The 144,179-nt window shown below is 38.9% G+C and overlaps 4 protein-coding genes and 1 long non-coding RNA gene across 9 annotated transcripts; 2 read left to right on the forward strand and 3 right to left on the reverse strand.

Annotated features, from left to right (window-relative positions):
* Positions 1-11,153: 11,153 nt before the first annotated feature.
* LOC145509430 (uncharacterized) lies at positions 11,154-16,472 on the reverse strand. Its single transcript, XM_081498052.1, has 3 exons — positions 16,306-16,472; positions 15,261-16,250; positions 11,154-11,344 (listed from the first exon to the last, which is right to left on the reverse strand). Exons 1-2 carry the CDS (start codon positions 16,470-16,472, stop codon positions 15,605-15,607), a joined length of 813 nt encoding a protein of 270 aa, XP_081354178.1. The 3' UTR covers positions 11,154-11,344; positions 15,261-15,604.
* Positions 16,270-38,056, forward strand: OSGIN2 (oxidative stress induced growth inhibitor family member 2). 2 transcript variants are annotated; one of them, XM_081496843.1, is made up of 6 exons: positions 16,270-16,514; positions 25,961-26,115; positions 26,994-28,149; positions 28,718-28,909; positions 31,250-31,341; positions 36,167-38,056. In XM_081496843.1, the coding sequence occupies exons 3-6, from the start codon at positions 28,045-28,047 to the stop codon at positions 37,194-37,196; spliced, it is 1,419 nt and encodes a 472-aa protein (XP_081352969.1). In that variant the 5' UTR covers positions 16,270-16,514; positions 25,961-26,115; positions 26,994-28,044; the 3' UTR covers positions 37,197-38,056. The 2 variants fall into 2 exon arrangements, with proteins under 2 accessions (XP_081352969.1, XP_081352968.1); XM_081496842.1 differs by having other exon boundaries at positions 28,013-28,149.
* A 459-nt stretch (positions 38,057-38,515) lies between these two features.
* Positions 38,516-41,212, reverse strand: LOC145508998 (uncharacterized). The gene is made up of 3 exons (XR_014055772.1): positions 40,220-41,212; positions 39,689-39,764; positions 38,516-39,432 (listed from the first exon to the last, which is right to left on the reverse strand). It is a non-coding gene; the product is annotated as an uncharacterized LOC145508998 (long non-coding RNA).
* A 413-nt stretch (positions 41,213-41,625) lies between these two features.
* NBN (nibrin) lies at positions 41,626-93,461 on the reverse strand. 3 transcript variants are annotated; one of them, XM_081496840.1, is made up of 17 exons: positions 93,306-93,461; positions 92,520-92,695; positions 91,346-91,476; positions 87,007-87,155; positions 86,167-86,326; positions 83,213-83,316; positions 73,737-73,854; positions 73,032-73,225; positions 64,218-64,315; positions 58,728-58,857; positions 57,090-57,368; positions 54,572-55,016; positions 49,574-49,642; positions 48,212-48,367; positions 46,837-46,950; positions 43,351-43,400; positions 41,626-41,794 (listed from the first exon to the last, which is right to left on the reverse strand). In XM_081496840.1, exons 2-17 carry the CDS (start codon positions 92,653-92,655, stop codon positions 41,764-41,766), a joined length of 2,364 nt encoding a protein of 787 aa, XP_081352966.1. In that variant the 5' UTR covers positions 92,656-92,695; positions 93,306-93,461; the 3' UTR covers positions 41,626-41,763. The 3 variants fall into 3 exon arrangements, with proteins under 3 accessions (XP_081352966.1, XP_081352967.1, XP_081352965.1); XM_081496841.1 differs by lacking the exon at positions 92,520-92,695; XM_081496839.1 differs by lacking the exon at positions 93,306-93,461 and having other exon boundaries at positions 92,520-93,181.
* Positions 93,462-101,797: 8,336 nt separating this feature from the next.
* Positions 101,798-141,173, forward strand: DECR1 (2,4-dienoyl-CoA reductase 1). Of its 2 annotated transcripts, none has more exons than XM_081496845.1 (10): positions 101,798-101,858; positions 112,690-112,892; positions 114,066-114,123; positions 114,249-114,335; positions 115,294-115,441; positions 132,407-132,506; positions 137,478-137,550; positions 139,943-140,089; positions 140,551-140,613; positions 140,716-141,173. In XM_081496845.1, exons 2-10 carry the CDS (start codon positions 112,771-112,773, stop codon positions 140,773-140,775), a joined length of 858 nt encoding a protein of 285 aa, XP_081352971.1. In that variant the 5' UTR covers positions 101,798-101,858; positions 112,690-112,770; the 3' UTR covers positions 140,776-141,173. The 2 variants fall into 2 exon arrangements, with proteins under 2 accessions (XP_081352971.1, XP_081352970.1); XM_081496844.1 differs by lacking the exon at positions 101,798-101,858 and adding an exon at positions 102,014-102,083.
* Positions 141,174-144,179: the final 3,006 nt, after the last annotated feature.

Consider the following 144,179-nt stretch of genomic DNA (forward strand, 5'->3'; position numbering starts at 1 on the left):
GACCCAGATAACCACAATGGTGTGATCATTCACCTAGCGCCAGAACGCGAAGTCAAGTGGATCTTAGGAAGCATCAGTACGAACAAAGCTAGTGGCGGTGATGGAATTCCAACTGAGCTACTTCAAATCCTAAAAGATGATGCTGTTAAAGTGCTACACTCAACATGCCAGCAAATCGGGAAAACTCAGCAGTGGCCACAGGTCTGAAAAAGGTCAGTTTTCATTCCAGTCCCAAAGAAGGGCAATGCCAAAGAATGTCCAAACTATTGCACAATTACACTCATTTCACCTGCTAGCAAAGTAATGCTCAAAATTCTCCAAGCCAGGCTTCAACAGTACATGAACCAAGAACTCCCAGATGTTCAAGTTGGATTTAGAAAAGGCAGAGGAACCAGAGATCAAATTGCCAATATCCGTTGGATCATAGAAAAAGCAAGAGAATTCTAGAGAGACATCTACTCCTGCTTCATTGACTACACTAAAGCCTTTGACTGTGTGGATCACAATAAACTGTGGAAAATTCTTTAGGAGACAGGAATAGCAGACCACCTGACCTGCCTCCTGCAAAACCTATATGCAGGTTAAGAAGCAACAGTTAGAACCGGACATGGAACAATGACAAATTCCAAATTGGGACAGGAGTACGTCAAGGCTGTATATTGTCATCCTGAGTATTTAACTCATATGCAGAGTACAGCATGCAGAATGCTGGGTTGGATGAAGCACAAGCTGGAATCAAGATTGCCAGGAGAAATATCAATAATCTCAGATATGACACCACCCTAAGGGCAGAAAGCAAAGAGAAACTAAAGAGCCTCTTGATGAAGGTGAAAGAGGAGAGTGAAAAAGCTGGCTTAAAATTCAACATTCAAAAAATGAAGATCATGGCATCACTTTATGGCAAATAGATGGGAAACAATGGAAACATTGACATACATAATTTTCTTGGGTTCCAAAATCACTGTAGACGGTGACTGCAGCCATGAAATTAAAAGATCCTTGCTCCTTGGAAGAAAAGCTATGACAAACCTAGACAGCATATTAAAAAGCAGAGACATCATTTTGCCAACAAAAGTCTGTATAATCAAAGCTATGGTTTTTTTTCAGTAGTCATAATACGGATGTGAGAGTTGTCCCATAAAGAAGGCTGAGCGCTGAAGAACTGATGCTTTTGAACTGTGGTGCTGGAGAAGACTCTTGAGAGTCCCTTCGACAGCAAGATCCAACCAGTCAGTCCTAAAGGAAATCAACCCTGAATATTCTTTGGAAGCACTGAAGCTCCAATACTTGGTCACTTGACTGGAAGAGCTGACTCACTGGAAAAGACCCTGATGCTGGGAAAGATTGAAGGCAGGAGGAGAAGGGGACAGCAGAGAATGAGATGGTTGGATGGCATCATCTGCTCAATGGACATGAGTTTGAGTAAACTCAGGGAGATAGTGAAGGACAGGGAAGCCTGGCGTGCTGCAGTCCATGGGGTCGCAAAGAGTCACACGGGACTGAATAACTGAACAACAACAACGAGGATGTTAGAAATCCTCTTTGTTTCCGAAGAATGAGAAAATCATGGGCTACCCCAAAACTGTAGTGGCTGTCGGTGTAAATGTTAGCAGATTTCCCTTTGCCAACCACAGGCTCTTGTTAATGCTACTAATTTGGTCTGTTGGGCAAAAGAGATGTTAGGTAAGGGATCACTCTCCCGGATTTATACTGGAAAAACAACAACATAACCAGCCTGGTACTTTCCATGAAGTCCTCGCAAATATGAACCATAAGTGAATAATATAAAATCAGGATTATCAGTAAGGCTTTCTTGGAGATAAATCCTGGGAGATAAAAATTTGTCAGTTAAAATTTACAACATAATCATATGTTTTTTTTCATCATTGACATCTGATTCCTCCAGTAGCAAGATAGCTGGATTAAGCTTGCTGCATCTGTGTAGAGTTACATTTGGCAAGAGCAAGACAATCTCATGGGAAGTTAATCAACTTGCTGAATAATGTTGTGTGTGATGAGAGTTTAGTAATGTGAGGAGCAAATACAGTAAGAGGGTGACTCATGAGTATTTCTTCTCTGGTTTAACACACAGTACAGCTGTTGCTGTGACAGCTCGGAGGCAAGGGGGTGGTGCTTGCGACCGAATCTAGCTGTTGGCGCTAATGTTCTACTGGTCAGCAGTAACCACCGTGTTGCTGGGTAAGTGCTCCTACTGCAGTGCCTTTTTTCTCAACAACAGAGAGGGAAAAGGGACGATCATAATTTGGATGCCCCCGGGCTGGGGCCTTGGTCAGAAATTCTTTTAAAGTCTCCTTGCCTTCTTAATGCTCTACTTTCCAGCAAAGAGGTTCAGGTTGGTCTTGTTCAAGAAGATTATACAGTGGCTGAGCAATTAAAAAAAATTTGGAATCCATTTCCTGCAGTAACCTGCAAGTCCTAAAAATATCCTTAATTGTCTTTTTGTCTTCAAGGCAGGGAAGACTAGAAGGCCTTTTAACTCTATCCACATCAATTGACAGTTCTTTTTTAGAGATCCTACATCCTAAATATTTTACACTAGTCTTATGGTATGGCAAGTTTTCTTTGAACACTTTATGTCCCTTTAACGCTTGCTTTTGGAGTAAATACAGGATGTCTTGCTGGCTGTTTAACAAAGAGTTTGAACACAGAGGTAAATTATCTACATATTGTATCATCACTGACTTATGAGGAAAGTCCAATCATCTAGATCAGCTTTTACTATCTGAGAGAAGTAAGTGGGGCTCTCAGTATAGCCCCGTGGTACTGCAGTCCATGTATATCGCTATTCCTTCCAAGTGAGGTAACAGAGACAGGGATCATCAGGATGTACAGCAATACTAACAAATGCACTGCAGAGATCTATCTGAAAAGAAGTCACTCTTTTTTGGAATATAGGACAGTAAGGTGCTCTGAGGGCTTGGCACTACAGAATGCTGAGGGATAATAATAGCATTGATAGATCTCAGTGAAGTGAAGTTGCTCAGTCATTCCGACCCTTTGTGACCCCATGGACTATACAGTCAATGGAATTCTCCAGGCTAGAATGCTGGAGTGGGTAGCCGTTCCCTTTTCCAGGGGATCTTCCCAACCCAGGGATGGAACCCAGGTCTCTCACATTGCAGGCGGATTCTTTACCAGCCGAGCCACCAGGGAAGACCAAGATTACCGGAGTGGGTAGCCTATCCCTTCTTCAGCGGATTTCCCCAATCTAAGAGTTGAACTAGGGTCTCCTGCATTGCAGGCGATTTTTTACCAACTGAGCTAGATCTCAAGTCCTGTACAAATCTTCAACGCTTGCCATTTGGTGTTTTAATTGGCAAAATGGAAGGGTTACAAGGGCTGGGGCGAAACACAATAAGCCCCTTCTCAATGTAAGCTGACATTAAAGGTTTTATTCTTTCTACAGCCTCCTGCCTTACTGGATACTGGTGAATACTCGGCATGGGCGTATAGTAATTTGAATAGGGGATGTGGAATGTATTCACCGAGTGTTAGTAGAATCAAGTGCTCATAATTCTTTAGGTCCTAAGCCCAGTAAGTTTTCTTGTTCAGTGTCATCCTCATCATGAGTCACAAACACTTTATGATCAAGGAAGTCTGCTTGATCCTTTAGATCTAGAAACATTTCTCCCTTAGGACTGAAAGAAATATGGGCTTCATAAGCTTCCAATAGGTCTTTGGCTGTTGGGTAAGCAGGAGCATTTTCTACTAAGAGAAAGGAGTATCTTCTTTTAAGTTCACCCAAGTACAATTCTAAAGGTAATGATTAAATAACCTTAATGAGCACATTAGAAACCCCTACCATCTGTACCGAGGTATTACTCTGAGGAAGAGAGCCTTTAATTTTGGTAGTGTTCAAAACTGAAGAGGCAGCCCCTATGTCTATTAGGGCTTTCGTTGCTTCTTCTTGTATAATCATTTCTACTTCTCCCAAGGTGTTAAGAGAGGAGGGGAAAGACTCTCCAGCTTCCCTGGGAGCAGCCCTATTCTTGTTTAACTCGAAATCCAGTTTGCCTTCTAGGCCTCTTCTTAACTTACAGTTCACTTTCTGATATGCTGGATTCTTGCAGTAAAAATAAGCTTTTGTTTTGCCCTCAGTTGAGAAATAAATGGGGGTTGGCTGACCTTCGATTGATGTTAGGTACTTAACTGGCGCAGTTGAAGGTTCAGGATTTTGCAAATAACCCCTTTTCTTTCTTTTTAATGGTTTTGGAAAGTTGGTCACCCGGTGTAACAAGGGTATTGGTATGTAATGCAGACCAACCTGGATTGTGTCTTTTGATCAGAGTGGCCAAATTTTTATCCAAACCTTCTAAAAATGTGGAGTTGAGCAAAATATCACTTTTATGGTTAGAGAATGACTCAGGTGTCAAGCCAGAACATTGCTTAAAAGTTTTTTTCAAATCTCTCCTAACAGTCTGGAATTGATTCATCTGTTTTTTGCTTACATTGTTGAATCTTTGCCCAGTCTACAGTTTTAGGGAAAAGTTCTGAATAAGATCAGATAATTTCTGAGCTAATTTCTGACAGTCATTGCAAGCCTCTGGATTATGTGATTCAAAGTCCATTAAGGGGTGTTTCCACCCTGCTTTCTCTACCCATTCCCTTGCTTTGCTTTCAAAAACTAATAGCTGTATTAGTTGATATAGATCTGAAATCCCAGGCTCATAGATCCAGATGGTTAATTCAGATTTCTTATCCCAATGGATCCTGACTGGACCAGGAAATTCTTCAGCCAAAGCTCTAAGTTCTCTTTTGGTCCAGGGTGTATAGGTGATCACCAAGGATGGCTTAACCCTCCCTGTAACAGACGTCTCCTTAAAAGGAGCTACAATCACTCCTGATTTTTTACTCTCCTCTTCTGGGGAAAGGGGAGCAGCAGGAGGCTGGGAGGAGAAAGCATCTGGACCAGCGAGCTCAGATAGATGAAGGCGTAGGAAGAGCAGAGGGGGAGACGGGGTCAGGGTTTGCGGCCTTTTTAGCTCTGATACAGTTTCAAGCAATTACTTGTCTGTTTCCTGCAGAGAAATTACTCTATCGTTTCCTCTTTTAGAAAATTCTAAATGCCAATCAAAGTAAGCATTCCATTCACTCTGTTTGATCTTATGGCTGGCCTTTTCTAATTGTGCATGCAAAATATCAATTTCAGAATTTCAAAGAACCCCAATTTGGCTCATTTTAGATTGAGATTTCCTTTAGTGTAATTTTCCCAATGAACTCGGTACTTTAAGGATGAACTCCCTACGTATTGTATGAGAGTCTGGCTGGGGTGTTAGTCAAAGGTTGACTTTCTGACACCCTTCATTTCTGTCTTTGAGAGATTTTATTTCCCATTTTAAGTTGAATTCGTCAGGGATAAAATTCACTAGTGAGATTGTGTGGTGGGCCTGTGCACTGCTGGTGAGTTTAACTCCTCTAGGCGTCACCCCAGAGACGTTTCAGTTTGTCTTACACGTCATGGATTCTCCCCCTGGCCGACTAAGACCGCCATGGGTACTCAGATCACTGAATGGCCAGTTCTTATCTGCAGCCCTCAGATGAGCAAGCGGTTTAATTAATGCTTGGATTTCCCTGTGGGACCACTGCATGGTGTGAGGACCTGGCCTCCACCACTCCCATAAATTTCTCAGTCACCAGAGAAAGCCATAACCAGCTGGGAGGAGTCTTGTCACTTTTCTTGAGAGCAAAGCTCTCATGTAATATCTTCACTTGTACCCCAACAAATTCTATGAAGGCAGCCAAACTGAGGAAAAGCGTCAGATCAGCCTCTTACCTAAGCACTTCAGGCAAGACTACTCGGTCTCCTACAGCTGAGAAAACGCTGATATTTTTCAACCAGCCTTGCCCCGCAGTACCTTCCAACTGGGCAAGTGTTCCTTGGCGGAGCCCTACCCAGTATCTCTCAACTGGTTGGGTGGTCCTCAGTATCTTTCAACCAAGCCCCACCCAGTATCCAGACCCTGGGTAGGTATGCCCCAGTATATTTCAACTGCCCCCCACCCGCCCCAATATCTTTCAACTGGGAGGGGGCAGATAACCTGCTCTACCACCAAATAAAACTCAGCGTCTTTCACCTGAAGAGGAGATCCGAGAACTAGGAGACTTATCCAAATACTCCTGGACTCCCCGAGGAGGTGGATGGGCTCAAGGGGCCACTGCTGGTATGAAGGCTCTGGTTCCTCATAGAGTTCAGGCAAAGGAAGGAGGGAAGTCCACTCTAGGTCCCTTCATGGTCACTGGTATCTGTCAACTTAAAAAATTGCACAGTCTTAAGAGTTGTGAGTTAAGCTTTATTTGGGGCAAATTAGTACGGTAGCCTAGGAAACAGCACCACAGACAGCTCTGAGAAATTGCTCCAAAGAGGGAGGGAGGAAAGACAGTATATCTTTAGGACATAGGATTTAGGATAAAGAGGGAGTACATGCAATCAAGCACACTTTTTTTGTTAAAAGTTTCTGCTGGTCTCATGAAGCTTTTGTTAGTCACGAGAAACATTTGTCACTGTAAAGGATTTTAGTGCTTTTCTAGATATGAAGAGATACAAGAACTGGGTTCATGAAACAAGTTCTTGAGAATACCTAACTATCCGAAGACCTGTCTTGCCAGTTTCCAGGAGCACAGATTGCCTCATTTCTACTCTCCACCCTGAATTCCTTCAGGGGGTGTTGGAGGTCAGCAGTTTCAGTGGTGCATAATTTAATTCTTATAGAGGTAGTTGGCAAGCACCCATGGTAAGTGTTGATTTGTGGTTCCCAATTTGTGACTGACAATCTTATTTGAAATCTAGTAAACCTCGGTATGGGGCTTCCCTGGTGGCTCAGATGGTAAAGCATCTTCCCGCAATGCGGGAGACCTGGGTTCGATCCCTGGGTCAGGAAGATCCCTTAGAGAAGGAAATGGCAACCCACTCCAGTACTCTTGCCTAGAAAATTCCATGGATGGAGGAGCCTGCTGGGCTACAGTCCATGGGGTCGCAAAGAGTCGGACATGACTGAGCGACCTCACTTTCTTTTCTTTCTTTCAAACATCTTTCTTTTCTTTTCTTTCTTTCAAACATCAGTATAATGTTTCAAACATCAGTATAATGAAATGATACTTAATACTAATGATTCTAGAGTCATGTCTGTGTTAATTAAACCAACAAATTTAAACTAACTTTAATACCAGATAGTACCTTAACACTATTTTCCAGATCACATGAAGCTGAAATTCCTTGGGGTTAGTTTCTTTCATATTTCTGAGTATTTATATAAGCTTAATTTTATTTAAGCCAATTAAACAGAGCTCTTTTACAAATTAACTTTGGCAATACTATCTGGAGGTAAACACATATTTGTAATGCACACACAGACATACACACATCCATACAGATACAGACAAGGGTCTCAGTTTTCCTGCTTCAGTTTAAAAAAGTTTCCTTCATGCCCCCTTTCCTTTTCTCAGTCTCAGCAATTGGAGATGCTCTAGAAAAGAGTAAGATAAAAGTTCCTGGGAGCTCTGACAGAATATTTACATCTCAAGGTACAAGGAGAAAGAAACAAGTTCTGTTCCCTTAGGGTCAGAATTCTGTAAAGATGTCTCATCAAACCAGCTTTCTCTATCTACCAAAGCCAGTTTTGGAATGTCAGATGAGCTCCACCCTGGCCATTTTCAGGATGAGACTTCTCTCCGTTCCCAACTAAGCACTTGCAGCTTATTGGTTTCCTAAGTGTGAGACATAAACCCAGCTGTCCATCAGAAAGCTGGTTGTCCTTTGGGGAACAATTTCCCATTACTAACTTAGTTGCCTAATTCAGATATGAAACATGATCTGAACAACTTTCTGAGGACAGTGTGGTGGATTGGATGTGTGCTGATTCTGAGTTTAGCTCCCCAAGGACTTGCCCTTTGAGTTGGTTCAACTCTTATAGGTGTCACGGTCTCCCTCTGACAGTCTACCACCACCGTGGGTGCTTGTAATACTGGACAGTCAGTCTTTATCTTATGCATCCTTGGAAGAAGAGTATTTACTTAATGGCTGGGGCCGGATTCTCTGTGGGACTACTGCACATCATGAGGATTGATCCTTAGGCTCCTCTGCTAGATTCTCAGTCACCTGAGGACACCTTTAGGCCAGAAGAACCAAATATCCTTTGTTCTTTAGAGCTAAATAATTCAACCTCTCATTTCACTAGCAAATAGCTTGTTCAGACAAACTGGGTTTGTTTGTTTGTTTTCAATTTCAGTCAAATTTAAAAAAGAACAGTCACCTGTATTTCCCTTGACCTCCCACCAAGTTCCCCCTTGGTCTCTGCTTAGGAGATACATCAATGTCACTTAAGACTCCAAGTCGTAAGTAAAACAGCTCAAATGAAATTATCCGTTTAAAAGCAATGAGATCCATATATCAGGAGAACTCACTGGAACATCTGAGGAGTACTGAGAAGCCAGAGAGGCTCAGGTGGCCCATGCTGGCACCGAGCACCAGTTCAGGGCAGACTCCAGGTGTCTCCTGGTCGGCATCTCTGATATCCTGCTAACTATGCTATGCAAGTATTGATGGAAAAAGTAGTAACTAATCTAAGAAAGAAACGGAAAATTTTGATCAAGCCCATCTAAGGATTCTAACTAGGGAGACAGTCTTTCAAAAAAGTTCTGAGGCATGTACTGCCCATCAGAGGTCAAAGCACAGTTATATACATTTTTGAGACAAAGGGTTATGCATGAAAGGTTTATATATCAAAGGAACATAATGACAGTTTACATATTCCAGTAAGGTGAGTAGTGGGTTATCATAACCCCTTACATGCTTAAGTAGGGAATGTTATCTCCTAAGGTATTTCCTTGCTCATTCCAGCAGGAAATTGACATACATGTGTGTGTGTGTGTGTGTGTGTGTGTGTGTGTGTGTGTGTAGCAGGCATTCCTGTCTTCTTAGGTAATCTTGTTGCTGTTGTTCAGTTGCTCAATCGTGTCTGAGTCTTTGTGACCCATGGACTGCAGCACACCAGGCCTCCCTGTCCATCACCAACTCCCTGAGTCCACCCAAACCCATGTCCATCGAGTCGGTGATGCCATCCAGCCATCTCATCCTCTGTCGTCCCCTTCTCCTCTTGCCTTCAATCTTTCCCAGCATCAGGGTCTTTTCAAATGAGACAGCTCTTCGCATGAGGTGGCCAAAGTACTGGAGCTTCAGCTTCAGCATCAGTCCTTCAGTCCTTCCAATGAATATTCAGGGTTGATTTCCTTTAGGATTGACTAGTTTGATCTCCTTGCAGTCCAAGGGACTCTCAAGAGTCTTCTCCAACACCACAGTTCAAAAGCATCAATTCTTTGGCGCTCAGCCTTCTTTATGGTTCAGCTCTCACATCCATACATGGCTACTGGAGAAACCATAGCTGTGACTAGATGGACCTTTTGTTAGGAATGTAATGTCTCTGCATTTTAATATGCTGTCTAGGTTGGTCATAGCTTTTCTTCCATCTTTTAATTTCATGGCTGCAGTCACCATCTTCAGTGATTTTGGAGCCAAAAAAAATAAAAGTCTGTCACTGTTTCCACTGTTTCCCTATCTATTTGCCATGAAGTGATGGGACTGAATGCCATGATCTTAGTGTTTTGAATGTTGAGTATTAAGCCAGCTTAGATAATCTAGTTAATGTTTAATGCAGATATGCACAATGCATATTAAGGGGACGATACAGTGGCTCAAACAGCAGAGAAGATTTCATGTTAATTTTTTTCCTGCCTTAAAATAACTTTGTTTCATCAGTAGCCTCATTGAGGAAGTAATAATATTTGAGTAGACTCTAAGGTGGTGAGGGATTTAGCCTTATGGATATGGTGGAAATAGTGTTTGAGGCAGAAAGAACAACCCGTGAAAAATTCTGAGCAGAGCTTGCCTCGTTAGGTTTGGAGAACAGCCTGGGGACCCTGCGGGTAAGAGGTGAGACGAGAGCTGTAAACTGGTATGTTTTTTTCAGGAGCTTTTTGACTACTGAATTAAACTAATTAACAAAATAAAAGCTATCTATTTTCTATTTACCCTGTAACTATGTATTATAAGGTCAAAGAAGTGAGTGCCGGTCTTTCTCAGACTTGATCAGAATGAAAAGTGTTTCTAAGTTCTAATGTTTCAACTCAATGAACTGTGCTGAAATCGCTTATGAACTATATGTTAATGATTTGAATCATGTGCCTGAGGCCCCTTTACCAGAACCTTCTACATTTAATCAGTAGTGGAGAGGGTAAGAAGGGCAGGGGGTGTGCCTGGCATTCAGTTTTTAAAGTGCTCTCGGGTGATTCTAATATGCAACCCTGACTGAGAAACACTAATCTAGTACCTGCATTTGTAAAAAGAGAAGGGCTTTCTCATCCCTGCTCCCAGGTAGTCTACTCAGGGTGCTTACCATCCTTGCTGCTTCAGCTCACTGCAATATCTCACAACTACCTGGAATTCCAAAACACAAATCGCCACCATAGAAATCCTGGGGCCTCTCCCAGCTCTGCCATTGGAGAGGAAAGGTAGAAGAGGAAATAGTTCTTGATTGCACCATTCTAAGTTCCCCACCACACCAAGAAACAAGACTGGGTGTGGGTACCAGGCGACTAAAAAACACTTGTGTTAGAGAATAACAATGTAACAGCAAGGGAAAGAAAAGAGGGGAGCAACATGCTGGCATCAACTGCCTAATAAAAAATTTTAAGTACAAGGCTGTCTAAAATTCAATTTCAAATTTTGGCATTATCGGTGGCAGAAAATTCTGCCCAATCATGTTTCATTTATGAGTGTCTGGGACAATTTGGGCATGCAACAGATATGTTATATAAATGAATGAAGGAATTTAACACAAAAAGCGACAAGCCTCCAACCCATCCTTCCCAATTTCTCCACTTTTGTTCCCCAGAGGCAGTTGCACTTACCTTATTGTTAACCCTACCAGCTCTAAATAATATATTTATGCTGCTCATTCTAGATGGATCAACGTTAGATCTTGCGTACTCACTTTCTGCTAAGACAGGTAAGGATTTTAATAAATTAACCAAGTTTACTAAATTAGATCAAGTTTTCCCGATCTTCACTACCTAATAAATTATATCACTATTGTTAGCTTTCCATTGCTTCCATTTGTGAGGTTAAGCAATATACTTACATTTTTATTTCTTATTTCAACTATAAGTAGTATCTCTTCACTTAGTCAAATAAAAATATTGTATCCCATACTGCACTCTTCGTCTGCTTCGTCTGTTTTGTTCTCTTTTACTTCATCATGGATAACATTTATAATCTCATTTGTAGCCATAGTTAAGGGAGTCTTGCTTCATCTACAGGTGAACTGTAACTCTGAAAATCAGTCAACAATGCATATGTTATATCTACCCAGACAAGTTGTAGTCTATGACTACACATTTTTTTTAATACTTTTGCCTTACACACCCACCTCTACTAGACTTCTGCCTTTTTACTTTTCTTGAATGGTCTATTTTTATGGCATCATTAGTATAAGGTCCTCGCTGAATTAGTTCTATTGTTAATAGAGCCAACCGGCTCCAATCTCTTGGACAGTTCCCTTGTTTTGCCAGTCAACATTCTCAAGTAACATCCTTAAAAAAGAGGATTGGGGCATGCAAGTCTCAGTTGATGTCTAGTTTTTTCATTCTGCCTTCGTATTTTGTCAGTAGATTGACTTGGTATAGAATTCTAAGGTCAAAGTCATTTCCCTGACTCAGGAAAGGAGAACTTTGCGGAAATTGCTTATTTCCTAATATCCAGTCCCGTTGCTGAGAAGTCTATTCCCAGTCTGATTCTCACTCTCTATGGAAGACCCTCATTATCTCTCTGGACCCTTTCAGGATCTTCTTTCTTCTTGCTATCCTTAAATCATGTATGCCTACCTGTAGACTTTTTCTTTTCTCCTGCCCAGTGCTCAGGAATCATATACATTTGCAGATTCATGTCTCCCTTTAGCTCTGAACTTTCTTACTTATGTTTCATTCAATCATTTTTTTCTGTTTATTCTAAAAACTTTTGATGCTGTAAACCTCAGTTAATTCTGTATGAATTATCTTTCTTGACATATTTTGTCTCTGACTACTGTTCAGTACTGTCCACCTTTAACTAAGTGGAAGGAGGGCTTCCCAGGTGGCACAGTAGTAAAGAATCTGCCTGCTAAATGCAGGTTCCATCCTTATGTCAGGAAGATCCTCTGGAGAAGGAAATGGCAACCCACTCCAGTATTCCTGCCTGGGAAATCCCATGGAAAAAGCAGCCTGGCAGGTTAGTCTATGAGACTGTTAAAGGGTCAGACACAGCTTATCAACTAAACAACAGCCCCAAGGATGCAAGAGGGGTACACGGGGGAAATCGTGTCTTCTCAACAGTGAACTTCTCTTACAATGTGATTTGGGCTACTTTTCTCATAATTCTACCTATGTGTCTTCAGCTCTCCTATGACTCTGCAATATCCTGTAAAAATTCTTCTCATCCTTAAGAGTGATTCTTAAGAGCTAGAATGAATTTTATGAGTTCTGTTCTCTACAACTGAATGTAACTGCTACAACAGTCACAAAAATAAATTGTATTTTTAGCAAACAGCCTTCTTGGTATAGAATTTTCTAATCCCCTGAGTTCAAACTGCAGGAACAAACTTCATCTTAAGTCCTCAGCATCAGTAAGTCCCCAATTTCCTGTGTAGTCAGGGAAGCATTTTTTTTAAAAACTGCCATCTATATAGAGAATGGTGAAAGTCGATCAGTTGTGTCTGACTCTTTGTGACTCCATGAACTATCCATGGAATTCTCCAGGCCAGAATACTGGAGTGGGTAACCTTTCCCTTCTCCATGGGATCTTCCCAACCCAGGAGTTGAACCCAGGTCTCCCACATTGCAGGCGGATTCTTTACCAGCTGAGCCACAAGGAAAACCCAGACAGAGAATGGAGTTGATGAGGATTCCAAATTGACAGCTAAACAGAGGTATTCTCTGTACTAAAAAGTATCAGTGAGCTTGAGGATAAAGAAATCTGAAAGGTATCTGAACTTGGCAGAGTTTCTGTAAAGGAGGAACTGTTTTTCTAGAATATCTTCTAGACCCCTCTGAGTGTTACACTACCAAGCATATGATATGATCCATTGACAAGAAAGCTATGACAAGACTAGACAGCATATTAAAAAGCAGAGACATCACTTTGCCAACAAAGGACTGTATAGTCAAAGCTATGGTTTTTCTAGTAGTCATGTATGGATGTGAAAGCTGGACCATAAAGAAGGCTGAGTGCTAAGCAAGTGATATTTTTGAATTGTGGTGCTGGAGAAGACTCTTGAGAGTCCCATGGATTGCAGGGAGATCAAACCAGTCCATCTTAAAGGAAATCAACCCTGAATATTTATTAGAAGGACTGATGTGAAGCTGAAGCTCCAACACTTTGGCCACCTGATGCAAAGAACTGACTCACAGGAAAAGACCCTGATGCTCAGACAGACTGAGGGCAGGATGAGAAGAGGGCGACAGGATGAGCTGGTTGGATGGCATCACCGACTCAGTGGACATGAGTCTTAGCAAACTCTGAGAGATAGTGAGGGACAGGGAAGATTGGCGTGCCTCAGTCCGTGGGGTTGCAGAGTCGGACACAAGTTGGTGACTAAACAACAACTGACAGGTTTACCTAGTACATGAAATGCAACAGTTTATTTTGAATAATTTCTATTCAATTTTTTTGTTTGCTTCTAGAAAATGTAAAAACATACTAGCTTTGTCAGCTCAGGCTCCGTAAATGCCACACTGTGGGTGGCTGCAACAACAGACATTTATTTTCTCACAATTCTGGAGGCTGAAAGGTCTGAGATCAAGAAGCCTACTCACTCGGTTCCTGCTGAGAGCTCTCTTGCTGGCTTGCCCCCCTTTCCTGCATCCTCATCTGGCTGAATGAGAGCTCCTCTTCTTAGGTACAAACCCATCTGGATTAGGGGGCCACACTCATGACCTCAGTTAACCTCAGTTACCTCTTTTCAGGCCCTACTTCCAGATACGTCACATTAGGGCAAATACGTCCTGGAATTTTGATTTTAGAAAATGTGAAAGTATTTTTTATAATAATGAAAAAGAACATTTCCTCAGTGATTAACACGAGCCAGGCCCTGTGGGAAGTGCCTTATAAGTATTTGTGAATTTAATTCTTACAACCGACAAACTAAGTATTATCTCACTTTACAGATGCAGAACCAAAGCCCAGAGATGCTAAGGAACTTGCCCAAGATCACACTGCCAGCACAGTGACGATTCCAATACACACAGTCCTTTTAACTATTATACTGTAATCTAATCCATGTTGCTGTTTAGTGACTAAATTGTATCCAACTCTTTGCAAACCCAGGGACAATAGCTTGCTAGGCTCCTCTGTTCTTGGGATTTTCCAGGCAAGAATTCCGAAGTGGGTTGCCATTTTCTTCTCCAGGGGCTCTTCCTGACCCAGGAATCAAATATGCGTCTCCTGCTTGGCACACAGATTCCATAATTTAATGTATAAAATACTGGTATATTATATACCAATAAGGAGGGTTTGGCAAGCCCAGAAGGTACCACTGACTGGAATGGATGCCGGTGGGAGATGAGTTCCATCCTAAATGTGCGACTACACCTGCTGAAGGAGGATGAGAGTCTACCATGCAGATGTGGGAGTTTGGGATTACATACCAATTTATACTCTCACCAGCAGTATCTGAGTCTGTAGCCCCACAACCTCATCAAACCAGAATTTTATATTTAAATAGGACCTCACCTACAATTTTGAAAAACAAAAACTCTGATGTGCCCTATTTGCTAAAAGAAAAATCCTCTATGTAATTATTGTGACCTGGTTTAATCATTAGCCCTTATCAAGTGTAAACCATGATAGCAAGTTACCAAGGTTTAAATACAAGCCTGATTAAGGCTAAAATTTGATATGTCCACTTTATTATTTCACCTGAAGATACTGCAAGAAAACTCGAAGTGAAAAAGGCATAAAGAAAAGAAAAAATTATACAAAAGTATTCATAAACCTTCATATTTCAATTCTCAGGATTGGCATGGCTTTTACAAATTTAGCTCTTTAAAAGGATAATGTGACTGTCAACAGAAGTTATGCTTCACGTTCTGAAACACTAAAGTAAAAATAAACAGTAAAATGAATATATATATTTGAATATTATCTGAGATTATATAATCCTGGAGGGAGGCCAAGTCCTAAAATTTCCTTTTAAGCGCCACAGACTCTAAAATACCTGCTAAGTCCAGGTTTGTTCATGACGACATTCGGCAAAAATTGAGAACTTAAAAGTATTTAAAAACAGAAACTTCTGCGTCCAAGATTTTAACAGCAAAAATATTCAGCACTTTTTGGGAGGAGGGATCGAAAGACATCTCCCGTGTAATAGTACATGCAATCAAGCACTTGGCCCAGGTTTCCCCCCGTCTTCATTTCTTGAAAATACCGAACACGGGACACTCCTTACTCGGTACCTCTCTGAACAATTTCTTGCGTTACAATCACTAGGAGGGACCGAAATAAAACACACCGAGTCCCTGAATCTGGGGCAGGGCCGAGCACCTGGAGTTTTTGGCAGCATCACCCCTTACTTAAGGAAGGGGGACCTCGGCGCGGACGCCCGACGGCCCCCACCAGAACCCGGGGTTGGGGGCCCGGGGCCCGCCGTTCGCCGAGCTCTCCCAGGCGACCGTGAGGCCGGGTCCAGAGCGAAATGAGCGCGCCCGGCAGCTCCGGGTGGCTCGGCCCGGGCCCGGCGCGAGGAAAAGCGCTTGAAAGAAAAAGATTAAAAAGCGGTTTTCGTGGAGCGGGAATGGGTGCGCGGTGTCCCCGGGCGCCCTCGGCGAGAGGACGGCGCGGCCTGACTGCAGACGCCGGGGCGCACCGGCCGCAGAGGCCGCGAGGCCCCGCGGCGCTTCCTGCGGACCGGCCCGCCGCCGGGGCGAGCAGCGCCCGCTCTTCCCCGGCAACCGGCCCCGGGCGCCCCCTCACAGCCGCGCCCGCCCAGCCGGCCGGACGCCAGGAGGGCGGCCGCGGGGCCCGCGCCTCAGCGCAGCCCCAGCCGCCCCAGCGCGTCGTCAGGCCCGGCCCCCGGCCTGCCCCGGGCGCGGCTGCGCCAATCGCGGGCCTCGCCCGCCGCCGCACCTGCGAGGAGGAGCCCGCCGGCCTCCGCCGCCGTCGCCGCGCGCCCGCCCCGCGTCCCGCCCCCACAGCGGCGCCCCGAGACCTAGGCCGCCCGCGGGCCCGGAGCGGAAGCGGCTCCTCTGGGGCGGGCCGCGGGCCGCCGCCGCCTCAGAGCCCGGCCGCTGTCGCGCCGCAGCTTCCGGCGGCCGCGACCACGGCGAGGCGCGGGGCGCCCCGAGGACCCCCGCGACCCGGCGGGCGCCCGCACGGGCCACCCCGTCGCGGGAGGCGGCCGCGCTCGGGCGCCCGGGGCGCCGCCACCCATGCCCGTGTGGTGCTGCCGCTGCTCGCTGGCCTCTCACTTCAGGTGACTTCTCGGGCGGGGGCGGGTGGGGTGCCGCCGGGCCGGGCCGCGCGGGCGGGAACCCGGGGACGACTCTGAGGTGGACGCCGAGGCCGCCCGGCTCGGCCGCTGCGCCCCCGGCTCCCGTCCGGCCGCGTCTCCCGCCTCGGCTCCTCGGGCCCCCCGGCGTCCCCTCCTCCTCGCCCTGGGCCGTGCGGGTCCCAGGACGGCGCGGCCCCGAGCCGGGCGGCCACTGTGAACCGAGATTAACAAGAGAGAGAAGTTGTAGTGAAGGCTTCTGAGGTTACCCCCCCCCCACCCCGACATCTTAAACATTTTTTTTTTTTTACTGTAAAAAAACTCATAACCTAAGTTCCTGGGTTGAAGGGAGGCAAGGAGTTAATGTTTCAAATGTGATACTCTCGGTATACAAATAGATTTCTGACTTTTAAGATGTTAGTCCCTGTAAGTCACGTGTATCATAGAAATCGGAAACATGTGAAATGATTCGTGACCTACATTATGGGGACCGTTTTTAGGGCTGATACAGATGAGAAGTTTTAAAATGAAACAGAATGCACGAGGTCTAGCCCAGTTGGCCAATGTCTCATCAGTTATAGAAAGACCAAAAACAACTTGGAACTGGTTTAACCTTGTCGTGAAGACAAGTTAAATTTAACGAAGACGTTCATAAAATGCTTTGCTTTATATAGACGGAAATATGCTAGAATGATGATAAGCAAAACTTCTTTTGTAAAATATGAGATTCTGATCGCGTTCTTTAGTTGGGGTGCATATATGGACTTGAGATGGATCATGAACTTGGATGTAAAGAATGGTATCAGGCATTTTCACTCAACTTTAACCAAAATCTATGTTCTTCAATTGTGAACATAAGCAGTAAATCACAGTAGTATTTGTGACTTGGTCATCAGTAGAAATCACAGATGTTTTCATACCACACTGGTTGTTGCAGATACCTAGAAATACTGTTTATTTCTTCAAGATTACAGTAGTTATTTTGCATCACTGTACTGGTTATTTAATATAGTGGAGGAGTACATAAGGACATATTCCAAGGTTACTTTTTAGTTTCCTTGTAAATCCTATTATGGGTTTAATAATAATATTCAAAGAAGAGGTCCAGAGGCTTCACCAAATTGCAAAAGTTGGGTGTTAGGCACAGAGAAAACTCAGAATTCCTGTTGTAATAGCACAGTAATCCAGGTTTGCCCACCTTCTCAGTGAGTTTTGTAGGAGTCTCTAAATTCTGGATATTAGAAACTACTTTATGTAATAAACTGCTGAATTTTAAATGCTAGGCAGATTTGTTACCTACCTAGCAGTGATTTGAGAGTATCAGATACCCTTTGGAGAACTCTAGAAAACAAGTTCTCCTAGTGAAAACTTGTTAGACTGAAGCGCCTGAGAAAATAATATGCCCTTTAGAAGGCACTGTCCAAAAACCTTTTGACACCTTTTAATACGGTTGAATTCTAAGGACATGGTGTGGGATTCATAGCCGTTCAACTAACTCTAGGTAGTGGATATCATATGCTTACCTCTTTGGACAGGAATTTGGAGGAGGAGATGAAAACCAGGTATTTGCTGTAGTTTCATCTTGAGAGATAAAAGAAAACAAGCCTGCTAGCCGAAGGATAAAAATTGTGGTTGATAAACCATATTTTCATTGCATAAACAGCTCTCTTATATAAAATTTTTAAAAGAAAATATTTACTATTTAAAACATTTCCTTAGGAAAAGGTTTATAATTTACTAATACTTTTTTTTGCGGGGAGCAATTTCATTAGGGATGCATTTTAAAACCAATTGTGATAACGTCTACATTTTGGATTTTGTCTTTTATCTGAAAGGATAAGGACTGTGAGAAAGCTGTCTCCTAACTTTCGGAGGAAGAAAACTTCCATACTTACTGTTCTGGAAGATAAAGAGTAGGTTCATTTGTGACTTTAGAACCTTCTTTTGGGCTTCCCTAGTGGCTCAGATGGTAAAGATTCTGCCTGCAATGCAGGAGCCCCTGGGTTCGATCCCTGGTTGGGAAAGATCCCCTCGAAAAAGGAATGGCTACCCACTCTAGTATTTTTGCCTGGAGAATTCTGAACAGAGGAGCTTGGTGAGCTACAGTCTGTGGGGTTGCAAAGAGTTGGACACAACTGAGCGACTAACATGTAGCAGTTTTTCTTACGGTAGTATCAGTTTGGTAACAATCTAAGCTTATGCTTCCAAAGATTAAACTCAGGTAGTAAAGCATTTGATTTTAGTTTGAATGATCATTTAGAAAAGTATTGCTACATGTGAGAAAAGTCTTTTGTTATTCAAACATTATAGCTGTGCCATCCTTTTAATTTGTTTTGAGACTTTGGATCATAATGTTTCAAAAACAACACATAGAAGTCATGTAAAACCATCTTAAATTTCAAATAGTCGTCTAACTTGATGCCTAACAATAGGGTAACTATTTTTGGATAAAGTGCTGTTCTTTACTGTTTCCTAAAATTTAATTATATTTTCTAACTTACTGCCCCGAATAAAAGAAAAGCAGATATTTTTATTACTCAAAATAAGTATTTGTTTTGAACAGAACAGACACTTAGCAAATTGGATATCTAAAGTGGAAATTTTCACTGTTCTTAGACCGTGATATGGTATGCATATACTGTAAAATATGTTCAGAAATACTACGTTTATAGTTTAGATTCTGAATTTTTTACAAAGAATACTTACTAATAGGCCTTTGTTCTGTTGCTTTATGTAAATTCAGTGAACCTTATTTTCATTGCATCTCTTGATTTAGTTTTTCATGCCTGTGTTAAACCAGTATTTATCAAGCACCATGAAAGTTTATTACAAATAGTTTATACCAATATTATGGATTAGGTACACAAGGGTTAAACTTATGACCAATGGTAGAAAATCAGAACAAATCACCTGTACTCAGTGGAGAATTAAGAGAAGTTAAAACTTTGGCTCCACATATTCTACTTGAGTCTTGGGAGAGGCTAGTATCAAATTGCTTGAGGCCCACACACACATAAAACCTACTAGACCTAATAAATGAATTCGGGGATATTACAGAATCCAAGATCAACATACAATAATCAGTTATATTTCTATATGCTAACAGTGAACAATCTGACAATGAAATTAACAATCCAGTTTATACTAGCATCAAAGAGATTGAAATATTTAGAAATTAGAAGAAATGTGAAACTTGTACACTGAAAGGTAGAAAACATCACTGAGAAGAATAAAAGGCTTAAATAAATGATAAAGAATCCCATGTTCATGGGTTGAAAAGCTTAGTGTTGTTAAGATGGCAATATTCCTTGAATTTATATACAAATTCAATGTAATCCTGTCAAAATCCTAGCTACCTTTTTTTTTTCTTCCTGGATATTGATGGAAAGACTCTAAAGCTCACATGGAATTACAGGGAACCCAGAATAGCCAAGACATTCTTGAGAAAAGAACAAAGTTGGAGGATTCACACTTGCTAATGTCACAAGTTACTACAAAGAAACAGTAATCAAGATAGTATGATGTGGGCATAAAGGTAAACATGGATCAGTAGAGTAGAACTTAGAGTCCAGAAACAATTCCCTTCATTTGTGTTAAACTGGCTTCTGTGGGATCCCAAGACAAATGGAAATAACAGTGTTTTCAACAAATGAGGCCAGGACAGATGACTGTCCGCACGCAGAAGGGTGAAGTGCGCTGCTGCATCATACCGTGTAAAAAATGAACTCAGAGTAGATGAAAGATGTCAGTTTAAAAACCAAAACTGTACAACTCATAGAAGAGAACAGGTTTGTGATCTTAGATTAGGCAGAGCTTTCTTAGATATGACACCAAAAGTACAGCAACAACAACAACAAAAATAGACTAGATCAAAAATTAAAACTTGTGATTGAAAAGACAGTATAAAGAAAGTGAAAAGACAACTCACGAAATGGGAGAAAATATTTACAAATCGTATGTCCAGAATATATGAACAGTATTGAAAACTCAACAATAAAAACAACAGCCCAGTTGGACAGTGGGCAAGTAATTAGAATTACTCTCTAAAGAAGAAATGGGAATGGCCAATATGCACATGAAAAGATGCTTAATTAACATCAGTTGTCGTTGAGAAATGCTAATCAAAACTGCACTGACATGCTACTTTACAGCTACTAAGATAGCTAAAATAAAAAACACAAAAAATCACATGCTGGTGAGGAGGTGGAGACGTTGGAACCTGCATATCACTGGTGGGAGTATAAGATGGTGCACACTTGGGAAACGCTCTGCCGATTCTTCAAGATGTTAAACATAGGGGCCAGCCGTTGCGTGCACTTCTCAGGACATACCTGAGAGAAATAACATATGTTCATATAAAGATTTATACACAAATGTTCATAGCATGTTTGTAATAGCTAAAAAGTGGAAATCATCCAGATACTCATCAGCTCATGAATGAATAAGCAAAATGTGTTGTATCTAAACAGTGGAATATTATTTGGGCCTGCAAAGGAACGAAGTACCAATACATCCTACAACATGGGTGAACCTTGCAGTCATGCTAAGTGGAAGAAGCCAGATACAAAAGGCCACATAATGCATGAGGGGTTCCATTTGTTTGAAATTTCTGGCATAGGCACGTGCAGTAGATAGTAAATTAGTGGCTGCCAGTGGCTGGGGGGAGGGAAGAATGAGCACTGAGTGCTAATGAGTGCAGTGTATACTTTAGGGATGGTGAAATTTCTCTGGAGTTATTGGTAATGATTGCAAAACCTTGAGACTATACTTAGAACCCTGAATTGTACACTTTAAAAGAGTGAATTTTGGACTTTTTTCCTGGTGGTCCATTGGTTAAGAATATGCATTTAGTACAGAAGGCACAGGTTCGATCCCTGTTAGGGAACTACCATCCACATGCTGTATCACTTGGCAGAAAATAAAAGGGTGAAGTTTGTGATATTTGTGAATTATATCTCATTAAAGGTCTTAAAAATGTATTTCCAAGTTTCCTCTATTTCCATTCAGTTCAGTCGCTCAGTTGTGTCTGACTCTTTGTGACCCCATGGACTGCAGCAAACCAAGCTTCCCTGTCCTTCACTATCTCCTGGAGTTTGTTCAAACTCATGTCCGTTGAGTTGATAATGTCATCCAACCATCTCATCCTTTTTTCGCCTCCTTTTCACCCTGCCCTCAATCTTGCCCAGCATCAGGATCTTTTCCAGTGAGTCAGCTCTTGACATGAGGTGGCCAAAGTATTGGAGTTCACCTTCAGCATCAGTCCATCCAATGAATATTCAAGGTTCATTTCCTTTCGATTGACTGGTTTGATCTTGCTTGATCCCCTTGATAAGGGGACTCTCAAAAGTCTTCTCCAGCACCACAATTCAAAAGCATCAGTTCTTTGGTGCTCAGCCTTCTTTATGGTCCAACTTTTATATCTGTACATGACTCCTGGAAAAACCATAGCTTTGATTATACAGACCTTTGTGGGCAAAATGGTGTTTCTGCTTTTTAACACGCTGTCTAGGTTTGTCACAGCTTTTCTTCCAAGCAGCAAACATCTTTGAATTTCACTGCAGTCTCCATCTGCAGTGATTTTGGAACCTAAACAAATAAATTCTGTCAGTGTTTCCATTTTTTCCTCATCTATTTGCCGTGAAATGGCGAGGCCAGGTGCCCTGATCTTTATTTGCTGAATGTTGAGTTTTAAGCCGGCTTTTTCACTTTCCTCTTTCACCTTCATCAAGAGGCTCTTAAGTTCCTCTTCAGTTCTGCCACTGTGGTGATATCATCTGCATATTTGGAGTTACTGATATTTCTCCCAGCACTCCTCATTCCAGCTTGTGATTCATCCAGCCCAGCATTTCACAAGGTGTACTCTGCATGTAAGTTAAATAAGCAGGATGACAATAGATAGCCTTGATAGTTCCCTATTTTGAACTAGTTTGTTGTTCCATGTCCAGTTCTAACTGTTGCTTCTTGACCTGCATACAGATTTCTCAGGAGGCAGGTAAGGTGGTTCGGTATTGCCATTTCTTTAAAAATTTTCCACAGTTCGTTGTGATCCACAGTCAAAGGCTTTAGCACAATGAAACAGAAGTAAATGTTCTGAAATTCACTTGCTTTTTCTGTGATCCATTGGTTGTTGGCAATTTGATCTCTGCTTCCTCTGCCTTTTCTAAATCCAGCTTGTACATCTGAAAGTTTTCTGTTCACATACTGTTGAAGCCTAACTTGAAGGATTTTGAACATTACCTTTCTAACATAAAATGAGTGCAATTGTGCAATAGTTTGAACATTCTTTGGCATTGCCCTTCCTTGGGATTGGAATGAAAACTGACCTTTTCCAGTCCTGTGGCCACTCCGAGTTTTCCAAGTTTGCTGACATTTTGAGTGCAGCACTTTAACTGAGTCATCTTTTAGGATTTTAAATAGCTCAGCGGGATTTCCATCACCTCCACTAGCTTTGTTTGTAGTAATGCTTCCTAAAACACACTTGACTTCCCACTCCAGGATGTCTGGCTCTAGGTGAGTGACCACACTATTGTGCTTGTCGTGGTCACTAAGACCTTTTTTGTACAGTTCTTCTGTGTATTCTTGCCACTTCTTAATCTCTTCTGCTTCTGTTAGGTCCATACCATTTCTGTCCTTTGTTGTGCCCATCCTCGCATGAAATGTTCCCTTGCTATCCTTAATTTTCTTGAAGAGATCTCTAGTCTTTCCCATTCTATCGTTTTCCTCTATTTCTTTGCATTGTTCCCTTAAGAAGGCTTTCTTATCTCTCCTTGTTATTCTTTGAAACTCTGCATTCAGATTGGTATACCTTTTCTTTGATCCCCCAAATTGTATGTAATTATTTTATATTGTTAATCATGTTTCCATTTTGTCTTGCAACTCTTTTATTTTTTGTCTTTCTATTGATTGTGAAAACTGATTTATATCTTTTACTGTTGTGATTATGTAACTGTTACTCACTTAATAACATTGTATCATGATTGGTCAACAGAAAATTGATAGAATTCTATATCATCAAACCTACCATTTAATGGAAAAACTTGTAATCACTTTTTAAAATCCAAATGCATATCAGAGTTATCTTGGAATTTTTTGAAAAATACAAATGCCCAGATATTGCTTTTTTCTCCAAAGCCCCAGATATATTTCTGATAAGTAGCTTTGTTTAAAAATTACTGGACTATATGATGATCTTTTATTTTTATCTAGTTTGATTCACTTATATTTCATATTCACTTCTCCCATGATTGCATTTAGTTTGTTTTCCAGTTTCTCCATTCCATCTTTTTTTTTTGTAATGTTTTTTCTCAAACCTTTATCAAGCATAGTAGAAAATCTTTTAAATAGTATGTAATATATATATTTGAAAACAACATGAATTTTTGCTAACTGAAAAATTTATGACATTTTGATTCCACTTGTTTGACTTAGTGTGAATAGAATGCTAGAGTTCTAATTTTAAAGAAATAGATATGCGAAAAGCCCCAAAGGTGAACTGTATAGCACAAGGAACTATAGTGACTGTCTTGTAACAAGCTGTAATAGAAAATAATCTCAAAACTAATTTATGTGTATATGCAAACTGAATGACTCTCCACCAGAAACATTGTAAGTCAAGAATACGTCAATAAAGTATATATATTAAAAAAGAGTCATCCAAAGGAAGCTGAGGAACCTGTCCTTGACACACATTTAGGAGAAGTAGGAGGGACAAGCCCAAGTATAATTCACATGTTGAGTTCAGTCGTCAAGCAAGAAGTTGTCAAGCAGAAGGCAAGACAGCTAGTACATCTGGGTCTGATCAATGGCAGGAGATGAAATGATCTGAAAAGGATGGCTGATCTTAAGTTGCTTCTTCCAGGGGCAGCCTTGCAGTGTGAGGAGTAGCCATATTAAATGAAGTCTGTTTTGGCCAAAATGGGCCAGTGTATTGAAGAGAAGTCCAATTATTGGGGGAAGGAAAGCTGTCAGTGTATCCTGGGGAACTCTGCCCTTTCCAAGGGTAGTTTGGGAAATTGGAGGGTTATAGGAAGGAGAAATTATTGCCTAATTTCCATTTGTCTTCCTCGCCTAGGACCAGTGAGTCTGGTGAAATAACTGATCGATTCCTATGTTTGTCATTTGGGGAATAGTAATAACCACACTCACCCACTAGTCGGTACTCAGGTTAATATTTTCAGATAATTGGCCTGTTTCTGACTATATAAAAAGGAAGAATAACTCAGGAATTCTATTTTGAACTAATCGCTCGTATAATGCACAACATTAACTGTGCTCAGAGGATACTCTGTTTATTGCATGAGCATGTCAGAATGCCAAAACTAGTTTCTAGGGAGGCAGTTGGGAAAGAATGTAGTTTGGAAATCAACATTAAGATCTTTGCACTTTTCAGTACCTCTGAGAATAAGATGTATAAACCTTATTTTTTAGCCAAAACGCACAATTTCTAATATATAAGTTTGGTAATCTTCCTTGTAATACTATATGTAGCTATCTTGCTCCACATGAAAAGTGGAAGTGTTAGTTGTTCAGTTGTGTCCAACTCTTTGTGACCCCTTGGACTGTAGCCCACCAGGCTCCTCTATCCATGGACTTATCCAGACAAGAATACTAGAGTGGATTGCCATTCCCTTTTCCAGGGGATCTTCCCAACTCAGGGATCAAACCTGGGTCTCCCACATTGCAGGTAGATTCTTTACTGTCTGAGCTATCAGGGAAGCCCATATGTATATACTGCCTCTAATGCACACACCTTTTTATTAATGAGGAAAAAAAAGTAAAGGAGACACTTGCCAGTCCTACGAGATCTCAGAGAATGTAAAAATGCCCAATACAGTCCTGTGTCTTTGGTCATTAAAAATAGCCTCTTATTTAAAACCTGCCTTCAAGTCACTGAAGAGACAGCAGCTACAGTCAGCCCTCCATATCCACAGGTTGTACATCCACAGGTTCAACCAACTGCAGCTGGGAAATATCTGGAAAAGAAAAAATTCCAAAAAGCAAAATTTGAATTTGCTGCATGAAGACAACTACATATATAGCATTTATATTGCATTAGGTGATACAATTAATCTAGAGACAGTTTAGATTCTGTGGGTGGGTGTAGGTAGAGTATATGCAAATAATATACCATTTTATAAAAGGGACTTAAGGATCCATGGATTTTGGTGTTTGGGGGTTGGGGATGGGGTTCTGGAACCAGCCCCCATTGGAAGGCAAGGGACCACTGTATCTAGGATTTCTGACAAAATGGTGTACATTGACATGTAGCTAAGTTAATTTGAAAGCATTAATCAGAAGAATTTCCTTTTCTCCTTTTATGGAACTATTGAATATTTTGTGGCCTAAATAAAAACTGGATAGAGACAGATTTTTATAAAGGCTATATTGACTATATATCTGTTGTTTTTTGTTCCATGTTTTTCTTTTAAAAGCAACTACAGTGGCACTGAAACTGAAGGAGAGATTTTTAATTCATTAGTGCAATATTTTGGTGATAATTTGGGGCGGAAAGTTAAAACTATGCCATTAGTTGAAGAAACTTCTTTACTTGAAGATTCATCAGTGACTTTGCCTATGGTAGTAATAGGTAAGTTTTGTTGCCTTTTATCTCTTAAAATTACAGTTATGATCCTTCCTACTTTTATAAGTGTATGGTTATATATAGCACAAATTCTTAGGATTGTATTGAAGAGTATTCTTAGGTTGCCCGATAACCAATAACCAAGTCTTTGGAGAGAGGAACTGGTTTATCTGACATTAGATTCTGTACTAGAGTGAAACATGTTTTCATCCAAGGGCTGAGATTGCTCTTTTATTTTAAAAATCAGTAGTCTGTCAGTTATGTTACTTACATGACAGTGTCATGGTCAGGATGATAATGTTATTAGAACCCTGTACAGAGGGCTTCTATGTACATTATTGAATTGTACTTTACGATCCGATAGCACTCTGATACTGTAAAGTATGGACAGACAGGGAAATTCAGTAGTTGAGTAACTTGTGTAAGTTAGTAGTTAGTGCTCAGTAAAGAACATTATAGTACTCTACAGTTATGTTTACAGTATTTTAACCACCTATTACTATTATATATCCATCCACCTCAATAGATAGGTATATAAGATATTAAAAATTAAGCTGCTAATAAAACCTGATTACTTCAGAATTATATAATTTTATGATTTTGTTTTATTGCATATATTTAAATACCTGTTATGTATTAGGTTCACCAAAAAGTTCAATCAGATTTTTCCAGAAGATGATGCAAAAAAACCTGAACAAAACTTTTGGCAAACCCAGTATGTCTCTCAGTTATCTGCAACTCTTTGCAACCCCAGGGACTGTAGCCCACTAGGCTCCTCTCTGTCCAGGGGATTTTCCAGTCAAGAAGACTGGAGTCGGTTGCCATTTCCTTCTCCAGGGGATCTTTCTGACCCACGAATCAAACCCACGTCTCCTGCATTGCAGGCAAATTTGTTGCTGAGCCATTGGAGAGACTCATTAATGTGGACAAGTACTCTGGTGTGAAGCCAAGCCAAAGGAAGGAATTACGGGACATAATGGACCTTGATGGCATACAACTTCCTTAGTTTCTTTGGTGGCCTGTTTCAAAGTTAATGCAGAGGAAAGTTCTGCCCTCTGTCTGGCCTATGGACATCTCTCCCTAGGAGATGTAAAAATGAAAGAAAGAGAGGAAGCAAGGTAGTTCTGAACTAGGTTTCCCTGTAAGGGAGCCGATAGAACGTCGGCAGCAGTCCACGCTGGAACCCAAGCCTCCTGCTACACTCCCCACGCATATCCAAAACTGGTTCTCCATGCTGGATGGCTTGCAGAACGTGGGGAGCACTTGATAGTCAGAACCAAACGGTGACAGGCTTTAGAATAGATTGGTTAATATAATGAAGACTGTGTTACGAAAAGTCATTTGAATGTAAAATGTGAAATGATTTGGAGTAGGTGAATCTTGAAGAGGAACAAGAAGAGATTTTTGTCTTCTGAGTGAGAGTATATGAATGATAATGGCTATAACAGCTGAATGGATATAGGGGACAAAAGAGGTTTAGAACTGTAATCTAATTAACTCAGGATTTTGCTAGTAAGTATACTTTGAGGAGGAATGAGGTTTAAAGGAGAGGGCACCAAAAATGGAGGAAGTCATGAATTTGCTTTTGAACACAGTTATTAGCCGTCCAGTCAGGTGCAGTGAAGAAGTGGCATATGGAAATATGGGATACATTTTGATAGTAAGAGGTCAGCCTAGAAGTCTGATTTTGAGGTTAGTAGCATAGAGAGTTCAAGCTGTGAGTAGGTGAGATTCCCTGAAGAAAACAGGAGAGAAAGTAAAAGTCTTCTCTTGCGAACACCTGGTTTTAAGAATTTAGGGAAGGAAGCATTGATGGAGGAGAAAAGCCATCTGTGAAATGGAAAAGCCAAAGAACGTGAGTATTGAGATTAATGATACACCCCTCTCCACTTTTTAAAACTAGGAAATGGCCCCTCAGGAATCTGCCTTTCTTACATGCTGTCAGGCTACAGACCGTATTTATCATCAGAAGCAATCCATCCAAATACAATCTTACACAGTAAATTAGAGGAAGCAAGACATCTCTCCATTGTTGATCAGGTATTACTTTTTACATGTCAGTCCTTTTCAATTTTTTATACAGAGACAAGGTTAATTTTCTGCTACATGAGCATTGTATTTCTTAGCTGAAAATCTTTCCTTTTAAATAACACTTCCTAACATTTTAATTTTAGATTTGTAAATATATTTTGCTGAGTTAACTTCCATTTATTTTCCTGAATTAATTAGAGCAGAATTTCCCAAATTACACCCTGATGGAGTTTAATAGGTGCTTTATGCTCAGATAAGTTTTGGAAATGCTGCTTTTTATTATTAAAGTGTCAGGGTAGATATATTAAGGCATACTGCCATATTAAAGCCATCTTCAAATTTTGTAGTAAAACGATCTGATTAGCTTTTTGAAACCAACCATTTCCAATATTTATTTGACCTGAGAATCTATTAAGATCTCTAAGGAACATCAGTGTTTTGTTGCATGTTGTCTGTAAAATGCTGGATTAGTGTAATGGTTTTCACTATTATGTTAGCTGGAGTTTTTTTGTTTGTTTTTTCCAAACTCTATCTGCCTTTTTTATGTCTTTTTTTTTTTTTTTTTTAACTTATTTAGGACTTAGAATATTTGTCTGAGGGCCTTGAGGGCCGATCATCCAATCCAGTCGCAGTACTTTTCGACACACTTCTTCATCCAGATGCGGACTTTGGGTATGATTACCCATCTGTTCTGCACTGGAAGTTAGAACAGCATCATTATATCCCTCACTTAGTTCTTGGTAAAGGCCCACCTGGTGGAGCTTGGCACGTGAGTATATCTTTCTTAGTATTTTAGTGAGTGTGTTATTTTGTATGACGTCTTGATAAGACCATTTTGATTCTTAAACATTATGATACAGAGTTATGTGTGATGATTACCACATCTTTATCCGAGAATTTTAATGTGTTCAGTTAAATCCAAGTTAATTGCTAGTAGAAATTAAGCCAAATTTGATTACTGATAGTGTCTTAGAACTTCACTTTCACTTTTCCCTTTCATTCATTGGAGAAGGAAATGGCAACCCACTCCAGTGTTCTTGCCTGGAGAATCCCGGGGACGGCGGAGCCTGGTGGGCTGCCGTCTATGGGGTCGCACAGAGTCGGACACGACTGAAGCAACTTAGCAGCAGCAGCAGCAGCAGCAGTGTCTTAGAATAACTGTTTCTCTAAGCATTATATCGAGACTATTTCAAGAATGTTTTGGATAGTAACTGTTTACTTGTTGTGGACTTTACAAAATCTCACACAGTGTTTCATACTGCTACCTATTATTTCCCTACATTTTCAAGAGCTTAAATGGAAAGATGTAAAAGAAAAAATTGTATTTGTCTGCTTGGGCTGCTAAAACAAAAATACCATAGAGTGAGTGGCTTAAAAACACACATTTTGAAGGTTGTAAAATCCAGGACCGTGGTGCCAGATGACCCAGTCTGGGGCGAGGGCTCCTCTGCTGGCCTGCAAACAGCTGCTCCCTTGCATATCCTCATGCAGCAAAGAGAGTGTAAACTCTTCTTGTAAAGTCACTAATCCTGTTAGGAGGGCGTCAGCCTCATGACCTCATCTAGCCCTAATTACCTTCCAAAAGCCCCATCTCCAGATACTATCACACGTGGGGTTAGGGTTTTAGCACATGGATTTGGGGGGATGATACAGTTCAGTCCATAGCAAAAGTTAAACCTCAAAACTGACCGACAACAAAGAGCCAGCCTGTTTCATTAGCAGGCAGCAGCTAAGAATTATTTTTTACTCCTGTGTTCTCAGCAGTTAGTATAGTGTCTGGCATATGGTAAGTACCCATTTGTTGTACAAATAAATGTTAAATAATATTTGCTATGTTATGAAATACAGACTTCATGGGAATTTTAACATTTAATATGAAATCTTGAGTATAAATTTCAGTTGGATATTGCTGTATTAGTGCAATGTTATATGACTGAAGGTTTACATTATCAAACAACTGTTTTAGAATATTTGTAGATGACATATATCACTTTTTAAAATCTTAATTACCTTTATGGTAATGGATCGTGACTATCAAAATATCTATGCCTTTTAGCTTACATGTTTATGTTTGCTCTGTTAATAAGTAGCATTCTTAATAAAACTGCATCAATTGAAACAGCCTTGATACATTTTTTAAGTTTTAGGCTACATTCTATAAATTCCCAAGTTTTTATTGTACTTGTTTGTTTTCTCCTTAGAAAAATGTGCAGGCAATAATTCATCTTTTCTCCCACTTACATATCAGGTTAAAGTATGGATAAGCCTTGATTACTAGAAATGTATTTGAATCATTGGTAACGTGAAATATACCTGAAACGTGGTTCTGACCCTAGTATCAGGCCCAGCCTGCTTCAAAGCAGTGGCAGCCTTATTCATTGTCTTCCTGGAGTGATTTTGTACTGTCACAAATAGTAAGACTTTATAAGCCATAGTGCATAGTAAGCGCTCTATAAATGTTAGCCAGTAATAATAATAATGACTCCCATTCCCAAACAGGGAAAGGATTCAGATTGGGGGAGAAAAAAAAGCACAACTTACAAGAGTTGGTTGAAAGAGATCATTGAGGTCATTGGGAAAGGTGCTTGTGGCCCTTGGGGTTTTCTTGCTTTGTGCTAAGCAAAATAGAAATAAGTAGGGCAAGCTCAAAGGGGTTCACTTCCTTAAAGGCAGCTTTAGCTTCAGCAGTGAGTCTGTTCTTAATCAGACAGAACCACTTGCTTATTTCCCTGACTTCTTAAGTGTTAGGAATTAACTTTTTCCCTTTTGTTTAAAGTGTGAAAATAACTGATTTGCTCCTCTAACACTATATTCTGCATCTAATTAAGTTTTATAGGGCAAAGCTGTCATTATGTAGGCATCAGGTAATGTTGTAAATCTGATTTATAAATGTATAACTATATGAAAGCAGTAGAGACACTACCAAATGTTGAAAGTATTTGAAAGTTGATTGGAATAAATTTCAAGAGGTAATTTAAAGACCATTTAGGACTTCTTTGAGCTCTCCTTATCCAGACTTAAGAGTAAATGAGATGGGTTTGGTTTAAAAAAAAAAGACCATGTTACTCATAAAATGTGTTTTTTGCTTATACATTTTTTATTCACATAGAATATGGAAGGCTCAATGTTGACAATCAGCTTTGGAAATTGGATGGAGCTACCTGGACTTAAATTTAAAGACTGGGTATCTAGCAAACGAAGGTAAAAATCAAACTATTAAAATTTTGATATACAGTGGGAAAGAGTCTATCAGCAAATTTCAAAATAGTTGTGACCCTGAATTAGATGAATAATATTGACGTTTGTCTCTTTCAAATAAAACCTCCTCGTAGCAGTGGTTATGAGCTAGTTCTATTTAAAGATTTTATAAAACTAAGTACACAGAGGTATGAGCTTGTCTACAGATTGTTACCACAATTTTATCCCACTCTACTGTTAAACCAATCTGTTTAGTTATTTTCTTCTCCACCTACATATCCTTTACTTGTTTACTTATTTTTAAGAATGGATTTGTATAACTTGTTTTTATAAGTGAATAGGTATATCTTCATATATACATATCTCATGTATACATTCCTAAAGTATGCATTTACTTATTTTTATAAATGGATCACTTCATCTAACGCATATCACAGATACATACTTAAAGTATTGAATTTTCAGAGTAGAAGAGTATATATAATGAATAATTTAAAAAGGCAAAAGACGTATACAATCTGGAGAAAAACCAGAGTATACATAATGAATCATTTAGAATGATGGAATAAAATAGGTTCTGTGATGTGATCATCTACTTGGCTATAAAGGTAAATATTTAATAAGAATAGTAAAGCATGAGAATAGAAAATATGAAAATCTCAACTTGAAAGAATACAAGTTTGTTTTGTATTTATTTTGGAGAAAGAATTCAAAGTTGAAAGAAAGAAATTATGAAAAGCCTTTATCATTTTCCAGCCATTTTCATTCCTAGAGATAGGAGTTACCAATACAGAGAATCTACTCTGACTGCTCAGAGAAACAATAAATTAAAACAGGAAGTTACACAAAACCTTTGAAACAGGGCTGTAATGTTCAAATGCTTGACTTCCTGCTGGATAAAAACCATGTTAATCTAGAGTAGTTATCCTTAATTTGAGAAGATTTAAGGAGAGTAAATTTAGATTGGCATGGGTAATTGTAATTAAACCTTTCAGATATTACTTTGGGATTTTTTTTTAACAAGTTTTATTGTATAAGTTTGAAATGTAAAATTGCAAAATCAGGCAAATTATATAAATTCTTGATTTTCATAAAAAAGTGAAATTGGTCAACATATTTTCCCCTTTATGATGCAGGTAAACAAGGGAAAGCTTTATGATTTATACCAGAAGTGTTTGTCCTTCTAAGTTATGTCGTGTTTAAGTAACATGAAAATGACTCTTGTGATAAATATTAGGTTTAGTTCCTGCTCTTACATCGTATTGAGAAGAGTCTTAGACCTCTTGAGATTGATTGCAGGGTTTGAATCCTGACTCTGTAACTTCTAATGTGACCCTGATCAAATAACTTAAAACAGCTATCATTTCATTAGTTATCAATTTCCTAGTTTCCAAAATTGAGGTAATGATAATTATAATTATTACATAGTATTTCTATAAACACTGAGAGTTAATACATTTTGAGTCTTAATTACTATAGGTATTAAACTTTTCACTTATTCCAGTTACACGTCACACTGAGTTATGTGAAATGACTTGGTGGTTTTTGTTTTGTTTTTTGGCCCCACCACATGGCTTGTGGGTTCTTAGGTTTCCAACCAGGGATTGAACCCAAGCTCTTGGCAGTGGAGGTGCAGAGTCCTAACCGTTGGACTACCAGGGAATTCCCTAATTTGGTGTTTTTTCTGCTACTTACCTCTAATTGGGGCACTGTTTAAGGATACTAATGCCCATTGCTTTACCGTTCAAGTGGAAAATAAAAGCTGTATTAATGTGTTTTTTTCATAAAGAGCAGATTATATTTATAGATCTCCTTATGAGTAGGAAGGATGTCGTAGAATTTCAGTGAAAGTGGAGTCGCTCAGTTGTGTCCGACTCTTTGCGACCCCATGGACTGTAGCCCACCAGGCTCCTCCATCCATGGAATTTTCTAGGCAAGAGTACTGGAATGGGTTGCCATTTCCTTCTCCAAGGGATCTTCCCTACCCAGGGATCGAACTCAGGTCTCTCACATTGCGGGCAGACGGTTTACTGTCTGAACCACCAGGGAAGCCCAGAATTTCAGTAGAGCTATTCAAAACCCTAAAGGATGATGCCATCAAGGTGTAGTATTCAATATGTCAGCAAATCTCAAAGACCCAACAGTGACCACAGGCTGGAAAAGGTCAATCCTCATCACAGTTCCCAAGAAGGGCAGTACTAAAGAATGTGCCACCCATTGGACAGTTGCACTCATCTCTCGTGCTAGTAAGTTCAGTTTCAGTCGCTTGGTCGTGTCTGACTCTTTGCAACCCCATGGATCGCAGCACGCCAGGCCTCCCTGTCTATCACCAGCTCCCAGAGCTTGTTCTAACTCATGTCCATTGAGTTAGTGATGCTATCAAACCATCTCATCCTCTGTTGTCCCCTTCTCCTCCTGCTTTCAGTCTTTCCCAGCATCAGGGTCTTTTCCAGTGAATCAGCTCTTTGCATCAGGTGGCCAAAGTATCAGAGTTTCAGCTTCATCCTCAGTCCTTCCAATGAATCTTCAGGACTGATTTCCTTTAGGATGGACTGGTTGGATCTCCTTGCAGTCCAAGGGACTCTCAAGAGTCTTCTCCAACACCACAGTTCAAAAGCATCAATTCTTTGGCACTCAGCTTTCTTTACAGTCCAACTCTCACATCCATACGTGACTACTGGGAAAACCATAGCTTTCTTGACTTACTTGCTAGTAAGGTTACACTTAAAATCTTGCATGCTGGGCTTCACCATTATGTGAACCAAGAACATCCAGATGTCCAAGCTGGGTTTAGAAAAAGGAGAACCAGAGATCGAATTGCCAACATTCGCTGGATCATAAAACAAGGAAATTCCAGAAAAACATCTACCTCTGTTTCATCCACTACACTAAAGTCTTTGACTGTGTGGATCATAACAAACTCGGGAAAGTTCTTAGAGATGGGAATACCCGACTCTTACCTGTCTCCTGAGAAACCTGTATGGGATCAGGAAGCAAGTTAGAATCCTGCATCAAACAACTGATTGCTTCAAGGTTGAGCACTGAGCGCACCATGAGAAATGCTGGACAGGATGAGCATCAAGACAGGCAGGAGAAACATCAACAGCCTTGGATATGCAGATGATGCCACTCTAATGGCAGAAAGTGAAGAGGAACTGAAGAGCCTCTTGATGAGGGTGAAGGAGGAGTGAAAAAGCCAGCTTAAGACTAAATATTATGAAAACTAAGATCATGGCATCCGGCCCCATCACTTCAGAAGCGGAAAAGGTGGAAGTAGTGACAGGTTTCCTCTTGGGCTCTAAAATCACTGCGGATGGTGACTGCAGCCGTGAAATCAGAAGATGATTGCTTCTTGGTGGGAAAGCTATGACAAACCTAGATGATGTGTTGAAAACCAGAGACATTACTCTGCCCACAAAGGTCTGTATAGTCAAGGCTCTGGTCTTCCCAGTGGTCATGTACAGTTGTGAGAGCTAGACCATAAAGAAAGGCAGAATGAAAAAGAATTGATGCTTTTGAACTGTGGTGCTGGAGAAGACTCCTGAGAGTCCCGTGGACAGCAAGGAGATCAAACCAGTCAATCTTAAGGGAAATCAACCCTGAATACATGTTGGAAGGACTGATGCTGAAGCTGAAGCTCCAGTATTTTGGTCATCTGATGCAAACAGCCAAATCTTTGGAAAAGTCCCTGATGCTGGGAAAGATTGAGGGCAGAAGAAGAGGGTGTCAGAGGATAAGATGGCTGGATGGCATCACCAATGCAATGGACTTGAACTTGGGCAAACTAAGGGAGATGGTGAGGGACAGGGAGGCCTGGCATGCTGCAGTCCATGGGGTCGCAAACAGTTGGACACAGCTGGGTGAATGAATAATAAATGAGTAGGAAAATAGAGAAATGTTATCTGCTTAAATGTAGGATGATTTTGTTCAGCCAAAGATCTGAATTATTTTTGGTCATTATGAAAATGAAAAGCAACTTATTAAAAATCGTGTCTAGATACTATCTTTAAGAAGTATATATATTGCAGTCAGACCTGTAATATCTCGATGGTTATAATCTAATTCAGTCTACAGTTGTACAGCATACAGACTGATAGTATAGCTATAGACTGAATTATTTAGATTACAATTGTGAGATAGACTAAAATAGTCTAATTTTCAGGTAACCACATTTTAATCCATTTATTTAATAGAAGTTTATTGACAAAGACAGTTAATCTGAACAGATACTTAGACAAGGCATTCGGGAAAAAAAGATGCTCTAAATACTGTTTCTACCCTCATGGGACTTACTCCATTGATAAAAATATTAGCATTTTAAACATTTATTTTTGGCTGCACTGGGTTGTCTTTGCTGCCCGCAGGCTTTCTCTAGTGCAGTGAGCAAGGGGGCTGCTCTGAGATGCAGAGCATCAGGTTCTCACTGTGGTGGCTTCTCTTGCTGCGGAGCACGGGCTTCAGTGGGTGGGACACGTGGGCTCAGTAGCTGTGGTTCGTGGCTTCTAGAGCGTGGTCTCAGCAGTGGTGGCGCATGGTCTCAGGTGCTCCGTGGCATGTGGAATCTTCCTGGACCAGGGATCAAACCCGCATCCCCTGCATCGGCAGGCGGATTCCTATCCACTGGCCCACCAGGGACGTCCCCTAATTTATTAACGTTTTTAAAGAAAAGGAAAGGCTTGCTTTCTTTGTGAAGTGTTAGGATAAGAGTTAGTTTTAGCTTAGACAATCCAGAGGAATAAAAAGATATGATAGTTGACTAGATGGAGAAGTAGTAATCATGGAAATAAAGTATTATCCTCATAGAATGTTTTTCCTTTTCTTTTCATAGGAACTTAAAAGGGGATCGAGTTATGCCAGAGGAAATAGCTCGCTACTATAAACACTATGTCAAAGTCATGGGTCTTCAGAAGAATTTCAGAGAGAATACTTACATTACTTCTGTATCAAGACTCTACAGAGATCAAGTTGATAATGATGGTCAAGGCAGAAATATCTCAACACAGCATTTACAGATAGAGAAGTCAAAATTTACCAAGAGAAACTGGGAAATCAGGGGTTATCAGCGAGTAGGAGATGGTTCTCATATTCCCTTCTGTCTCTTTGCTGAAAATGTAGCTCTGGCAACTGGAACATTAGACTCTCCTGGCCGTCTGGAAATCGAAGGGGAAGATTTTCCTTTTGTGTTTCATTCAATGCCTGAATTTGGAGCTGCTGTAAGCAAAGGAAAGTTGCGTGGCAAAGTGGATCCAGTGTTAATTGTAGGTTCTGGGCTTACCGCAGCTGATGCAGTACTGTGTGCTTACAACAGTAATGTCCCTGTGATTCATGTATTTCGCAGACGAGTAACTGATCCAGACTTAATTTTCAAGCAGCTTCCCAAAAAGCTTTACCCAGAATACCATAAAGTCTATCATATGATGTGTACTCGGTCATATTCTTTAGACTCAGATCTTTTATCTGATTACATTAGTTTTCCTGAGCACCACGTGCTTGCTTTTAAGTCGGACATGAAATGCATTCTTCAGAATATCTCTGGACTGAAGAAAATATTTAAGCTCTCTGCAGCAGTAGTGTTGATAGGATCTCATCCCAATCTGTCTTTTCTGAAGGAGCAAGGGTGTTACCTGGGCCATAACTCAAGCCTGCCAATCACATGTAAGGGTAATCCTGTGGAAATAGATGTGTATACCTATGAGTGTGTTAAAGAAGCCAACCTTTTTGCATTGGGTCCGTTGGTTGGAGACAATTTTGTTCGATTTTTAAAGGGAGGGGCACTGGGTGTTACACGCTGTTTAGCTGTAAGACAGAAGAAAAAAAAGCATTTATTCGTTGAAAGCGGAGGAGATGGCATGGCATAGAGCAGGTTTACAAGTAATTTATATGGACACTTTACCATTAAAGATTTTTAATAGATTTTACAGTGTACTGGCTTGAATTTTCTGAACTTGAATTAACTAGGAGAGCCTCAAGCTATAGTAACTATTTTTTAAAGTTAACTAGAATTTTTTGTCCTGATTACATTGTAATGTATCAAAGGTGTCAATTGTCAGACAAATAGAAATACTGCCAATCTGATATACTTTAGTTCTCACTAAACTGAAACATTCTTTTCTTCTAAGACTTACTATTTTGTGATCACTGTTGGTTATTTGTGTTTGATTCCAAAGTATAACAGCATTGAATCTGTAAAACCAGTCATTAGGCCAGAGCTTTCCCTCACTTTATATATTGAGTTACCGTGCTGCTCAAAGGGTGGTTCAGAGACAGCATCAGCTTCATTTGTGGCTTGTTAGAAAGGTAGACTCTCAGGCCTCACAACAGACTCACTGAATCAGAAATTGCATCTTAATGAGATCCTCAAGTATGTAGGCTTATTCAAGTTTGATACACACTGGTCTAACAGAAAATGGGATATAAATGTATATATGCTGAGGGTGGGTGGAAATAGAGGGCATAATCAACTCAGGATTTATTTATTTTGAAATTATCAATTGTATTAAGTCTAATTTATTGACAAATATGATGGGATTTAAATTTTTTTATTGTTGAAATCTTGACAGGCAGTTCATATTCTCAGCTTCTAATAAACCATCTAATAATGTTGGCATATATCCAGGAACCTGCCAAGGTAGTTTCTGGAGCTATATTCTCTAGTCAACTAGCATAACCCTTAAACGAATTTGCAATTCAATAAATTTTGAATGGAACTAACTACTTATTTCTGTGTGAACACTGAGTTAATTTCTGTCACTGAAACGTAAAGATATTTGGGTGTAAGTACTTTTAATATTGCAATACTTTTTGAGTATTACTAGAATTATTTTTATCAGAATTATCAAAGGTTAAAATATAGAAAGTTAAAACCTGTCTTTCCTGTTCTGAAGATGGTTACTTTGAAATTCTTCATTGGAGATGACATAGCATTTAATCCTATAGTTATTTATTGAAGTATATGTTCTGTCTTGGTTTATACTTAGGTGTGCTTAATGTCTGTTTTCGTACAAATCTCCAGACATTTTGTGTTAGACAAAGAAGTGTTACAGAGTTCTCTGTGGCAAACTGAATTTCTCAGTCTTTCTCTTTTTTTTTCTTTTTGGTTACATTTATTTCACCTGGAATGTATTTATTGAAAGTCTATTTGTTTTTTTGGTATAAAAAAATGGACTAGAAGTTGGTATTTTTCTGTCCATGTGCTTATAGATTTATTATTAAGAATTTATTAAAAATTATTCATTCACCTTAAAATATAATCGTTTGGAATAGACATATACAACTAGTTGTTTTGGATGAATTCTTATTCTCTTGATAATGTCACGTCTGATTAACTTGACTTTGGAAATGATGTAGCAGTTTTTATCATCATAACTTTTTCAAGTTAATTTCACACCCACTGATACGGTATGACATCCTTTGGTGTGCTTGATTGAGCACTTTCCTATTTGTTCTTTTGAGCTCTGAATGAGTTGATGGGATGGTTTCTTGTTGTTGAGTTTCCAAGTTGTGTCCAACTCTTTGGCGACCACATGGACGGTAGCCTGCCAGACTCCTCTGGCAGGAGGAGTCCCTTTTACCCATTCGATAGCATTTTTACAATGAGAATATTCATCAAAAAAAAAAAAAAAAAAAGACTTCAGGGAAAATAAAACTTCAATAGGGCCCTAATTCAGTTGAGTTCAGTCGCTCATGACTATGTCTGACTCTTTGTGACCCCGTGAACCGCAGCAGGCCAGGCCTCCCTGTCCATCACCAACTCCCTGAGTCCACCCAAACCTATGCCCATCGAGTCGGTGATGCCATCCAACCATCTCATCCTCTGTCGTTCCCTTCTCCTCCTGCCCTCAATCTTTCCCAACATCAGGGTCTTTTCCAATGAGTCAACTCTTCACATCAGGTGGCCAAAGTATTGGAGTTTCAGCTTCAACATCAGTCCTTCCAATGAACACCCAGGACTGATCTCTTTTAGGATGGACAGGTTGGATCTCCTTGCTGTCCAAGGGACTCTCAAGAGTCTTCTCCAACACCACAGTTCAAAAGCATCAATTCTTCGGTGCTCAGCTTTCTTTACAGTCCAACTCTCACATCCACACATGACCACTGGAAAAACCATAGCCTTGACTAGACAGACCTTTGTTGGCAAAGTAATATCTCTGCTTTTTAATATGCTGTCTAGGTTGGTCATAACTTTCCTTCCAAGGAGTAAGTGTCTTTTAATGTCATGGCTGCAGTCACCATCTGCAGTGATTTTGGAGCCCAAGAAAATAAAGTCTGTCTCCACTGTTTCCCCATCTATTTGCCATGAAGTGATTCCATGGTCTAAAGCAATAAAATAACTTCCAGTAAGTCTGCTTACCCCACATCAACCTCTTATAAAGGTAAGCAAAGGGACTCCACAGCATTATATTTGTGAATTCACAACTGATAACAGCCTGACAAAAGAGCAAAAATGTTCAAAAGCAAGTTATACAACCATTCTTGTTAAACTTGGGAGGAGAACATTTTACCTAAGTCACAATGTGCTTTGATCTCTTACGGTATATGGATCATGATCATTCAAATAAGCAGGTGTAGACTCCCACTAGGGTGACCACCCGCAAGGTTTCAGGTGTCCAGTTAGGAAGAAATCTGGAGGATAGTTCTGGGTAGAAAAAACTACGGCTAAAGAAAGGAAAGGGGGAGTATGCCACTTCAAAAGTGCTGCTGAGCAATGGACAACTGGGAGATGATGGCCAAAGGTTAGGCTACTTCCTTGCCACCACCTAAAGCCCCAAGTCAAAATTTCATTAAAGAAAGGGAGGTGGCAAGTTTCACCCCCTCCTTCTCCTAAAACATGTAAAGGCTTAAAAAAAGAGTCCCCCAAAAATACAAGGGAAAAGGTACACACCCTCTCCACGCATGGCTGTGATTGAAGTTGTTCAGGGCAGAGCTAACGGTTTTCTAACGGTGCAGCACAGAAGGATCTATGCAAAGCAATGGCAAACACCTTCCATCTATTTAACAATATCTTCTATGCCAAACAGAACTTAAAGGAAATTTAAAACACTGAGACCACCAGTTCTGGAGTGTTTGAGCTTTTAGACTACTCCTAGAAAGAACAGAGACCGTTAGGAGAGCAGAGAGACCGTTATTCATTTATCTTTGAATTCTTTCAGTGTTGTGGACAGCATTATGAATAATAATGTTTAATAATGCTTCCTTAACAAAGAATTTGAAGGGATAATGAAACAAAAATAAGACAAATCTAGGACATTTACAAACTATCTTCTGAAAGGAAATAACATGTTCTGAAGGCTGGTCAAGAGTGCAAAGGGTCTTAGGTATTTAAATATGGTGACTTCCCTTGCCTGAATACGGCGGAACACTAGATCTTCCATGAAGACTTAACAACAATACAAATTAATTTATGATATAACTTTTCATGCTAGGCTATCTCTCATAGCCTAAGTTTGTTAGGGTGGCAGAATCGATGTGAAACTAGGAAGTTTTCAGTCAGTATAAAAAGCATGCTCTATCTCCTAAGACAAAATGCATCAGTCCTTAGAGTTGACAAAAAGACTTTACCCTAATTAAAATGTACAGTGAAAGCTGTCTATATGACAAAATTTGGAAAAAAAAAAGTTTTTCCTTACCATCTTCCTTTTAGGTAGAAAGAAGACAATCTTACCATTTCTACTTTTTAGATTAAAAAAACTAGGATTCTAAAAAGCTCAAAACATCCAGTTTAGTAAGACCACCAAACAGGTCTTATCTCATTTTAGGGAGATATATCCCCAAGCTTGATGACGTCCTCCACTGTCATTTCCAATGAGAATAATATGTGGGTGGCATCTTCAATACTAGAATCCATTTCACTTGGGTTACTTCAGTTCGGCAAAGACTACAACATAATGGAAAAGAAAAAATGATAAAAGAAAAATATTATGTTTTGATGTTACTATAACCTTCCAATCTAGTCAATAAAAGAGAGTAAGGTATATAACATTGTATCATTTCTATAGGAAATTACTGAAAAACGATACACATAGAAATTTGAATAGGCACTAAAAATTTCTGTAAAGAAATGAGTATCATGGGTTTTTTCAGAGGCAAGGAAACAGACAGCCAGGAAAGTGGTCGAAGGGAGCCTTTTTACGCTTTTACCTTTTTATACTTTTAGAATTTTGAACTATGACTATATTAACCATTCAGTAAGTTAAAATCACATTTAAAAATGAAAAAAAAATTATAAAATATGAGATGACAACAATTAAAAACAGAACAAACAGTACTAACTGTCACAAACAAACAAACTGAGTTTTGTGCATTTTATTTAACAAATGTAGGCCATAAACTTAAATCTCCTACACACGGTATAAATGTACCGCAGAGGAAACTCGAAGTAAATACTAAGCAGGAAATGTTTTTCTGTGGCTTCTTCATAAAACCTTGTTATCGTCTCCTTTTAACATTAGGATTGTATCTGCAAAGAAAGAAACTGAGTCAATTGATATCTAGATAAATGATAGTGTTCCTTTCACAAGTTAAAGGGCTTTCAAAATACAGACACCCTTTGGCAAACAGAATGAGAATGCCAGTTTTATCCCCAGGATCAAACATTACACGAAGACATTTTTACTGTCATTTATCCTTCTGATGTTGCTTTGATGACTATTTGGTAAAAGTAAAACATCATCAAAAATCCTGTAAAAGCCTTAAAGTAATTAATGAAAACAACAGTTTAAAAATTAATACATGTTTTTATACTTCCTCCAGACTAGCTGCAAACAGATCTCTCCACTCCCACATTAAATTTTACCATTTGCCCAAAAGAGCATAATGAACCTCAAATATAATTATGTTATAAAAGTCTTCTCCTATAGAAACGGAACAAATACAGTTGGGCAACTATTCTCATCTGACTATACTTATGAAAAGTGAAAGTGAAGTCGCTCAGTCGTGTCCAACTCTGTGCGACCCTGTGGACTGTAGCCCACCATGCTCCTCTGTCCATGGGACTCTCCAGGCAAGCATACTGGAGTGGGTTGCCATTTCCTTCTCCAGGGGATCTTCCCCATCCAGGGATCAAACCCAGGTCTCCCGCATTGCAGGCAGATGCTTTAGCCTCTGAGCCACCAGGGAAGCCTCAGCACTATTTGTCAACATTTTCATCAATGATTCATACTTTCAGTAATGAAATTAAAAATCAAATTGGCTATAAAACAGACTCAAAATTACACTATTTCTTGGGAAAACGTTATTCCACCCTAGCCAGTATCTACCTACAATATTGTATTTTATGAATATTTGAGAGCTAATTATTATAAAGCTTGTTGGGCCTGCAAGAATGCTGAAAATGTTAAATCTGAATTAAATTATTATTACCCATTATAACTACTCTAACCCTCTCACAAAAACCTGCTTTGACACTCTAATCCAGCTTCTTCTTTTCATGTCTGGTATTTTACTTATTTTAAACTCCATTCATTCATAATTCTTTCTACTCAGGGCTGAAAATCTCACAAATATATCAGTCAAATTCACCCAGCTCAGGAACTTTCACTTGTCTAAATACCCCATGGTGGTGGAGGTTTAGTTGCTAAGTCATATCTGACTCTTGTAAGCCAAGGTCTATAGCCCACCAGGCTCCACTGTCCACGGGACTTCCCAGGCAAGAATACTGGAGTGAGCTGCCATTTCCTTTTCCAGGGGATCTTCTAGACCCAGGGGTAAACTGCATCTCCTGCACTGGCAGGTGGATTCTCCACCACTGAGCCACCAGGGAAGCCCAAATGCCCATATATATTTTAAACATCTTGTGATACAGTACAAGTGAATTAAGCCCAAGCCTTGAAGCTATATCCAGTAGTAAAAAGGTGCTCAAGTAGTTAAAAAAAAATTAAAAACAAGACAAAATATTATTTAGGTGAAGGTACCAAGTGTCTAATTTTAAGGAAAGGGGTCGAAACATTTAAACTCGATCAACAGAACTGAATTTTATATACAAAAATTCACAAGAAAGCTGAAATTAAACTTTACCTGAAGAGATCATCAGCAAGAGAGTCTTCTTTTGCATGTTGATTTTGAATCTGTCAAAATTAACATAATTTCAAACATTTGCTCAGTGACGAATATACAGTTAATGAAACTGCCATACTGGCTGACTGCAGGGGTTAATAGCCGCCTGTTGCTCTGGCTAAGCCATGAGAAAGAATAAAAGCAAAATATAGCAATACAGCATAACCCAAATAAAAGTACATTGGGTTGATTAGTCGGGGTCATCACACCCTGGTAAATCTAAAGAAAAACAGTGTGGACCTTGGAACGCCGGGTCAGCTCAAGTTCAGAACACTGTCTGTGCACACACTACGATGTTTTCCCAAGGCATATGCGGGTCTATGACCTCCAGATAGGTGATAGCCCTTGTACAAGAAAATAACAAAGATAGTTTAAAGTAATCAATAAAATGGGAGACGTGACCGGGGACACAGGAGGCTGACTTCATGTAGCACAGCAGATCCTTTCTGTTGCCAAGACCCTAAATAAACGTGATGTGGCTCCGAGGAACAGGGCTCTTGATCCACGAGGTCTTGAGTCCCCCGGTCTCATCTTTAAAACTTTCATTCTGTCTCTAGTTTCTTTTTCCCCAGCTGTGCGTCGACCACTCTCGACCCCTACCTGCTGCGCTGGCTGCAGCAGCTGACCACATCCTGGAGGGTGCCACTTCTCGCCCATTCAACAGATCCGTTCCATTTTCCCTTCATGCCAAGATTACTGCAGAAGTCTCCTAATCAAATTTCTCCAGCCAATCTCCTCTCAAAGGCAACCAACATATATACTGCTAGTTTGTTAAGTTTTAAAACATTTTTTTCCATTAAGAAATGAGAAATAGCTAACACGGTTTCCACTATTATAAATGTTGTATTAAGTAATATCTTCTGTAATTCTCACAAAAAGCCTGTGAAATGGAGGTACTATTATTGTTCCTATTCTGCATAGGAGGAAACAGAGGAATAATAAATAATAATAATGTTTAAATGGGTAATTAGGATTTTAATTATTTCTAATTAGGTATAATGAAGTCAAGATCACATAACATAGCTGGTGAGGAACAGAACAGATACAACTGAAATTTGAATTTCTGATATAGTTAAAGAGCTTCAAGAAAACCACAATGAATGTAGAAGAAATGGATGTGAAGCAGAAAAATGATTTAATAAAGGAGACTAATGTCTTAAGTGTAGTGATCCCAGCAAATATAAAAATGTCTTTAAGGAGGTAATAGAAAAGTTCCTTGAAATAAAAAAGAACTGCGTCTACAAATCAAAATCGCATACTGTATTGCAGGAAAAAAGAAGGAAGAATGATCAATACTGAGATATATTCTGATTGTTACCGACTCTCAGACCTGAGAAGGAAGATGGTAGACGTGCAGGTCACCTAAAAAGCAGGGAAAAGGACACTGGCATGAGGTGGGGGCGGGGAAGTCCAAATAATTTCCTCCCTCTTCACAGCGAGGAGTCAACAAGCAGCATCTAAAATCAATATGCAGCTTGAAGCAAAAACGGACTCTACGCTGACGGCGTTTTTCTTTAGGGTCTCAGGAAATGCCGAGAAGGAAGAAGCAGTCACACAAGCTCAGCAGTGCTTTCACATTTACTTCTTTTGATCGATCTGTGTCTCCCTCCTCTCCTCATCAATAAAGACATGTCTGGAACATTATGCATTTGACGTTTAAATGGATAATTGGGACTTTAAGTTCTTCATTCTTTTGTTTACTACTATAATTCTTTGGAATGTACATCTATAAGAAAGAAAGTTATTCTTTCAAAAAAGAAAGAACTAGAGGATGGTATATCCATTCTTCCATTTTCTGATAGTAAATAATTCTGACAACCCTATTTTTTGAGTGACCTAACAATTTTTTGATTTAAAAAAAAAGCATGTTTAAAGACACATTTCTGAATACTACATTTAACCCATAATAAAGCAAAATATAAGTCCTGAGATTTTACCAAGTACCAAAGCCAGGTTTTGTCCTGCCCTGTGGGGATGTGCAAACCATAAAAACCCAGGCTCTCCTTTGATATCTGTGTGGTAAATGAGCATCATGAAAGAAAACCCAAGACAAGGAATAAAGGACTCCAGTATTAAAGGGTGAAACGGGAACAAACACTACAACACACAAAAAACACAGCAAATAAACTTGTCTTGACCCTGACACATACTGAAAGAAGAAATTTTTAAAAATCTCACTAAGTTTATAATGACAGGTTAGCCTTCACTCAAGCTTTGGGTCCAAATATGTATTAACTAGCTGAATGGTCCAAAAACATTACAAGCAGAGATTAAAGGAGTCTCATATTTCTGGAAGAAATAAACCTGAAATTAGACTTAAGGATTCCCAACAGATCAAGTTCCCAAGGAAAATGAGCAGTTCACGTTCAAAGATGATAAAACATGTATTTGGAAACAAGGCACCCGGAGAGAGAACTAGATTAAACATATCAACACTTAAGGTACTGAATATAAAACAGAAACTTTAAAATATCAGCAGGGAACAAGATTTAGAAACAAATGAAATGGCTTCAGAAATGAAGCCATGCAGTATGTTGAATGAAAACTCAATGGATGAATGAAATACCAACCAGACAGATCTGATGAGAGAAGCACTAAACTGGAAGACAATCTGAAGAAATTATCAAAAGTAAAATCCAAAGAAACAAAGCAGTGAAATATCTAGAAAGGAGCTAAGATACACTGAGGAGAAACAGGGACTCATGTCACATCAGAGTGCCCGCACTCCCTAATTACCAAACAGCCCGTTGAGACGATCAGTGGAGCCCACCTTTGGTTTTCAGAAACAGTGGATAGTCAGGCAATACACAGAACCGAGAAGACGACTTTCTGACTTTGGATATGGACTCTGATCATCTCTCAACTCAATGGTCATGTGTTTCTGAATTCTTAACTGCCATGTAGTACTTCTGTACTTAAAAGCCTCCTCAATTTAATGAATTTTTGTTCAGTTCTTCAGTTTAAAAAAAGGGGTTGAAAGAATTATGGATCAGGTGGACAGTCCTGTTATATAATATACACTAGGGACTAACAACACCCAGAAAGTAAAGGAAGCATATTTTTGTATTCTCTCCTCTGAGTTCTCATTAGAGTTTATAAACACATGCAGCTGATTATCTGTAAAACAGTGAGATTGTGGAAACCACATCCTAACATGGAGAGCTGCATAGCTGTTCATATTTTCCCAAAAGAGCAATTTTATAACTGAGGTTTGGGTTCCTGAGGCTTAGGCAGCAAATTAGTCATAGACATGATCAATAAATTTAGAAGTCCCTTAAAGAAGTGTTATGGAAAGGTGCAAATTAATCTTAATGCTCTGTAACTCAGGAATTTCTCTGAATAACCTAGGTCATTTATCTTAAGTTTGGTTTTTAAGAAGAACTGCTGTAAGGAGATCACAAGGGATGGAATAACCCAGCACGTTCCTGGGTCTGGGCTCCCACTCACCTCCATTTCTTGCCTCAGCCACTCTTCTAATTCTGTATTCTTTCGAGCGTGATGAGCTATTAGATCTGATCCTCCAATGATGTGTGGAAGTTTTCCTGCTCCAGGAAATGTGACCTGTTGAACAGAAAACCTTGTTAAATGCACTAAAAAATTAAGACAATCATAGTTTAAAAAAACAAAAAACCTTAACAACACAAAGACTGTAAGTACTAAACATATGTAAGTACTAAACATATTTATATCCTATAAATGAAAATGAGAGAGAGAGGAAACCGAGTCATTTCATTGATTTGAGTATACACAGAAAAATTCAGACAAACCCTTTCATTAGAGGCGATTCCGTTAAACTTCTTTTTGTATAAAAATTGAATTTTAGTCTCAAAAAATTTCCTTGGCCAAGGATATTTTTAAGGGTTTTAAATTTTTCCAAACTACTTTCCAGAAGTTTGTACTACTTTACACTTTCACCACTCCTGTGCCAACAGTGCATATTATATTGCTTTTTATGTGGTTAACTTCATTAATTAAAAAATTTAGTATGTCTTTTGAATTTTAATTTAATGAGATTTTGTAATATGATATTGAACATGAATGCCCCTGTGCTATTCATATGGGGTGGAAAATAAGTGGGAGATATTTCCCATTGTCCACTCTAAGTAGAAGAGATTCTTCCTGTTCAATGGCTTTCAGAACACTTTAATAATAATATAATACTCTAAATGGCTCTAAAGTCATAGGCAGAAAACTAATGTTAATAGTAGCTCACATTTGAGAGAAAAAGCTACAACACCCTGTAGTCACAGCAAGAACCATATAGATCATGTTCTAGAGAAAAGCAGTCTTTCACAGAAATCACTTCTGAAAAAAATTACTATATTCTGATCAAACGCATAAGCACAACCTAGCAGGTCAACAGTAGTATGGAGCAAGAAACAGACATCCTGGAACAGACAACAGAAAGAACACAGATGGGATGAGAGATACTCTTCCAGCACTCCACGCTTTCACCGCTGTGGACACAGGTGTGATTCCTAGTTGGATACTAAGATCCTGTAAGCTGCGCCGAGCAGCCAAAAGACGACAAAAATGAAAGAAAAAGAAAGAAAAAGAACTAGGAGGACCCGAGCCAAAAGCCTGCTGTGTAAGGTAGAAAAAAACGGGTAAACAGCATCCTTTAAAGAATTCAACCTGAATAAAGTTTGTTTTATACATTCATTTAAGTGTCAGTGTATGTCCTTACTAGAGTAATTTTTAACTGTTTTAAGCAGAAGAAATAGCATCAGTTTTCAACATAAACTGCTTTTATTACTATTTAGTATATTTCTAAAAACATTTCAAACACTGCACTCTTGTTGTATTTTAAAGGAATACATACTTTTTTGAATTTCTTGAAATTCTTTAGTTCACCATAATCATTATTCACACTGGATGCATTTCTGGAGGTGGAGTTACGAACCACCAGGGATCGAAATTCAGTCAGTAACACTTTCCTTGGAAGCATCTCATCACCATCCTGAAGTTCACCATTGTTCTTAAACAGTGTTAAGATGGATAAAATAAGAAGGAAAAGGAAAATTACTTGTCACTTAAAGAACTTACAGAAAAAAGTTCAAATATATGGAAAAACAGTAAGAAAAAAAAAAAGGTTTATTTCTGACATCTGAACTTTGTACGTGAAATCAAACCTTATGTATTTCAAAACCAGAAAATTACTCAAGTAGTATTTCTGACTCTAACTTCAGAAACATTTATAACATACTCATGTATGACAAAAGACTAAAAAACCATAAAGTATTTGAAATTTAATAGCATATTCTAATAAAAATCATCCCAATAAACAATTTATCTTCTTGTATATATTTTCTTGGCAAGAAACAATTTGCTTCTTTTCATTAAAACCATACACTGAGATTATTATATAATCCATTCTATAAGTTATCTGTACTATGCTTAAGTTTACTTGATTTTCAATAATTTATGTTTTTTATTAGTTTGGACACCTCAAAAAACTCAACCACTAATTCTGGGCACACTATCTCATTAACTGAAAGCCACTTTTTAAATTCCAGATTAACCGTTATTTAATCAGTGTGAAGATTCGTTTCTGTTGCTGGAAGAGACTCTTTATGTCATTTACTATCAACTAAGTAGCTACATATCCACATTCTTACAGCTGCCCAAAGCTGACCATCTTAGTTTTTTAAACTGCTTTACTATATATCCATTTACAAGCTGCTAACAGGACTAAGATAAAGACAGTCGGGGAGAGATGAAAAACAGAAAAATCAAAAGAAAAGGTTCATGTGACAGTGACAGAATGTAATCAGCAACTCTAATAAAATAACAATAGCCTAATATTTTTGTAGTTTGTTCTAGAGTTTACAGATATTTCATATCCATTACTCTATTTTATATAAACAACAACTCTACTGTAGAAATACCAAGTGTTTTTATAAACAAAAGACTTGAAGTTCATAAATGTGAAAATGACCTATTAAAGGTCTCATATCTATGGAGTAGAGGGCAGAGAATTACACTCAGGCTTTCTCCACATTCTTTTTGCTATACCATGCTTATAATATCATCTGTCCATTTCCAGAGGAAGCATAATTATGAAATAGACCAAAATTATAGAAATAGAATCAGTTTTAATGCTAAGAATGAAGACTCGTAAAAAAATCAATAAAATGACAGTCAATGTAAGTCAAATCTTTATAAAAATTAAAAAATTCCTCACAGATAGTTCTTTAGTTGACCAGAGTGATTCTTTCTTGAGCTCACACTTCTTCCCAATTTCATTTTCTTGCTAAAGAAATAAAAAATATTGTTCAAAAAAGTTACAAGATGGAACCTTTCTGAAAACCTTATAGATTATTCATGTTCTTGATCTATGACTTTCAAGTATCTTTTCTAGAGAAACTATGAGATGAGAATAGAAATACACTTAGAAAAAGACTGTAGGATGAGTTGTAAGAGTAAAGACCTGGAAGCAATCTAAGTTCATATAAGTTATATAAAGAGTATAATATGAGAAATGATCATAATATAAAGGAATTACAATGACTATAAAATTGCATTAACATTTGAGTCCAATTTGAAAAATAAGATTTAAAAAAGAAAATGCCAAAAATATTAACTGTGGTTATCTACAGAAGATAGGATTATCAACAAATGGTTATATTTTTATTTTTCATATTTCTACATGATTGTGTATTACGTTTATAGTCAAAAATAAAAACAAATTTTTAAGGAAGTCTATCTAAATTTATTTAGAATTGAATGTTAAATATCCTTAATCCAGGAAGAGTTATTTTAATTTTCAAGGTATTTATCTATAAAAAAATGGAGACTGCCTTGTATAAAATCATACTATCCTTCATATTCATATATCCAGCTCATGTACTAGATAAAAGTACATTACACAGATAGCTTTCTAATACTTTCAATAAAAACTACAATCCCTTTGGATACAATAGGGGGACATATCATTTTACATCAAATTTTCAATGATTCAGTAATAAAAATGCAGAAAATTTTTAATAAAGTTGGAAAGAAAAAGCAAAATGTACTCTGAGCTTGCTTAGAGACTAAGAAATTCATGTTATTTATCAGTAGTAAGATTAAAAATGTCTATTCCAAGGCTACCACGTACCCTCTATTTTCACATACATCACCCACTGTAAGCTGTCACCACAATCACATTTTAACCCCCTACCTTTTTTCCCCATTCTGTCTTACTCCCTCAAACTTGCTCAGCCCCTTGAGCAAGTCTTTATTTCTTATGCCAGAGAATCACACTATAAAACCATACCCAGAGCCTTGAACTGTAAGCTTGGGAATTTTCCAATACTTTTTCCTCTCTCCTCATTTCTCTTATTAAGTCAATCACCAAGTCCTAGAGATTCTACCTCCTACAGTCCTATCTAACTTCTCCTCTCAGACTGCCCTTCACGTGAGCACGCCCAATGTCTAGAATGAACGAATGACGTTCTGAGAAAGCTGACAGAGGGAACAGCCGAAAGAACAGGGTGAACCAGGGATTTCTGTCCCCACTGTCAAAACCCAGATAAGTCAGCTTGGCAGGTTACATAACTCCTGTTGTTCGTTTCCAAGTCTGTTCAGTGTGTATAGTATTGCTTCAGCGTACGTTGCTGTAAACAGCATGATGGTATCCAGTAAATGACAGGTGTAACTGCCGGGCTTTCAAAGATGCTACAGGCTTGCCTGGTGGCTCAGACAGTAAAGAATCTGCCTGCAGGGTGGGAGACCTAGGTTTGATCCCTGGGTTGGGAAGGGCCCCTGGAGGAGGAGGGCATGGCAACCCACTCCAGTATTCTTGCCTGGAGAATCCCCATGGACAGAGGAGCCTTGTGGGCTACAGTCTCTGGTGTCACAAAGAGTCAGACACGACTGAGTGACTAAGCACATAGTTGTGTAAGAGAAGAGGAAACCTTAATTCAAAGTAGAAGGGTAGAAAAGAGGTGAAGAGATTTCTGTAGACAGTGGGTGCTGTTAGGAGGAATATTAACAAGGATGTGGAGTCATGTCGGCATTTTATGAAGACTGGGGAATTGAAAGCAAAGCCAAGACTCTGGCACAGCTTTCATTCACATAAGGATAAACTCCTAACAGGGGTATCTAGCCAACAGCTTTCTATCTTAGCTTACAGGAAATCTTACAGACAAGCTAGAATTCATATTGAATCTCCAACAGAAAAATAACAGTTCTAATATCTAAGTATTTTAGAAAACGTCCTTCTGATATACAGCTAAGGAATCCAATGCCAGAGAGAAGTATCATAATTTTGCCTTCTTGAGCTTCCCTGGTGGCTCAATGGTGAAGAACCTGCCTGCAATGCAGGAGACGTGGCAGGAGCCACAGGCTCAAATCCTGGGTTGGGAAGATTCCCTGGAGAAAAAAATGGCAACCCACTCCAGTATTCTTGCCTGGATTTCCTTTTTCAAAAAAGTTTTAAAAAATTATCTTACATTGAAAGCAAAAATACTTTTGTCAACAAGGTTCTTACTAAAACTAAAGAAGTATAGTGCTAAAATAGTGATTTAACTTTAGTATTTTCAGAAGTATGTCACAATCAAGTTGTTACTCACTCTCCAAAAGTATGCTACAACATATTTATGTTGTACTATGTTTTTATGAATTCTTTAAAAAAAAAAGGACAAAAGAAATTATGCTGCAGAATCATAGATCAAAATAAAGTAATTACATTCCCTGGTATCATTATACAGCATATAAACCTTGGCATTAAATGAAAGGTCTTTCCAGGTCCACAAAAAAACTGTTTAATGGTTCTCATACCACTGGAGGGTATATGGTGCTCACTTATTTTTCCCACTCTGGGCCCTAATGCCCAATTCCTTGGGTGATATGAGCCCTGGGAGAATGTGTGGTCAAAGCAGGTCATAGGAATTAATTAGCATACAGGATTGACCAAAGTATTCTGTGACTAAAACTACAACTCTGTCAGACAGAGCTGTGGTACTGCAGAGTAGTGGACCCCTCTGGGAAAGAATTTAAGAAAAGAAAAAAGAGCCTATTTAAAAAAATATAAACTATGTAAAAGGACAAGAGAACTAGAAAAAAAATCAGGAAAAATTAGAAATAAATATAGGACGATAGGGTCCCACAAGGCAAAGGCATTCCCAAAGGCAGGGCCAAAGTAACGTAAATAGGGCCTAACTTTCTAAAGACTGTAGTATTACGTACTAGCCTGAACACAGATTCTTACACAGTCTGGAGCTGAAGTGACAATGAAAACTCAGAATGAAAGTAGAATCAATATATCTAATAAACATCTTTATAAAGGGATATAAATTTATTAAACTTAGGACATCATCCCTTGGATTTCACCAAATGCCATATTAAACCAACTTATCTAATTCTCCACTACAATGGAAATTGCTACACAAGTGACTTACAGGATATATAAAACACTTGGTTCAATTAATCTTTTCTGTAACGTGACAACTAATCTTAAAACTTTGATAATAAAGGACTTGTCTCTGAAGTTCTCAATCTTACTAACAGATATCTCAGTATCTATTCTCTTTCTCCCTTATTAATATAACTTCTATATTAATTAAGGGACAATGTTGTCCTAAGTGATGTAGTAAGTTTAAAGCATTTCCCAGACCCTCTTGGAGATTGAGGGTTAGGGCTGGGGTTGGCAAAGACCACAACTAAATCCTGGCCACCAACCAAAGTTTTCAGGTGGGGTTTCTGAGAAAGCTCCTTAGGATGAACTCAAGTGGAAAGCCCTTTACCCTGTTTGCTTTCCACCTTCTTCTTCCTCCCAGGCAAGTTGACCTGATGGACAGAGGTGCCATCTCATGGAGCAGAAAGACACCTAGGAAATTAATATCAGCAACTACCAAGCAGCTTTGGCTACCTACCTCTGGGTATCTTTTATAGGAAAAAAAATAACCCTATCTTATTTAAGCCACTGATCTTAGAATTTTTAAAGACAGCAAAGGAATTCTTAACTAATACAATGCAGGAATTTTTTCTGGAAAGAAAACTGGACATGCTGAATTAGGATCTCTGGGGCTTTGGTATGGGAATCCTTATTTTGAAAAGCTCACCAGGTGATTCTGATGCACTGGTTCAAAGAGGGCATTAAGTATTCACTCATAAGAAGTAATGAACAATGAGGACTTTTTCCTTCATATGAAGATATCACTGTATAGGCTAAGTGAAGTGAAGGTCGCTCAGTCGTATCTGACTCTTTGCGACCCCATGGACTATACAGTCCACGGAATTCTCTAGGCCAGAATACTGGAGTGGGTGGCCGTTCCCTTCTCCAGGGTATAGGCTGAACAGGACACATATTCTGATTCTTCAATAACAGCTATAGATTTATACAGTGCTTGACACACACTAGGTTCTCATCCTCAGTCACTCAGTCGTGTCTGACTCTGCAACCCCATGGACTGTAGCCCACCAGGCTCCTCTGTCCATGTGACTTTCCAGGCAAGAATACTGGAGTAGGTTGCCGTTTCCTACCCTAGAGCATCTTCCCGACCCAGGGATCGAATCCGCGCCTCCTGCATTTGGCAGGCAGATTCTTTACCACTGCACCACCCAGGAATCTTCAGATTCTCAACAAACACTTATCAAATCGTTGCACCTGTGCTCTCACCTAATGCAGTAACTAATCTACAAATAGTAGGCTACTTAATAATGCATAAAATATGAAATAATCTAAAAAAGAATCTTTGTTGTCTTAGAACAAAGTGAGTAAAACAAATTACCAATATTGATGAAAAGAGGATGGAACATTAAAGATAAAAATGAAAATGAAAAATCTCTAATGATGTTATACATGCTCTATCTTAAAAATTTATTTAAGTAGATACTTTATTTTGCTAACTTTCTTCATCTCTCAGTGCCTGTTTCCTCTATTAAAGCACCTCCTATACTTAACATCGTGGCCAAATGTCTGATATAATAAAATAGTACAGCCTGGAAATCTATTAAAACAATCATGAATAACAATTTTACTTGTTGTCATCTATTACAAATAGTCAAAGAATCGTTGTATTTTTAACATTTACTTTATCAACCAACAAACTCTTATACTTAATACTGGGTGTAGATTCTAATTTTTTCCCCCAAATAAACATGAGGACTGCTCATACTGTCAATACAAATATCTAAAGTACTTTTCAACATTCTAAGTTCCTATTTGCAATACTTCTCAGTAAATAATGTTACTTACAGATATTTTGTTACTTTCTGGTGTTGTTTCATCATTACAAGTGACATTTGTTTCCATATCTAATCTTGGCCTTTTTCTAACATTGATATCTTCCTCTTGTTTTTGAACTTTCACCTCGCTTTCTAACGCTAGTTCTGTATCCTTGAATAACTGTTCAAGTACTTCATCTTCTATGGCTAAATCATCAATTTCTTTTCTTTTGTTTGATTTTAGTTTTTCTGTAAAAAGAGACTTATTGGCATAATTTTTCACAGTGGCTTTTAAATCGGTATCTGGATGTGAATTATCTGGGGTTTTTTCCGCAAGCACATTCTGAGATGGGTGCTCATCCTTAGTTTTCCTTATCGAGGACGCAGTGGGCTGTGTTTGTTCTGAAAGAGAAAACGACACTTCCATCCTCGCTGATTTGGATGAAGACATTTCTTCATTTTCTTCATCCCTTTCCCTTGGGTTCAAAAAAGGAGAGAAGAAAACACAAACAGAAGATGAACACAGCTAAGTGATTTTTCAGTTTGGCAACATTCACCCCCTTCTTCATTTAACTGACAATATTCTTGGTTTTAATGATTAACAATCTCACCAGAAATAAAAAAAGTAGACATCTGAAAATAGTACATAATTCATACACATTTGACTGTTTTGATAGGACTGATCAATCCCATAGCTTAAATAATAGAGATGTTTATCTTCTTTTTTAAAAGTTGCAATAGTTGATGAATCAGTGTGAAGGAAAAGGTAGAAGAATATAAAATACAAAAGGCTTGTCAGGAAAAAAACAGCTTACTTGTAATGTAGGGAACTTGTGGGCAAGGAAAAATTACCCTGGGACCAAAACCTGCTCAGTTCATGAAAGCCAGATTCAAGATAGTAAGCTGAAGTGGCTAAATCCAGAATACAGTGTAAGACTATACATTGCAAGTAATATGTGAATATATGACTAAGTGTATTCTATATAATACTGTATCATTCACTCGGTAAGTGCTGAACACTTAACTCATTTAAATGGTACTGAGGCCTACAGAGGACACAAAAACTGGGTCTCTGCTCTCCAGTTTACAAGATTCATGTTGAACTGGAGCAGTTAAGAGTGACACCTTAATGACTTTAAACTAATGTCAGGGGCCTGATAAACCAACCAAGAGGTTTTTGTAATAATTCAAATAATCAGAGTTTGAATTAGAAAGATAGCAACACAAACAGATGGAAAGAGAGATATTTATAAGACAATTAAAATAAGAATCAGCACTACTGCTTTGGGGAGGCAGAGGAGAAAGAGTCAAAGATGTTGACACAGTAAACTGCTAACAAAATTACATATACAATGCAATGACAGGGGTGAAAAAGTTTTACGCCTATGATTAGGGAAAAAAGCAGATTTCTGTGGAAAAGTAGGAGTGACATACTACTAAGTCAGGACCAAATATACTGATCATTTATAACCTGAAATAAAACATAATAGTAGGAAGAAGTCCTCAATGGGAGCAAAGTCAGAGAGGCAAAAAAAAAAAAAAAAGAAAAAAGAAAAACTGGGACACTACCACAAAAAACCAAGAAATCACAAGAACAAAGGTTGAAGAGTTGAGTGTTACCAAGAGGCCATTAGAGGTGTGAAGTGTGTCAGTGATTACTTTCAAGGATGTCAGGTCATGATGAAATACTGTTAGTTAAGAAATATTTCATACAGAAATGGGAACAATAATGTCCTCTTATAAGTTTAACAGTGAATTTAAAAGATAAAGACCAGTAGCTTCAGGAAGAAATCAAGTCAAGGGAAGGTTTTGAAAACTAAAAATGAGATAGTCTTTGAATAAAGAAGAAAAGGACCAGAAGAAGATACTAAAGGTGCTAGAAATTAAGAATAAATGATGAAGCACGGTCCTAGAGGAAATGAGAGACCTAACCAACGGAAACAAGTAGGTCAAAAAAACTCAGGTGTGGGAAAGCTTTCCAGCAAATGAAACAACAGAAGGAAAAAAAAATGAGAGAAAATCTATCTAATGAACTTAGTGACTCCTGACAGTCCCTTGGACTGCAAGGAGATCAACCAGTCAATCCTAAAGGAAATCAATCCTGAATATTCATTAGAAGGACTGATGCTGAAGCTCTAATACTTTGGCCAACTGATGCGAAGAGCCAACTCATTAAAGACCCTGATGCTGGGAAAGACTGAAGGCAGGAGAAGGGGACGACAGAGGACGAGATGGTGGGATGGCATCACTGACCCAATGGACACGAATTTGAGCAGATTTCAGGAGACAGTGAACGACAGGGAAGCCTGGCATGCTGCAGTCCACGGAGTTGCAAAGAGTCGGACACCACTGAGCAACTGAACAACAGCAGCAGAAATGAACTTAGGTAAGAAGGCAATGTGGACATTTCTGAGAGGGAATAAGCTCAAAGGGCCACAGCTTTCTACAGAAGCATACTTACACACAATATGAACTTAGTACCATTCTACAATCATAAAACAAGTATTAATATTTTTAGAGGCACAAAGCACTATTATTAAAAATTATACCTTTTTTTGGTAGCGGTAAGCGGCTGAAAATAGTCTTTGATGGAGTTGGTTTGCTGATGCTGAGAAGGCCAACCTCTACTTTTATTTACAGGTGGGAATTTAGTCGGTGAAAGCTGATAGTTTGGGATTTTCATCCTAACCAGAGTATTTGACACTATATTATTATTAGAGCTTATTTTGTGGGGTTTCTTCACAGTGGACGTTTCTTGTGAAAGTATTCTACATTTTGGTTCCATTCCAAATATTTTTATTTCTTTTGGTCTTTCACTCAAATCCATACTGCAGCAAAAACAAGAATGTATGGTAAACAATCAAACTTACAGCAATTTTTATCCAGAAACAAAGTCCTTTAAGTAGTACTAATATAATAAAGCTTTAGAATATAGTTGTCTTGAGATAACAGTTTATTGAATATATTTTATAATATATAGTACAATATACTGTTCAAGAAAGCAGCCCCTTTGACATCAAAGCTCCCTGAAGACAGAGGATATCCTTCTCTCCATCCCCTACAGCACACACTGTCAGGCATGCTCTAAAAAAACTGCCAAACACACATGAAATAATAACCCTATATCTTATTATAAATTGAACCATCATATTCCTGAGTGTTTCTTGCTTTGTTTAAAATTTTTAAATTACTTGCATGTTAAAAAGAATGATAAAAACTAGAAATTCAGAAAAAGAACAAGCAGTAATTCCATTAGCAAATATAACGGGGTATTTCAATCCCTTTCAGTGAACTGAAATGGTGATATTCCAACCAAAAGGCAGTTTCTAGAATAGAACTATAGATTAACAGAAAAATACTTTAAACCCACACATAAACACACAGTTCTACAATGTATGGTTAAACATATATTATCTTTGCTATTCTTATGGGTTTTTTTTTTGCCATTCTTATTTCACAAAAAACCCAGAGTTGTCATTCAAATGACTTTCAAAAAATTAATAGTTTCTCTTTTAAAAGTTATACATAGTTTCAATACAAAACATAGGTACAGTGAAAATTTAGTTATGGTATAATATAGTGTTACCAGAAGTATCTTTCAATATGAATAATTCATTATGAATTTAAAATAGTGTCTTAAGTAAAAAACTGCCATAGGATACTTATGAGCTATCCCTGCTTTCCAAAAAAAAATCAAAAAACAATTTTAAAAAACCCTCTTTACGTAGAGAACCATAAAACACCAGTCACAAATAAAACTGTAATTCTTTGTAGTCTTCTATGTACATTTGCAAGGAATAAAAAAAACACTTTATCTATTTCAGGAGTTGACAAACTACAACCTGTAGGACCAATATGGCTGACCACTTGTTTTTGTAAATTAAGTTTTACTAGAGTATAGCCACACTTATTCAGGTACATGTGTCTATGGCTGCTTTCATTCTACAGTGGCAGAGTTGAGTAGCTGTGGCAGAGGTCAATAGCCCATAGAGCCAAAAATTTTATTTTCTAGTACTTTATAAAGTTTGCTAAACCCTGTCCCCAAATATTATTTCCCCTGGCATCCCACAGTCCAAATACTTTATCTCCCAAGAAATGACTTGATAAGGCACTGACTTTATTTCTTGAATATACTATTAATTTATTGATAGAATAATAACAATAGTTCGTTATCAATGAAGCTTTACCATGTATGTGCTTGTTCTGATTCTGTGTCAGCTACATATGCTGTAGTATTCACTGAGGCATTTGGCATTACATTTTCATTGGCCGGTAAGGCTTGGGAAAGGCTTCGACCTGGAGTTGTTGTCTTCAATCCTGTAAATCACAGAAGTGAAAGAAAGAATCAGAACTGCTAGACACAAGAGGGACATTTGGTCACGAAAAGCTGCTAGGAGTGTGCCACATTGAGGGAATTAACTATAGCTCATAGTTTTCTCCAAATACTCAACAGCCTGTAAGCAGCAGCCTATTGGCATCTGTGACAGGCTGATCTGAACCAAATGATGTTAAAATTACACCAAATCTTTCCTGTTACACAATTACCAACTTATATAAAAATAAACTCAACTTAAATTCTAATTCAAATTATGCTTTAGTTAGGAGACCAAAAAATTAAAATTTCTCCCCCTACAAAAAGTGTACCTACTCTATCTACACAAATCAAAATCAACGTGAAATTAATTTTCAGAAGGAATATACTATTTGAAATGAAGAGATAAACAGTTTTAGACATACATTTTTTGAGCTACTCCAGAAAACCGTAATGATCAATCACTTCATCATTCTATATACCAGGATAGAAATTCAAGTGGCACTCTTCTGGAACACTTTCCTCAAACCTCCCACACTGAATTAGACGCCCTTTATTCTGGCTCTCCTACCACCGTTTACATCCTCTACTAACTGTTAACACACTCTTTTTAACGTTTAACACTAGCTGTCTGACCTGTATTACTTAAACTCCCTGTGCCTTAGTTTCCTCATTTATGAAATGAGGATAACTATAATATTTTCCTCACATGTTTTAAGGGCAAAATGAGTTGATAGATGGGTAACACTTAGAAAACTCCTGGAACATAGTAAGGACTATGCACGTGCCAGCTGTTATCATTGTCAGCACGTTATACCATACTTGGTACTTGCTCTCACTAGACTTGGAACCTCCTTGAGAACAGGAGCTGAGTCTTGCTCATTTCTCCATCTCCAATCTCTGAGCAATGTTTGGTAAATAATGGATATAAACAAGTTAATGGAATTAAAGAAACTGAAAAAAAATTTTAAGTTGACATTTACTAAGTATCAAAATTAATTATCACTGTTAGATCCTCCTGATACAGGATGTGTTTAATAAATGTTTGTTACTAATTCCAAATTCAGGTATTTAACTTACTTCTATCACTCTCCTTACATGAACACCTTAAAAGCTCCCTGGCATTCCTTTTACATACATATCCTAAAACTCATTTTAGCTTGAACAGTTTACAAAAAACCGTAATTAAAAATGGGTATATAATCACTGAGAGAAACACACGGTGGTGGTGATTTAGTCACTAGATTGTGTCCGGCTCGTGCGACCCCGTGGACTAGAGCCCGGCAGGCTCCTCTGTCCATGGGCTTCTCCGGGTAAGAATGCTGGAGTGGGTTGCCGTTTCCTTCTCCAAGGGATCTTACCGACCCAGGAATCAAACCTGGGTCTTCAGCATTGCAGGCAGATTCTTTACCAACTGAGCTACGAGACAAGCCCAAAAGAAACACATAAACTGAACCTAATGAACCAGAGCACCTGTTTGTCAACAGTAGGATTGATGACAATGCTCTCCTGGCTAAAACACCACAAGGATAGGGATGTGCTCTACTCTGCTCACCTCTTTATTCCAAGTTTTTAGAAAAATTAAAGGCATGTAACAACTGTTCAAAAAATACTTGTTGACAGATAAAAGAATATGAAAGGAAAAGAGGAAACAAAGGATGGAAAGAAAGGAGGAAATGCATTCACTCTGTCCCCCAAACTAGCTGTGTTCTAAAATTGTAAGTCAGATGTCTATGATTGGAACCCACACAGACCTGCCTATGAATATGTGCAAGAAATTATAACGTGGATTTTTACCAATTTCTTATGACCATGTTTCCATATGAAATAACACAACAGAAAAGGTACTGGTCTAGTAGTCAGAAAACCCAAATTTTAGAACTGTCTTGGCCATTTTGGAGCTTTTCCCAGGAGGCTCAGCAATAAAGAATCTGCCTGCCAATGCAGGAAACACGAGTTTGATCCCTGGGTTGGGAAAATCTCCTGGAGAGGAAAGGCAAGCCACAGCAGTATTCTTGCCTGGAAAAATCCATGGACAGAGGAGCCTGGTAGGCTACAGTTCATGGGGTTGCAAAGAGTCAGACATGACTTAGCAACTGAGCACACACACTCTTGGCCATTTTATTTATAGGACCTTAACTTTTCTCAGCCTTCAGGTCTGTTACCTTTTAATATTAGAAAGATTAGATGATCTCTAAGGACCTTTTGGCCATAAATACCTTTCTAACAGCAGAAATGCAATAAAAATTTTGATAAATGATAAAACTTTGTTGGCCCATCCAAGCAAAGATAATCTTATGTACCAATAACTTAGTTCAATTAAGCAAATATTCATATCAACTACAAACAAGTATCGGGCTTGGTGATGTCAGAGAATTCGAAATTAATAAGATCTTACCAACAATCTAGTGGCTGAAAGAGGCATGGAAACAATTGGTGACATTTCAAAGTAGAAAGAAACTCTAACCGGAATGCCAAAAGAAAGTTACTGGGATAAAGAAAACAGAATAATTAACCTAACTTGGAGAAGAGTAGTGAGAGAGGAAAAAATCTTAGAAAAACTTCATGGAGGAGGTGTGCATTTGTGAAATGATTTTTTGTCTACGGCCATACCACCCTGAACGCGCCCGATCTCGTCTGATCTTGGAAGCTAAGCAGGGTCAGGCCTGGTTAGTACTTGGATGGGAGATTTTGAAGAGCAGTAGTGGCATTCTAGGAGCAGGGACGATGAAGATACGCTCCGGGAGTATGGCACATATACAAACATGGCATATTATAAATAAGTTATTTTATTCATGTTAGAATTATTCCCAAATAAATAAGAAATTCTAAAAAAAAATGTCATATATATTCTCTAGGGAAGTATATTAAACAAAAGAGATGAGGATGGAAAGAGATAGGCCACAGCTAAACTGTCGAAAGCTCAAAAGTCTAGACAAAGGGCTTAAGGATTTATTTGACAGATAATAAGAACAAGCAAAGTTTTTAGGAAATGGCAAGGTGATTCTAGTGGCACAGTGAAAAATTAACTGTACAGATGAATATGCAGGCAGGACTCTTACTGGGGGAAATTGTAATAGCCTGCAAGAAAGAAAGATACAGAGGGTTCAAATAGGGCAGTATTTTGATGGTAGCAAGCCTCTTGAGTAGAAGCTACAGAGGGAGAATTTCAGGTCTTAGATGAGTAAAACAATGACTCACATTTATGGTCTGAGTACCTCCTCTCTAGCTGAGTCCTTTCTTAGTTTCTTGGAGTTTATATAATAAACAGGAGGTTAAAATCAAGCAAAACCAACCAAAAAAATCTGATGCCTTGGCTGCATCCCACAATATCCTGAATTATAGAGAATGTGAATCTGAATTAAAAAAAATGTTTCTGAAGCACCTACCTACCTGAGAACTAGTTTTCTGAAAGAAAACCAAAGGACAGTTGTCCCAACAGGTACTGGGAAAGGGGAGCCACTCACATACACTCCATGATTGCTTATTTCTAAATATCTTTGTTGTGTTGTTAAAATCTGAAATCATACATAGGGTTTTGTTTTTTCTATAACAGAACAGAAATCCACTGTCAACAAAATAGTGTCTACAGTATATGCTACTTTTCAAGGGTTGGGAGCTCTCCAATGGACAGCTTCTCCAAGAAGATGGCTCACTTTTGGCTTCTACATCAAAGTACTTTTCTAAGAGAGGCTGAAGAGTTGACACTTTACTTCTAACTCTAAGGATAAATTTCTGAGAATGTCGGTCATGAATTTTGAGGAAATAGTCACCATATCACAACTATAATGGAAACTTCACAAGCTCTTAAAACTGTATTTGAAGGTTAACTGTTTACAGACAGAAGTATATCCAGAGCACTCATGGCAAAGGGTAGAGATTTCAGGTGAATAAACATTCTTACCAAATCATAAAATCTACGGACTATCCTTTTACGTCTGCTCCCAGTAATCCCCACACCATCAATCACAAGAGCAATACAATAATATCATAACAGCTTTGACTTAAAGAGTCAGTTTGAATTAAATTATTTCTTGTGTGACCTCTGGCTAATTTCTTAATCTCTCTGTACATCAGCTTCCTCACCTATAAAATGCAAAAATGTCATGTCTTAAAGGATTTTGCAGATTAAATTGTAATGCCATATGTAAAGCACTCCAATCTTTGCAAATTCAAGAGACAGCAGCTATTATTACCAATCAGAAGGTACACTGTCCAATTCTATAGGTGCCATTCAGTGGGCTACAACATAAATGATACCCCTCCTGTGATACCACCTGGAGTACATAATTAGGTGCTGCTGTCATAACGTGCCTTTTGGTTCAAGTCCAATAACCAGTGACAAATAACTATTAAAAAGAACCTAGGATGCAAATAAATGTATAAAGAAATACTGAATGGATGCACTCATAGCTAGACAAAGAAAAGTTAGAAGGGAGAATAAATGTAAAAATAGCTAAGGTAAAGAAGTGAGAAGGAAAAAATAAATGAACCACCTTCTTAATGGCAGCATCAAGAAAGCAGGGGAGTGTGTTTTTTTAAAAAAGGGTAATGGTTGCTCTGCATAAAATGGCTTTTGTAATAGTCAACATGGAGATGATTATAATATATATTCCTTATCTCCATAAATGGCAACATCATCCAACCAGTTACTCATGCCAAAAGACGAGAAGTTGTTTCTAAATCCTACACAGGCAAGACCTGCTGGGTCTAGCTCCAAAACCTGGCCTCAGTTTGTTTTCCTGCTCTCTACTGGACCACCCACCTTGGTCCAAGGCACCAGGCTCTCTCTCACCTGGACCTCCACAGGAGCTTCTACCCACGTCCCCACTCCCATTTTGGGCCTTGGGAATCCATTCTCCACACAGACATGACTGTGATCTGTTCCTTCTACCTGGAATTCTGCTAACCAGACCCTTCCATTGCTGCCTTTCCCCATCACTTCAGGACATGAGGTGCTCCAATATGACACACTGAGTGAGACCATCCGTGACCACCAGTCCAAAAGAGCCGACTCCCATCACTCTCACGGCACCTTGTTCTAGCTTTCTCTTTGCACTTGGCCTTAACAGAACTTATCAGACGTGTATGCTTGTTAACTGTCTGAATCCTGACTTTTAGGATATAGACTTCACAATAACAGGTATCTTGTTTACTTCATTCACCACTGTTCCTTCAGTACTTACAACAGTGCCAAGTACTTAGTAGCCATAAATATTTACTGAATGAATAAACGAAGGGATAAACATATGACCTTTAAAAGATGGTGAAAATGGTCACCCTGGCAAGTATGGTGTACATACAGCTTATCATCCATTTACATAATAAAGTTGCTGAAGAATCAATAAAATAATATTTTAATTACCTGTACTGGGCTGGCCCTGTGGATCACAGTAATTCTCTGTAGTAACAAAAATAACTGCTAATCCAATTTCTGCTTCTGGAATAGGTCTAAGACCGTGCCTGTTAGAATAAAATAGTTTAAGCATAATACTATATTAAAATTAACAATTTTTATTAAGATGATATCAACTGCATCTATCCTTTTTTCCCTTCAAGTGATATCACAATTTAATGGGTACAGAGAGAATTGCAAATACGTATAGTACTAGCTTATTCACTGGAGCAACATTACATTGGGCAAGTTCATCACCTTTTAGTAATTCAATTATTTCACCTGTAAAATGCAGATCTAAGCTAAGGGATACAGATCCTTCCAGTTCTAAAACACTGCAATTTTCACACTAAGAACAGTAATATTCAGATGAAGAATAAAACAGATTTTTTAAAGCAAATCCACGATTACTAGAATCCTCAGATAAAACTTAGAGAAAGAAAAGGGGGGGGAAGAGAGGGAGGGGAAAAAATACAAAGAACTATATATAAATTATATCTATATATTATAATTTTAAGAACTATATATAAATTATATCTATGTATGTATTATAACTTTAAGTTTACTAAATCAAATCATTTTACCAAATTTACATGTATTAATGAATCTTATTAAAGGAATCTTATGGTGAACTCATCTTTTGTTATTTTGTAATGTGAATAATGACTTATAAACCAAATATAATTTAATATAACTTAATAATGCTATATAGAAACTACACCTCAAGTTTCAAGGGCTTTAAAACTCCTTTTAACATGTTTTACAGAGATATTTTAAGTGGTTGTAGTAGCTTAAAAGGTCTTTTTCAAATGTTTAACATTTGAAAAATGTTTCACTTTTCTTTGTAAAATGAAAAATTTTGGTTCTTTGTAAAGTTTTTAAAAAGATGACTCTAAAATGTATATGGAAAAATAAAAAGCCAAGAATAGCCAGGATGCTTTTGAAGAAGAGCACAAAGAAAAGATGTGTCCTACTAGATTCAAAGGCTTAAGTTATTCTAGTAATTAAGACAATGTGGTAAATGTGGTAATGGTACAGGAACAGATATATTGCTCAATGCAACAGACAAAAGCCAAAACATTCCCATGTATGTAAGGTCCCTTGGTATAAAATAGAATGAGTCTCAGATAGATTAAAAATAAATTTCAAAAACAAAATATGAAAATATTAGTAAAAAAAATTGAAGAGAATATCTTTTTGATCTATAAGTAGAAAAAGATTTCTTAAGTAAAATTAAAAAAAAAACACTGACTATTAAAGATAATTAACTTTTAGGATACTAAAATTAAGGACCTTCATTCATCAACACAATAAAAAGATACTTTACAAAGTGGTAACAAATTCTGTAATACATTAAAGTGACAAAAGGATTAATGTCAAGAATATACAAAGTACTACAATTTTTTTTTTTAAGGCACACAAATATGCAATTACAATAAAATTCAGAAACTGCACTTGTGGGCATTTATTCCAGAGAAATGAAAACTTACACCAACACAGAAACCTGTACACAAATGTTCACAGCAGCTTTATTTGCAACAAAAACTGAAAAAACTCATAAGTCCTTCATGGGTGGATGATTCAACAAACCGCAGCATATCTATACCACAGAATAAATAATATATACCTATGCATATGTATTTTAAGTGGCTCGAGTAGTTTAAAGGTATTTTTCAAATGCTTAACATTCATTGTTTTGAAAGGAATCCTGAATATTCATTGGAAGGACGGATGCTGAAGCTCCAATACTTTGGCCACCTGATGTGAAGAGCTGACTCACTGGGAAAGACCCTGATACTGGGAAAGATTGAAGGTAGGAGAAGGGAGGGACAGAGGATGAGATGGTTGGATGGCATCACTGACTCAATTAACATGAGTTTGAGCAAACTCTAGGAGATGGTGATGGACAGGGAAGCCTGGAGGCTGCAGTCCATGGGGTCACAAAGAATTGGACACAACTTAGCGACTAAACAACAATTTAACTTAGACTTGAACTCTGTGCAATTATAACAACACTAAAAAAAAGAGTTAAAAAACTATCATCAAATGATATATATGAATACCTACTTAATATTTTAGGCAATTCAAAATTTACTACGTTACTAACACTTCTGAAACTATATACTATATTATGAAAATTAGTTATAAAGATTAGCTATATAAAATACATACGTCATAACAATGTTATAACAGACATACATCATCTCAAATGGAGAAACACTGCAAGCATTCCTTTTAAAGTCAATAGTAAGATAAACGTGGCCACTATCACCACTTTGGATGTCCCAATTCATTCAAAACCAAGAGAGAAAGAGAATGAGAGCAGTACCAAAGGCATAAGGGTTAAAAAGGAGAGAAATATCATTTACAGATGATATGGTTTATATAAAAAAGACTACAGATAAATTATTATAAATAAAGGGTAGTCTGACAAGGTGGTGGGATATGATATTATTATCAATGTCAGCTGAACTTATATACATCAACAGTAAACTGGAAAATGTAATTAAAAATACCCATATATGGTTGTCGATACCAAGAAACATTACTCAGCAATAAAAAAGGGATTGATATACAAAACCTAGATGAATCTCTGAGGAATCATGGTGAGTGAAGAAAAAACTTCTAAAAGGGTATATGCTGCTATGATTTCATTTATATATTATTTTTTTTAACAATAAAATTTTAGAAATGGAGAACAAATTTATTGGTTGCCAAAGTTTAGGGACAGGGAATGGGAAGTGGGGAGGGATGTGTGGTTATAAAAGAACAACATGAGGGATTCTTGTGGTGATGGAACTGTCCTACATCTTACCTATGGCAAGTACATGAACCTACATATGTAATAAAATTATAGAGAACTATTAATATATATACACAGATACCACACACACAGAAGAACATATAAAACTGGGGAAATCTGTACCTTAATGAAATGAATACAATTATTCCAATAGAAAACTGGGAGAGAGACATGTATTTCACAAAGGAGGAAAACTAAATGTCCAATAAACATTTGAAGAAATGTTAGCCATCACTTATGATCAGAGAAATATAAATCAAAGTCACAAGATATGATTAAATATCCATTAAATTGGCAAAAATGGTAGTCTGAAAATACCAAGTCTTGAAAATGATGTGCATCTAACTTGATCTCTTATATACCATGGGTAGAAGTATAAAGTGGAGAACAGTTTGATAGTGTTGAAGCTTCTAACCCTAGTAATGTAGTAATATATCCCAAAGAAAATCCTGCACAGGTTACCAGCAGGAAACATACAAAGATGGTCTCAACAGTTTACAATAACAGAAATTTATTTAAAATAACTAGTGAACAAAATGAGTATATATTATTTTAGTTCAGTGATGACTGCAGTGTATCATATAATCCAAAGATTGTAATTCATTCAATTTTATGCAAAGCCATGGAACAGGTGAGAAGAGAAGGCAAAGGAAGAGAGGATAAAAAGAAAACAATCAACAAGAGTTCCTAAATTTGGGCTAAGATACTGGGAATGTATCTCAGCAAGGACAAACATCAGGGTTATATTGTTCCCCTAGACTTCTAACCTTTTTCAGAGATATTTAACTGATATCCTATAGCCACTTCTGACAACTAATCAACAGAGCCATGGCACTGACCAGGCCCAATGCTGGCGTATTACATGACATTCAGTCAACAGCTGAAGTTACTGGTTTGATATAACCGCACTTTCCATGACAATCAATGCCTTAGACTAACTGGACAGGTGTTAATTTTAAGTGATAGTCTTTCTCAAACTGTAAAATCATCCTCTCTCCAAAACCAAACTGAAACAGGGGCCGAAGACTCCAGAACAAAATGTCACCTCATGATGCGGTCACCAGCCTCTGGGCAACCTTGCACTCTGGCTCCGTTCTTAGGGTCCCTATACATGAAAGGCAGCAAGATGGAGTGGGCTCTGGAACCAGACTCCGCGGTTTAACACACTGGCTCCTCTGATCAGTCCCTGTGTTCTACTCAAATCCCCTTTTGCCCTTTTTACACAATGAGAGTCATGACAGAAAAAAATACACAGGATTCTATGGGGCTTAAATGTCTTCATATATGTAAAATGCTTAGAACAGGACCAGCTTACAGTAAGTAAGGTATTCCTGCTACTGTTCCGCATGTCTTTTAGAAACTGGTCATAGGTAAAGTACTGCCTAAACACTTTCTCTATTCAGCATAAACTTCTCCCCGCTGCTGTTCCTCTGCTCCCTTACACACATTTGTACTCATCTGTCTGTCTCTCTCTGTCTTTCCCTCTAGACAACCGTGGCTGTCTTGTTCACCACTATACCCCAGTGCCTAAAACATAACTGCAGACGTTTTGGTTGTAGTAATATGATGGCGCTTTTGTTACACAGGTATTTCCTTTTTCACAGCAGTTACTACATCTCCATTAAGCAAAATATTTATGGGACAAAAGACTGAAGTTTTACTTCAGCAAATTCATTTTTTAAAAAAGTTCTTCATGGTCAGAAGAACTCCTGGGATAGGAAAAATAAATACTGGAGACAGCTTGTTTATTTATGGACATTTTAGACATACAAATACCATAAGCCCTAATAACTTTTTACTAGGTGAATAGGAATTTAGTCAACAGACTGCCAAGGCTGATTTTTTACTTTGTGCTTCAAAAATGCAAAGATTATTAATACCAATCAAGAGTCCAGGAAAAAAATCCTTGCTTTAGTGGTTTCAAATGGTCCTCCCCACATTACAAACACTATTCTAGTATATTTGATACTTTTTTTTTCCTGCTTTCCTATGAAAACTGAAAGTGAAAGTCGCTCAGTCTTGTCCGACTCTTTGCAACCCCATGGACTATATAGTCCATGGAATTCTCCAGGTCAGAATACTGGAGCGGGTAGCCGTTCCCTTCTCCAGGGGATCTTCCCAACCCAGGGATCAAACCCAGATCTCCCGCATCGCAGGCAGATTCTTTACCAGCTGAGCCACCAGGGAAGACCAAGAATTCTGGAGTGGGTAGCCTATTCCTTCTCCAGCGGATCTTCCTGACGCAGAAATCAGACTGGGTTCTCCTGAATTGCAGGCAGATTCTTTACCAACTGGGCTTCCAGGGAAGCCCATTCCTATAGTGGCCTATATATACAGGAGGGATAAAAATTTTTATATAAATTTTCAATGGGTACTAATCATCCAGGGAAAAATACATTTTTAGGCTATTTCAGAAAAAACTTTACATTTGAGTTTTAACTTTCTCAACTACATAATCTAGAGGAAAACAAATACTACTTTATAAAAAGACGTATATTCTGCAAATTCTATTAAAGTAACAAAAAAGAGGCAGAAAATATGTATTGAGAGAAAATTATCATAGAGAAATCTATTCTACTTTAAGCATACTAAGTCACAATAAATTTTCAAACCGTATACAGTAAAATCTTTATAATAATTCGTGTATATGTTATTATTCAGTTGCTCAGTCATGGGCACCTAGTTGCAACCCCAAGAACTGCAGCACACCAGGCTTCGCAGGACTTCACTGTCTCCCGAAGTTTGCTCAAACTCATGTCCCTTGAGTAGGTGATGCCATCCAACCATCACATTCTCCATCATACCCTTCTCAACCTGTCCTCAATCTCTGTGTTTTAATTAATTCATTTAATTGGAGGGTAATTTCTTTACAACACTGTGGTGGTTTTTGCCAAACACCGACATGAATCACTCACGGGTGCACACGAGTCCCCCCACCCTGAGCCTCCCTCCCACCTCCCTTCCCACCCCATCCCTCTGGGTTGTCCCAGTGCACCAGCTTTGAGTGTCCTGCTTCACGCACCAAACTTACACTGGTCATCTATTTTACATATGGTAATATATATATTTCAGTGCTCTTCTCTCAAATCATCCCACCCCTACCTTCTCTCACAAAGTCCAAAAGTCTGTTCTTTACATCTGTGTCTATTTGCTGCCTTGCATATAGGATCGTTGCTACTGTCTTTCTAAATTCCATATATATATGCATTAATATACTGTATTGGTGTTTCTCTTTCTGACTTAACTTCACTCTGTGTAATAGGCTCCAGTTTTATCCACCTCAATAGAACTGACTCAAATGAGTTCTTTTTAATAGCTGAGTAATATTCCACTGTGTATATGTACCACAACATCCTTATCCATTTGTCTGCCAATGGATATCTAGGTTGCTTCCATGTCCTGGCTATTACAAACAGCTCTGCAATGAACATTGGGGTACATGTGTCTCTTTCAGTTCTGGTTTCCTTGGTGTGTATGCCCAGCAGTGGGATTGCTGGGTCATATTGTCCTTGATCCTTCTCAGCATCAGGGTCTTCTCCAATGAGCCAGCTCTTTGCATCAGGCTGCCAAAGTAGTGGAGCTTCAGCATCAGTCCTTCCAATGAATATTTAGGGTTGATGTCCTTCAGGATTGACTGGTTTGATATCTATCAAGAGTCTTCTCCACCACCACAATTCGAAAGCATCATTTCTTTCGCACTCTGCATTTTTTATGGTCCAACTCTCACATTTGTACGTGACTACTGGAAAAACCACAGCTTTGACTATATGGACCTTTGTCTCAGTGATGTCTCTGCTTTTTAAAACACACTGTCTAGGTTTGTCATAACTTTTATTCCAAGGAGCAAGTCTTTTAAATTCATGGCTGCAGTCACTGTCCACAGTGATTTTGGAGCCCAAGAAAATAAAGTCTGTCACGGTTTCCATCTTTTTCCCCCCTATTTGCCATGAAGTGATGGGACCGGATGCCATGATCTTCATTTTTTGAATGTTGAATTTTAAGCCAACTTTCTCACTCTTCAATTTCACCTTCATCAAGAGGCTATCTAGTTCCTCTTTGCCTTCTGCCATTAGGGTGGTGTCATCTGCATATATGAAATTACTAATATTTCTCCCAGCAATCTTGATTTCAGCTTGAGTCTGATACAGCCCGGCATTTCGCACGATATATTCTACACAGAAGTTAAATAACAGGATGACGATACATAGCCTTGACGTATTCCTTTCCCAATTATGAGTCAGTTAGTTGTTCCATGTCTGGTTCTAACTGTTGCTTTTTGATCTCCATACAGGTTTCTCAGGAGACAATGAGGTGGTCTGGTATCTCATTTCTTAAAGAATTTTCCACAGTTTGTTGTGATCCACACAGTCAAAAGCTCTAGCATAGTCAATGAAGCAGAAGCAGATGTCTTTCTGGAATTGCCTGGCTTTTTCTATGATCCAATGAATGTTGACAATTTGATCTGTTACCTCTGCCTTTTCTAAACCTCTGGAAGTTCTCTTCATGTACTGTTGAAGCCTAGCTTGGAGAATTTTGAGCATTACCTTGGTAGCATGTGATGAGTGCAACTGTGTGGTAGTTTGAACATTCTCTGGCATTGCCCCTCTTTGGAACTAAAATGAAAATTGATCTTTTCCAGTCCTGTGGCCACTGCTGAGTTTTCCAAATTTGCTGGCAAATTGGGTGCAGCACTTGTAACAGCATCATCTTTCAGGATTTGAAATACATCAGCTGGAATTCCATCACCTCCATTAGCTTTGTTGGTAGGTATTCTTCCTTAGGCCCACTTGACTTTACACTCCAGGATGTCTGGCTCTAGGTGAGTGATTACACCATCGTAGTTATCTGGGTCATTAAGATCTTTTTTGTATAGTTCTTCTGTGTATTCTTGCCACCTCTTCTTAACATCTTCTGCTTCTATTAGGTCCGTATCACTTCTATTCTTTATTGTGCCCATCTTTGCATGAAATGTTCCCTTGGTATCTCTAATTTTCTTGAAGGCATGTCTAGTCTTTCCTGTTCTATTGTTTGCCTCTATTTCTTTGCATCGTTCACCTAAGAAGGCTTTCTTATCTCTCCTTGCTATTCTTTGGAACTCTACATTCAGATGGATATATCTTTCCTTTTCTCCTTTGCCTTTCACTTCCCTTCTTCTCTCAGCTGTTTGTAAGGTCTCCTCAGACAACCATTTTGCCTTTTGGATTTCTTTTTCTTGGGGATGGTTTTGATCACCACCTCCTGTACAATGTCACGAACCTCAGTCCATAGTTCTTCACACACTCCGTCCATCAGATCTAATCCCTCGAATCTAGTTGTCACTTCTTCAGTATAATCATAAGGGGTTTGATCTAGGTCACACCTGCGTGGCCCAATGGTTTTCCCTACTTTCTTCAATTTAAGCCTGAATTTGTCAATAAGGAGTTCATGATCTGAGCCATAGTCAGCTCCTGGTCTTGTTTTTGCTGACTGTATAGAGCTGCTCCATCTTCGGCTGCAAGGAATATAATCAATTTGATTTCGGTACTGACCATCTCATGAGGTCCATGTGTAGAGTCTTCTCTTATGTTGTTGGAAGAGGGTGTTTGCTATGACCAGTGCATTCTCTTGGCAAAAACTCCGTTAGTCTTTGCTCTGCTTCATTTTGTATTCCAAGGCCAACCTTGCCTGTTACTCCAAGTATCTCTTGACTTTCTACTTTTGCATTCCAGTCTCCTATGATGAAAAGGTTATCTTTTTTGGGTGTTAATTCTAGAAGGTCTTGGAGAACTATTCAACTTCAGCTTCTGCAGCGTTAGTGGCTAGGGCACACACTTGGATTACTGGAATACTGAATGGTTTTGCCTTGGAAACAAACCAAGATCATTATGTCATTTTTGAGATTGTGTATGCCTTTACATTACTATGTGGAGTATTAAAAAATTTACATATAGAATAACCTACTTTCCCTTTTAAAAACAAACTAATAAAGAATAATTCTGTACCTTTGGAGTATATCCATAATTGAATGAATCCATTTTTTCTGAGAGTCAGGAATTAAAGTCTGTACATCTGTTAGTCCTGCATCAACAACGCAAGTTCCAGGAGCTGAAAAGAAACTATCTTCTTCTTTATTTTCTTCTGTTATCAACCTAGCATCTCCTCCTCCAAATATAACTGCTGCACTTAATTTTTTATGCTAAAAATGGGGGGGGAGGGAGGAAAAAAGTAATAAACAGCCATAATTAATTTCTTGAATACATGCTTAAAATTAAATGATTCTACTTCTTGACAGGACAATCTGAGCTTCCCTGGTTCACCAGGTATCACTGCAGGTCCTCATTGCACAGCACTGGAACTGTGAGCTTACTTACATTTTCCACATATAACATAAACTTCTGGAACTCTCAGTTCATTACATAGAAGACATTCAACAGCTGCTTACTAACCGAACAAATTAGAAGTTAAATAAGAGTTTTTGGTCTCTTCCTTCTATATATTTATATAAACTTAATTAATTAGCCAATTAACAGATATTAAGAAATGCCAAAGTCATATACATGAACACTGGGCAAGTTCTGGTACCTGGGCAATTTCTTATTTCCCTCAGACATTAACACAAAACCTCAAAAGGAAATGTATTAACAACTGATAATAATTTATCCTAGTTTATAACATTTTCTTCAGGAAAATTTAGCTTATAACATTACCTGCTTGGCATTTAGAAAGACAAATGTTTTCCCTTTGAAGATTTGTTTTCTTTCCTGGCGTCCTGACAGATCAATATTTTTATTTCCAATAGCCGGTTCATCAACAGGTGGGTAAAAACTATAAAAAAGTATATTATAATTACATACTACACTGTACACACAACATTAAATTTGTAAACAGAATTGGTAATCTGGACTAGAAAACTAGAAAGGCTTAATTTCCATAATACAACTGTATTGTTAAAAATTTATAAGAGTTTTACCTGGGCCTAAAGGACTGAAAGTACCTAAATGCTTTTACTATAAATATAGTGACAGGTGCAACATAGAACAGCAGAACTGTTCTTTATTTTCTAAAACTACATAATGTAAGAGTAGGCAATCATAACAAGAGACAATTAAATATATATAAATCAAACAGTTCTGTGAATTACAAATTGGCTGAGAGAAAAAAAGTAATACAAAAAAGTTTTTAAAAATAAAAGTAAAACCAAAACTGAAAAACACAAAAGTAACAAATAGTTGAAATATCATCCATTAGAGATCAAATTCTATTTGCATATTAGACTTGCGTGCATAAGTGTGTGCTCAGTCTTTACTGTGTCTGACTCTGAGACATCAAGGACTGTAGCCTGCCACGCCCCTCTGTCCATGCAATTTTCCCGGTAAGGTAACTGCAGCAGGTTGCCATTTCCCACTCAGATCTTCCCAACCCAAGGACCAAACCTGTGTCTCCTGTTTCTCCTACACTGCAGGCAGATTCTTTACCACTGAGCCACCTGGGAAACCTCGTCATGTTTGGTTAGAAACCTCTTCGGAGAAGCTCATTTTAGAATTTTATAACCTGTATTTTGTCAGTTTAAATAAAATTTTCAAAGAATTAAAAACACAATCTTTTAGCTCTTTAAGGTAATACTCTCCTTAAGGTAATACTATAAACACATCTTAGACATCCACAGAGATTAGGGAATAGAAGAAAACAGAAAAGTAAAATCAAGAGATAATTATTAAAACTTCTCATTGGTCCATAGTTTCAACTTTCTATATAGTCAGCTCTTTTTTTAGAACTATTAGCTGACCACTCTTTTAGTTTCTCTACCTTCTAGTAAAAATTACTAATGTTCATGGAAAGACTTAATGTTGTCAACATGTCAGTTCTTCCCAACTTCATCTATAAAAATAAACACAATCCAAATAACTTCCAGCAAGTTACTTTGCAAATATCAACGAACAGATTCTAAAGTTTATACAGAGAGGGAAAAAATTTAGAATAGCCAACACAAGATTGAGGAAGAAGAACAGGCTGGAGTACTGACACTACCAGAATTCAAGGCTTAGTGTAAAGTGGCAGTAATCACGAGAGTGCGGTGCTGACGAAAAAAGGAGACAAAGAGATCAGGGGAAGAGACCAGAGAACCCAGAAATGGACTCACACAGAGAGTCAATTGATCTTTACAATGGAGCTTACATAGTCTTCAACAACTGGTGATGAAACTGGACATTCACATACAAAAAAAGAAATGAATTTACACTCAGATCATACACTTTTCACAAAAAATAACTCACAGTGGATCACAGACCTAAATATAAAAGCAAAAAGTATAAAACTCCTAGAAGATAATATAGGAGAATAGATGGCCTTGGATATGGAGATGATTTTTTAGATATAACACCAAAGACTTGATCCATGAAATAATTAATTGATAAGTGAGACTTCATTAAAATTAAAAAGTTCTGCTCTGTGTGAAAGATAGTGTCACGAGAATGAGAAGACAAACCACAGACTGGGAGAAAACAACTGCAAAATACATATCTGATAAAGAACTGTTATAAAAAATACATAAAGAACTCTTAAAATTCAACAATAAGAAAACAAACAATCTGATTTTTAAAAACAGCTCAAGACTTTATTAGATATCTCCTCAAAGAAATATAGAGAGAGCAAATATGCACATGAAAAGATGCTTAGTATCATCATATATCATTAGGAAAATGCAAATTAAAGCAAAGAGATACCAATACACAATGAAACTTTATAATTTCCTAAACTTTCATTTACCATGTTTGTTTCAGGCTAATGTATCTCTTGGGTCTGAGATTTTATTACAAGTTGGTAAGTTAACCTGTACGTGTTTCACGGATGTTGGCAGACGACACAAGACTCCTGGGTCTGAGAAAAGGCAGCAGGAAGCCCCACTGTGTTTGCAGCAGCCCTCCTGCCACACCAAGTTCCACGGGGATGACCAGAGTGCACCTCCCGAGAGCAGTGTTACCATGAACTTAGGAATCCACCCATTTTATGAGAAGCTTTCAGCAGGCCTGCTCTTTGCCCCTGGAAGGAGATATTACTTCACCCCTCCAGGTCTCTCACTGTGAACAGAACCCTGAGAAATGGCCTAGGTATGGGGCAGTCAGGGCCTTACACTGTTGGAATATTCAGCTGGTTTTGTATGATGTAAGGACTCTCTTCCAACAGTGTTTTCTCAAAACAATGCTTGTTGTGTGAAATAAAGTAACGGAGAAAGCACTCTACAGTAAGAGAAACTCTGCAAATTTTCAAATAAAGGAAAACTCGCTTTTTCTCTTGAGGGATCGTTTTTTTAATATTCAGACATAAGCAATATTTTAATGGACTTCCTATATTAAAGCACAGAGTATCAAAATTAAAGACGTCTTTTAAATGGAATCATCTACATTGGTACTTCTATAGCAGTATAAGAAAATCAGACGTCACAAACCACATCAGGCACTCTATCTTACCCCTGACTTACTCTGTTTCATGGTAACAGTGCAGACATGCAGACATAATTGCAACAAAAGGACTACACTGTTTGTTAGGTAAAAATATTATAGTTTGCTTGCTTGCATGTTTGTTTATTTTTATTTCATATCCTTTATAAACCATCTTACTACTAGTTAATATCTTAAATTTAATCTTTTTTCTATTTGATAACTGAGTACACAGTCTTCCACAAACATATCAAAATGGATCCCAATAGGTACAGGAATCTATTAAGGCAAAAAACTACATATTTTAAAATAGTATTAAAACCTGATTATCAAACATGAACTAACTAATAGTCTTTCCTAGTAACCCTGAGTTAGGAGTTATTGAACAATCTTAGAGTGGGGATGTTTTATTACACCCATTTAAGTTAATACAGTCACAAATTGAAGTCAGAAAAAAACTAGGCCTAACCTAAAGAAAAAAACAACAACAAAAAAGCAAGTTGAATACACTGAGATTCTGAATAAGTAAGAATCAATGACTGATTCTAGAAACTCCAAAAACCATAAAACAAATCACCAGTACTAAAAACTTATCAGACGCCTCCATTCCTAAGTAATCCAGAATTAAAATGGTTTATTAGCTGTAACAAGAGTCATTATTTACAGGATTTATCAACTTTTCTAGGGAGGCTCACAATAGGCACTAGGCAAGCTGGGCTTCCCTGACAGCTCAGCTGGTAAAGAATCCGCCTGCAATGCAGAAGACCCCACATCGATTCCTGGGTCAGGAAGATCCCTTGGAGAAGGGATAGGCTACCCACTCCAGCATTCTTGGGCTTCCTTTGTGGCTTGGCTGGTAAAGAATCTGCAGGCCATGCGGGAGATCTGGGTTCGATCCCTGGGTTGAGAAGATCCCCTGGAGAAGGGAAAAGCTATCCACTCCAGTATTCTGGCCTGGAAAATTCCATGGACTATGATTCTGGCCTGGAAAATTCCATGGACTATGTCTATGGGGTCACAAAGAGTCAGACAGGACTGAGCGACTTTCACTTTCAAGTTGGTAGTAAGTGAAGTTTCTAGAGGAGAGATCAGTGCTTTTAAGTTCTCACAGGGATCTAGGACTCAAAAAAGATTAAGAATCATCTATTTCAAAATCTCATTAATTCTCTGGTGGCCCAGTGGTTAGGACGCCATGCTTTCACTGCCGAGGACCTGGGTTCAAACCTGCAAGACACTTGGTGTGGCCAAAAAGGAAATAAAATATGATTCCTTTCTAGAGGAAAGCATATTATCTGTTAACCAGATTATAAAATACATGAAACCTCCCAAGTAAAAACTGAAAACAAAGAGAAAATCTGATGTTCAGTTACTTTTAAAAGCAGATACACATTATCAGGTATGAACAGTTCCTAAAAATATCTGCACTGGGCAAATTAGTTTAAAATAGCTAGTAATATTTTATATATATTTATATACATGTACACACATATATATACATTAAAGGAGAAAGGGAGATTATACTAAAGCATTTGACTGTGTGAATCACAACAAACTGTGGAAAATTCTTAAAGAGATGGGAATACCAGGCTACCTTACCTGCCTCCTGAGAAACTGTATGCAGGTCAAGCAGCAACAGTTAGAACCAGACATGGAACAACAGGCTGGTTCCAAATTAGGAAAGGAGCACGACAAGGCTGTATATTGTCACCCTACTTATTTAACTTATATGCAGAATATATCATATGAAATGCCAGGTGGGATGAAACACAAGCTGGAATAAAGATTGCTAGGAAAAATATCAACAGCCTCAGATAAGCAGATGATATCACCCTAATGGCAGAAAGCAAAAAGGAAATAAAGAGCCTCTTAATGAAAGTGAAGAGGAAAGTGAAAAGAGCTGGCTTAAAATTCAACATTCAAAAAACGAAGATCATGGCATCTAGTCCCAACACTGCATGGCAAATGGAAAAAAAGTGGAAGCAGTGACAGATTTTATTTTCCTGGGCTCCAAAATCACCACAGTGAATGCAGCCATTAAAAAAAAAAAAAAAAAAAGAAAGGATGCTTGCTCCTTGGAAGAAAAGCTATGACAAACCTAGACAGCATATCAAAAAGCAGAGCTATCACTTTGCTGGCAAAGGTCCATATAGTCAAAGCTATGACTTTTCCAGTAGTCATGTACAGATGTGAGGGTTGGACCACAAAAAAGACTGAGCACTGCAGAACTGAAAATATCTAGTACCAGAACTGTGGTGCTAGAGAAACTCTCGAAAGTCTCTTGAATAGCAAGGAGATCAAACCAGTCAGTCCTAAATGAAATCAAATTCTGAATATTCAACAGAAGGACTGATATTGAAGCTCCAATACTTTGGCCACCAGATTTGAAGAGGTGATTCATTCGAAAAGACCCTGATGCTTGGACGATTGAGGGCAGGAGGAGAAGGGGACAACAGAGGATGAGATGGTTGGATGGCATCACCAACTCAATGGACACGAGTTTGAGCAAACTCTGGGAGATGGTGAAGGACAGGGAAGCCTGGCATGCTAGAGTCAACAAGGTCGCAAAGAGTAAGACACAACTGAGTGACTAGGCAAAAACATTTTAAAATTGGCAATAAAATAATTAGCATGAGTAAACCACAATCACAGAAAACTAACCAATCTAATCACATGGACCATGGCCTTATCTAACTCAATGAAACTAAACCATGCCGTGTAGGGCCACCCAAGACGGACGGGTCATGGTGGAGAGTTCTGACAAAATGTGGTCCACTGGAGAAGGGAATGGCAAACCACTTCAGTATTCTTGCCTTGAGAACCCCATGAACAGTATGAAAAGGAGAAAAGATAGGACACTGAAAGATGAACTCCCCAGGTCAGTAGGTGCCCAATATGCTAATGGAGATCAGTAGAGAAATAACTCCAGAAAGAATGAAGAGACGGAGCCAAAGCAAAAACAACACCCAGTTGTGGATGTGACTGGTGATGGAAGCAACGTCCGATGTTGTAAAGAGCAATATTGCATAGGAACCTGGAATGTCAGGTCCATGAATCAAGACAAATTGGAAGTGGTCAAACAGGAGATGGCAAGAGTGAACATTGACATTTTAGGAATCAGCGAACTAAAATGGACTGGAATGGGTGAATTTAACTGAGATGACCATTATATCTACTACTGTGGGTAAGAATCCCTTAGAAGAAATGGAGTAGCCATAATAGTCAATAAGAGAGTCCGAGATGCAGTACTTGGATGCAATCTCAAACATGACAGAATCATCTCTGTTCGTTTCCAAGGCAAACCATTCAATATCACAGTAATCCAAGTCTATGCCATAACAGTAATGCTGAAGAAGCTGAAGTTGAATGGTTCTATGAAGACCTACAAGACCTTCTAGAACTAACACCCAAAAAAGATGTCCTTTTCATTATAGGGGACTGGACTGCAAAAGTAGTAAGTCCAGAGATACCTGGAGCAACAGGCAAATTTGGCCTTGGAGTACAGAATGAAGCAGGGCAAAGGCTAATAGAGTTTTGCCAAGAGAACACACTGGTCATAGCAAACACCCTGTTTCAACAACACAAGAGAAGACTCTACACATGGACATCACCAGATGGTCAACAATGAAATCACACTGATTATATTCTTTGCAGCCAAAGGTGAAGAAGCAAAACAGTCAGCAAAAACAAGACTGGGAGCTGACTGTGGCTCAGACCATGAACTCCTTATTGCCAAATTCAGACTTAAACTGAAGAAAGTAGGGAAAACCACTAGACCATTCAGGTATGACCTAAACCCAATCCCTTATGATGATACAGTGGAAGTGACAAATAGATTTAAGGGACTAGATCTGATAGACAGAGTGGCAGATGAACAGTGGACAGAGGTTCGTGACATTCTACAGGAGACAGGGATCAAGACCATTCCCAAGAAAAAGAGATGCAAAAAAGCAAAATGGCTGTCTGAGGCGGCCTTAAAAATAGCTGTGAAAAGAAGAGACGCAAAAAGCAAAGGAGAAAAGGAAAGGTATTCCCATTTGAACGCAGAGTTCCAAAGAAGAGCAAGGAGAGATAAGAAAGCCTTCCGCAGGGATCAGTGCAAAGAAATTGAGGAAAACAATAGACTCAGAAAGACTAGAGATCTCTTCAAGAAAACTAGAGACACCAAGGGAACATTTCATGCAAAGATGAGCACAATAAAGGACAGAAATGGTATGAACCTAACAGAAGCAGAAGATATTAAGAAGAGGAGGCAAGAATACACAGAAGAACTATACAAAAAAAGATCTTCATGACCCAGATAATCATGATGGTGTGATCACTCACCTAGAGCGAGACATCCTGGAATGTGAAGTCAAGCAGGCCTTAGGAAGCATCACTACGAACAAAGCTAGTGGAGGTGATGGAATTCCAGTTGAGTTATTTCAAATCCTAAAAGATGATGCTGTGAAAGTGTTGCACTCAATATGCCAGCAAATTGGGAAAACTCAGCAGCGGCCACAGGACTGGAAAAGGTCAGTTTTCAATCCAATCCCAAAGAATGCTCAAACTACCACACAATTACACTCATCTCACATGCTAGTAAAGTAATGCTCAAAATTCTCCAAGCCAGGCTTCAGCAATACGTGAACCGTGAACTTCCAGATGTTCCAGCTGGATTCAGAAAAGGCCGAGAAACCAGAGATCAAATTACCAACATCTGATGGATCGTAGAAAAAGCAAGAGAGTTCCAGAAAAACATCTACTTCTGCTTTATTGACTATGCCAAAGCCTTTGACTATGTGGATCACAATAAACCGTGGAAAATTCTGAAAGAGATGGGACTACTAGACCACCTGACCTGCCTCTTGAGAAACCTGTGTGCAGGTCAGGAAGCAACAGTGAGAACTGGACATGGAACAACAGACTGGTTCCAAATCAGGAAAGGAGTACATCAAGGCTGTATATTGTCACCCTGCTTATTTAACTTATATGCAGAGTACATCATGAGAAATGCTGAGCTGGAGGAAGCACAAGCTGGAATCAAGATTGCCAGGAGAAATATCAATAACCTCAGATATGCAGATGACACCACCCTTATGGCAGAAAGTGAAGAAGAACTAAAGAGGCTCTTGATGAAAGTGAAAGAATAGAGTGAAAAAGTTAGCTTAAAGCTCAACAGTCAGAAAACAAAGATCATGGCATCCAGTCCCATCACTTCATGGCAGGTAGATGGAGAAACAGTGGAAACAGTGTCAGAGTTTATTTTGGGGGGCTCAAAATTCATGGCAGATGGTGACTGCAGCCATGAAATTAAAAGACGCTTACTCCTTGGAAGAAAAGTTATGACCAACCTAGACAGCATATTAAAAAGCAGAGACGTTACTTTGCCAACAAAGGTCCATCTAGTCAAGGCTACGGTTTTTCCAGTAGTCCTGTATGGATCTGAGAATTGGACTATAAAGAAAGCTGAGCGCCAAAGAAATGATGCTTTTGAACTGTGGTGTTCAAAGTGGAGAAGACTCTTGAGAATCCCTTGGACTGCAAGGAGATCCAACCAGTCCATCCTAAAGGAAATCAGTCCTGAATATTCATTGGAGGGACTAATGTTGAAGCTGAAACTCCAATACTTTGGCCACTGATGCGAAGAACTGACTCATTAGAAAAAATCCTGATGTTTCGAAAGATTGAAGGTAGGAGGAGAAGGGGACAACAGAGGATGAGATGGTGGAATGGCATCACCGACTCAATGGGTATGAGTTTGAGTAAACTCCAGGAGTTGGTGATGGACAGGGAGGCCTGGCATGCTGCAGTCCATGGGGTCACAAAGCGTCGGACACGACTGAGCGACTGAACTGAACTAATACTTAATTTACTTTGTAGTAAAATACTTACTTCGCACAGAATTTTAGATATGTTTTTTTAAACTTCCTCAAATCTGTTATGTCATTTAGAACATAAGCTACTGACATACATTTTAAGCATGTTCTTATGTTGACTAAAAACACTCACCATTTTATACTGAGCAGTATTCTAACCATGCAACCTGAAAAGAAAAATCACAAGTATCTTCCTCCTAAACCACCGTTTATGTTACTGCAGACATGACTAATGCAGTAGATACAGTAGACAGATGATCCTTAGTCTGGTGGTTCACAAATTTAGCACAGCATCCAAAAAATTACATAAATAAGAAAGCTATTATGAATCTTTCCAGATATTGTAATTAGTTACATTTCTTTTAATAAACACCTATTACAATTCAGTAAGCTCAGACTTAGTGTATACCAGTATTTAAAATAAATAATATGAAATACTTAGAACGTTGAGCAGGACAGGTATTAGCCTCATTTTTCAAAGAAGGTAATAAGCTCAAGTTCTAAGGCCACAGCACTGTTCATACTCTGGTCCCAGACTCCAGCTCTGTAACAGGGCTGCTCCCCCTCACAATTCCAGGGGCCTGCGCGCGCGATGCCCAGCACCAGCATGTGTGCCCACTGCTCCTACCTCGGGGTCATTACTATCCTTCAGTGTTTGTCTTTAAATATTGGCACACATGTCACCTCTGTTTCACCAAGATAAAGAATAATCAACAAAGAATTAATTGCTTGGGAAACTTTCTGTACATACTAACAAAAAAATTTCATTAATAACGCTGAACTGTAAGTTACATCCTGAAACAACCAATAAAGAGGGAATTAACCTAAATCAAGCCCGTGCAATCGTATTTTGTGTGTTATATTTTGTTATATTTCACATACACAATGTACCTTTCAATTTCTGGAGGTTGTTTCTTGGACTGAACTGCTTTAAGAAATTCAGTAAAATATTCTGGTTTTACAATCGGACGCCCACAAATGAGTGCACATATTGTCTAAAAAGAAGAAAACATGTGAATACATATACTCATACCCTCGTTTTTTTAAAGTTCTATTTTTCCTTGCATCGCTTTAAATTTGTAATGGAGACACAATCTATAAAACAGAAGTCAATTTTGGGTCATGGCTTAGTTTTAGTGTACAAATCCCTATATAATCACTTGATTATAAGAAGCTACCAATTACAATATATGGGGGGGATAGACTGGGAGTTTGGGGCTGACATAAACACAGTGCTAAATTTAAACAGATAACCTACTGTATAGCACAAGGGACTCTGCTCAATAATCTGTAGCAACCTAAGTGGCAAAAGAATTTGAAAAATAATAGATATATGTATATGTATAACTGAATCAATCTGCTGTACAACTGAAACTAATACAACATTGTGAAATCAACTATATTCCAATAAAAAACAAAAATTAAACTGTGGTAACTGAAATTCATATAAGTTAGACCCCTACAAAACAAAGGCCTATATGCTAAAAAAGCAGTAAGACCACTGAAATAACAAATAAACGTAACATATAGGCAAACTCAAGTATCAATAAACAATCACTATTAAAGGTGAAAAAAAAAGAAGTCACAAATTATAGTATTGAAGTAAAAACTGCTGGAGGTGGAGCTGAACAACATAACAAAATACAAGTCAATTTAAAAATGTATACCAATTATAAAAACATTAAAATATACATCTTAGAATTAAGGAAATGTAACATCTGCCCTAGAGAAGACAGTATCAAGAGATAAACATGAGACAGATCTTTCGGCCTAATTGCCTTTCAAACTGATTATATTAATAATTACGGAATAGTCTTTTTAATGGAGAAGGAAATGGCAACCCACTCCAGTGTTCTTGCCTGGAGAATCCCAGGGACAGCAGAGCCTGGTGGGCTGCCGTCTATGGGGTCGCACAGAGTCAGACACGACTGAAGCGACTTAGCAGCAGCAGCAGCAGTCTTTTTAAGAAAATAAATAAAGGAATAACTGGTGTTGAACAAAAAGCTCAAAATAAGTATACACAGGTGGAGTAGAGGAAGAAACTTCACCTACCAAGTGAATTAAGCTATAAGCCTCAAAATAAGTTATAGCCACAGTTTGAGAAAGATTAAAAAATATCACCATTGGCAATGAAAATAAGATTCAGCATAATTCTAAGAAATAATCCAGCTAAAGAATTTGTAAGTATGCTTCTAATAAACATGGGGAATTACCTAAATGTGAGCAAGCAATTTAGGGTACCTCTCAAGAATGGAATCTGCAAGTTATGAATCTCAAATATGAACGAAATAGTTGACTTCTTGCATGAAGCAATAATGAGCAATTCAACACTGGACTGAGTAAGCTCCAATACATGTGATCTTGGGCAAAGGATTTAATTGCTCCAAGCCTCAGTTTCCTCTTTAGAAAATAAAAGCTGAACTGAATGTTTAAGTTCCCTTTTGGTTCTAACATTCAATGATTTTAAAAACATAAACTAACCTGAACTGGGGGACAATTTACGAAAAAAAAAAAATACAGTGACAAATTTCTTTTTGGCACATGATTGATCAGAATATTGAAAAAGGAGTATGCTCTACAAACCTTTGCTGGAAGATATACAGTACTCTGATATCCAGGGACTGATGGTCACTAGCATCCCAGTCACTGGAACAGTATGTACTATGGTAAATGGAAGCTGGTTTCCCAGTCTGTCAAAGACTTAGTAAAGTATCTTTCAAGACCACCTAACTGCCTTTGCTTTTACTTTATATCCACCAAGCAAGGGCGTGATTACCTATTCCATTTTTCAGGGACCTTGGTATCTTTAAGGGGTCTATGCTGGAGCCATATGTAAATATTCTGGTCACTATAAGGTGTATCTCTACTGTAAATTAATAAATGGACATTCTGAATTATGAATCTATTATATGGGTTTATTAGCATAAATTAGTACTCAAGAAGCTAATCACTCTGTTGAATTTATAAATCAATTTCATAAACTTACAAAGATAAAATATTCTTTGAGAGAAAACCCCACCAAGACACAAGTTTAACATGAGGTTCAATCTGAACAGCAAGCCTTTCTTTCTCTATGACACCTATTTAGCTATAAAACACATATTTTAATTTAATTAATTATATAGCAAAGGATTTTTGTATCATCTAATAAAGGAATCTAAATATTTGCTGCTTTTCACCATAGGTGTAAGCCTAAAACAATCTCAGATTATCTATAGTCAAACTGTTGAAAGGAGACAAATCACCTCCCAAAGTCATTCTTCAATTAGCTTTGGATTAACCAAATCTGATGAAGACGCAAAATCTGAAAACATACTAAAATATACCACTACTTTAACAAATAGCATCTTCTAAAGGCATATATCTACATATCTCTAGACTGTGACAATACATTAAGGTAATATTAAACTATAAAAAAAGTTTTTGTGATTAGGGCCTAAAGCCAAATAAAAATTAAACAAAAGAGCATGAGACAGTGAGATATATCAGAGACCAGAGGAGGAAAAGACACACTGCTTACTTTGAAGATGGGCAGCTGATCTCTAAATGCTTTGCTTTTAGACTGAAAACATTTCTTGGTGAAAGAATTACATACATCATTTAAATGCTAAATCAAAATTTGAAATATAATTTCATGTGCTTTTTGCTTGCTCTAGATAATAAACAGTGTTTCTGAAAAACCATTCTTAGCCAATAAGGTAGGAATGGGGTTGTTTGGCATATACAACCAACAGTTTGGATAGTTTTAAAGTAAATGACTTTTAAGACATTTTTGTATAGTGGTAAATGAAAAAACTTAAATTCACAGAACTTACTTTAACATAATAACAACGCACTGAACTTACTTTAATGGTAACTTTAACTGATACCATGACAAGGTGAGTACATTCCTCTGTCCAATTGTTTACAGTAAGTCCTCCGAGTTGCAATATGGCATGACTTAAAGCAGTTTTCCCAGAGACATCTAAACAAGAAGAGCATGCAACCAAAGGTTCATACTCTACTCTGTAAATAAAAATGTTACATAAATTTATTGTATAGTAAACTCAAGCTCACATCACACAGTTATTTTGATTTTTATGTATTACTAAACATTCCAACTTAGTTCCAATGAAACTATCAGTCTTAAGTTGCAATTAAGAAAAAAACCAAAGATCAAAAGCTTAACATTGCACTTTGACCTATGCAGAATCAATCAAAAGTAGCCCCATCAAGATTCTCAGGGCCCACTTAAATTCTCATTCACTCTTTGTCAGCTATGCATGATTAACAAAATGCACTAACCACATACAGTGCAAAGTTCACTACTAGGCAAAATTCACTACTATCCTACTCTGCTGAAGTGAAAAGTGAAAGTGAAGTCGCTCAGTCGTGTCTGACTCTTTGCGACCCCGTGGACTGTAGCCCACCAGGCTCCTTCGTCCATGGGATTCTCCAGACAAGAATACTAGAGTGGGTTGCCATTTCCTTCTCCAGGGGATCTTCCCGACCAAGGGATCAAACCCAGGTCTCTCGCATTCCAGGCAGACGCTTTAACCTCTGAGCCACCAGGGAAGCCCCTACTATGCTAAGCAGTATCTAAACAGACTATTTTCAATTCATTATTTATAAATACCCTTTTCCTTTAGAATTTGATTGGTCCAACATAAAGTTGTCCATTTTAATATCAATTTCAAAATTCTTACCTGAATTTACTTTCAAACACTCCGAAGGTAACTCTATCCCCTGACTTCAAAATTTGAGAAAGACCATTCTGCATTTTCTCCTCATTAACAAAGGTACCATACTTAGAATTATCTTTTATTGTCAATACAGGGATTTCATCTGTTTGACTCTAAAGAAAAAAAAGCAAATCAATATATAATTTAAAGTCTCTTACTACTCCAGAAATACTATTCTTAAGGGCAAAGGTTTCAAAAGAAAAGGTTGATAACTTTTGGAATAGGCGATAGGTGGTTCACCTCCCAACACAGTACACAACACAGTTATTGTTTTGGTTGCATGCAAAGAATGATTACTCAACTACCAATTAAGAGAAAAATGTCTTAATTTCAGAATCATTCCTCTTAGAACATACATTTTCTTTATTTTTGCTAAGCCAGTGGAGATTTTCGTGACCTCTCAATTTTAGGACCATCTGCTTTTGTACAGACTGTTTCACATATAACCAGACAGTTTCATTCCTAAGGTTTTTGTTTTTTAAAAAATATCTAAATCATATAGAAAAAAATCAGTCCAATGAGAAAAGGCTAGAGTGTTTAACTTGAAGTAACAATTTTATTTTTTCTTTAAGATTTTTAACAATAACACTTTTTCTATCTAAAAGAATACAGACACAAAACCTAAACATTACTGAATAGATCCAATTTTGCTGCTGATACAGTCTTACCTCAAATAGTGGTTTTTATTTCTTCATGACCACCAGCATTACCATGAGCACAGCTCTTGAACAGATATACACAAATATATATATATATATATATATATGTTGTTTTGGCTGGTTTAATTATATATGTGTTTTGGTTGGTTTACTTATAAATCCACCTTTATAATTAAATCAACCAACACACCAAAACAAACTCAGTCATTCAAAGGAGCTGTGAGGCATATATACCAGCTGTTTTCCCTAGTAAAGCAAATCATTCTCCTTCTGAAACCCTAAGATATATGGCAAATATGAGTGTTCATATGGCTACATACCTCTTTAAAGGAGGGGTCAAGAGTCCACCCACTGCTCTATCCCCAGGCTTTGGCACAGTGCTGACCCACAGTAAGCATTCAATACGTGAGTGCCTACATACTGGCGAGGAGGAAATGGCAAACTGCTCCAGTCCTCTTGCCACAAGAATCCAATGGACAGTATGAAAAGGGCAAAAGAAGTGACTGAGAAGATGAGCCCCCTAAGCTGGAAGGTGTTCGATATGCTACTGGGGAAGAGAGGTGGGCAATTATTCACCGCTTCAGAAAGAATGAGGCAGCTGGGTCAAAGCAGAAACAATGCTCAGTTGTGGATGTGTCTGGTAGAGAAAGTAAATCTGATGCTGTAAAGAACAATATTGCATAGGACCCTGGAATGCTAGGCCCATGAATCATGGTAAAGTAGAAGTGGTTAAGCAGGAGATGGCAAGAATGAACACTGACATCTTAGGAATAAGTGAACTAAAATGGACGGGAAAGGGCAAATTTAATTCAGATGACCAATACATCTACTACTGTGGGCAAGAATCCCCTAGAAAAAATGGAGTAGCCATCATAGTCAACAAAAGTCTGAAATGCAGTACTTGGGTGCAATCTCAAAAACGAAAGAATGATTTCAGTTTGTTTCCAAGGCAAACCACTCAACATCAGAGTAAAACAAGTCTATGCCCAATCACTGATGCCTAAGAAGCTGAAGTTGACCGGTTCTATGAAGACCTACAAGACCTTCTAGGACTAACACCCAAAAAAGATGTCCTTTTCATCACAGGGGAGTGGAATGCAAAATAGAAGTCCACAGATACCTGAGGCAACAGGCAAATCTGGCCTTGGAGTACAAAACGAAGCAGGGCAAAGGCTAACAGAGTTTTGCCAAGAGAACACATTGGTTATAGCAAACACCCTTTTCCAACACAAGAGAAGACTCTACACATGGACATCACCAGATGGTTAATACTGAAATGGACTGATTATATTCTTTGCAGCTGAAGATGGAGAAGATCTATACAGTCAGCAAAAATTAAGACCTGGAGTTTACTGTGGCTCAGATCATGAGCTCCTTACTGCAAAATTCAGGCTTAAACTGAAGAAAGTAGGGGAAACCGCTAGGCCATTCAGGTGTGACCTGAATCAAATTCCTTATGATTATACAGTGAAAGAGATGAATAGATTCAGAGATTAGATCTGGTAGACGGAGTAATTGAAGAACTAAGGACAGATGTTCGTAACAGTGTACAGGAAGCAGCAACCAAAACCATCCCAAAGAAAAAGAAATGCAAGAAGGCAAAGTGATTGTCTGAGGAGGCTTTACAAATAACTGAGGAAAGAAGAGGAGCGAAAGGCAAAGGAGAAAGGGAATGATATACCAAACTGTATGCAGAGTTCTAGAAAATAGCAAGGAGAGAAAAGAAGGCCTTCTTAAATGAACAATGCAAAGAAATAGAGGAAAACAGAAGAATGGGAAAGACTAGAGATCTCTTCAAGAAAACTGGAGATATCAAGGTAACATTTCATGCAAAGATGAGCACGATAAAGGGAAGAAATGCTAAGGACCTAACAGAAGCAGAAGATTTTAAGAGATGGCAAGAATACACAAAAGTATACAAAAAAGGTTTTAATGATCTGGATAACCACAGTGGTGTGATCATTCACCTAGAGCCAGACATCCTGGAATGTGAAGTCTAGTGGGCCTTAGGAAGGATTACTACAAATAAAGCTAGAGGAGGTGAGGGAATTTCAGCTGAGTTATTTAAAAACCTAAATGATGATGCTTTTAAAACGCTGCATGCAATATGACAGCAAATCTGCAGAATTCAGCAGTGGCCACAAGACTGGAAAAGGTCAGTTTTCATTCCAATCCCAAACAAGGGCAATGCCAAAGAATGTTCAAACATATGATTGTGTTCATTTCAAATACTAGTAAGGTTAGGGTCAAAATCCTTCAAGCTAGGCTTCAGCAGTACGAGAACCAAAAACTTCCTAGATGTACAAGCTGGGTTTAGAAAAGGCAGAGGAACCAGAGATCAAACTGCCAACATTCACTGGATCATAGAGAAAGCAAGGGAATTCCAGGAAAACATCTACTTCTGCTTCACTGATTATGCTAAAGTCTTTGACGATGTGGATCACAACAAACTGTGTAAACTGTTAAAGAGAGATGGGAATACCAGACCACCTTACCTGTCTCCTAAGAAACCTGTTCATTGAAAATGTGAGGCTGGATGAATCACAAGCTGGAATCAAGATTGCCAGGAGAAACATCAACAACCACAGATAAGCAGATGATACCACTCTAATGGCAGAAAGTGAAAAGGAACTAAAGAGCCTCTTGATGGGGGTGAAAGAGGAGAGTGAAAAAGCTGGCTTGGAACTCAACATTCAAAAAACTACGATCATGGCATCCAAACCCATCCTTTCATGGCAAATGGAGAAAAAGTGGAAGCAGTGACAGACTTTCTTTTCTTAGGCTCCAAAATCACTGTGGATGTTGACTGAAGCCATGAATTTAAAAGACGCTTGCTCCTTGGAAGGAAAGGAATGGCAGAACTAGGCAGTGTATTATTGCAAAGCAGAGACGTCACTTTGCCAACAAAGGTCTACATAGTCAAAGCTATGGTTTCTCTAGTAGTCATGTAGGGATGGGAGGGTTGGACCCTAATGAAGGCTGAGCACCAAAGAATTGATGCTTTCGAATTATGATGCTGGAGAAGACTCTTGAGAGTCCCCTGGACTGCAAGATCAAACCAGTCAACCTGAAAGGAAATCAACCCTGAATATTCACTGGAAGGACCGATGCTGAAACTCCAATACTTTGGCCACCTGATGTGAAGAGCTAACTCATTGGAAAAGACCCTGATGCTGGGAAAGATCAAAAGGAAAAGGAGAAGAGGATGGGAGAAGATGATATGGTTCGATAGCATCACTGACTCAATGGACATGAATCTGAGCAAACTCTGGGAGACAGTGAAGGACAGGGGAGGCTGGCATGCTGCAGTCTATGTGGTTGCAAAGAGTCAGACAAGACTTAGCAACTGAACAACGACAACAACAAAATCACTCAGTAAATGTTCGAGTAAATATAAATGTGGTTTACTTCGTTTGAGTTTCTAAATCACTAAAGCAAACAGTAAAATACTGAAACTTCAAATCTCAAAATAAACAAGTACCACCAGTACCACAGCCAAAACATATTTAATTTTGCTAACATTTAAAGAAAACTAACAGTTCTATAAAATGAAAAGTCTCCAAAACTCTCTCTTACATACAAGGTGATCTTCTGTGACTTCAATTCCCTTACTGTCAGCAAATGAAATAAAATTAGTGACTTACCAGGTTGGTTACAGAAAAGTTAGCGGTTAATGTAGCATGATTTCGACTGATCGATTGATCATCTTCAATTAGAATGCCACAGTTTTTTCTTCCAACAATGTACTCAACACCAGTCAGAAGTCTGTATGGTTCTAAGAGAATTTTTTTAAAAAGTAAATTTACAGATACACATATACATAAACATGTAATTAGATATACAATTTGCTATGGCAAATACTTAAATATTTTTATTTTGCTATTCAAATGCTAATAACCAACTTTATGTAAATCAAACATGTTTTCTATTAAAGCTTCACTGAAGGAGGCAAATCTAAACAGAATGCTCTACCACTTTTCTAAAGAGAAAATAATTTTGAAAATTGTCAGTGCTTGCCCAAATTAACTTATGAATTTAATGCATTACCAATCAAAATCAAAATAGTCTGGCACTTGATAAACAAATACAAAATTCTGTCAGAAAAATATAATGTGAAAAACTACCCAGAAAAATGTAAATATTAGGGGAACTTTCTCTACCAGGTGGCAAAATATCCCACAAAATGATAGCAGTTAAAAAGTATGGTATTGGATGAAGAGTAAATAATATAGATCACTGCAAGAAAACTCCAAACCACGTCCAAGTGCATAATTTGGGAAATTTTTTTTATGTTAAAGGTAACTTTTAGAACAACAGGACAGGGTTATTAAAAAATTTTGTAAATCACAAATTGTTGGTGGAACAGCATATATGTTGAAGACTAGCAGAGTTTAGTCTGGGACCACTGGAGTTGTAGGGTGATTAGGGCAGCTGAATTGGACAAGCAGAAGAGTCCAGGTAAGCCTCAACCAGACTTAGATTATATCTTGTCAAACAGATTTTTAACCTAGAGTGGAGTCTTTCAACAAAAACCTTCTGCGGTTGGTTTAGTCACATTTTTCCTAGAAGGATGGCACCTCATAGCTTCTATTACATTCTGAAAAGAGCTCAAGAGCCTCTGAAAGTTAAGAATGCTACCCATTGCCACTGGGGGCATTTTTCTTCCACAGGCTGCAAATGTTCCTGGAAACTGTTCCAACTTGTCCATCACAGTTTATGTTCTATCTCTGCAATGCTCCAAATCCACAAAGCGCCTTATCTTTGAGTCTTTATAATATTTATTACTTACAGTATTATTACAGTGTTTATTTTCCTTACCATTCGTTTGGCCCTCTCCATACTGCCTGACACTGCCGGTCCACTTAGCTTCTACATGTATCTTTTTTTTTTCAATCACAATGTAAACTTTCTGAGGGCTGCTGCTGCTGCTACCAACTAACAAGTGCTTACACATTCTAGGCAAGCAATTTACATGCAATTTCCATTTTCCATTGCTAGAAATGCAAAAGAGGAAAAAACAAAAACTTTTCTGTTGTTCTAATGACAAAAAGGTTAAAAATAATAATAAAAAAAGTCTCGGAAACAAAGCCGAAACTGTTTTCCCGTAATTGCCACTGACAAAAGTCATCTCCGTGGCTCCCAACAAAAATAAACGACGTGCTCAAAACAGTGTCGCCAAGGTCCCGCAGCTTCTGTCAAGGTATTCTGGGCGTTTCCTCAAAAGCTTGAGAACACCAGCTGTCACAACAGGGCACCCGGCCAAGGCTCAATGGAGCGCATCATCGAAGCCCGGCTCCGAGCCGGCCCGCCAGGTGCGGCGGCCGCCCGGACGGAAAGGACCCAGGCGGTCACTGAGCGGCCCGCGCCCCACGCCTATCCCACCGGCCAGGCCAATGCCCGGTTCACAAGCGCCGCAGCCACCGCCTGGAAGACCGCGCGAGCCCTGACGCGGGCCTCACGCAGCCTTCGCACCGGCGACCGGAGGCAGCGCGGGAAGGCGGCGGAAGAGGCGACGACGGACCGGAAATGCGCTCCGCAAACCCCTCGGCCGCCGCAGCTGCTCTCGGGAAATCGGGGCTCCGCGTTTCCACCTTCTGCCCTTACCTCGGGCAAGGCCCGCGGCGGAGACCAGCTTCCACATGGGCCTAGGTCCCCCCGAGTCCGGCCAACGTGAGGCCAACGTGCGGCAGCTGAACCACTGCCGACCGACGGGCGCGGCAGACACTCTGCGACGTGCGCGCTCAGTGAGCCCGGAAGCCCAGATACCCGGAAGCCGCGCCCGCCTAAAAAAAGGGTAGGGACAGACGAGAGAGTGACATTGGCACTTGGTTGCCACCCGGTGGTTAGGAAAGGAATAGCCGCTCTATATCGAAACGTGCTGTCTAGGATCCCATTTTAAGGTCTTCAAGGAATCCACACGATTATCCTTTTTTCCCCCCCTGCTTGTGAATGTAAGTTATTTTAAAAATCAGCTTCAAAGCAATCTAAAGAGACTTTCTAATTAAAGATATTAACGTCGTGACCAGTTATGTAGTTCCCTGCTTTTGCAATTTCTTAAACTGCAATCACTCCTTGATATGGATCCTAATGATGGTGGTAATTACGGTGAATAAAGAATTTCACCCAAAATAAGCTCATTATGTTCACTTTTCTCCAAGCACAAATCAACTTCACCTAACTTGTCTGCTGCTTAATGTTGTACTTTTCTCATGCTCGAGACTCCATGCTCAGTCCCGGTTCAACTCGTTGCAACCCCATGAACTGTATGTAGCCACCCAGGTTCCTCTATCCATGGAATTTTCCAGGCAAGAACATTGGAGTGGGTTGACATTTCCTACTCCAGAGGATCTTTCCAACCCAGGAATCAAACCAGTGTCTGTTGCTGTTGTAGCCATGCATCCCAGGAAACAAACTCACTCAGAAGGATAATGCAAATAGTGGAGTACAGTTTATTATCCCAGCGGGCCCAAGGCAGAGCCTCCTCTTAGCCAAGGACCCCGACCAGTTTTTGTGAAAACCTTATATACCCTAAGTGTGTATGCCCAAACCCATCTCCCTGAAACTAGTCTGAACAAAGGAAAAGAAAGACAAACAAGTTAACCCGTGATTCATATGCCTTAAGCCTAGGTAGTTAACAGTGGACAATTATCCATACCCCAATAAGCATAATAGAATTTATGATTCTGTTCGGTTACACAGATAACTAGGGTATTCTTTTAGGCAAGGGAGAGTCTAGGTATGAGCCCTGGGGCTCTTCCTTCCGGGGGATCTGGTTTTCCAGTTAGTATATTGTTTCCATAGATACTGGGCATATAGCTCCAAGTCCACAGTCCGGCCCAAGATGGAGTCTTGCTTTCAAGATGAAGCCTGTTCTGTCTGTTTCCTCCTGCATTGGCAGCTGGATTATTTATCGCTGCTCCACCTGGGAATCACTGTCATCTAATAAGGAGTTAAATACTGGAGAGTCTATCCATCCTGTCCAGTTCTACTTGTGCCATGCTGGTACAAGCTCTTCTCTTAATATTTCTGGTGTGCCTGCCGAGTTGCTTCAGTCACGTCCAATTCTTTGCAACTCGACGGACTGTAGCCCTCCAGGTGAAAGGTTATTGCTGAACCACGAAAGACCCCCAGATTCTTGGCCTCCGGAGGAGAAGAATTCAAACCAGGGCCAGAGACAAGGCTTGATCGCTCAGAACTTTTGTGTAATAAAGTTATATTAAAGTATAAAAGAGATAGAGAAAGCTTCTGACATAGGCATCAGAAGGGGGCAGAAAGAGTGCCCCCCTGTTAGTCTTTAGCCAGATGTTATACAGCTACTAGCAGTCTGCTAATTAGAGAAAGGAAATGTCTCAAAACTCAGAGAATGGCACCAGACCCCTCACCCACAACATGCATTTTGAGATAACATTGGCACCAGGTGAGTCACCCCGGGCCATAAAGCGGTTGACATAAATCTTGAAGACAGGCAGATTTCCATACAAATATATAGTTTCAGTAACACAGATTAGGAGAACAATGTATAACATATTGGCTTATGAAGTCGGTTCTGAGCCTTTAGGTGGAACCAACTTGAAGACAGAGTCTGGGGTAGATGCATAGTACATTAACATGGCCTAAGACAAACATTTCCATAAGAAAAATGCATTGGTTAGCTCAAGGTATGAGAAAAGTTAAGTTCAGGTAGAACCAGATGTCATTATGGCAACACAGAATTTTAAGAGAAGCTCTTTTTAAATTTGTATGGACATGAGTTAGGGTAAACTCCAGGAGTTGGTGATGGACAGGGAGGCCTGGTGTGCTGCAGTTCATGGGGTCGCAAAGAGTCGGACACAACTGAGCGACTGAACTGAACTGAACTGAGAGAAGGGGAAAAAATATAACACTAGTTTGTTTCCTCCTGCCGCTTAAGAGAGATTAAAAATGTCTGACACTTGCAGCCTAATTTCCTCCATTTGGAGACCCCTGGCCTTCCTGCCTGACCCTCTCACAGACTCCTCTATCCATAGGTGTCTCCAAGAATACTGGAGTGAGTGGCTTACCATGCCCACCTCCAGGAGATCTTCCCGACTCTGGGATCGAACCCACATCTCTTGCATCTTTTGCACTGGCAGAGCTGTTTTTGTTTTTGTTTTTAACACTAGTGATAGTTCACAGTGGTTGGTGTCAAGTTTGTGGTCTCTGAAGGAGAAAACTTCACTCTGGGGGCAAAGACACAGTCTCAGTCTTTTGTGAGACTTTAAAGTTTTATTAAAGTGAAAAGATAGAAAAATCCTCCAGCAAAAGGCCCTGGAAGCGGGTAGGAGAGTACCCACCTCACTAGTTTAAGCAGGGCATTATATACTTTTCAACCGGCTGCCAAGAATAGATAAAAACAACACTTCAAGACTACAAGTCCCATTGGACCCTTTCCAAAGTCACACATCCTGAAATAACTTCAGTACAAGAGTAACTAGAAGGAACATGTTCTATGCAACATGTTTCTGGGTGAGCTATATTGTTGCTGAGAAACAGGCTTCCAAGCAAGATTTATTACAATTATAATCATTAACATAGAATCTAAGAAAAGCATTTCCTGAGTAAGACATTGTCCTGTGTCATCATTAGCTCCTAAAGAAAGGCCAGTTCTTGGGCAAGACACATTTTTTCACAAGGCTTAAGGAAAGCTTGAGTGAGAAAGTTCACCTACTCCTTAAAGGCCCCTGGACGGCCTAAGTTTTAACTCTCTCACTAGGACCACTTGGGAAGCTCCCTTAATACTCCAGTAGTTGCCTAATTTACTGTACCACCAAAAAACTGCCACTTACATTATACCTAAGGTAAATTATTTAATGTTTCCCCCTGACATCAACAATGAAATAAGGACATATTTGCTGATACCACTTGTATTAAACGTGGCTTTGGATGCTCTAACCAACACAGTAAAAGGGAAAAAGAAAAGGCATATGACTTGGAAAGGAAGAAATGACAGTCATTATTCACAAATGGCATACTCATGTATATTGAAACCTAAAAGAATTGGAAAGTAAGTTTAATAAGGTCACTGAACACAATGTCTAAAAATTTCAGTTGTATACCTTTATTCCAGAAAATAAATAGAAAATGACATTTAAATAGATAATTATAATAGCACCAACAGTCATCAAATACCTCATAAGAACCCAATCAAAAGGTGTGATACAAAACATTATTGACTCCAAAAAAATTACTGACAGAAATTAAAATAAGTTCTAAATAAATGCAAGTTAATATACCTTGTTCATAGATTGCCAATGTTAAGTAGTTAGAATAGGAAAAAGGAGTCCAGAATGGTGGTGGCTAAAAGACAGGGAAGGGAAAAGCCCGCGAAAATAGAACAAAGGAAGGTCCAAGGACGGGAGTGAGGACCTCAGGTAGAACAAACAGCACTCCTGGCTAGCCCAATTTACATAGGGCAGGCCCAGGGGGAAAAAAAGCATATAAAAAGAGGAGCCAAAGGGCCGGGGATCTCTCTCCCGCACGCACATGCTGTCTCTCTCTCTCTCTCTCTCTCTCTCTCTCTCTCACTCTTCTCTTCGTGTCTTTTGGGTCAGCATGCCCTCGCGCCTCGAGGATGTATTTTCCTTTTATTTTCTAAATAAAACTGAGCGGTAACACGGAGCTGTAACACTGATCTGTCCAAGAGCTATAACATGGTCTGTCCAAGAGCAGAGAGCTATAACACTGTCTGTCTGAGAGCTGTGACACGCCAAGGGTGTTAACGTCCATCGCTTCACATTTTTGTTGTGATGAGACAGAATTGAGGAAATTACACCCTCCCCTGACACTAAGATGCCATTTCTCCCAAAATTGATCCTTAGATTCAATGAAATTTAATACAATGTCCCAGGTAATTTTTGAGTGGGAATCAATAAGCAGTTTCTAAAATCTATATGGAAATTCAAAGGCTGAGAATTGCCAAGGAAATTTTGAAGAAGAATAAAGATGGAGTACTTACAACTAGCAACTATCAAGATGTATTATAAAGTTGTAGTTACTATCAACTGTAGTGCTGGAGAAAAAGACTCTTGAGAGTCCCTTGGATGCCAAGGAGATCAAACCAGTCAATCCTAAAGGAAAGCAACCCTGATCCTGAAGCTCCAATACTTTGGCCACCTGATGCAAAGAGCCAACTCATTGGAAAAGACCCTGATACTCAGAAAGATTGAGGGCAAGAATAGAACAGGGTGACAGGGGATGAGATGGTTGGATGGCATCACTGACTCAATGGACATGAGTTTGTGCAAACTCCAGGAGATGGTGAAGGACAGGGAAGCCTGGAGGCTGTAGTCCATGGGGTCGCAAGAGTCGGACATGACCTAGTGACTGGACAACAACAACATTTGAGGACCATCTGTGTGAGGGTTTTCTTCTTCATCCCAATTCCTGCTGTCCTTCTCTAGTAAGTGTAAGAAACACCCAGACAATGTATTCTACCAGCGAGGCTCACATTTCTTTGACTTTCAACTCCTGTTACTTTGATTTCTGTTTCACACATACTATCTCTTTGATGGTCACAGTTTAGTTCTTTATATCACCAGAACCTTAATATCTTCCTTTCTGACTGGAACTTATTCCTACTACACCTGCTGTTCAGCTTCTTCTGGATATCCAGCTGCTGGAGTCCTCCACTTTACGCAGGTCATCAGGATCCTTCTATCCTCATTGTATGCAGAATAGACATCAGGATCTGTAGCTTGAACTACTTTTACTTTTAGCTCATCTCTCAGTGCTAAGTATAGCTCTCAGAATAACTTTTATTTTCCGAGCTTTCAGCTCTCATTTTTAGCTCTATAGCTCACTTTTCTATGAGCCCAAACAACCCTTCAGTCATGAGTCAGTCATACAGCTACCTTCTATACTGAGGCTTCTGGATAAAATCCGCCTATCTTTGAAAATATGAAATGAATGCAAGCTCATAAACTCTAGTATCAGTTGAACTACAGAGCACTATTGATCAATCTCATTTCCTCTTTTTTTTTTTTAATTCATTCTCTTTAAAACTAAAGAGTTATTCCACACCTTTGCCAATCTCCTTGAATCTAGTCATCTCCAAACTTCCTCCTAAGAATACGGACGGCATCATATCTTACTGAGGAAATTGATACAAGGACTTGCTTTCAGTTTCTGATCCTCCTCTACATCTATCCATATCATAAAACACATTTCTTTTCTTTTAAAATCTATACCTATACCTCATTCTTGCCTTTTTTTGAAATTTTTGGCTGTGCTGTGTGGCATGTGGAATCTTAGTTTCCTAACCAGGGATCAAACCCAAACCCCCTGCATTGGAAGGGCAGAGTCTTAACCACTGGACCACTAAGGAAGTCCCTTACTCTAGCCTTCTTATATTTGGTTTCATGGTGTGACTTGACATTTCAGTTTGGAATCAAATCCTACATTTGTTCTCAAGCCCATCTCCTCTCATTCCCACTAAGGTTTTGCTTTATGAATTACCTCTTTCTCCAACCTATCTTCAATTTCTTTGTTTCCTTCACCTTATCTTAAAAGCATTTACGAGGCCATCTTGTCTTCTCCCAAAATTCCATTAATCTGCCATATTTTCTAACTAATGTTAAGCTAGAGCATAGGTTTAATAGAGCTAGGATTTAACTGTCTCCAGATCACATACTAACAAAGGTAGCTCAGTCTCCTCTGACATATAATAGGGCTTAAATAATAACTATCTTGAGGTATTATTGTTAGCATTAAATGAGATACCATACTATGTATGATAGGTGTTGAACAAATATTAGTTTCTTTTTCTTTCCTTCCTTTCTAGTTTCTAAGGGTAGGGGCTGTATCTAAATCATTTTTGCGTCTCTAATGTATAAATCAGTTTTATATATCTAATTACCTTCAGTTCAGTTCGGTCGCTCAATCGTGTCTGACTCTTTGTGACCCCATGAACCGCAGCACGCCAGGCCTCCCTGTCCATCACTAACTCCCTAAGTCCACCCAAACCCATGTCTATTGAGCTGGTGATGCCAATCAGCCATCTCATCCTCTGTTGTCCCCTTCTCCTCCTGCCCTCAATCTTTCCCAGCATCAGGGTCTTTTCCAATGAGTCAGCTCTTCACATCAGGTGGCCATATCTAATTCCTGAAAATGAGGCAATGAGGGGAGGAACAAAGTCTTTTAAAATTTTCTTATTTCAGTTGTTATTTAGAATTCAGTTCATTTCAGTTCAGTCGCTCAGTCGTGTCCGACTCTTTGCAACCCCATGGACTCCAGCATGCCAGGCTTCCCTGTCCATCACCAACTCCCAGAGCTTGCTCAAACTCATGTCCATTGAGTCAGTGATGCCATCCAACCATCTCATCCTCTGTCATCCCCTTCTCCCCTTAAAGTGCAGCACTTTAACAGCATCATCTTTTAGGATTTGAAATAGCTCAGCTGGAATCCCATCACCTTCGCTAGCTTTGTTCATAGTAATGCTTCCTAAGGCCCACTTGACTTCACACTCCAGGATATCTGGCTCTAGGTGAGTGATCACACCATCATGGTTATCCAGGTCATTAATACCTTTTTTGTATAGTTCTTGTTTATGTATTCTTGCCATGTCTTCTTGTGAGCGCCAGGCTGGCTTCTGAAAATCTGGTGCTGAGCTACTTTTTGAATTTCTCAGCACTTAGAAGCAGCAGGGCACTTAGTAAACTCTCAGTGTCATATACCAATCACCAGTCTATAGCTGGGGCTCCACAAGCATCCTCATGTAACATTAACGATAACCTTGAGTGAGGTATGTATGCGTGCAAGGGTACCAAGTCGCTTCAGTTGTGTCTGACTCTGCAAAACCCATGGACCTTAGCCCGCCAGTCTTCTCTGTCCTTGGGATTCTCCAGGCAAGAATACTGGACTGAGTTGCCAGGCCCTCCTCCAGGTACGTATAACATTCACACTTTAGAAGTGAGGAAGAAATGTGATCTGTGCTTATACAGGATGTCAACAGGAACATTATATTAAGAGGAAGAATGACAGAGAGCTGCCTTTACTTCTGAGGTGTTTATTATTACTCCCTTGGTGAGAAAAAGCCAAAGCAGGAGGGTCAGACTCCCGCTGTGTCTCTGCCATGAGACAAAGCACAGTGTGTCTCTGGAAAAGTCAAAGCTGCCCAGAAGCTGCAGCTTTTGTTAGATTTCAGCCACTTACCTTAAGCAATGGGAGACTGTGTCTTAATTCTAACATATTATTATTCTGATGATGCGTGGTTCAGCTTCGACATAAACATTCACTGAAAGAATAAACATAAATTACTGAAAAGGCATTAGCACTCTGGAAGTGTATACAAAGGGCTTCCCTGGTGACGCAGGGGTAAAGAATTCACCTGCCAATGCAGGAGAAGCAGATTCCATCTCTAGATCAGAAAGATTCGCTGGAGAAAGAAACGGCAACCTACTCCATAGACAGACGAACCAGGCAGGCGACTACTGAAAGTTACATGGCTCAAAATAGTCTGGAGTTAAAACTCCCCTCCAGGTCCTCCCCACTATTCTATGCAAAACAAAGAACTCGCTCACCCGAAGAAAAAAAAAAAAGGACAGTAAGGTTGATTACCCCAGCTCCCAGCCGGTCCCAGCCTCTGGCCTATCTCCAGAATTCCTTGCCCCAGCCGTTTAAGACGTAACTACTCGGAACAACCTCGGAGAAGAACAGGCCCCCTTAAGACAGCAGATTTCCACATATATGCCTATATATACTTCCTCTTTTCTTGGGTTAGTGCAGCAGCTCACTAATCTGACAGCTGCCCCTTCTCGCCTCATTAAAGGTGATCTGTTCCCGTAAAACGCCGGTCTCCTTTTTCCGAACCTCGCCTTCTCTATGGCACCCCACTCCAGTGTTCTTGTCTGGAGACTCCCAGGACGGGGGAGCCTGGTGGGCTGCCGTCTGTGGGGTCGCACAGAGTCTGACACGACTGAAGTGACTCAGCAGCAGCGTCTTCTCTAACTCCCTTACCCTACCACTACAGTCCATGGGGTTGCGAAACAGTCAGAGAGCACTTAGTCGCTAAATAACAAGTGTATCCATGTCATGCATTTCTGCAATCTTCAGACTTTTCTGGCACAGTAACTCGTGCACTCACAGAAGGACAGATGAACCTCCATTAAAGACCGTATTAAAACAACAGTCGGGAAAACAAAGGTAATCAGAGCAAGATAAAGCGCTGGAGAGGCCTGGGCTCTGACCCGGGGGGGCGGGGAGCCCCAGCCGCCCAGGCGGGTCAGCTCCCGGCCCAGCCCAGTCCTGCAAACTTGGGGCTTTCTGACCCGCCTCCCTTCGCGCGTGCATTTCCGGCCAGACCTGGGGAGGCCAGACATGGCAGTGCTAAGCCAGCTTTTCTTTTCTTGGGGTCGCGGTCCCCGGCGGGTAAGGCAGCGCCGAAAGGGCCGAGGGCCCTGCGTGTCCCCTGCAAAGAGCCCCGTCCAGGGGGCGCGCGGAGCGCAGACCCGGCGTCCCGGGCGCGGGGAGGAGCGCCGTGGGGCCCCGCGGTCCCGTGCGGGGAGCGAGGTCCGGGTGCCCTGCAGACGAGGGGCCGGGGCTGGGGGCTGCGGCTTCCCGGGACTGGGAGAAGGGGGCGGTCACGTCCAGTGCCCTTGGGAGAAGCCCTGGGGTACGTTTGTGCCCGTGTGGAGGGGCTCGGTGAGCGCCTGCGTGGGTCTCCCAAGGCGCACATTCCTGTGAGTTTCCAGTGAAAGTCGGGCTTCCCTTGTGGCTCAGCTGGTGAAGAATCCGCCTGCAATGCGGGAGACCTGGTTCCGATCCCTGGGTTGGGAAGATCCCCCGGAGAAGGAAAAGGCTACCCACTTCAGTATTCTGGCCTGGAGAATTCCATGGACTATATAGTCCATGGGGTCGCAAAGAGTCCAAGTTGCATGTAAATAGAGAGAAGGACCCTGCACCCACCGGCCGGCCTGGTGACGAGGGGGAAAGGGACGGGTGGGGAGTGGCGCCCAGAGGAAACGCTGGCCTTAGCTGGAGTCCTTTTTTTAAACGAAGAAATTCGTTCACCTGTTCGTTGTTCAAAGACTGATACCAGCCTAGAGCACTTGAATACTGAGTCACGTTGGGCTCTTTGCGGTCCCATGGACCGTAGCCTTCCAGGCGCCTCTGTCCAGGGAATTTTCCAGGCTCTTGCCTGGAGTGGGTTCCCATTTCCTACTCCAGGGGGTCTTCCCCATCCGCGGAGCAGAACTCGCATTTCTTTGTGCCTTTGCCTCCTGCACTGGCAGGTGGGTTTTTTACCTCTGCACTACATCCGGGAAGCCCATATGAACATAGTCACATAAAAAAGAAAGCAAATCGAGCTGTTTAAATTTCCCTGCCTGGAACTAACTAATGCTGGGAGAACTGCATCTCAGGCTGGCTTCCACAGCTTTTTCTCCCATAATTTTGTTTTGTTTTGTCACCATCTCTCCACTAGACTGATAGTCTAAAGTGGGCAAGAGGAAACAGCTGGAGAGGGGAAGAAAGAGGGGGGAAAAAAGAAGCAATGATATCCCAGACAACCCCTTTCCCCGATCAAATGAAAAGAAATCTTAGTGAGCTAAACTAAACCTGAATTCACAATTTCCTTAGCCAAGAAGAAAAATTGATCTGCCAATTGTGAAAAACACTTTTTTTTCAGTTAGATAGAATGAGTAGCCATGTTTTTATTTTTTTGAAAAACATGGACAAATTTCAAATTCCAGTTGTGAACACAAGGAAATACTATGAGTCTCTGACGTAAGAGAGAACTTCCTTTTAAAAAGTGCAATTTGTTCATGGTCAGGGTGTTGTTGATAGTATTTTCTCTTACAAAGGTTTGGGTTGTAGGTTGTAAAAGAAGGCTACACACTCTGATCCCTCTTAAAAGAAGTCTTCATTTATATCCTATAATGGCTCTGTAAAGCAGAGAAGTCTTCAGAGATTTTTTTTAAAAACACAAATTGTTAGAATTGAAGTAATAAGCTCACACAGACGTCAGCTCTTCTGACGTTATTACACAATATAGCATGAGAGGGAGAAAATGAACTCATTTAAAAATTAATTGTAATCTGACAGTTTTGAAGTTCCTTTGCTTAAGAAAAATGGAACTTTTGAGGATGGAGGTTTGAAGGCAAGAGGGTTCCTTATAAGTGGTGTGTCTCCCCTTCCTGGCCCATGCAAGCTCAGGTGCGAATTCCTGGGTGAAGAAAAGTTTTCACATCTGTGAAGTGGCAGGTTGTTCCGGGAGACATGTTTTTGTGGGCAAATACAAGTTGTTACAATTAAAGCCCCCGATTTAAATATTTTAGTTATCAAGAATCTGAGAAATGTTTCATCCCTCATACATCTATTTATTAAGTGAGCTTCCCTTGTGGCTCAGATGGTAAAGAATCCACCTGCAATGCAGGCAGGCCTGGGTTCGATCCCTGGGTTGGGAAGATCCCCTGGAGAAGGGACTGGCTACCTACTCCAGTATTCTGTCCTGGAGAATTCCGTGGACAGAGGAGCCTTGCAAGCTACAGTCCATGGGGTTCCAAAGAGACGGACATGACTGAGTGACTTTCACAACTTATGAAGTGCTCTATTGTGCTATGGGCTACTAGGGCTCAGTTCAGTACAGCATTTAATGAGAACTAGCTCTTTGCTTGGCCATGGGAATGCAAAGGTTAAAAAAATACAAAACTTGCTCTTAAGTTGCTTTCAATTTTACTGAGGGAAACATTCACTCATTCAGTAGTTTATCAGGAAATGCTAATTAAATGCCTACAAAGTGTTGAGCATTTTTTGACAATCTTTACTTGGAAACCATCACTACCATCCTTGAATTAATAGGCTCTTGTATATTTTTCAAGTTATGAATAATAACTCATGATTGGACCTTCAAATAATTTAGTGGAACAAAATGAGTTTAAGAAAAGCAAAATGGAATAGCATAGAAAATATAAGAATTCATCTTATATAGTAAGGTTAAGCATACAATTTGTGGAACTTTTTTAAAATTTACAGTTCTTTGATATCTCTGATGCACATTGCCATCCTTTCCCTCCTCCCTTTTTTGGGGGGCTTCTCTTGTGGCTCAGCTGGTAAAGAATCCACCTGCAATGCGCGAGACCTGGGTTCAATCCCTGGGTTGGGAAGATCCCTTGGAGAAGAGAACGGCTACCCACTCCAGAATTCTGGCCTGGGGAATTCCATGGACTATACAGTTGCAAAGAATCAGACACAACTGAAGGACTTTCACTTTTTTTAAAGAAATCAAGAGTAATTAGTATTTTTATAAAAATGATACCGGGCCAATATAAATTCAAGTAATATATCATTAATTAAATTAAAACAAACAAAATAATACATGTTTGCAAACTGGCCAATCAGGAATAACCAGGGTTAATGTTTGGCCAACTTCATCCCAGGCATCTGTTTGTACTGGCAAAGGGATGGCTGACTAGGCATATTTTTGCTTGGTTGTATCACATTTGTTTTTCACATTGAATTTAATCAACATTGATTCATTTTCTTCTGATGCTGAATACTGTCAGGGAGAAGTATAAAGCCAGCTGGATTTTTCCCCCTTGTTTATATTTCGAGTTTTATTTTATTTTTTTCTATCCAGAAAGCCTAAGAAATCTTTCTTTACCCAACACAAAATTGCAGAATATAAGCTTCTTGGAGGCAAAGATTTTCATCTAATTTGTTCACTGCTGTATCTCCAGGCCTAGAATAGTGCCCAGTGAAGTGTTTTCTATCCAGAAAGCCTAAGAAATCTTTCTTTACCCAACACAAAATTGCAGAATATAAGCTTCTTGGAGGCAAAGATTTTCATCTAATTTGTTCACTGCTGTATCTCCAGGCCTAGAATAGTGCCCAGTGAAGTGTTTTCTATCCAGAAAGCCTAAGAAATCTTTCTTTACCCAACACAAAATTGCAGAATATAAGCTTCTTGGAGGCAAAGATTTTCATCTGATTTGTTCACTGCTGTATCTCCAGGCCTAGAATAGTGCCCAGTGAAGTGATAGTAGTGATAGTGCCCAGTGAAGTGATAGTAGCTTAGTCATGTCCAACTCTTTGTGACCCCTTGGACTGTTGGGCACTGAAAAAAATGCATGCATGTCACAGACTTATACCTTCTAGCAACTGGATAAAATAAATTCCAAAGTAGTTGTTGCAGGCTTACTCTATTCATGGGCTATATGAATGCCTTTAGAAATGCAAAAGTGTGCACTTTTCAAAGTTGCTTGAAAAATAATATTGTTTGGTCTTCACCAAATTGACATTTAAAGAATTATTTATTTTTAATTGGAGGATAATTGTTCTACCGTATTGTGTTGGTTTCTGCCATACATCAACATGAGTCTGTTTTATCTGATATGAGTGTTTCTGCACCTGCTTTCTTTTGATTTCAGTTTGCATGGAATATCTTTTTCTAGCCCCTCGCTTTCAGTCTGTATTTGTGCTTAGGTCTAAAGTGGATCTCTTGTAGATAGCATATATAGGGGTCTTGTTTTTGTATCCATTCTGTGTCTTTTGGTTGGAGCATTTAGTCCATTTACATTTAAGATAACTATTGTTATGTCTGTGCTCCCCTGGTGAATGAGCAGTAAAGAATCTGCCTGCAGTGCAAGAGACAAAGGAGATATGGGTTTGGTCCCTGGGTCAGGAGGATCCCCTGTAAGAGGGCATGGGGACCCACTCCAGTATTCTTGCCTGGAGAATCCCATAGACAGAGAAGCCTGGCAGGCTACAGTCCACAGGGTTGCAAAGAGTCAGACTTGACTGAAGTGACTGAGCATGCACGCACATGATCCTATTACCGTTTACTGTACTGTATTGTTTGTTTTTGTAGACCTTTTCTTTCTCTTGTATTTCCTGTCTAGAAAAGTTCCTTGAGCATTTGTTGTAACGTTGGTTTGGCAGTGCTGAATTTTCTTAACTTTGGCCTGGCTGTAAAGCTTTTGATTTCTCCTTCGAATCTGAATGAGATCCTTGCTAAAAAGAGTAATCTTGGTTGTAGGTTTTTTTCCTTTTATCACTTTAAGTATATCCTCCCACTCCCTTCTAACCTGCAGAGTTCCTGCTGAAAAATCAACTGATAGCCTTATGGGGATCCCGTTGTATGTTATTTGTTGCTTCTCCCTTGCTGCTTTTAATGCTTGTTCTTTGTATTTAATTTTGGTTAGTTTGATTAATATGTGTCTTGGTGTTTTTCCCCTTGGGTTTAACCTGTATGGGACTCTCTGGGCTTCCTGGTCTTGGTAGGCTCGTTCCTTTTCAACGTTAGGGAAGTTTTCAACTCTAATCTCAAATATTTTTTCGTACCATTTCTTTTCTTTCTTCTTCTTCTGGGACCCCTATGATTCAAATGTTGGTCCACTTAATGTTGTCCCAGATATCCCTGAGACTTCCTCATTTCTTTTTGTTCTTTCCTGTTTCTTCTGCTTTGCTTCAGTTATTTTTACCATTCTACTTTCTGGTTCACCTGTCTGTTCTTCTGCCTCAGTTATTCTGCTGTTGGTTCCTGCTAGTGTATTTTTGATCTCAATTATTGTGCTGTTCATTGCCGATTGTCTATTCTTTAATTCTTCTAGGTCCTTGTCCACTTTTTCTTGTATCTTCTTGATCCATGCCTCCAGACTACTTATCTGTGCCTTCATTTTATTTCCAAGATTTTGGATCATCTTTACTTTCATTACTCTGAATTCTTTTTCAGGTAAGCTGTTTATTTGCTCTTCATTTGTTTGGCCTTCTTTTTCTGTTTTTGTTTTTTTTTTTTACCATGGTCCTTAAATTCACTGCATGTTTCTCTGTCTTTTTATTTTATTTAACTTACTGTGTTTGGAGTCTCCTTTCTGCCTGGTGGAAGGTCATAGTTCATCTCAATTGTGCAGTCTGCCGGTCGTGGGTGCAGTTGGACCAGTGCCCTGTGAAAGTCTCTTGGTTGGGGGAATGTGTGTCTGTGTTCTCGTGCATGGAGCTGGACCTTGTCTCTCTGAAGGGTAGTGCCATTTCCAGTCATGTTTTTTTGGGTGTCTGTGCCTTGGTGAGGCTTTGAGCAGCCTTTCTGCTAATGAACAAAGTTGTGTTCCTGGTTTGCTAAAGTACTGGCATGAGACATTTGGAGCTTGCTGGCTTTTGGGTGGGCTTGGTCTTACTGTTGAGATGAAAGCCTTTGGGGGAGCTCTCATTGATGAATGTTCCATGAAGTTGGGAGTTCTCTGGTGGGCCCAAGTCCTAGACTTGGGTCTGCCACCTCAGGGGCTCAGGCTCGACCCCTAACTGTAGCAACAAGACTTCATAGGCCATGCAGCACAAAAGACAAAACCCCAAGACTAATCGTCAACAAATAGCTGAGAAAAAAGAGAAGCAAGAGGCAAAGGAGAAAGGGAAATATATATCCAAATGAATGCAGAGTTCCAGAGAATAACAAGGAGAGATAAGAAGTCCTTCAAGGCTTCATCAACATGAAACTAAAGGAAATATAATGACCAGCTTGGAATATTACCAGATCTGCAAATTTTTCTTTATCATTTATACACATTTTCAAATTTTATCCTTCAGTAACTTTTTCCCCCTGGTTTAAAAATCAAATCATATTAATATTTATTGAATAAAATTTGAAATTACTCAAAATCAATCAACCTAACAAAAAGAACAAAGAATCTTCTATTATCCCATCTCTTAGTCATACATAATGACTGTGAAAGGTAATGAATGAAGTCAGATACATCTTAGATTTGAATATTTACTACTTTCATTGTTTGCCTCTAAAGAAACAAGCTGGAATCAAGATTGCCAGGAGAAATATCAATAACCTCAGATATGCAGATGACACCACCCTTATGGCAGAAAGTGAAGAAGAACTAAAGAGCCTCTTGATGAAAGTGAAAGAGGAGAGTGAAAAAGTTGGCTTAAAGCTCAACATTCAGAAAACTAAGATCATGGCATCTGGTCCCATCACTTCATGGGAAATAGATGGGGAAACAGTGGAAACAGTGTCAGACTTTATTTTTGGGGGCTCCAAAATCACTGCTGATGGTGATTGCAGCCATGAAATTAAAAGACGCTTACTCCTTGGAAGGAGGGTTATGGCCAACCTAGATAGCATATTTAAAAGCAGAGACATTACTTTGCCAACAAAAGTCCATCTAGTCAAGGCTATGGTTTTTCCAGTGGTCATGTATGGATGTGAGAGTTGGACGGTGAAGAAAGCTGAGCACCGCAGAATTGATGCTTTTGAACTGTGGTGTTGGAGAAGACTCTTGAGAGTCCCTTGAACTGCAAGGAGATCCAATCAATCCATCCTAAAGGAGATCAGTCCTGGGTGTTCATTGGAAGGACTGATGTTGAAGCTGAAACTCCAATATTTTGGCCATCTCATGCGAAGAGTTGACTCATTGGAAAAGACCCTAATGCTGGGTAGGATTGGGGGCAAGAGGAGAAGGGGACGACAGAGGATGAGATGGTTGGATGGCATCACTGACTCGATGGACATGGGTTTGGATAGACTCCGGGAGTTGGTGATGGACAGGGAGGCCTGGCATGCTGCAATTCATGGGGTCGCAAAGAGTCGGACACGACTGAGCGACTGAACTGAACTGAACTGAACTGAAAAGTTAGTTACTTGACCTACCTGAGTGCTTCAGTTTTCTCATCTGTAAAATTGGAGTAACAATGTTGTTGTTGTTTTTGTTCCCTAAGTTGTCTCCAACTCTTTGTGACCCCATGGACTGCAGCATGCCAAGCTCCTCTGTCTTCAACTGTCTCCTGGAATTTGCTCAAATTCATGGCCATCGAGTTGGTGATGCTATCTAACCATCTCATCCTCGGTTGCCCACATCTCCTTTTGCCTTCAGTCTTTCCCAGGATCGAGGTCTTTTGCAATCTCTTTACATCAGGTGGCCAAAGTGTTGGAGCTTCAGCTTAAGCATCATTCCTTCCAATAAATATTCATGGTTGATTTCTTTTAGGATTGACTAGTTTGATCTCCTTGCAGTCCGAGGGATTCTCAAGAGCCTTCTCTAGCACCACTATTTGAAAACATCAGTTCTTTGACTCTCAGCTTTCTTTATGGTCCAACTGTCACATTCATACATGACTACTGGAAAAATCATAGCTTTGACTATATGAACCTTTGTCAGCAAAGTAATGTCTGCTTTTTAATACACTGTCTAGGTTTGGCATAACTTTCATTCCAAGGAAAAGTGTCTTTTAATTTCATGGCTGCAGTCTGATTTTGGAGCCCGAGAAAATAAAATCTGTCATTGCGTCCACTTTTTCTCCTTGTATTTGCCATGAAGTGATGGGACTGGATGCCATGATCTTAGTTTTTTGGATGTTGAGTTTCAAGCCAGCTTTTTCACTCTCCTCTTTCACCCTTTTCAAGAGACTCTTTAGTTCCTCTTCACTTTTAGAGTGTTATGGTCTGCATATCTCAGGTTGTTGTAATTTCTCCTGGAGATCTTGATTCCAGCTTGTGATTCATCCAGCCTGTCATTTCTCATGATGTACTCTGCATAGATTTAAATAAGTAGAGTGACAATATACAGCGTTGTCATCTCCTTTCTCCATTTTGAACCAGTCAGTAGTTTCATGCCCAGTTCTAACTGTAGCTTCTTGTCCCATGTACAGTTTTCTCAGGGGTCAGGTAAGGTAGTCTGGTACTCCCATCTCTTTAAGAATTTTCTAAAGTTTGTTGTGATCCAGTCCATCCTTTGGCATAGTCAATGAAGCAGAAGTAGATGTTTTTCTGGAATTCCCTTGCTTTCTCCATGATCCAACACGTGTTGTCAATTTGATCTCTGGTTTCCTCTGCCTTTCTAGACCAGCTTGTACATCTGGAAGTTCTTGGTTCATGTACTGCTAAAGCCTAGCTTGAAGGATTTTGACCTTAACCTTACTAACATGTGAAAGGAGTGAAACTGCAAAATAGTGAAACTGCAAATAGTGAAACTGCAAAATAGTGAAACTGCAAAATAGTGAAACTGCAAAATAGTGAAACTGCAAATAGTGAAACTGCAAAATAGTGAAACTGCAAAATAGTGAAACTGCAAATAGTGAAACTGCAAAAAAAAACTGAACATTCTTTGGCATTGCCCTTCTTTGGGACTGGAATGAGAACTGATCTTTTCCAGCTGTGTGGCTACTGCTGAATTTTCCAAGTTTGCTGACATATTGAATGCAGCACTTTAACCACATCATCTTTTAGAATTTGAAGTAGCTCAGCTGGAATTCCATTACCTCCACTAGCTTTGTTCATAGTAATGCTTCCTAAGGCCAGCTTGACTTCATATTCTAGGATGTATGACTCTAGGTGAATGACCACACCATCATGGTTATCTGGGTCATTAAGACCTTTTTAATATAATTCTTTATTCTGTATTCTTTCCACTTCTTAATCTCTACTGCTTCTGTTGGGTCCTTGCTGTTTCTGTCCTTCATCGTGCTCATCCATGCATGAAATGTATCTTTGATATCTGCAATTTTCTTGAAGAGATCGCTAGTCTTTCCCACTCTATTGTAACAATACAGTTTACTTTATAGGGTTGTAGAAAGTCCTAAATAGACCTGGCAAGTAGACTTGGCAAATATTGAATCCACTACTTACTGTTGTTTTTTCCTTCCAGTCATTTTTCTAAGCATGTATTTTTATTTATAGTTCAAGACATCCTGTATATTTCTTTTTTTTTTTACATCATATTATAAGCATTTTCTTGTTCTATTTCTACTTGTGAATAGCCTTATCCTAAATTATTGACTACATTTCTATTTCTTTACAGTAAATTTCTAGATATCTCAAGACAAATAATGACAGCCCATTTAATGTATAAGAATGCTCTAGTGGGAAATTATATTTTCTGAAGTTTTAATCTTACAACCATGACCTGATGGGGAATATCAGATACCCTAATAGTGTGATCATTAAACTCCATAGGATCTCAGTGATTATAGAGAGACAACATGCAAGGTTTTATAATCTTGGTTCTGCAACTTGAGCAACATATTTAACTTCTCTGGGCCCCTTCTGTACAATGGGGTAAAAATAATACCTATTTCATGGGGTGTTAACAGTTAGTTTCTAATCCTGATACATGGTAAACACTTAATGAATATTATTGACTCTTTATCTGTTACTGTGTTTAACACTTAAAAGTTTGTTTTCATAATTAAAAATGAGAGAATAACAGTGTTTTCGATAAGTAATATGAGGGTAAGCTGTAAAATATAAGGGCAGTGCAAATACTTTTTTAGTTGAAAATGGTTTTATATTTTCCCCCATTTTAATTATTACAAGTATTTTTTCCCATTCTAAATTTATTATTCGAAGACAACATGATAAGAGGCATTTGATTTGATAAACCTTATAAAGGACTTTTATAATATTCTTAAGTGATTCAAAGGATGGAATGTGATTTTTTTCCAATTTGTTCTTATTAAAAGACAAACATGCTTTAAGGTTTTTTTTTCATGTTTCTTTCTTTTTATTTTTTTTAATAAAAATTAATATATTTTAATTGGAGGCTAATTACTTTACAATATTGTAGTGTTTTTGCCTAAGCTTTTTTTAGGTTAAATATAAGCTAAACACATAAACTAACAATGCCAACACTTATGAGTTGTTGAGTGTTTTCTCTGTGCTACACAATTTTCTAAGTTTATTGTTTATATTGTCTCATGAAACCCTTATAATGACCTGTGAGGAAGGTTCTGTCATTATTTCCAATTATAGAAGAAATTGAGGCAAATGGAGATTAAATAACTTGCTGAAGGCTGTATGACTAGGGAGAAAGTTCCCTCTTGTGTGGTCCAGTGCCAAAGCCCATGCTTTAAACCGTTCTACTATGTCACTTAACATTCCAACAAAAAAAGTATAAAAACTGATTAAATACAGTACCAATATGTTTACAGTGTTTGTGTTAATCCAAGAATTTGACCAATATTAACGAATAAGTTTAAAAACTCATATCTTTTGTGGGACTACAAGTATGCATATTTCAATTCATTTTCTTCTTATTAGTTTTTCAGTTATGGAACAAAAATATTACATCAAAACAATGAAGCTTTGCAGTCTAAATTCTTTCCACCTTTTCCAAAAGTGATGCTACCACCCAATAGTTTTCAAGGAAAAGTAGCATTTATTACCGGGGGAGGCACTGGCCTTGGAAAAGGAATGACAACTTATCTGTCCAGCCTGGGTGCGCAGTGTGTGATAGCCAGCCGGTAAGTGAGTCTCAGTAAGTCGCCTGGCAAGAGTCTAGTGATGGAATAATTCTGTGCCACGATGTTGAAAACACTTTTTGCCAGACTTGTTTGATTTGCATCTTAATCTCTATGAAATATTCTTTACTTAAATCTCCTTGGGAAAAGTATTATTTGTGATGATAGAAGTAATGGTTGATGATGGAACTGATAACATATTTCACAACTTCAGTGACAGAATTTTTTCTGTGTATGAAGTAATAAAGTACTATATTGAGGCTCCTTTGTTTTCAGTGAGAGTGATTATAATCACTGATTGAGTAGGTAGTTAACCTTGCACCAGGATAATGGATAGAATGCTTCCATTTCCTATAAGATGGGCAAATATTTCAAAACATCTATTGTGATGAATATAGGAAGAGGGAGGCCATGTGGAAAGAATTTATTTAGGCATATCCTGGTATCTTATAGCTATTCAAGTTAGAGGTTTAAAGACTGGCCAAAAAATCTATCCTTTCTTTTGGTTTGGAATACTGTAAAATATTTAGATAGGCTAAGTAATAGTCTGAATGATAAGTCACTATGTAATTTATAAGGGCCCAAAGGAATTTCTTTCAGATGTTTCTTTTAATGGAAATTGGCCAGAACTTTTTTTTTTATGTTGCAATGTTTTCAAGGATGTTAATATATTATTTTCTTTGTAATACTATGTGATTTACATTGCTTTTGTGTATGTGTGTTTTTCTGAAGAGTGTAAGATTCTGAATACATCTAGGTTGTCCAAGCCCATCAGTTTGGTATAAAATCTGGTAACATAGATTTTGTGTATAACATAGATTTTTTAAAAATAGTTTAACCTGAGCTTACATCATTCCAGGAATGTATTTTCCTTCTAAAGCATGCCTGGGCGAGAAAACACGTAGAAAAGAATATAATTAAGGAAATAACTTAAAATTTAACTGGCTTAAAAGTAATTCAATCAATTAATGTCAGATATATGAAAATTGCTTAAATTTAACTTCTGGAAAATAAATGCACTCAAATTAACTTGTTTATAGATTTAGCTTTTCTATTGTCCCCAAAATACATGTCTTTACACTGTAAATTCTCTTTCTTAGTTTATGAAATTAAAAAGAAAAATATAACATGAAGTTGTTTCAGAACTCATGCAAAGTACCATGTGTTTATTTCTAGAAAAATTGATGTTTTGAAAGCAACTGCAGAGCAGATATCTTCTCAAACTGGAAATAAGGTACATTACGAAGTTATTTAAATCAGATTTAGGAATTATAACATGCGTAAGTAAGTAACTCATGCTTATGGATTAAGAAGTCTGAGAAAATGTAGAATTCTTTTTTTCTTTTTGGTATTTTGCAGGTTCATGCAATTCAGTGTGATGTAAGGGACCCTGATATGGTGCAAAATGCTGTGTCAGAGACGATCAAAGTCATCGGACATCCTGATGTAAGTGTGATGGTGATGAGGCGACAGTATGAGGTGTTTGATGTTGAGAGCACCTACCGAGGTGTATTAATGAAATAAAATATTGATGCTGAGCAAGAGCTGTGTTAAGAAGCCCCTGTTTTCCTTTGCCAGCCTAAAGCCAGCTCTTTCTGCTAGGGAGTAGAGGAGGCAGACTGCTATACTATTTCCTTTCAGGAATACTTTAAAAATACATTTATAATCATATAGAACAAACTTGATTTCACTTTATTTAATAAGATTATGAAATAACAGTAGCTATCCAAGAGCACAATATTTAGTGTAAATGATTCGTGCTCTTTGCTTTTCTTTATCGCTTTGGATCATCTCTGTCAATGGAGGAGAATAATACAAACAAGGAAACCTACAAAAAAGCTCCAGATTTCTCCTTATAAGACCTGAGATATACATGGATGTTTTGCTTTTGTTTGGTTCACATATTGGAAAGAAGCCATTTCTCCAGTAATCTCAAAGAGAGCATTTTTCTGTGTTAAAGATATTTTTGGACAGATTCAGTATCTACTATAGAACTAAGTGGAATTTTTATTGTTATTGAAGAAACAGGTCATCAACCAAGAATTTTATTAGTTAAATTAAGCCAAAATGATACCAGAAATTAAAGGCACTTTAATTGAGATTCCTTGAAATAAATAATCACATCCTAGACATGCTTAATCTATATGTATATTTTTAATAATAGACTGTACCCTAATTTTGAGACAGGGAAGGATTAGAATTCCAAAATTTGGTAAACAATAATAGGAAATTTTCAAAGGCTCACAAAAGGTAAAACTGAACCAAATCTCATGGTATTGTTTCATAACAGACTGTGAACTTTAGCTTGATTATATTATGTGGATAAGTTTCAGAAATAAAGGCTCTTTAGAAAAAATATTCTTCCTCATCTAAGTTTCTATAACTTGCCTTATTCACTTATTAGGTTGTGATAAACAACGCAGCAGGGAATTTTATCTCCCCCACCGAGAGGCTCACTCCTAATGCTTGGAAGACAATAACTGACATAGTTCTAAATGGCACAGCCTTTGTGACTCTAGCAATTGGGAAGGAACTAATCAAAGCACAGAAAGGTATGTTTATTTATTCTTCACATATTAATTGGATCCCTACTGTGTGCAGTTTCTGTGCTAAGCCTTGGGATACTTACAAAAGTCAGTGATACAGTGTTAGTACTTGTACAGTCAGTTCAGTTGCTCAGTCCTGTCTGACTCTGCGATCCCATGGACTGCAGCACGCCAGGCTTCCCTGTCCATCACCCACTCCCAGAGTTTTCTCAAATTCATGTCCATTGCATCAGTGATGCCATCCAGCCATCTTGTCCTCTGTCGTCCCCTTCTCCTCCTGCTTTCAGTCATTCCCAGCACCAGGGTCTTTTCAAATGAGTCAGTCCTTCCCATCAGGTGGCCAAAGGTATTGGAGTTTCAGCTTCAGCATCAGTCCTTCCAATGAATATTCAGGACTGATTTCCTTCAGGATGGACTGGTTGGATCTCCTTGCAGTCCAAGGGACTCTCAAGAGTCTTCTCCAACACCACAGTTCAAAAGCATCAATTCTTCGGTGCTCAGCTTTCCTTGGAGAAGGCAATGGCACCCCACTCCAGTACTCTTGCCTGGAAAATCCCATGGACGGAGGAGCCTGGTAGGCTGCAGTCCGTGGGGTCTCAAGGAGTCGGACATGACTGAGCGACTTCACTCTCACTTTTCACTTTCATGCATTAGAGAAGGAAATGGCAACCCACTCCAGTGTTCTTGCCTGGAGAATCCCAGAGATGGGGGAGCCTGGTGGGCTGCCGTCTATGGGGTCGCACAGAGTCGGACACGACAGAAGCGACTTGGCAGCAGCAGCAGCAGCTTTCTTTATAGTCCACCTCTCACATCCATACATGACTACAGGAAAAACCAGTATGTCTAGAACCAGTGTACAGTTATTCACTTAACACTTACTGATGACTTTTGTGTGCCAGACCCTGTGCTGCATGCCCAAACAACAGAACAGAGATGAAAAAGACACTGTCTCTGAGCAGGCTGTGGTTGGGACTTGAAGGGTGCACACATTTTCTCGGAGAGGTGATAGAGTATTCTGAACCAGGACAGGGAGGAAGTATCCTTGTGTTACCGGAAGGATGTCCTTTGGGGCTTGAGGGGAATGGCATGGAGCTGATCAGTGTCCTTCTGTTGGTTCAAGGCTTCTGTCTCATTAGATTCAATTTCTTCTTCTGTACAGTGTGGATAATTCTCAAATCAGCTTGAGAAAAGATGTAGGAACAGACAGAAGGATTCGAGAGGGGCATTCGCTTTTTTTCTACATGTGTGCTAACAACTTCCATCTTTTCCCTGTTCTCTTATTGAAGTTGAAACCCTACATTTCAATTCCCGTTACCGCAAAGTGAGTATGATTGAGATAGGGAATTTGCTTTTTAAAAAAAATTTTTTAAGAGGGATGAATGAGTGGGGAGACAGAGAAGTCTGGGCTGACTTCTCTTCTCTCTCCCAGGATCCTTGTATCTCTTCTCACTATATCCTTTCTCAAGCTGATTTGAGAATTATCCACACTGTGTCTGATTTTCTCTCTCCATACCTCTTTCTTATTTCTCTGTTCCTCTCTGTCTGTCTGTCTGTCTCTCTCTATCAACTCTTCACTTTTGTTTCTCTGTTTATTTCTTCACCTTGGTCTCTCTCATCACTTGGTATTTCCCTGGCTTGTCTGTTTTATTTCATCCCCTTCCCGTCTTTGTTATTCTTGATTTCTATCTGACTCTCCTTTTTTTCTCATTATTGTCTTTCATTGTAATGTAGACTTTGATCTATTTTTACTCATCACATTGGATTAAAATTAAAATTCTATGGACTTCATTAAAATTATATTAGCTCAGGCTTCTTAAAAGATGGAGCCAGTTTTTTTCTGCCAAAATTCCTGTCAGTTATAGATGCTGTAACCTGACAGTTTTCAGTTCAGTTCAGTTCAGTCGCTTCGCTCAGTCATGTCCAACTCTTTGCGACCCCATGGACTGCAGCATGCCAGGCCTCCCTGTCCATCAACAACTCCTTGAGTTTACTCAAACTCATGTCCATTCAGCCGGTGATGCCGTCCAACCATCTCATCCTCTGTCGTCCCCTTCTCCTCCCACCTTCAATCTTTCCTAGCATCAGGGTCTTTTCCAATGAGTCAGTTCTTCACATCAGGTAGCCAAAGTACTGGAGTTTCAGCTTCAGCATCAGTCCTTTCAATGAATATTCAGGACTGATTTCCTTCAGGATGGACTGGTTGGATCTCCTTGCAGTCCAAGGGACTCTCAAGAGTCTTCTCCAACACCACAGTTCAAAAGCATCAATTCTTCGGCGCTCAGCTTTCTTTACAGTCCAACTCTCACATCCATACATGACTACTGGAAAAACCATAGCCTTGACTAGATGGACCTTTGTTTGCAAAGTAATATCTCTGCTTTTTAATATGCTGTCTAGGTTGGTCATAACTTTTCTTCCAAGGGGTAAGCGTCTTTTAATTTCATGGCTACAGTCACCACCTGCAGTGATTTTGGAGCCCAAAAAAATAAAGTCTCTCACTGTTTCCACTGTTTCTCCATTTATTTGCCATGAAGTGATGGGACCAGATGCCATGATCTTAGTTTTCTGAGATGTTGAGTTTTAAGCCAACTTTTTCAATCTCCTCTTTGACTTTCACCCAGAGGCTCTTTAGTTCTTCTTCACTTTCTGCCATAAGGGTGGTGTCATCTGAATATCTGAGGTTATTGATATTTCTCCCAGCAATCTTGATTCCAGCTTGTGCTTCATCCAGCCCAGCATTTCTCCTGATGTACTCTGCATATAAGTTAAATAAGCAAGGTGACAATATACAGCCTTGACATACTCCTTTCCCCATTTGGAACCAGTCTGTTGTTCCATGTCCAGCTCTAACTGTTGCTTCCTGACCTGCATACAGGTTTCTCAAGAGGCAGGTTAGGTGGTCTGGTATTCCCATCTCTTTCAGAATTTTCCACAGTTTGTTGTGGTCCATGCAGTCAAAGGCTTTGGCATAGTCAATAAAGCAGAAGTAGATGTTTTTCTGGAACTCTCTTGCTTTTTTGATGATCCAGCGGATGTTGGCAATTTGATCTCTGGTTCCTCTGCCTTTTCTAAATCCAGCTTGAACATCTGGAAGTTCATGGTTCATGTACTGTTGAAGCCTGGCTTGGAGAATTTTAAGCATTACTTTACTAGCATGTGAGATGAGTGCAATTGTGCAGTAGTTTGAGCATTCTTTGGCATTGCCTTTCTTTGGGATTGGAATGAAAACTAACCTTTTCCAGTCCTATGGCCACTGCTGAGTTTTCCAAGTTTGTTGGTGTATTGAGTGCAGCACTTTCACAGCATCATCTTTTAGGATTTGAAATAGCTCAACTGGAATTCCATCACCTCCACTAGCTTTGTTCGTAGTGATGCTTCCTAAGGCCCACTTGACTTCGCATTCCAGGATGTCTGGCTCTAGGTGAGTGATCACACTATCGTGATTATCTGGGTTGTGAAGATCTTTTTTGTATAGTTCTGTGTATTCTTGCCACCTCTTCTTAATATCTTCTGCTTCTGTTAGGTCCATACCATTTCTGTCCTTTATTGTGCCCATAAATGTTCCCTTGGTATCTCTAATTTTCTTGATGAGATCTCTAGTCTTTCCTATTCTATTGTTTTCCTCTATTTCTTGCATTGCTTTGTTCATTTAAGAAGGCTTACTTATCTCTCCTTGCTATTCTTTGGAACTCTGCTTTCAAATGGGTATATCTTTCCTTTTCTCCCTTGCCTTTTGCTTTTCTATTCACAGCCATTTGTAAGGCCTCCTCAGACAACCATTTTGCCTTTTTGCATTTCTTTTTCTTGGAGATGGTCTTGATCCCTGCCTCCTGTACAATGTCACAAACCTCTGTCCAAAGTTCTTCAGTCCCTCTGTCTATCAGATCTAATCCCTTGAATCTATTTGTCACTTCCACTATATAATCTTAAGGAATTTGATTTAGGTCATACCTGAATGGTCTACTGGTTTTCTCCACTTTCTTCAATTTAAGCCTGAATTTGGCAATAAAGAGTTCATGATCTGAGCCACAGTCAGCTCCTGATCTTGTTTTTGCTGATTGTATAGAGCTTCTCCATCTTTGGCTGCAAAGCATATAATCTGTCTGATTACAGTGTTGACCATCTGGTGATGTCCATGTGTAGTTTTCTCTTGTGTTGTTAGAAGTGGGTGTTTGCTATTACCAGTGCGTTCTCTTGGCAGAACTCTATTAGCCTTTGCCCTGCTTCATTCTGTACTCCAAGGCCAGATTTGCCTGTTACTCCAGGTGTTTCTTGACTTCCTACATTTGCATTCCAGTCCCCTATCATGAAAAGGACATCTTTTTTGGGTGTTGGTTCCAGAAGGTCTTGTAGGTCTTCACAGAACCGTTCAACTTCAGCTTCTTCAGCATTACTGGTCGGAACATAGACTTGGATTACTGTGATATTGAATGGTTTGCCTTGGAAACGAACAGAGATCATTCTGACATTTTTGAGATAGCCTCAAGTACTTAATTTCGGACTCTTTTGTTGACTGTGATGGCTACTCCATTTCTTCTAAGGGATTCTTGCCCACAGTAGTAGATATAACAGTGTTGCTAAGTTTAGGCTTGATTTTGTACCTAAAGAGATTTTGCAGATCTCTAAAACTTAACTCACCTTGTATAACTGAAACTTTGTAGTCATTGAACAACTTCCCCTTCCGCTCAGGTCTTGACAGCCACCATTCTATTTTCTGCTTCTATATGCTTGACTACTTTAGATACTTTATATAAGTGTAATCGCACCGTATTTGTCCTTCTATAGCTGGCTTATGTCACTTAGCATAATATCTTCTAAGGTACTGGCTTATTTCACTTGGCATAATATCTTCTAAGGTTTATCCATATGGTTTCATATATATTTGCTATTGTGAATAATGCTGCAGTGAACATATCAGTGCAGATACCATTCCCAGATCTTGATTTCAATTCTTTTGGATATATACTCAGAAGTGAGATAGCTGGACCAGAAAGGTAGTTTTATTTTTAATTTTTCTACATGATGCACACCCTACAATTATTTTTTATTTTTGCTCATTAGGATTTACTTTATTGTGCATTTGATGAATTTTTTTATATAGTTTTATTTTTAATTTTTGGCTGTGTTTGGTCTTCATTGCTACACAGATTTGTGTCTAATTGTGACAAGCAGGGCCTTCTCTCTAATTGTGATGTGCTGTGTTCTCATTGCTGCAGCTTCTCTTGTTGCAGATCATAGTCTCCAGGTTGTGCAGGCTTCAGTCGTTGCGGCAAATGGGCTTAGCAGCTGTGGCTCTGAAGCACAGAATAGTTGTGGTGCATGGGCTTAGTTGCCCCTTGGCATGTGGGATCTTCCTGAATCAGAGGTTGAGCCCAGGTCTTTTGCATTGGCAGGTGTATTCTTTAACACTGAGCCACCAGGGAAGGCCCCCATTCTATGTATTTTTAAAAATATGTAGTGACATGTACTTCCTGGTAGCTCAGATGGTAAAGAATCTGCCTACAGTGTAGTAGACCTGGGTTTGATCCTTTGGACAGGACAATCCCCTGGAGAAGGGAATGGCTCCCACTCCAGTATTCTTGCCTGGAGAATTCCGTGGACAAAGGAACCTGATGGGCTATAGTCCATAGGGTCGCAGAGTCAGACACGACTGAGCTACTAACACTTTCACTTGCCATTATAGTATCATACAGAATATTTTCTCAACCCTAAAATCCTCTTAATATACCTATTTATTCCTCCTTTTTTTTTCAGTCTTCTTTTTGAAAAACATTTATGGGAGTATGGTTGCTTTATAATATTGTGTTAGTTTCTAACATACAGCAATGTGAATCACCTATATGTATACATATATCCCCTCTTTTTTGGATTTCCTTCTGATTTAGGACACCACAGATCATTGAGTAGAGTTCCCTGATTCAGTAGGTTCCCATTAATATTTATTTGTTTATTTATTTCGTTGTGCTGGTTCTTTGTTGTAGCAGGCAGGATCTTTAGTATTGTTAATGTTTTGAGGAGCCTCCGTACTGTTTTCCATAGTGGTTGCACCATTTCACATTTACATTATAATGGTATATTCACCATTAGCAGTGTACAAGGTTTCCAATTTCTCGATACCCTCACTGACACTTATTTTTTTTTTTTTAGAAAATAATATCCATCTTAACAGATGTGAGGTGATATGTCATTGTGATTTTGATTTGCATTTTCATGATGATTAGTGAAGTAGAGCACCTTTTCATATACCTGTTAGCCATCTGTAGATCTTCTTTGAGGAGATGTTTATTCAAGTCATTTGCAAATTTTTTAATCTGGCTATTTGTTTTTTTGCTCTTGAAGTATTAGAGTTCCTTATATAATGAGCATATTAGCCTCTTACCAGATATGTAATTTGCAAATATTTTCTCCTATGCTATTTTGTTGTTCATTTGCTCAGTCGTGTCCAACTTTTTGCGATCCCATGGACTGCAGCATGCCAGGCTTCCCTGTCTTTCACCATCTCTCAGGGCTTGCTCAAACTCATGAGCTATAGGTTGCCTTTTTATTCTATTGATTGTTTCCTTTGCTGTGCAGAAACTTTTCAGTTTGATGTAATCCCAGTTGTCTATTTTGGCTTTTGTTGCCTGTTTCCACATGCGCCTTTGAAAGAAGAATAAAAGTTGTATTCTCCCATGTAACACCATACCATTATTATACCTAAGAAAGTAAATAATTCTGCAATGTAATTTAATATTCAGTTCATATTCAAATTTAACCAAATGTTTCCACAAAGTATCTTTTTTAGTTGAAGTATAGTTGATATTGGGCTTCCCAGGTGTCACTAGTGGTAAAGAACCTGCCTGTCAATGCAGGAAGTATAAGAGATGCAGGTTTGATCCCCTGATTGGGAAGATGCAAGGAGGGCATGACAACCCACTCCAGTATTCTTGCCTGGAAAATTCCATGGACAGAGGATCCTGGCAGGCTAGGCTACAGTCCATGGGGTTGCAAAGACACAGACAAGACTGAGTGACTAACACGAACACTATCAGGGTGAGGATGACTTCATTAAAAGGAGTAAGAAGTGTTGCCTCCTCTTCAAATTTTTGAAAGATTTTTAGAATAATAGCTATTAATACGTGTTAAATGTGTAGTTGCATTCACCTGTGAACTCATCTGATCCTGTACTTTTGTGCTTTGGGAAGTTTTTGAATACTGTTTCAATCTCTGTACTAGTGATCAGTCTGCTCAGATGTTCTGTTTCTTCATGATTCAATCTTGGAAGGGTGTTTGACTTTCAGAATTTATTCATGTCTTCTCGGTTCTCTAATTAGTTGGCATATAGCTATTCATAATATTCTTTTCTAATTCTTGGTATCCATTGTTCTTTCTCCTCTTTTGTTACTGATTTTATTTACCAGAGCTCTCTCTTTTTTCTTGTGACTCTAACGAAAATTTGTCAATTTTGTTTGTCCTTTTGAAGAAACAGCTTTTAGTTTCCTCTGTACGTTCTTTTGTCTTTTTAGTTTCTAGTTTCTGCTCTCATCTTTACTGTATCCTTCCTTCTGCAGATTTCTGGCTGTTTGTCCTTCTTTTTCCAATTCCTTTAGGTGTAAGATTAGAGCATTTACTGGAGATTTTTCTTGTTTCTTACAGTAGGCCTGTATTAGTATAAACTTTCCTCTCGGTACGGCTTTTGCTGCACCCCATATGTTTTGGTATGGTGTATTTTCATTTTCATTTGTCTTCAGGTAATTTTTGATGTCTCCTTTGATTTCTTTATTGAACCAATAGTTGTTCAATAGCATGTTGTTTAGTCTGCACATATTTGCGTTTTTCCCAGCTTTCTTCTTGTAGTTGATTTCGAGTTTCATACCATTGTTGTTAGAAAAGATACTTGATATGATTTAAGTCTTCTTTAATTTTTGAGACTTGTTTTGTGTCCTATCATATGGTCTATCCTTGAGAAAATACCATGTGCACACGAGAAAAATGTGTTTTCTGCCCCATTTAGATGGCATATTCTGTACAAATCTATCAAATCTATATGGTATAGTATTTCAATTAAGGCCACTGTTTTCTTACTGACTTTTTGTCTGGATGGTCTATTCATAATATAAGTGGGTTGTTAAAGTTCCCTGCTGTTATGAAGTTTCCTCTTTTTTATGTTTTTATGAATCTCTGTTGTAGATTTATGTATTGTAGTTACCATGGGGTTTGTATAAAATGCTTCAGAGATAAAATTGTCCTTTTTCTGATGATAGCATCATGTCTTCATTTACCTATATGGGTTCCATTCCCTGTTTAAATCCTAAGTGTTCTCATCATAAAGAAAAATAATTTTTCTTTTATTTTGTATCTATATAAGGTAATCATTTTTCTGTGGTGTTACTGTGGTAATCATTTCATGATGTATGTAAGTCAAATAGTTTTATTGTACACCCTGAATTCATAGTGCTGTGTATCAATTTTATCTCAAAACTGAAAGAAAAAAAAACCTATTCTGATAAAGGGTTGCAATTTTCTGACTATGTCTTGTCTTTTTATTAACCTTACTCAAAGTCTTGTGTAATTTTGCCTTTTTGCTTCTGATGCTTTCAACATTTTTTTTGTAAGGCAGATCTAATGTTGATGAACCCTGCTCCGCTTTTTTTTGTCTGAGAAAGTCTTTATTTCTCTTTCATGTCTCAATGATGACTTTGCTAAATGAATATCTCTGATGAAAGTTTTTATCTCTCATAGCTTTGAGAATGTCTTTCCCTTTCCTCCTGGCCTGTAGAGTTTCTGTTGAGAAATCTACTGATAACCTTATGGTAGTTCTTTTGTAGGTTTTTCCCTTGGCTGCCTTTAAAATTTTTCTTTGTCATTGACTTTGGACAATTTTAATCCTGAATATTCATTGGAAGGACTGATGCTGAGGATAAAATTCCAGTATTTTGGTCATATGATGCAAACAGCTGACTCATTAGAAATGTCCTTGATGCTGGAAAAGATTGAGGGTAGAAGGAGTAGAGGGCATCAGAAGATGAGATGGCTGGATGGCATCACTGATGCAATGGACATGAACTTGGGCAAACTTCAGGAGATGGTGGGGGACAGAGAGGCCTGGCATGCTGCAGTCCATGGAGTGGCAGAGAGTTGGACTTGACTGGGTAACTAAACATCAACAACAACTTTAATATAATGTGTCTTGGAGAAGGTATTCTTGCATTTAGGTAATTAGGTGTTGTCTTAGCTTTATATCCAGTTCCGTCCCCAAGTTTGGGAAGTTCTCGGCTATTATCTCTTCAAATGAACTCTCTGCTTCTTTCTTTCTCTCTTGTCTTTTTAGGATACACATTAACCTAGTGTTTCCCTTCCTAAAAGAGTCAGGTAGCTCTTGTAGGATTTCCTCATTTTTAAAATATTTTCTTTTTTCTCTTCCTTGCATCATTTTTAGATTTCTGTCTTTGAGCTCATTACTTATCTCTTCAGTATAGTCTGTCTGTTTGCTGTGCTTTCTAATGCATTATTCATCTAATTTACTGAGTTCTTCAGCTCTAGAATTTCTGTTTGGTTCTTTACTTTAGAGTTCTTTTTCTTTTTAGGGTTTCAGTATTTTTGGTAAAGTGTTCCTTCTGTTCTTTAATTTTATTCCCGAGTTCATTGAACTGCCTTTCTTAGTATTTATTTTTATCTTTTTTTTAGGCAAACTGCATGGCTTGCGGACTTAGTCCCCTGATCAGGGATTGAATCTGGGCCCTTGGCAGTGAAAGCACAGAGTATTAACCACTGGACTGCCAGGGAATTCCCATGCCTTTCTTAGTTTTCTTGTAGCTTGTTGATTTTCTTCATGAAAGATATTTTAAATTCGCTGTCAGTTAGAAAGCAGTCTTCTGTGACTTTAAGTTTGTGGTACATTGTTATTGTGTTTTTTCATGGTACATAATGCATTGTTCCCTTGCCAGCCCACTTGAAGCAGGGAACTCCTTTCTTTTTGATTCCAATGAATCAACAGATTAGAAAATACGGGCCTTTCTTGTTCAGTGGGTGGTGCTATAGCGAGTTTTTCTCTCTTAGCTGAGCTGCCTCTGGTTGTATCTGACAGTGCACCTTCCACCCCCCTCCCCACCACTTCCAGGGTCACGCTACCTGTGCCTCCAGGGTCACGGGTGCCTTGCTTTTGCCCCTGTTGCTGCGGTTCCTGCCTGGTGCACCAGGATGGTGGGCTTTTTTCTCATGTATGGGATCTTCTGAATCATAGACCCTGCCATGCTGAGGGAACGTGAGAGTGGAGGGCACCTGGGGTCACATGGTTGCCTGTGTCCAGTATTGTAAGGTTCACGGTCTCAGCCACTGTGTGTGGGGAGAGTGTGGGGACCAAGGTTATGGGCGCCTTGGTGGCTGAAGGGATAGGGTCACAGCCTGCACTGCTGCTGCCGCCCAGTTACCTGTGGCTGTGGGCACCCCTGTGATTGGGAGGTCAGCATTCTCTGGGCTGTGTCGTCTACGATTACCAGCTTTTCCGGAGCTGTGGGCTCAGCTGATGTGATGGCAGGCACAGCCTCTACTGTTCCCGCGGTTCCATCTCCTCTCTGTGTTCCAGTTTATCCATCTTTAGAAATACGTATGTGTGGGATTTTCTGGCATCCTGGTGTGTTGGGCAGAGGCACCTGTTGTGTTTTAGATGTGTTTTACTGGTTGTAGATTGAAGGGGAGAGAGAAAGCTATTAATACTTTTTCATTCTGTCATTTTGCTCTACCTTTTTATTATTGATTTGTAGAAATTTTTCATAGACTCTGTACTGAGTACTTTGTGAGATACAGTATGTATTTAGAATATTTCCTCCTAGTCTGTTGTTGTTGTTCAGTCACTAAATTGTGTCTGACACTTTGTGACCCCACAAACTGCAGAATGCCAGGCTTCCCTGTCCTTCACCATCTCCTGGAATTTGCTCAAACTCATGTTCATTGAGTCAGTGATACCATCCAGCCATCTCATCCTCTGTCACCCCCTTCTCCTCTTGCCCTCAATCTTTCTCTGCATCAGGGTCTTTTCCAGTGAGTCAGCTCTTCACATTAGGTGGCCAAAGTACTGGAGCTTCAGCTTCAGCATCAGTCCTTCCAATGAATATTCAGGGTTGATATCCTTTAGGATTGATTGTTTGGATCTCCTTGCAGTCCAAGGGACTCTCAAGAGTCTTCTCCAACACCACAGTTCAAAAGCATCAATTCTGTGGCTCTCAGCCGTCTTTATGGTCCAACCCTTACATTTGTACATGACTACTGGAAAAACCATAGCTTTGACAACAGGGACCTTTGTTGGCAAAGTAATGTCTCTGCTTTTTAATATGCTATCTAGGTTTTTTTATAGCTTTTATTCCAAGCAGCAAGCATCTTTTAATTTTGTGACTGCAGTCACTGTCCACAGTGATTTTGAAGCCCAAGAAAATAAAATCTTTCACTGTTTCCAATTTTTCCCCATCTATTTGCCATGATATGATGGGACCAGATGTGATGGTCTTCATTTTTTGAAGGTTGAGTTTTTAAACCAGCTTTTTCACTCTCCTCTTTCACCTTCATGAAAAAACTCTTTAGTTCCTCTTCACTTTCTGCCATTAAACTGGTATCATCTGCGTATCTGAGGTTGTTGCTATTTGTCCCAGCAATCTGGATTCCAGCTTGTGAGTATACAGCCCAGCATTTTTCATAATGAACTCAGCATATAGGTTAAATAAGCAGGGTGACAATATACAATCTTGATGTACTCCTTTCCCAATTTCAAGCCAGTCCATTGTTCCATGTCCTGTTCTAACTGTTGCTTCTGGTCCCGCGTACAGGTTTCTTAGGAGACAGGTAAGATGGTCTGGTATTCCTATCTCTTTCAGAATTTCAAAATTTTCCAGTTTGTCATGATCCATACAGTCAAAGGTTTTAGCATAGTCAGTGAAGCAGAAGTAGATATTTTTGGGAATTTTCTGGCTTTTTCTATGATCCAAAGGATCATAGACCCTTTCTAGGTAATAACAGAAGTAATGATAAAGGAGTAGGTTATCTGATCTCTAGAAGTTATAGTTTTTACCAAATATAGTACATTTGCAGTCTTTATTCCTCCAAATGATTTTTCTGTTCCTTTATTCTGGGACTTCAATGATAAGTATATTAACATGCTGGATACTTCCACAGCTTTTTGACGTTCTGCCTTTTTTTCCCCTCAGTTTTTATCCCTTCTTTGTCCTTTATTTTGCATGCTTGATATTTGCAGTGTCTTCAAGAGCATGGATCTTTTCTTCTGCAACTAAGACCATTTATTTGATTTTTTCATTTCATATATTTTTTAGCTTTAGGAGTTCTATTTGGTTCTACTTTTGTATTTCTAATTATACTCATGTTTTCCTTGAAATATTTTAGAATACTTACAATATCTTTTTTTCTTCCATCTTTTGTTTTTTTAAACAAAGGTGATATTTTTAATGTAAAAGGTACAATTCACAAAGGAGATAGACATCATAAACCATTAGACACCTAACAACAGAGAAACAAAGATACATAAAGCAAAGATGAGAAGAAATGTAAGGGAAAAGGAAAAAATATATAATCATAGTGAGACATACTAATATTTCTCTGAGAATATTTTATCAGTTGCAGAAAAAATAAGACTAGATGTGTCTTGAATGATGTCATTAATAATTTAAATATAATAATTTTATATTTATATTAATCTTATATCCTACACAACTATATTTAAAATTTTGTATCTCATTTGTTATTTGGTTTCCATAGGACATTTAGAAAATCTGACAAAAAGATAAACATTATTAAATTTCAAGAAGTAGAATTTTTTTTCTTGTGTGATTCAGTTATAGATATACACATATATTATTTCTGAAATTATTTTCCAGTATAGGTTATAATAAGATATTTACTTTGTTCCCTGTGCTATAGAGTAAACCTTTGTTGCTTCTTGCATATCTATTTTTAAAATTATAAATCTAGCATTGTATTCATACTAAGTCAATCAGGTGAAATCAAAATGTCATAAATTTTTTAGTTAGGCAAAAATTCATAAATCTTCAAAAATATATATATTATACATATTATTTATACGTGAAAGTGAAAGTCACTCAGTTGTGTCCGACTGTTTGCAACCCCATGGACTATATAATCCATGGAATTCTCCAGGCCAGAATACTGGAGTAGGTAGCCTTTCCCTTCTCCAGGGAATCTTCCCAACCCAGAAATTGAACCAGGGTCTCCTGCATTGCAGTGGATCCTTTACCAACTGAGCTATCAGGGAAGCCCTATATTATTTATATATATAGAAATAATATAGGGAGGCCTGGAGTGCTGCAATTCATGGGGTCGCAAAGGGTCGGACACGACTGAGCGACTGAACTGAACTGAACTGAATACAAAAGATTTTCTACTATGCTTGTTAAAGGCTTAAGAAAGAACATTAGGAAAAAAAAAAAAGAGGAGATGGAGAAATTGGAAAACATAAACTAAATGAAATGGGAGCACTGAATGTAAAATAGAAAATGTGAAACAAATTAGATAAAAGTAAAAGATCCTCACAGAATCCAGATGGTTTTAAACATGGCCATTCATTAGAACGGAGAAGGCAACGGCACCCCACTCCAGTACTCTTGCCTGGAAAATCCCATGGATGGAGGAGCCTGATAGGCTGCAGTCCATGGGGTCGCTAAGAGTCGGACCCAACTGAGCGACTTCTCTTTCACTTTTCACTTTCATGCATTGGAGAAGGAAATGGCAACCCACTCCAGTATTCTTGCCTGGAGAATCCCAGGGACGGGGGAGCCTGGTGGGCTGCCTTCTATGGGGTCGCACGGAGTCGGACATGACTGAAGCGACTTAGCAGCAGCAGCAGCAGCTCATTAGAAACATATCTGGAACTCTGGCAAAAAAAAGCAAGTAACACCTGGACATTTGTATTTTTCAAAGAATTCCAAGGTAATACTGATATGCATATGGATTTTTAAAAATGATTAAAAGTTTTTCTATTAAATGCTACTTTTGGTGATACAGATTTCTATTTTCTGTTGATCAATCATGATACAATGGTACTAAGTGAGTAATGGTTACATAATCACAATAGTAAAAAATGTTGATCAGTTTTCACAATCAATAGCCAGACAAAAAATGAAAGATAATTACTGTTGCAAGCCATAATGGGAACATGATTAACCTAACAATATAAAATAATTACATACAATTTGGGGGATCAAGCAGAGTGATGTGGTAAGTGGAAGTGCACATGTGCACATGTTTTCATCTACTCAGCCAGTCTGTGTCTTTTGGTTGGTACATTTAATCCATTTACATTTAAGTTAATTATCAATATAATTGATCCTATTACTCTTTTCTTGTTCTGGGTTTATTTTCTATAGGTAGATCTTTTCCTTCTCTTGTCTCGTGCCTAGACAAGTGCCTTTAGCATTTGTTGTAAAGTTGATTTGGTGGTGCTGAGTTCTCTTAACTTTTGCTTGTCTGGGAAGCTTTTGATTTCTCCATCAAACCCGAAGGAGAGTCTTGCTTGGTAGAGTATTCTTGATTGTCGTTGCTTCCCTTTCATCACTTTCAATATACCATGCCACTCTCTTCTGGATTACAAGTTTAGTTAAGAAATCAGCTGATAGCCTAATGGGAGTTCCCTTGTAGGTTATTTGTCGTTTTCCCCTTGTTGCTTTTAACATTTTATCTCTGTCTTCAATTTTTGTCAGTTTGACTACTGTGTGTCTCCATGTGTTCCTCCTGGGGTTTATCCTGCCCTGGACTCTCTGTGCTTCCTGGACGTGGTTGACTATTTCCTTTCCCATGTTAGAGAGGTTTTCAGCTATTAGTTCTTCAGATATTTTCTTAGATCCTTTCTCTCTCTCTTCTTCTGGGACCCCTGTAATGCAAATGTTGATGTGTTTAATGTTGTCCCAGAAGTCTCTTAGGCTCTTCATTTCTTTTCATTCTATTTTCTATATTCTGTTCTGTGTCAGTGATTTCCACCATTCTGTCCTCCGGGTCATTTATCCGTTCTTCAGCCTCAGTTATTCTGCTATGGATTCCTTCTAGTGTATTATTCATCTCTGTTTGTTTGTTCTTTAGTTCTTGTAGGTCTTCCATTCTTTTTCTAAGATTCTGAATCATATTCACTATCATTCTGAGTTCTTTTTCTGGAAGTTTACCTATCTCCACTTCATTTAGTTGTTTTTCTGGGATTTGATCTTGTCCCTTCATCTGGGACACAACTTCCTGCTTTTTCATGCTGATTAACTTTCTGTAATGTGGCTTTTGTTTTAGTCACTGTGGGGCTGTGGTTCTTCTTGCTTCCTCTGTCTACCCTCTGATGGAGGAGGCTAAGAGTCTTGTGTAAGCTTCCTGATGGGAGGGACTGGTGGTGGGAAAAACTGGTCTTGCCCTAGTGGTCAGAGCCTTGCTCAGAAAAGCTTTAATTCAATTATCTGCTGATGGGTGGGGTTGCGTGCCCTCCCTGGTAGTTTTTTGGCCTGAGCCAACCCAGCCCTTGGGTCTGTGGGCTCTTGATCTGGTTACTGGTGACGTTCAAGAGGGTTTACATCAAGGGGGACCTACCGAGACTGCCGCTGCCTCTTCCCCGCTTCCTGTAGTGAGCTTCTGCTGATCCACACCTGCACAGGAGACCCTCCAACACTAGTAGGTAGTTTTGCTTCAGTCTCCTGTGGAGTTACTGCTGCTTTTCTCTGAGTGTTGGTGCACACAAGATTTTGTTTGTGACCTTCAAGACTGGAGTCTCCATTTCCCCCAGTCCTGTAGAAGTCTTGTAATCAAATCCCGCTGGCTTTCAAGGTCAGATTCCCTGGGGATTCCCAGTCCCTTTGTTGGATCCCCAGGTTGGAAGCCTAACATGGGATTTAGAACCATCACTACAGTGGGAGAACATCCTTGGTATTATTTTTCTCCAGTTTCTGGGTCACCCATCCAGTGGGGTTGGGATTTGATTTTATCTTGATTGTGCCCCTCCTGCCATCTCCCCGCAGCTTCTTCTTTATCTTTGGACGTGGAGTATCCTTTTTTGGTGGGTTCCAGAATCTTTCTGTTGATGTTGCCCTATCGCTTGTTGTGATTTTGGGGCTTTCGCAGGAGAAGATGAGTGCATATGCTTCTACTCTAATGTCTTGAACCAGAAGTCTTTTCTACTATCTTTTAAAAAAAATTGAAGTATAGTTGATTTAAAATATTATGTTAGTTTCAGGTGTACAAAATAGTGATTCAATATTTTTATGGGTTATATTCCATTTAAAGTTACTACAAAATAATGGCTATATTTTCCTGTGCTGTACAATGTGTCCTTGTTGCTTATTTTATACATAGTAATTTGTGTCTCTTAATCCCATATCCGTATCTCACCACTCCCTTCTTTTTTCACCTCACTGGTGACCAGTACTCTTGCCTGGAAAATCCCATGGATGGAGGAGCCTGGTAGGCTACAGTCCATGGGGTCGCTAAGAGTCGGACACGACTGAGCGACTTCACTTTAACTTTTCACTTTCATGCACTGGAGAAGCAAATGGCAACCCACTCCAGTGTTCTTGCCTGGAGAATCCCAGGGACGGTGGAGCCTGGTGGGCTGCCATCTATGGGGTCGCACAGAGTCGGACACGACTGAAGCGACTTAGCAGCAGCAGCAGCAGCAGGTGACCGCTAGTTTGGTGGATAGCTAATGGAAATCCTACCCAGCTGATTATGCAAGGCCTCTGAGATTTGAGCCTAGGCATTGACTCACCTGGTATAGAATTTTGATTAAGATTGGGCCTCCTGAATGACAGCAACATTACTAGCAGAGAAAGATGAGGCAATCTTATTAGATTACTGTTTCATTAATTTAGCCTTAGTAAAGTTTTAAAAAATTCTTCAGTTTTTGTTATACACTCTTGAATCAGATCCCATTATTTTCAATAATGTTTTCCTGATGTGAATTGGTTTAGCTGTATTGTTAATTACTGTATCATTTAAAAATATTAGGAGCATCATTTCTTGCTATTACAACCATCTATGCTGAGACTGGATCAGGTTTTGTAGTACCAAGTGCTTCTGCCAAGGCAGGAGTGGAGGCCTTGAACAAGTGAGTACTATCTTATTAATCTTATATTACTGTGTATATAGTAATCTAATAAGTACTATCAGGTTAATCTTGTCCCTGAAGATGATGTGCTTTGAAAGCCTGTGTAACTAAATTCCTGCTTTGTTGTTTCTTTCCAGAGAAAACTAAAACAATGACTAATTTGGATTTGCCAGGAGACATTGTGTCTCGTGAATAGGTCTTATTTTTCTATAGCTGCACTGTCCACTAGAATTCTGTGTAGTGATTGAACTCTTCTGTAGATCTGTCCTGTCCGGTAGCTACAAGTGGCCATTGAACCCTTGCATTGTGGTTACTGTGACTGAGAAACTAATTATTACTTAATTTTGATCACTTATCCAGTACGACTGTATTATAAAGTTTGAGAAAAGGACTGGTAGGAACTTAGACTGGAGTGTCCATGTATCTCTACTGGTGCCCCCTCTAACCTCCCTCAAATATGCCTTCATCCTTTTATTGTACTTGCTATACTATTATACAGGATTAATAGAACTAGCATAGACAGTGACCACTTGTCAGGTCTTTCGGCTTTTTCTCAGCAGTATATGATTGCTTTTTGAATTTGTTCCCCATTGGACTTCCCCAGTGTCTTTGTTTTAATGTAAGTTCTTATCATTGCTTTTCTTTCGTATTGTAATAGCCCCATAATATGTTTCTCTGCTCCCGGTTTATTTTTTGTTCATGTTCCCACCAGACTCATCTTTCTAACAATGTATGTCTGCTTGTTATAATTCCCTAGCTAAAAACCTTATATCATTTTTCTATTCATCTTTGGAATAAAAGCCAAAACTCAGTGTGATGTTCTAAACAGACTTGCCTCTGGCCTTTCTTTATTCATTGGCTGATTAGGTTAATATTTATTGTGTACCTTTTGCGTACATGGCACTTCTACTAGGGAGAGGGATATGGTAGTGATGGAAATAGAACAATCCTCATTCTCACCTGAGCTTGTATTCTTTTACCATTTTTCCTCTGCTTTAATCACTGTTATTTCTGTGCTCTATACTTACTTAAACATATCATGCATGTTCATATATCTATGTCTAGATTGTGCTGTTGTTAGAATTTGCTATAATAGATTTCACCTCCCTTCAGGGCTCTCCTATAACCTCCTCTGGGGTATTTTTTTCTCATTTCTTGGGGTAACAGGCAAGCTTGGCCTTGGAGTACAAAAGGAAGCGGGGCAAAGGCTAACATAATTTTTGTCAAGAGAACACACTGGTCATAGCAAACACCCTCTTCCAACAACACAAGAGACCACTCTACACATGGACACCACCAAATGGTCAATACCAAAATCAGATTGATTATATTCTTTGCAGCCAAAGATGGAGAAACTCTATGCAGTTAGCAAAAATAAGACCTGGAGCCGACTGTGGCTCAGATCATGAGCTCCTTATTGCAAAATTCAAACTTAAGTTGAAGAAAGTAGGGAAAACCACTAGGCCATTCACATATGACCCAAATCAAATCACTTATGATTATACAGTGGAGGTGTCAAATAGATTCGAGGGACTAGATCTGGTAGACAGACTGTCTGAAGAACTGTGGACAGAGCTTTGTAACATTGTACATGATGAAGTGACCAAAACCATCCCCCAAGAAAAGAAATGCAAGAAGGCAAAATGGTTGTCTGACGAGGCCTTATAAGTAGCTGAGGAAAGAAGAGAAGCAAAAAGCAAGGGAGAAGGGGAAGGATACACCCAAATGAATGCAGAGTTCTAGAGAAGAGCAAGGAGAGATAAGAAGGCCTTCTTAAATGAACAATGCAAAGAAGTAAATGAGGAAAACAATAGAATGGAAAAGACTAGAGATCTCTTTAAGAAAATTGGAGATATCAAGGGAACATTTCATGATAGGTTGGGCACAACAAATGATGGAAATAGTAAGGACCTAACAGTAGCAGAAGAGATTAAGAAGAGGAAGAAAGAATACACAGAAGAACTACACAAAAATGGTCTTAATGACTGGGATAACCACGATGGTGTCACTCATGTAGATCTAGCCATCCTGGAGTGTGAAATAAAATGGGCCCTAGGAAGTATTCCCATGAACAAATCTGGTGGAAGCAGTGGAATTCCAGCTGAACTATTTCAGATCCTTAAAGCTGATGTTGTTAAAGTGCTGCATTCAATATGTCAGCAAATATGGAAAACTTAGCAGTGGCCACAGGACTGGAAAAGTTCAGTTTTCATTCCAAACCCAAAGAAGGGTGAGCCAAAGAATGTTCAAACTACTGCACAATTGCACTCATTTCACATGATAGTAAGTGATGCTCAAAATCCTTCAAGCTAGGCTTCAGCAGTACATGAACTGAGAACTTCCAGATGTGCAAGCTGGGTTTAGAAAAGGCAGAGCAACCCGAGATCAAATTGACAGCATTCGTTGGATCATAGGGAAAGCAAGGGAATTCCAGAAAAATATCTACTTCTGCTTCATTGACTATGCTAAACCCTTTGACTGTATGGATCACAGCAAACTGTGGAAAATTCTTAAAGACATGGGGATACCAGACCACCTTACTTGTCTCCTGAGAAACCTGTATGAGGGTCAAGAACCAACAGTTAGAACCTTACATGGAACAAGTAACTGGTTTAAAATTGGAAAAGGAGTACAACAAGGCTGTATATTGTCACTCTGTTTATTTAACTTCAATGCAGAGTACTCATGCAAAATGCCAGACTGGATGAATCAGAAGCTGGAATCAAGATTGATGGAAGACATAACAACAGCCTCAGATATGCAGATGATACCACTCTAATGGTAGAAGGTGTAAAGGAAGTAAAGAGCCTCTTGATGAAAGTGAAAAAAGAGAATGAAAAACCTGTCTTGAAACTCAGCATTCAAAAAACAAAGATCATAGCATCTTGTCCCATCACTTCATAGCAAATAGGGAAAATTGGAAGCTGTGACAGACTTTATTTTCTTGGGCTCCAAAATCATTGCAGATGGTGACTGCAGGCACAAAAGTAAAAGACACTTGCTCCTTGGAAGGAAAGCTATGACAGACCTAGACAGTGTATTAAAAAGCAGAGACATCACTTTGCTGACTTAGATCCATATAGAAAAGCTATGGTTTTTCCAGTAGTCATATACAGATGTGAGAGTTGGACCATAAAGAAGGCTGAGCACTAAAGAATTAATACTTTCAAACTGTGGTGATGGAGAAGACTCTTGAGGGTCCCTTGGACTGTGTGGAGATCAAACCAGTCAATCCTAAAGATAATCAACCCATTCATTGGAAGGACTGATTTTGAAGCTGAAGCTCCAATACTCAGTCAACTGATGGGAAGAGTTGACTCATTGGAAGAGACTCTGATGCTGGGGAAGATTGAAGGCAAAGGGAGAAGAGGGGGGCAGAGGATGAGATGGTTAGACAGCATCACCAACTCAATGGACATAAATTTGAGCAAACTCTGAGAGATAGTGAAGGACAGGGAAGCCTGGCGTTCTGCAGTCCATGGGGTCGCTAAGAATCACAGGACTTAGCGACTGAACAATAACGCTTTGCACCTTTAAAACTCTGTTTATTCTAACTGAATGAGAAGAGTAACACATTAATAAATGCTATCTTGTGTTGTAGATTCTAAAATGAAGGTGCACAGAGAAGGGCATTGTAGACCATTTTTAATATATTATTAAAGCTGTATAACTGCCCCACTAGGATCTGTGTACTGTGAGAGAAGAAAGCAGGTCTTATTCATCTTGCTCATTGCTTGGCAAGATCTGGTACATAACCAATGCTCACTTCCTACTGAACTACACGATTCTCTTTTTTGAGTAGTTTTAAGGTACTTTTTAACACGTAAACTAATAATACACATTTGTTTGGGAGACAAAATTGTACTTTTACTCAGCAGTTTAAACTTAGTCTGAATAGAGATAATTACCATCTTTAAGGTCAAATGATATTGTAAATAAGAGCTTAGAACTTGACTATTTTGACACCATTTGTACAATATCTGTATCTGTTTTGCCGAGATCTTATTAGATATTTCCATTTTGTGTTCTTTAAGGGCCATGATCCTGTGCTGCTTTTTGGTATTGTATTACTACACAGTGAGTTGCACATAGTAGATGCTCAATAAATGTGTGTGTTCTTCCCCAGCCTGGGTTCCCATCAGCCCTCTTCCATACTGTGTAGCACACAGACATACCAGAAAAGGTCTTTTAGGTCCTGGAGACTGCGTGTTGTTCTATCTTTGTCCTTTACACCCACCGGCCCGTGAACCTGACAGTCTTCTTCTCTCCACCCTGCCTTCTAATACCGTCCATCCTCTTCTCTTTCCCCCTTACTCCCACAAAAACCTCCTAATCCTGCTTCAAGTGTCAGCTCAATTATCACCTCCTGAAGGAAGCCTTCCCTCTTACTCCTGGTAGAGACAGGTGCTTCTTCCTCTAAGTAGTTTTGGCACGTATTACGTGGTTTCCATCTTTCACTCAATTAAGGCACTTGTAATGTTGCAGACACTGTAATCTAATGTACTCTAAGTAAAGTTGCATTGAACTTTATAAGTGCAGGGCTGAACTCCAGAAAATGTGAGGAAGAGACATAATTCTCTCAGTTCTTTATGCTAAATAATGTTACCCTCTTTAAAAATGTATACTGATATTGGTCTTCATACTAAAATGTGAATGGTAGGTAGTCTAGCATAGTGCTTAGGACACTAAAATGTAAATGTTACATAATACAGAAGAGTGTGATTAAGGACACAAACTCTAGAGCTAGACTTCTAGAAGCTGAAGATTCACTAGCCATATGACCCAGAGCAAATGATTTACTTTCTCTGTGTCTCAGTTTCTCTGTCTGTAACTTAGGGAATAACAGTAGCACTTACCTGCTGGAGCTGTTGTCTCTGGCATGTAGTAAGCATGTAGTAAATCTTGGCTAATAGGATTTGTAATTAATAGCATAATATTTTTGAAATCTGTATTGTTTGTTTGAATTTTTAGGTCTCTTGCAGCTGAATGGGGTAAATACGGAATGAGATTCAATGTGATTCAACCAGGGCCTATAAAAACCAAAGTAAGTTTTGGTTTGCTTATGATCACATTTTGAGTGATTAAGGAGTGGACGATTAATACATATGTTCTGAAATATGCAGCATTTTCCAAGGATAATGGAGTTTAGAGCCCTGGTAGAAGGGAATAGGATTTTGTTATTATCCAACATAAGAAATAAGGAGCTGGGAAAGAAATTAGCAGTTACACAACTCCTTCATAAGGTCTATTTCAGTGTCTTAATATAATATTTCTGGGATCTTCTATGATATGAATTTTGGCATTTAGTCTGATTTGTTTTAATGATCTGTTATTATATTTCTTATTTTTTACTATATTTTACAGGTTCTTACTTTGACATCTTTTTTTTAAAATCATGGAAATATAACTATATTTTAAATTTTAGAGATGCTTTCTAAATTTATCATATAAGCTTGGTCTTATATATAGAAAATAGGTAGCATTTTCTTTGAGTCATATCTGTGCCTTTTCACTTTAAACACTCAGTTATGTATGTCATCTAATTCCCATGTCTCTGTATTAAAAATTCTTCTGATGGCATGTAATTTACCTATAACCAAATATTCATTGCAGCTCATAATTATCACTTATGCTGTTACAGACATTGCTGAAAAAGTTCACAGATTCTCTGTTCTCTCACATTATCCCAAATAACTTTCTTCTCATATTTTTTTGTTTTCATGTAAAGCAGGAATTTATAATCCCACCTGCAATGTTGCTTTGAAGGCCCAGGTGGAATTTGCTAACTATAACTTAATACACTAAGGGGTCTTCCTTGGTGCTTCAAATGGTAAAGAATCTGCCTGTGATCCAGGAGACCTGGGTTTGATCCCTGGATCAGGAAGATCCCCTGGAGAACGGAATGGCTACCCACTCCAGTATTGTTATATAAACAGGAAATAATGCTAAGGAACATTTGGCTTATAGGTGGTTCTGAGGTGTTAAATATTAACATGGAGACAGTTGTATTAATAAAGTAGTTTGAAGGGTGGAAAGTAGAAAAACTGCCTAAGTGAAACTTGACTGAATATCTTATTTGTTGGCACTTAAATTATAAAAAATGATAAAATTAATGGAAAAATAATTCAAATGCACATATTAAAATACTGGATTCAGAGTATCACTGTGTTAAGCGCTGTCTGAAAAGGACTAAACAGCCATCAAAACTTCATCCTAGGACCTCAATATCTAGGAAAGGCCATCTTCATTTTATTATTTATTTAACATATATTTACTGAGTGCCTTCTGTGTGCAAAGGTGCTGAGAAAGATATAAAAACAGTTGTGACAAAATGCTTGCCATCAAGGAGCTTTAGTCTAGCAGTATAGGTATGAGTTTTATGCAAATGAGAAGCATATAATTTTAAAGAAATTAAAAGAAAGTTGAAGTATGGAAACTCTGTAGCGAGCATTGATCGGACCAGATTGGAGACCTTTGTCTATGATTTTCTTTATACCTGTCTAGGGAAAGCTGAAGGGCTCACAAGGAGCCTGTGTGTGCTTGTTCTGTCTCATGTCTGTGTTACTGAAAAGAATTGTCACCTAGACTTCCAGGCACTAGTAGAGGAAAAGTCAATGATTTTTATTAATCAGTGTGCTTTGGGCTTCCCAGCTGGCACCACTGGTAAAAAAACCCACCTGCCAATGCAGGAGACATAGAGGTGTGGGTTCGATCCCTAGGTTGGGAAGATCCCCTGGAGGAGAGCATGGCACCCCACTCCAGTATTCTTGCCTGGAGAATCCCATGGACAGTGAAACCTGGCGGGCTGCAGTCCACGGGGTCACAGAGAATCAGACACGACTGAGCAAATTGTCACACACTCCAGAGCACACGTGCACACTTTATCTTGGTCTGTTCCTTTTCATCAGTAAAGAAGGCAGAAATTGTTTGGCAGATCTAGTTATGTTTTTTCTCCCTCTGGGACCTCCTTGAATTTGACATTACTACATACTTGTTTTCTTCCTTTCCTATGATTTTGAGAAAAAAAGGAGAAGGAAAAGGCATTTCCTCTTAAATATTTTCCACTTGGGTCATTTTTCTGTGTTAAATCAAATGGCAGTAGCCCCCTTACTTCCATCACACTAAACTTGTACATATTTCAGAGTATTTTTGTACACTTTTTCTCATTTCTCAGGCAACAGTTTTGTGAGATAGCTCAGACAGGCATCCTCATTTTACTTATGAAGAAACTAATGTAGAAAAGTTATATGTTCTAGTGGTTTTTTAAAGGTCAATATTAGGCAAAATGAATATGGAAGAATTTGGCAAAACTTTTTGCTTATAGGGAGTAAGATATGAACAGGCTGCCTTAGTTAGTAACATCCCATTTATTGCAAATTTATTTCTTAAATAGGATTTTTTTAAAAAACAACCTAACTATTTTCTTAACTTCTAAGGGTGCCTTTAGCCGTCTTGACCCAACTGGAGCATTTGAAAAAGAAATGATTGACAGAATTCCCTGTGGTCGGCTAGGAACTGTGGAAGAACTTGCAAATCTTGCAGCTTTCCTTTGTAGTGATTATGCTTCTTGGATTAATGGAGCTGTAAGCATTGCTTTCTCTGTCAACACTTTGGGGAGGTGGATTTGGTGTGTGGAAGTGGGTTGTAGAACCAATCTTGACGATGTTGAATGAAAATATGATTTAAATTATTTAATTAGCTGTATTTAGTATGTTATTTATAATATAGAAATACTAACATAGTTTAAGCTTATGGAATTGATTCATTAATAAATTAGTTTTATTAAATGCAAATAACTCTGGTAGACATGCCTTTAAGCTGATCTTTAAGATTGGGTAGAGTTTGAAATCATAGAAATGATGGAGAGAGGATTTTTAAGAGAGTAAATCAATTTAGGTTTAATCGTCAGTTTTGTCTTTAAAATTTGTGCTTGGATTGAAAGTGTCAAAGAGATATTCCGACCAGTTAGGAGGGAGAAATGGTTAATGGTTCAGAAAACTTTTTAAAAGAAGTTAATTTCACAGCTTTTATTATCATTTTTCAGGTAGTTAGATTTGATGGTGGAGAGGAAGTACTTATTTCGGGGGAATTCAACAGTCTGAGGAAGGTAATGCCATTTTGTGAATATAATACAATATTAACAGTGAGGATACTAAGCTTTGAAAACACACAAGAACCTCGTTAAATTGACTTTTTCTTTTTGTGGTAGGTCACCAAGGATCAGTGGGACATAATAGAAGGACTTATCAGGAAGACCAAAGGCTCCTAAGACTACTCTGGCCTTCATCTTGGTTATAATGGAATTATGCAGACTATCTATAATGATTTGAATATTTTCAGGTCTAATAAATTGCTAATTAGCATGCATTCCTGGAATGTGTATTATATGCTAGGCCAGTGGTAGGTAGATCTTATACGTTAAAAGATGAATAAGATGGGATATTGTCTCTTTAAAGAATTTTTAAAAAATAAAAACAGGAAAGTGAAAAGCTATTAATAGAACTGAAAACTGCTTAGAAGTGCAGAGAAAGGAACAGATATTTGTAACTGGAGAAAATCAGGAGAAACTTAATGGTGGAAGTAGCATTTGAGTTACATGTTAAAGCTATGTCTTTGGTGACGGTGTCTAAAAGAAAACAGAGGATTTACAATAAATCTAATAATGGACTCTGTCTTTTCAGTGTATTTCCTTTTCATTGTACTTATGAATTGTGTTCTTTAACTCAGTATTGGGAGAAGGCAATGGCACCCCACTCCAATACTCTTGCCTGGAAAATCCCATGGATGGAGGAGCCTGGTAGGCTGCAGTCCATGGGGTCGCTGGGAGTCTGACACGACTGAGCGACTTCACTTTCACTTTTCACTTTCATGTATTGGAGAAGGAAATGGCAACCCACTCCAGTGTTCTTGCCTGGAGAATCCCAGAGATGGCGGAGCCTGCTGGGCTGCCATCTATGGGGTCGCACAGAGTCGGACACGACTGAGGTGACTTAGCAGCAGCAGCAGCAGCAACTCAGTATTAATTCAGTTTTAACTCATATTAACTCAGTTAACTTAGTATTAATTCAAACAAGTTTTTGCCAGTACCTATTTTGTAACCAGAAGTTTTATTTGGCAATAAGAATAAAACATGAATAATCTACAGCATTTGTACTCTTAAAACTCATTATCTAACAGAATAGATAAACTTGTAAATAATTATTTATGATTCATTGTGACAAATATTCCAGCAGTGTTATGGAGGGGGAAGTAATTCATTCTGTTTCTAGAGTTTAGAGAAAGTTCATCTCAGCATTTAAAGAATATATTCTCTATGACTTACGATTACCAGAAGGGAAGGATGGGGTGGGGAGGAATAGACTGGGAGTTTGGGATTGACATGTGTACACTGCAATATTTAGGATGGATAACCAGCAGGGACCTACTATATAGCACAGGGAACTCTGCTCAATATTCTGTAATAACCTAAATGGGAAAAGAATTTGGAAAAGAATAGAAAAAAAAATTTTTAACAAAATGCTTATTTTGAAAAAAATAAAATTACTGGAATAGGAAATGCTAAAAAAAGTAAAGTGTGTATTCTCTGTGTAGAAAAGATGAACAAAGCTTATAAAACCTTTTCTTGTATACTTGCATTTTATTCCATATTTAATTTGACTAATTTGTCATCCTAAGAATCAAATAACAAAAAATCCACAGTTTCAAGTCTATATAGATACAATTTTGAGTTTATATTAAAAGAAAGTATTTTGCTTTCATTATTGTTGTTTAGTCACTAAGTCATGACCAACTCTTTTGTGACTCCATGGACTGTATAGCCCTCCAGACTCCACTGTCCACGAGATTCCCCAGGCAAGAATACTGGAGTGGGTGGTCATTAGCAATCATTCATTATATGCTCCCCAGACTGACTTTCCCCCTTGCCTAAGTTACTAAGAGAGGGCCAGCAGGCTCCATCTTACCTCCTGCAAACAAATCTAGTTTTCCTGTTTGAACTTATATACTATAAGTCTGAACTACAAATCTTTATTACATTGACAGTTAATTATATGCATTAATTACATTAAATTGTGTACATAAATGGTTTAGAATGAGTATCCTTTATGTGTATGATAATTTTGCGTTTCACTGGGGCCCCATACCTATCTCCGTTTACCTTTAAAAATAACCATTTCCCCTCTTCTATCCACATCTTTCTTCTTTATTTTTAAATTATCAATACTTTTTATGGTGTAGGAAAAAAAATGACAGTAGTCACATAAATGACCTTTCGTAAGTTTTATCACTCTTATTTTCTTCATGGTAAAATTCAAAATTGCAGCATCTGCTTCACAGGGTTGTTACGAGGATTAAGTGAGATAACTAAAAACACCATGTTAAGCGTCAAGCACAGAAATGAAAGACAAGGCCCTTCTGTTTTTCTACTCTTCGATTTTTAAGAAATTATTATTATAGAAAATGTGAGAATACAAAAGAATAAAAGTTTCAAAAGCTAACTTCCTGAAGAAAACTTCTGTTAACATTTTGGTATATTTATTTTCAACTTTTTGCCTTTTTTCATTTAATCTTTATTTTTTATGAAAGTAATCTGTTTATATAATTTATATAGGAAGGAATACACCGAAATCCCCATTCCAAAGCTATACATGGGATTGCAAAGAGTTGGACATGACTAAATGACTAACACATTTTGGGATTCCCTTGTGGCTCAGCTGGTAAAGAATCCACCTGCAATGCAGGAGACCCCAGTTTGATTCCTGGTTTGGGAAGATCCGCTGGAGAAAGGATAGTCTACCCACTCTGGCATTCTTGGGCTTCCCTTGTGGCTCAGCTTTTAAAGAATCTTCCTGCAATGCGGGAAACCTGGGTTCGATCCCTGGGTTGGGAAGATCCCCTGGAGAAGGGAAATGCTACCCACTCCAGTATTCTGCCCCGGAGAATTCCATGGACTGTATAGTCCATGGGGTCTCAAAGAGTTGGACACGACTGAGCAACTTTCACTTCTGCTTCATTGACTATGCTAAAGCCTTTGACTGTATGGATCACAACAAACTGGAAAATTCTTCAAGAGATGAGAATACCAGACCACCTTACATGCCTGCTGAGAAACCTGTGTGCAGTACAAGAAGCAACAGTTAGAACTGGCCATAGAACAATGGACTGGCTCCAAATTGGGAAAGGAGTATGTCAAGGCTGTATATTGTCCCTCTTTTTAACTTATATGCAGAGTACATCATGCAAAATGCTAGACTAGATGAATCACAAGCTGGAATCACGATTCTCGGGAGAAATATCAACAACCTCAGATATGCAGATGATAACACTTTAATGGCAGAAATGGAAGAGGAACATCACCTCTTGATGAAGGTGAAAGAGGAGAGTAAAAAACCTGGCTTGAAACTCTACATTCAGAAAAAAAAAAAAAAACCATGGAAAATAGAAGGGAAAAAAGTTGGAGCAGTGACAGATTTTATTTTCTTGGACTCCAAAATCACTATGGATGGTCCTGGAGCCATGAAACCGAAAGATGCTTGCTCCTTGGAAGGAATGCTATTACAAACCTAGACAGTGTATTAAAAAGTAAACACATCAATTTGCCAACAAAAGTTGGTATAGTCAAAGCTATGGTTTTCCCAGTTGTCATGTATGGATGTGAGAGTTGGGCCATAAAGA

This window comes from Giraffa tippelskirchi, chromosome 6 (genome assembly GCF_054371585.1).
Source record: "Giraffa tippelskirchi isolate mGirTip1 chromosome 6, T2T-mGirTip1v1.2.pri, whole genome shotgun sequence".
In the NCBI taxonomy this organism is placed as follows: Eukaryota; Metazoa; Chordata; class Mammalia; order Artiodactyla; family Giraffidae; genus Giraffa; species Giraffa tippelskirchi.

Coding starts and splice junctions, on each gene's coding strand:
- NBN (XM_081496839.1), bottom strand. CDS start 92,829: ATGACTTTTGTCAGTGGCAATTACGGGAAAACAGTTTCGGCTTTGTTT. Junction 49,643..54,571: donor CAGAAAGTAACAAAATATCT/GTAAGTAACATT, acceptor TTATTTCTTTAG/CAAGAAAATGAAATTGGGAA. Junction 43,401..46,836: donor GGCTGAGGCAAGAAATGGAG/GTGAGTGGGAGC, acceptor TAATTTTGACAG/ATTCAAAATCAACATGCAAA.
- DECR1 (XM_081496844.1), top strand. CDS start 102,033: ATGGCAGTGCTAAGCCAGCTTTTCTTTTCTTGGGGTCGCGGTCCCCGG. Junction 115,442..132,406: donor ACTAATCAAAGCACAGAAAG/GTATGTTTATTT, acceptor TAAAAATATTAG/GAGCATCATTTCTTGCTATT. Junction 140,614..140,715: donor AATTCAACAGTCTGAGGAAG/GTAATGCCATTT, acceptor TTTTTGTGGTAG/GTCACCAAGGATCAGTGGGA.
- OSGIN2 (XM_081496842.1), top strand. CDS start 16,471: ATGCCCGTGTGGTGCTGCCGCTGCTCGCTGGCCTCTCACTTCAG. Junction 16,515..25,960: donor TCGCTGGCCTCTCACTTCAG/GTGACTTCTCGG, acceptor TTCTTTTAAAAG/CAACTACAGTGGCACTGAAA. Junction 31,342..36,166: donor TGGGTATCTAGCAAACGAAG/GTAAAAATCAAA, acceptor TTCTTTTCATAG/GAACTTAAAAGGGGATCGAG.
- LOC145509430 (XM_081498052.1), bottom strand. CDS start 16,472: ATGGGTGGCGGCGCCCCGGGCGCCCGAGCGCGGCCGCCTCCCGCGACG. Junction 16,251..16,305: donor CGGGCTCTGAGGCGGCGGCG/GCCCGCGGCCCG, acceptor CGGGCGGCCTAG/GTCTCGGGGCGCCGCTGTGG.